At 38.3% G+C, this 109,663-nt stretch overlaps 1 protein-coding gene across 6 annotated transcripts; it reads left to right on the forward strand.

Moving 5' to 3' along the window:
* The first annotated feature begins 470 nt into the window (after positions 1–470).
* On the forward strand, positions 471–101,564 carry fgf13a (fibroblast growth factor 13a). Of its 6 annotated transcripts, none has more exons than XM_011479950.4 (7): positions 471–648; positions 2,007–2,169; positions 48,679–48,846; positions 72,273–72,383; positions 79,546–79,649; positions 91,657–91,855; positions 99,677–101,564. In XM_011479950.4, exons 2-7 carry the CDS (start codon positions 2,121–2,123, stop codon positions 99,811–99,813), a joined length of 768 nt encoding a protein of 255 aa, XP_011478252.1. In that variant the 5' UTR covers positions 471–648; positions 2,007–2,120; the 3' UTR covers positions 99,814–101,564. The 6 variants fall into 6 exon arrangements, with proteins under 6 accessions (XP_011478252.1, XP_020562110.1, XP_004073156.1 ...); XM_004073108.5 differs by lacking the exon at positions 471–648 and adding an exon at positions 1,138–1,778; XM_020706451.3 differs by lacking the exon at positions 48,679–48,846 and having other exon boundaries at positions 472–648.
* Positions 101,565–109,663: the final 8,099 nt, after the last annotated feature.

The raw sequence follows: 109,663 nt of genomic DNA on the forward strand, positions 1-109,663 counted from the left end.
ACTCTGATCAGGATATCCCAGAATCATAATTTCTACCGCATTAATTAAAAAGTGGTGTTGCACGAACACATGGCTTTTTAAAAACAAAAGCCATTTTTCAGTTTACTTTTTATTTAAAATCTTTTTTCAACACAACTTTTTGTGTTATTCAAATGTTTTTTTCAAACCTAAACTTTTAATAAATGATCAATTGGGTCAGATCAGTGTCTTTGTTGTTACTACTAGGCCCATATAGCCGTCACTAAAACTTGTTGATTCTCAATTCTTTATGTTATGTGGCTCAAAATCTGATTCTTAAACTACCTTTTGACAAAATAGTAAAGATTGAACTATTCAAGGCAAAGAACCTCTTTAAAGGGCCTAGCGAGTGTTGAAAATGCATCAGGAAGATTCGAGCAAGTGAAGGAAGTTTGAAGGGGCTCCAGTTTCTCCTAAAAATAGCCATAAAGATCTTGTAACCCTAAGCCATCAGGTCTTTTTCAAAAGAGGAGGAGACCTGCAGGACCAACTACACAACTGGGCTGGGATTGGACAGAAATTCTTCATAAAAACAGTCATAATTGTTTTATTTTTCTGAAGATTTCAGTGGAGCCTGTGACCAAGTAAATGTGTGGAGTTTGAGCGTTTCCACGGGGATCTGCCTTGAAGGTAAGTGTTTATGGATGAACCACTTATGTAACCAATAAAGGATTTGATATCAAAAGATAACCAAAGCTGAATGATTTTAAAAATAGATAAAATGCTCACAAAGGTGGTGACTGTTCTTGTTTTTTACTCCTTTATTAAAGTTAAGACTTTTAATTACATAAGTTCTCTGATTGTTTCAAACAACTCTGACATAATTTATTTTAAATTACACACACATATATTTAGATGTGGACTACAAATAAAGACATAAATGTAGTTTCAAAATTAAAGTTTGGTTCATATAAAAAAGGTAGATTTTTTCCTCTTCAAACATATTTAGGCAATGATGCATTATTTTAGGATTATCAGAGTAACTGATATTAAACCAATAAAAGCAATTCAAAAAACGTTAGAATCTCAGTCAGAATTATTCCTTTCTAACAGCAGGTGCCTGATTTAACCTTTAATTTGGTAGATTTTGTCTCCAGAGCGGATTTTTTTTTTAGAATCAGAGCTGGTTCAGCTCAGGAACCAGACGTGCAGGCTGGATGTGAATGAGCTAACGCGTTGCCTGCAAAGGCTGCTGAATGAGAGCAACAGCAAGATGGTGCGCGCCATGCAGCAGCAGTAACAGCAGCAGCAGCAGCTCCTACTGTAATTATTCACCGCATCGACAGCAGGGCTCTCACACGCGCACGCCACTTATGGATGGAGCGCCTCGTTTGCATCACAGCAGCGATTGTGGGGTCAGAAAACAAGCGTCCGCGGCGTGAACCGGTGCTGGAGCGGGTGGAGCGCTCTCATATCCTGTTGATTCCCGCTGAGCGTTTGGAGCTGAGCCTCACTGACGACAAAAAAAACAGAGCTGGTCGCAGGAAGAAGCTGCGCTGGATGGCATCTCTCTCGGGGTTTGTTTGATAGTGGGCTACGATTCAGTGTTTGACTTCAAATAGGAGAAGGAGAACAAGAAGAAGAAGAAGAAAAAAAAAACACCTGCGCTCCATTCTGCAACCTTTCCTTCTCTTTGATGGTGGCTTTGTCCCAGTGGGTTGCGAATAGATTTTTTTTTATGCACCATAACGAGATTGGTGGTGGGGACGTTTCCTTTCATCAATGTGCATTGATGTAGCAGAAAACGTGGAGGAGATAAGGTGGGTTGCATCTGAGGATGCTCACAGTCTTGTTCTTTCTCTGTGACGCGTCTGTGAGTGGCTTCACTGATCATCAATAGTTGGATGTTTTCATTAGTGTATTATTGATTATCATCCCGCATCCCGTGTGGCTTCCTCTTGTCCTTTGTTTTTGCTGCGTTAAAAAGCATCTGCAAAAGCTGCTTTCATCTCTTAAAAATGAAGTGATTGTTGTTTCTCTCCCCGCAGAAACCTTATCTCAGCACCTGGAACCTTTGGTCAGGATTTCATTGAGGACACCCCGCAAAAAAGAGGATTTCGATTCTTATCTAAGCCGGGATTTACACATCCAAACTGGGATCTATGAGCGGAAAAGTGGCGAAGTCTAAAGAAGACAAGGATGCTTCCAAGGGTAAGAGGCGAGCCTTGCCTCTGCACGGTGATCTGTCAGCTGCTAACGCGAACAGACATCCATCCTCTCCCTGCATGGATCCCCCCCTTTAGGTTAACAATAGCAGCGACTGGAGAGTGAAGCATCACCAGCACGATGCATGTGGTAGGCATGTGCGCCAGCGGGCCGCGCTGCTGATGCTCTGCTTTAAAATTCCCCTGCACTTGAATGTCTGGACACTATAGAGCTATTTAGGAACTAAAGTGAATCCTAATTAAATGTGATTTTTCATAAAAAAATACATTTGTTTCGATGAAATATTGATGCTGACGTCCTTTTGTTGTCGCGTGGCTCCTGCTGAAACGTCCCTTTGTACGCATCCACGCTCTCATCGTGTCCACAAAAACCAAAATTGCCTTTTGGGTCTCGTAACGTGAGATTATGACCCGTGACGTAGCAATGATACCCCACACTTCAACCAAGAAAGGAAGTAAACTGCCTATTTATTGCCATGGAGACGCAGTGGAGGAAAGGTTGCCAGAGAAACGTGGCGGGACTAATGGGACCCCGTTTTATGCGCGGCACTTTACGCACAGAAATACATCTGCGTCTTTTTTCTCGATTGTAGTGTTTAAGAACCGAGATTATGCCCCAAGTCTGTAAAAAAATGAAGAGTCAAATAGTCTCTGTTACTAAAAAAGCTGTAGAAACGTATTTCGGACTGTAATCTCTAGAAAATATGGATCACCCAATAAATAAATAATAATAATCTTAAAATCGTCCAAAATCCTTTAAGAGAACTTGTTTTTTTATATAAAAATAAGATTACAAAAAAAATCCACAATTTTTCATCAAGTGGAGACTCACTTGTTGTCCCTCATCAGGTACCTTACCACATTGGAAACTACAAAAAAGATAACACAAGAAAAAATATGTTTAAAATTCTGCTGATCCTGCAGCAATAATGGTAACTACCAAGTGCAAGTTATACCAGGGCAACAGTCCCCACGTGATTATATCCTGCTAATTCATGACTTCTAGAAAAAAAAAAACAGTCCTCTAATCCTGAAACAAGTCAAATCAGTCATTTTACTAATAGGTCAACTATTCCATTAATCCCACTTGTTGTTATTTAAGAGTGAAGTTGTATCAGAATAATCCAAAGCTCATCTCTTAAATAATGCACTGCTTTTGACCTGAAAGCATTTAAATCAGTATGCAGATCTTTTTTTTTGAGAAAAGAAATTAGACAAAAAAGTGAAGTAAATTTTGAGTGTCTGGATGTTGCTGCATGCTGGGATGACTCCTGGAAATGAAATTAAATTCAAAACTGTATGACATAACAATCTCCTCTCAAAATAACACAAATAACACTAAAATTGTTATTTTGGGCCTCGCTATCCCCTTGGTAAAGAGATTTCTTTGTGCTGGTGAGAATGAGTTTCGTGACAGATGTCTGTTCTCTGTCTCAGTGGCTCACTCAGATTAGTCACAGGGCATTCTGTCATGTGAAAACAGGAAACTTGCAGGGACAAGCAGAGAAAGAGATGGTTGGGAAGAAGGAGCCGCTTTGAATCTGAGCTCCTGTATCAACACCTATTAATCACGTGTTGGTTTCCCCTGTCCTGGTGAGGCGAAGTTCAGACAAAGAGATGTGTCACAGCCTGTCTGACGCACACACTCTCAGCTTCATGTCAGTCTGAAGCCTCACATCACTCATGCACACATGTGTACATGACTCTGAGCTGCAGTGTGCATCAGTTTTGGAGACATTTTCATCCTAACTGTTTGCCGTCATAGTGGTAATACAAATCAAGTCAAGTTTTAATTCTGCTCACTAAGTACCAGCTTGTACGGTTTTATGGTCACATTTTATTGCAATTTTGCAGATTTCTTGCCCGTAATTCATTTACATGAGCAAATAACTTTGCCTGAGCTTCTGGCCTTTCCCTGAGGTTCCATCATTGATGTATACTTCCCTTTTGGTCTGCAAGTGTCAGCCACCGGATTCATGTCTGCCCCAAACTGTAGATATGAGATAGCAGGAGGCATTAGTCTTGCATATTTGCTGGCAGATTAATTCAGTCACTGAATCAGTGAATGTCTAGAGAGGAGTTAGAAACTGCTTCATTAATCCCAGAGCAGGCACCTGACTCAAACATCAGCAGAACTGCTCACAGGGTCACTAGGGTCTGTCAGTAATGGTCAACCGTTCAAAACCTGTCTCTGAAATCATCTAAATCAGCTTTTTAATGAGTCAGAAGTGCCGCTTCTTCTGGATCTGATGGAAGTCATCCGGCCTTTAAAGTACCACTCCAAATACATTTTGATCTATTTTCAAAGTGCTTCCAGTGGTCTTATAATTATGATTATGCCGTTTTTAGCCTAAATAAATAAACCTTTGTTGTTTTTTAAAACTTATTTTCTGCGGAAGTTCATCAGGAATTCACCTCTGAGTTGTGGGCTGGTTGACACTGAAGTAACCCTCCACCGATTTCCCATCATCCCTTTGTTTACACACTCCTGCTAATTTACAGCCCCGCACAAAGCCAAGCTAACATTAGCGGTGCAACAAGAATTGGCGAGTATCTAAGTTATCCAGCTGTACAGTTTTAAGCCATATTTCAGTTCAGACAAGGAAAACAAAGACGAAGATGAATCTGTTTGTCTGCCATGTGGATGCATAGAAATGGAGATGATAGGGAGATTTGGCCCGCCCGTTTCACTTTCTGCGTCACAAACAGAACTTTTTCAAACATCCAAAAGTATATTGGAAAACTTGATTAATTTTTTGGTTCTAGGCAGGGAATGTTTAAGGCCCTTTTTTTCCTGAATTAGCCTCTTTTTAAAATTTTATATGAGATTTTCTAGAATCTTTGTAAAAACAGGTTGTGATCATTTTCTATCAAAGTTTGTCGCTGTTTACTGCAAAATGTATTGTCTTCTTATTGTAATCATAACAAAGTATATTACTTTAAATGATTTAATACCACAAGAAACTGAAAGGAAATTTCAAAGTTCTGATTGTAGTTTTGAATTTGTTTCTCCATAATTTGTCTCCTGTGAAGTCAGTGAGGTTGGTGAGGACATGCCAGTGTCATTTTGGTGAGATTGCTTGTGGAGAGAGGATTTCCCGGTACTGACACAGATCCGGAGGTGCTGCCCAGAGGAAACTGGCTTTGAGCGCCATCAGTGATCTGCCACTTTGCGTCTTTCAATCGGCTACCTGTTTACTGTTTGAGAATGTCAAGGCCATGTCTATTTGACTTTTCAATTAAAGGGACAAAAATGCGACAGCTGTGAACCGCACCTTGGCATCTACGATGTGTTTTCAGGAAGACAAAGTTCTGTAATTTTGCAGATAATTACTTGCCAGTAAAATCCAAAAACACTGTATTATGATTTAAGGATGAACCTTTCTTCTGTGGTCCTCCTGGTTAGGAATTGAACAATTTTTGCTCGGTCATCACTCCCACAAGTGTTCTGCCCATGAAATCTCTGGTGCATTAGTCAGCTTGCTGCTGGTAATCTACTGAGTTACATGTTTTCTGAGAACAGCTATGAGCGGTGTTCTGGGTTTATTTTGGAACATGCATCCTCTGGTTGTTAATTTGACGGCCCACGGAGCAGGTGAAGAATGTCGACGGTGTCCCTCCACTCTTCGCTGGCACTCAGCGGGCTTGTGCTGTCCTCAGGGATCTTTTATTGTAAATCTCATCATGTCTTGAAGTGGTTATCCTCCTCACGACAGACATGAAGTTGATTGCATCATTTTGGTTCCTCTGCAAACATTCTTACTCAGAGGGATTAAAGATTTCAATCCTCATTAACCAAATGACCAAAAATATTTCCACATCTGAGCGTCCACAAAATTCCACATGGCATCCCATGTATCTAAGAAAGTCAAAGAACAACAGCATTGTAGCTGTGAGTTTGAACAAATCAAAAGATAAACTAACAAGTTTGATGATCGTCCATCCATCCTAAGCATGTTAAAAAAAATTTCTCCAACTGTTAGGATAATTAAGTTTCCTCCTGAATTAGATTCAGTTTTAATTCTTTCGTTGCTAAATAGACAATTGTGATGCTGCAACCTGCTTTTGGTTTATTTTGCCCATTGATGCTGATCAGAATTCACAGTAGTGATCTAATTTCCTCTTGAATGAATCCATCAAAATAATTGCATAAATCACAACTCAGCAAAAATAAACGCTGGATTATCCTCTACCTGCAGAGTTTGGATTATTGCAATTTACTTTCAGAAAAGCACTTCATGTTACTGTAGTTAATCCCAACTAAATATAATCCTCCATAATTGTGGTTATGTGTGTCAAACTGACAGATAACTACAAATCAAGGCTAGAGTTGTGATGCATTTCTGGGTGGAGTTGCTGCATTTGCCCCCAATCCTGTGACTCTGGAAAGCCATGTGAGGTTAAGTCCTAATGTAAGTTTGGAGCTGTAATCGGGAAAAACGTGGGCGGCAAGACAGTTTTCTCTGTGGCCTATTCTGCTAAATTGAACGTAGATTACATCAGCAGAATGTAGTTCTTAAATATGTAATTTATTTGGTTCCTGCTTTTAATTTGAAGGGGTGCAAGTGAATGATTTTGTCTTCGTCACCTTGGTTTGGAGAGAAGACAAATGTCAGTATCAGTTTCTCCTTGTATAATCCTCTTTCCAAACATATCACAGTCCAACTCTGCGTTAATGGAAACACAGCAAATCAAAAGCTGTTAACTGTCTGAAATGAGGGGAGAACTCACGTGTTCAGCTGAGCATGTGGCACTTCTGAGTCATTTGTCTGCAAGTGTTCCCACCATCCTGAGCTCACTTTAAGATTCTGCACAGAATGTGTCATATGCAGGAGCTAGGAGGTATTTTTTTCATAGGCTTATGATTCTTCTTGCATAGCAAAAAGCAAACCTTGTATGGAAAAATACAATATAAAAAGTAATGTGCGTGATATTACACAACATTCTGAGGATTTGGGATCACAATAAAGGGGACAGTAACAATTGCAGCACCCCGAGGTCACAGTGGAAGCTATATAAATTTCTCAACAAAGACCTTATGTTCAAAGCCCTGTGGGTCTGGGACATCATCTCCTAATGTTATTGTCATTTAAAGATTAAAAAGTGGATTTTTTTTTTATTTGAGCAGCATTTGAAAATTAAGAAACTGAAAATGTCTGGGCTTTAAATCAGGCTCAGGATTAATAAATGCTGTAGACATGAACTCATTAAAGTTGGTGAAAATTAAAAGGGATTAATGCAAAGGACGAAAAATCGGAAAGTAAAGTTGGACCAGTTGTAACTAACAGGTTTAGAAAAGGTCAGGTCAGAAAAGAAAAGTCTGCTCATGAAATTGTTTTATGACAATGTGCAGGAAGAGGATTCGGATTACTGATAGTTTCTTAACTCATTCAGACTTTTACAGCATCATCCTTTGGGAGAAAACTATTCAAAGACAGTTTTATTCTAAAAACAATGAAGAAATGGTGTTGAAACTTTAAAAAAAAGTGTCAAACAACTTTACTATTCCAGCATTCAATTAAACTCTGAAAACATCTTTTTGATAAATTGACAGGATGCAATACTCATAAAAAATGCTGCAGATGCCTATAAGGACACATGCCTTTGCATTTTTCATGCAGTAACAGCAGGGTTAAGTTTGCACAATGTCTTGGTCTCTGTCGTGAGAGTCACCAGGTAAACCCCGGGCAGCTGACCGCTGAGACCCTGTATAGATGAGCAATGAATAGCTAACAGGATTAACAGGCTCTTTCGTTTTCGCAATCCCACAAGTGATTTTCAGTGCAAGGTACACAGGGCGCCACTCACTTCCCATGCTTTGAAATGTTTCAATTTTTATAATATTGAGGAAAATACTCTCACATGCCCCAAAAAGCTTGAAAAATTTTTCTTGGGATAGCAAGAATCATTTATGAATATCCACAGATTAAAAGTAGTGTATTTCAAATCCCTTTCTCCCCAGAAAATGTGAGATTATTTTAAAGTGAAAGATGGCACTTTTGGACAGTGAATGCTATGCAAATCAGCTCTAAAATGACTGTTGGACCTAAAAGCTGGCTATAAATATTTTTCTTATAAATAAATGTAGGTTTCCAATATAAATCCAAGTAATGGTAACAAAATAAATGGAGTAAAAGTACAAACACAAAAAGTAAAATCAAAATTTCTCAAAGCCATAGTGTAAGATGACAAGGTAAGCTTGTCTGCTGAACTCTCATCTGCAACATTTGTATCATCATTTTACATAAAGGTTATTTGATTCTTCCACTGAAATACTGACAGTGATGTTTTGAACATTTTCACCTGGAATAGATCTGGAAACTGAACATGGAGAGGAAACACTGCTTTGTTTAAGTTGTTAAGTGTCTTCATTAATGCAAACTTGATGTGTTTGAGTTTTACTTCAGCAAAGAAAATGAAAATAATCATTCATCACTTTCAGAGGTAATTAAATAACGTACATAATAAATCAATAATACAACAGAGGAAAGCAAAAGGCTTACCATATATGTGATTTAACCGCAAGCAGACTTTAGGATCCATAGACAGAGTTGAGTCCTGAGAAGTACAAAATAATATAGAAAATCTATATTGTAGGAAGGTTGTTGTCCTGAAAACAACCTTAAATCTGAGGCCTGCAGCAACAGAACCTAAACAACTAAACAATAAGTAAAAAACTCAAGAATTAAAACAAAGATACAGACTCTTTCAGCAGACACAGAACAACATATCCCCTACATTGTCCGAAAACTGTAAGAACCTTCAGAAACAGGTTTCTGTTAAAGTAACTAAATGTGAATCTAGCTTTGTTTTGCGTTGAAACACAAAAACTGAGCTGTTTTGCACTCCCAGGGAGTTAATTCCAAGAATTCTGAACTTGTTCTGATCCCCTCCACATTCTCTGTCACTGATGGTGACAGAGAATGGCATGGGACATATAATCCCAGCATCAGAAAAGCATCATAGACATCTGGATAAAATTATCTGTTACTGCATGAGGCACTAGTAATACAGTGAACCTTACAAGTGAATTGAGGGAAAGGGCCCACCCCATATATGTATTATAGTTAGTAGTATTTACGAACTCTCAGTGCAAAACTATGCAGCGTTTATTAAAATGTTCAAATGAACAGAGAATACACACTCTGTTTGGATGATAGCTAAGTATAGCAGCGATCCTTCACTGGTCCCTGGAGCCAACTTTACACAGTCTGGAGCAGAAAGCCTCATGCCTGCCTCCTCTTCATCATCATCAGGGAGATATCGTCTGCATAATGAGATGCCGCCAATCCAACAAAACCCCAATACAATAGGAGTGGTGGTTGTGTTCTTAGACTGGGAATGACAGGGCTGCAGACTACATCAAACGGGCTCCCGCACACATCTTTTGTAAGCCTCTCAGAGAATGTGTGTGGACAGACACACTTGATTAGAAAATGAAGGGTGGGAAGGCAAGAGCAAATGAGCAGGTTCACTGCGCTGTAATTTAAAGGAACTCGACTTTTTTTTCACTCCACAGCAACTTCGAAGCTTTTTTAAAGGAAAAAAGAGGCTTTTCACTTGACAACTTTTATATGAAAGCTTTACTTATTTATAGATGACATTGAGTTTAAATATAACTTCCTCTTAACTGATTTTTGTAGGAAAATCCATCTTCTGTATGAGTTTTCAGTTTTCTCTATCATTTTGTTGGAAAAAGCTTGTAGATGTGACGTACATGCCACAGTCAATGGGCCAAAACTTTGTTGCTCCGCTCCATTCCGATGCATCCTTTTGTGGACGAATAGATCCATGGCATATAAGTCTTAATTTTCTCCGTCCATCTGGCAGCTGGCTCAAAAATGTACAGCTGGATAGCTCCAATATTTTGGGAATATTGTAATGTAATGTTAAATTGGGATTGTGAAGGTCTGTAAACTAACAGGAAAGAGTCTAAATAAAGGGATGATGGGAATTGAGGGTAGGCCTACCAACAGTCCCATTCACAACTCCGAGGTGAATTTCTTATGAACTACTGCCGCTCTGCAAAAACTGTCCCAGAAATAACAGTTTTTTTTATTTTGCTTAAAAACAGCATAATCGTAATTACAAGACCACTGGGAACATTTTTAGAATAGATCAAATGATGATTGGAGTGGGAAATATAAAAATAACTTCCGTTTTTATTTATATACTTTATTATTTATAAACGTTTTGCATCCAAATTATATTTAGTTGTCTAAATATAGCCATATCATTACTAGAACTTATTTGATCATTTATGAAGAGACGAGTGCCACAGTTTCTGGTAAAAATAGCTCAGATGAAGATATGGTCCTGGCTCAAAGAGAGTGGCACCTAAATAAAGACACGGCAGCAAAGAAGAACCAAAAAATCTACATGCTCAGTTTAAAACAACATCATGCTTTAACATTATTTTGTTAAACACATTTATGCTGACAGCTTATAGAACATGATTTCAAGTGGTCAAAGCCAACAGAAAAGGTTTAACCTGCATTGTGCACCTGAAGAGAAAACCTACTGGCAGCTTTGTTCCTGCTGTTTTTCCTTTTATTTTGTCCTAGAATTGTACTGAATTTTATAAATACTTTACATGCAAATCTAGATTTTTAAACAGAGAGATTTCACACAATAGTCAGGAAAGTCACTTTTACTGATTCCCTTTTTCAGGGATGCAACAACATATAAGCTAAAGTTACAGAAACAGGAAGTGGCGAAGAGGAGCCAGAAACTTACATCCCTCCACATAATGATAGGACAGCCTGTCTAAAGCCATCTTTTGGTCTGTCTCTCTGCCTAATAACCGTGGAAGCTCTGCTTGTTGGTTATGTAATCTTAAAAATGAATCAGATTTGTGAAGACGCCTCACAGTTGGAAAATCACCACCTTAGCTGTGCATGATTACCTGTGGGTATGACTAATCCTCTATAAGGTTCATTTTAAATCTAGATTTTAATTTGCATTTCATTAAAATCAAATAATAATAGTAATAAGATTTGAATAATAATTTAGATAACACCCTTCAATGTTACAAAGTTTGGGCAGAAAGCTTTAAAATTCTGTTAGAAAAAAAAAAAAAAGAAGCTTTGATTTCTTAACCCTTGTGCTATCCTTGGCACTTTAACGTTGGGAGTTGGGTCATCTAGACCCTACAAGACAGTGCGCTGAACTTTTTTCTTCAATGATTTGTGATCTTCACTGGTGTCCATGCATTACATGAAATCCTCTCCACCTTTACCATGGGGTAGGGAGAACACGTCAATGGTCATCTTGACCCCATAGGATAGCACAAGGGTTACTGGGCATTCTGTAGTGAAATATTGAGAAGTAACAGTAACTAGGTAGCCACGATGAGTAAGGAACAAGTGAACCCATAACAAGAGTGACATATGACAAAAACACAATTGAATCATTGTCTCTTGATGCAGTCTTGCTGCTCCTCCTTGTGTTATCCAGCCCCCTCATTTCTGCTAGTCTGTGCCAAAATGTGTGGGCAAGCCATGCACTGATAATACTTAACAGAATGGTGTTACAACAACAAAACTTCATCTAGGAGAGGAAGCGCCAAAACCTTTTTCAGATCTGATCATTCTGGTATGTTTCTTTAGAATTGATGTGATGCAAACACATTTTATCAGAGCTGAATAACCCTTTGACCTCACAGGCCAGGGCCTGTGTCAACTGCATTGTGATTCAGTTTCCTACCTGACAAACTTTGCCTTTCTGTTGTCAGGCGTCAGAGAGGTTCTCTGTGAAGGATCACGTCATTTTCGATGTAATTAGAGGAGACAATGCTCTGCCAACACTGCACTACACAGAGAGGGAAACATATGAAGTGATGGAGAGTTAAGCAAAGGGAGGAAGAGATGGATGGAGGGAGAAATGGCAGGCACTGATCTGAGAGTAATCCATAGCAGCGGAGCTGCTTTCCCTAAAGAGGACAACAATGCTGCTGGCGCCATGAAAAGGTTGTGCACTAAAACCCATGACTGATTCAGCTTTGTTTAACCGTTGATAACCTCAACCATTATCTTGTTAAGTCTATCTTTGACATGTGGGATTCCAGTTTTATTCTGACACTGACAAACTATAATTTGAACGTTTCTGCTGAATCTTCAGCAGTTGTGTTGATGACCTTTACTGTCCACCATGTCCCTGTAGCTGGTTAGCTGTGTAATCAAGTGGTGTTCATCCTCGTGACGCATGCTTGTCATGTAAGAGCACAAGGACTTTTGCGTAACGGTAACCTTCAGAGCATGCCTGTCAACGACGGGAACATGCTGAAGGGAGGTTACTTATTCATGGTGGCAATTCCTGCGTGTTAGTAAACAACTACCGACAGAACTTTCTTTTTTGGGTAAACTTTCAAAATGTAGAACAGTGAACAATTGATAGCATCTGTTTCATGTGTTACTAAGTGCCTATTGATCGTTCACTTGATGGCACCGTCTTATTGAACTGTCAGCTGGGCTAGCAGAAAGCTGCAGTTGTCCTGCAGATGCTAGCCTATAAATGCGAGAATACCCTTCTTGAGAAAAGAAAAGGTCAGGACTTCTGTTATAAAATTCAGACTCATATTTTCCCTTTCTGGAGCACGCAATCCCACATCATAAATCCCAGTTTTACCCTCCTGGTGGGCCAAGGTGGTCACATGACTGCAGACTATTGATTAAGACATTTCAGGAAGGGACAAACCATGTGATCCCATGACGTATTTGCCTTGGGCTGATTTGAAAGCAGTATCTCAGTCCTGTGGTCAGTTATGTGTCAGCTGAATGTGACATTATCAGACACTTGGTTTCCGAAAATGGAAAATGAAAGGCAGGTGTCGTTCTGGACCTGACAATTTAATGATTGCCTGTCAATTACTAGACCACACCCATATGTGAATCAATCTTCAACCTCAAATAAAATTTAAGTCATCATATTCACAAAAATCCATGTCAAGTACAGGTGTCTTGGACTGCACATCTTGGCTTAGAATTTCCCAAGTTTTCATGGTTTTTGGTGTCAAGTGAAGCTATTTTTTCCAGAGATGAACGAACATTGACTCTCTGCAACAACACACCCAGGGTTACATCGGTCAGCTGATTAAAGCTTCAGTTACCGGTACATTTAATTTACTAAATATAACAAAGACAGCCAGTAGAATAAGTTTCCTGTGTCGATTTGAGGTTAAAAATTTGGCTGTCTCAAATTGTAATTAATTTGTAGAAAAAAACTTATGGAATAATAAATAAGTGACAAACTTCTCTTGGAGTCACACTGAATTAAAATGCTTCAAAAAGATCCAGTGAAATGTGCTTGTGTTGCGCAACATTTCTGCACCCAAAATGTTTCCGTTGAGCTACAGTTTGTGTCACGGATCATCAACCCTTCAGAAAACTGTGTATTTCTTGCATTTTGTGTCTCACAGAAACTAAACTGTGAAATTTTCACAACATATTTGTTTGATGGGTTTATTTTTTATTGTTAATTTATTGTTTTGAGACAAAAAAAAAACCTTACCTTTATGCAAGGAATATTGAAAGCTTCTTCAAATGTTTCCAGAATTTTACAACACTTTGCAAACAGACTTTTATAGACATGACACAGATGGACAGATAGAGCAAACATATGTTTACCGATTATTCCAACTGACCTCACAAACCTAAAGAAGAGCAAAAGTACAGTCTGGTCTTGATAAAATTAGAATGCATTGCTTAGTTCTGCAAACATCACATGTATTATAACAGAAAACCATAAGTTACTATTGCTGCTGTACTGTAGAATCCCTTGACAATTATTTCAATAAAATAGATATAATAGGAATACAGGTAATTGTAATACAGAAAGACGTGCAGAGAGAAATAAGTCTTTGTCATTAGGTTCACTGCAGGTGAAGCTTTAGATGCATGGGATAAACTCAACCCATAGATGAATGAACTGCAGAGTCCAGACGCTGATGGTTTTTAAAGCCAGACCATCCTAGAGCATCATTCCAGGTGGTGAATAGGATAGAGGAGGGCTGGCAAAAATGTCTGGAATGCGAAGAATTGAACACCATGAATTTAAAGGCAAAATTCTGAATGTGATTGGCTGGGAAGAAATCGGGCTGTGGCCAAAATGGATGGCATGACATTCAAAGAGAACTAACAACGACTCGGATTTCCTGGAAGTGTGGTAGATCTTTTTTTGAAATTGTCCAAAAGCTTCAATAATGGAGTTTTTAAAAACTGATGTCATATGAGAAGGACAAGTATTTACTGTGGTCTAAAAAACATGTACAGTGTTCGGCTTTGAAACTTTTTCTTATAATTGGATCTTCACGTTTCCATTTGTAAAAAAAAAAAAACCTGATTATTGGTCATGGTTGTGGATTTGAATAACTTCTCAGGTGATACTAATCTGACCATAGTGTCTTCCATAGGTCTGGGGCTTAGTTGTTTTCCTTTGAAGGGAGAACAGTTCAAACCCTGAGGGAACCTTTGGTGCGATGTGTTTTTAACACTGTGTGGAGGCTGTCCTCACACCCTCTGAAATCAGTCATCACATTTAATAAAACAACACTCGTTTCCTCAGCTGTCAGAAGCAGGATGGCAAAAAAAGTCAAAAAAACATTTTTTGTCATGTTTATTTCAAAATTTTAGTTGTTTTTGCTTAGAGGTTTAAAATAAACTTGTTCCACTTTCTCTGTGAGACTTTCGCATCAATTCCTATGATTTCACTTTGGCAGCCTAAAGTTTATTCATTCATTCTTTTGATCATTCACAAATTGTTGAACATGCTCTTCACAGGTCTGTGCAAAGCTGATAAGTGAGGAGATAAAAGCTCTGGGGACATGCACAGTGCCTCTCACTTTAATGTGTGAAGCAATTATGTTTAGTGTGCCTTAGTGGATCTCATGTTCATGTGGGTGGCAGAGTGATCAGAGCTCCAGAATGCAAAGCTAGGAAGGGCAGATGGCTGCTCAATCTCATTCTGAATTTATGTGTTCTTGTCTTTGACTCTTTATCTTTGCCTTGCTATGGTCATTTGAAAACAACTGTTGCACATACACACATAGTCATACAACAAGATACTTTTGGAAGTATCTAGGTTCTGGCCCTGCAGTCTAATCAAGCTGCATACTCAGTGATGACCACTAGCAGTGGAGCAGCAGGTGACTCAATCCAAGCTGGAGACTGAAACAACACACTAAACACTAAGACACACAACTGCCCCAGCTGGCTATTATCCAGTATTTATAGCTGGACAGTTCTTTCCAAGCATTATTCACAGCTCTCATGTTAACTGGACAAAATAAATGTAAATTCCGTTAATTATTTTTATGATTTTTAATACAAACATCAGCCCAAAGCATCTGGGAAGATTTGTGCAGCACACTAAGTGACAGTTTTCATCCCATATATAATCCGAAGCCTGGTGTTGTGGCGGTTATGAGAGTTGCTTCACAGCAAGGAGGTGATTGGTTTTTCCTTTTTGTTGCAGGGCTACATGCATGATTTTGTGATCAGTTAACCTTAATTTGAACAGAAAGCATATATGGTACATTTTATAACAAATTGCAACAATATTTTCCATGCAACATTAAACACTTAATTAAACATACACATTTATATTTCATATCAACCCAAAGGTCACCACTTGCACTTTAGTGGTTTACATATTTCCAGTCCACCTGGATGCACATCGTTCACTACCATTACCGGAAAGTGTTTATATACTGGTACCTTTACATAAATTAAGGATTTTCTGGTTTCTTTGTGACTTTGCAGATTTCCACTTTTTTTTTCAGAGGCTTTTTTTGACATTCCCTGATTGTAGATTTTATCTCTTCAGTTGTACTGTTTTGTTTGCTGCCCACTTAGAAAAACAACTATCACTTGAGCGTTTGTGTTTATGATAATACGCAATATTATTTAGTGACAAATGATAAAAAAATGACAGACTTCTACAAAATGCTGTAAACATTTAGATGATATTTAAATACCCTTTTATAAAAGGAAGACATCTTATCTTGCCATTCTAATGTTAAAAAATTTGCATTAAAATGCAACTCTAAAATATTTAAATTTAACTCTTTTTACTCAGTAAATACTTTTGGAATGAGATTTGTATATTCTTGATATTATAGGACTTTAAAAGACGTTAAAAGGTACCACAGAGTCAAAAAGTACACAGTGAACAGCTAGGATTGCATTTCAGCCAACATTTGGTTACTTCTTCATAAAAAGATAAATACCTGAAAAATCTTGGTGGGATGTGCATATTTTTGCATGGCTGAATAGGACTTCAGAGTACAGACGTTGTTTTTCCTGCTGTCATTTTTTTTGCTTGATCTCCTTTGTAGTTCATTTTTAGGCTGATAAAAGCTGAGAGTGCACACAAAGCATGGAGTCTTTTTCAGACTGAGTATCACAGCTCTGCACACTACGTGCACGCACACACACTTGTCAACACTGCTGTGCACTCTTTGAAAGTAAAGCAAATAATATTATGTGTGCACACATAAGAGCATTTTTTTTTCAAGATGGATATAAATAGTTGTAAGGACAGAAATAAGTTTGACAGTTTGACAACAAATAAATGTGCTGAGAGGACATTGAAGAAAAAACTAACAAGCTGAGAGGCTTCAGTGCCAGTGAATCTAAAACACTGCAGCTAATAGGAAGTTAGTAGCTCAGCCATTATTACTGGGTTGTTGATGTCTAAAACTAGTTTTCCTAACTATTTTGAGTTGAACTTATTAAAGGTTTGCCCTCATTAATTAAATTGTTGGTCTTTGCAAAGTGATTTCTGTCTGCCCACTGCTGCTTTCTAATAAGTAGTTGTGTCCTGGCTCCCTGCCTGCTGTTTGAAGCAAAGATGAAAGCAGAAAAGCTGAAATGACCCATTGGTGGCAGATTTTCTGACACTGTTGCTGTTGGTTCTAAATGGTTCAGGTTGGACTCAATAACACTGCTGTGGCTCCTTTGAAGTGTTTTGTGGAGGCTGCAAATAGCAGTCTTCTTTCAGTTGGAAACTTTAAAAATAAAGGAGAAACTGTGCTTTTCTGTTTGCATTGTAAACCAAGTAATAAAGGCACAATCAAAGCTGCAGGCAGCACTGAAAGACACTGTTCCTGCTGCTGACCATCACAGCTGTTACATGTCAGACTTTAAAAATAAAAAATGCACAATTTTCTTGTCTTGGACTGATAGAGATGTGTGACAGTTTTCATGCCTTTTTTGATTTTAGACTTGGCCGCCCTTTGGTGTTGCCCTGGTAACCTAAGCTAACATTTGAATGTGTTCAGGCCAGGACGGGCTTTTGCCTTTTGTGCTGTGTGAATTTGAAACCACGCGTGTGAGTTGGAACAGTTAATTTTGAGAAGTTGAGACAATCTGCTTTCAAAAGATGTCTGTTCATAAACATTGATTTGAGAGAGGGCTGCACGGTGGCACAGTGGTTAGTGCTCTAACCGCACAGCGAGAAGACCCTGGCTTGAATCCCAGCTGGGACCGTCCTGTGTGGAGTTTGCATGTTCTCCCATGTGAGTAGGTGGTTTTTTTTCCTGGCAATCCAGCTTCCTCCCACAGTCCAAAAACATGCTTCATAGGTTAATTGGTCTCTCTAAATTGTCCCTAGGAGTGACTGTGAGTGTGTGATTGTGTAGTGTCAGACAGTGACCTGTCCAGGGTCTACCCCGTCTTCAGACAACAGTAACCAGGATAGGCTCCTGTGACCCCAAAAGGGATACAGTGGTTATGGATGATTTGAGTGATAGACAACTCCAGAAGAAGTTGGCTTTTAATATTCCTGGCATGTCTCACATTTACACTGGCAGGATTGATGTAAGTTAGGTGTGATGTAAGCGTTTATATTTGGCTTTTTAAGACTCATGTACCAATTTTTGTGGCTGTGAGTGAAAATTAATTTTCCATGCAGCTCCACAGACTTCCTGCTGTGATAAACGATGTATTTTCTTAGTCTAAAGAAGTCAACCAAAGTAATTCAAGCCTAAGTAGTGTATGAATTTATCACAGTCCATCCCTCCAACCATTTTCCTAATCCCTTCCGCAGTCACAGGGTCGCTGGAGCCAACCCACCTTCTGTTGGCCAAAGGTGGGGCTCACCCTGAACAGGTTGCCAGTCTATTGCAGGGCCAACTTATCACAGTATGATCGACATGGATTAGCACAAGTAGAGTAAAAAGCTGAACTTTTGTTTTATGTTTTTTAATGAATTGCACATTTTAAATATCAAACAGTTCTCTGCAAACACAACCTTCTTGTAAGCAGTCTTTTTTTTAATGAGTCAATAGGCTAACATCATTTTTTTGTTTTCCACAGTAATAGGTTAAATTGAAAGATTTAACAGCAAGCTGCAGCAATAAGACTCCCTGTGTGAGCTAATGGTTTTAAAAATTTTAAAGAGGCGGGGAGGCTGGAACCAGCTATTATTTTGAAAGGTCAGGGTTTGTTCTCATAAAACCAAACACTTCAAAGCCGAACATTTGAACATTACTCATTACTACTGGCTTTCCTGTCTGCTTCATCAGGGCAGTGCATGTTTGTGTGCAGTTAAAGAATATTGTGTTTCAGCATGTTATCTAATGCCCAAAACAAAGATCAGCCAGATAATTCAATCCAACAAAGATCTTTTAGTCAACAAAATATGTTCAGTCAACAAAATTATGCCTAAACATCATAAACAATCACATGCTTCTTTAAATGGATGTGTTGGTGTGCACTGCACAGCTCCAGAATGTGCCAACATGCAGGACTGGCTGCACAAGGTCATAGCCATTCTCCTGTCTTATAGCACATCACTCTTTTATTTTCCATGCTGTAAATTGTTTGAAAAAGCACATTGAGCTTAGTATTTTAGCAATTTATTGAAAAAAAAAAGTCAAATTTTTAAAAGTGCGCTACCAATCATAAACAAATCTGTTTAAGGATAAAAGCAAGAAGTCTGTGGAGTGACTTCTCTTTTATGCCCAGTTTGTTCCATGGAAACTACGTGACCAGGGTCTTCATGACCAAGGTCCATGCATACAGTTTTGCATGCACACTTCATGTAACTCATTTGGCTACAGGGTTTCTTTCACTGAGACTAGCTTTCTCCTTTTTTACTCCCCTCTTATTCTCCCACTCTGAAATGTGCTGTAGGAAGCTGTCTGATCCAGCAGCGGTCTGCACGCTGATGAATGTCTGGACAAATAACCTGTGACTGATCTTAATGTTTATCTCCCTCTCTAATTTAACCTTTGTGTAGCCAGGCTAGTAGGAAATAGGAAGGCATTCTTGCAGCATTAGCACTGTGAATGATGCCCACAAAAGGACACATTTCTGCTGTTGAGCATGACTTGCTTTTTCAATAATAGCTGTAGTTGGGAGTTGATGTTGAATTCAAGAATATAACAAAGAACATAAGCTGAATTGCCTCCGAATGAAAAGCTGTGCCATTTTGATGAATGCTCCTGTAAAAAGCCATCTTATATAGTCTTCAGAAAACCCATTTAGACTTTGTCATATCATACCATTTGCTTTCTATATATCATGGTGGCAGGAGTCTTCAGTTATGAAAAGCCTTTTCCATCAGACTTATCTCTATTAAAAGCCTCCAACTTTACCTCTTAACATATGCATAATTCTTAGTTTCACTCCTCATCTTTCATAACCAGGCATTCTTAGACGTCATGCCATCTAATTTCAAGTCTCTCCTCTGTCCGATGTGCCTATCGTACTCTTGGCCAGAAATTTTGCAGTGGCTCATCAGCCGTCGTTGGGGTTACGTGAGAGCAAAAACAACTCATTATAGTTACTGAGAATCATGCAAAGCATACCTCATTAGGCCTGTGTTTAAACATCAGCTAACATACGAAAGCAGGCCTGAATCTTCAGGACATTGACCTTTTACTTGCATTATTGATAAGTGTTGTGCATGAAGAAAACATTTACACAAATCTCTTCCAGGGAATCACGTGTAAAAAAGGCAAACTCTATTATTTTGACTTTACAATTTCTTTTCCTTTGTCATGCCTTGAGAAGGGAGTTCTATTTGTGTGCATGTTTCACAAAGGACAATAGGATTTTGTTCACATAAAGACTCATTGTGTTGTGTGTCTCAATCAATATACAGGTATACTAATATTTATTGGTATACTTATATAAGTATACTAAGTATATTAGTATACTAAGTATATTAGTATACTAAGTATACTACTACTTATTTGTACTTAAGTGTGCTAAAATATATTTTCAGCAGTCTAACAAAGTACAAAAATCTATCTTATTTTTTGCACTAGATGTATTTAAGTTCTCCAAAGTAGTGTAAAAAGTACAAGTTTAAGTCTAGTTTTGTTAGAAAAAACCAAAGCTAATAACTTTAACTAACATATCATTTTAAACATTTTAAACAGTTTCAAATTGCTTTGATGTTAAATGTATTAGCAATCGGGCATTGGAGCTATATACTTACAAAAATAACCTATATGATTCATGCATTGCATGCACTGAAATCTATTTAGCCAGCACACAAAAAACTTGCCAATCTCATATGCCGCATTTAGTAAAACCAATAAACTTTAATAACATAAAAAACAAAAAAACGTAGATTGATATCAAACAATTAACACCATTTTCAAATAGACCTTTCAAGGCTGTTTCAGCTTTCAAAGATGCAATGTCTTTAAACATGAAGGAACATGTTAGTAACATATAATTAACCTGATAACAGGTGAAGCTAAAAAGAAAAATCTGAAAATCTTACATGTTTTACCCTTCTGATAACATATAACTTCAACACACAGACAGACTTATGAGGTTCCATTAGTGCCAAAGCTATGGTTTTGTGTCCACTGTCTATGTCTTTGGTCCATTGTCTATGTCTACTGAACGAGTTCATTGAACATTGGTTCATGCGTTATGTTTAAAACTTTGCATTTTTCTTTGTTATTGTTGTTACCCCCTGTCGTCTTACTTTGTCGTCAGGAAAGCCCTTAACAACCGTTGCTAGTGTCGTTAGCTACGACGTTTCCCCATGTCGTGTCGTTAGATCTTGTCGTTTTTCAAATTTTGCCAAAGTTGTCAGAAAAGTCCTTTGTACGGCCGGTAAATTGTTTCCTGTACTACAGCCGAACGGAAAAAAAGTTTTTTAAAGCCGGCGCTAGCGTTAACCATGACAAACACGTTTTTTTTAAAATGAACTTCATTGATATTCCTGCAAACGCGCATTGCCAGAAAGACGGGGGGGGGCTGCATACGTACAACGCTTTCATGTTGTACGCATCGGGAACGCGAAACCATTGTACGCATGCACCCCCCCCCCCCTTTCTGGCAATGTGCGTAGGCAGGAATATCAATGAAGGTTTTTTTTTTTTTTTAAACCTGGTTCGTTCAGTGGTAGTACAGGAAACAATTTACCGGCCATACAAAGGACTTTTCTGACAACTTTGGCAAAATTTGAAATACGACAAGATGTAAGGACACGACATTGGGAAACGACAGAGCTGACGACACTAGCAACGGTTGGTAAGGATTTTCTTGACGACATGGGGAAACAACGTAGCAAACGACACTAGCAATGGTTGCTAGGGACTTTTCTGACGCCGTAATGAGATGACGTGGGGAAACGACAATAATAAAGACAAATGCAAAGTTTTAAGCATAAAGCAAGCATGTACATCCCAAAGCAAATACAAAGTAATAATCAAAGCAGCATGGGCACGGAGAAGATATTGCTTAGTAGTACATAGACATGAACCAATGTTCAATGAACTCGTTTAATAGACATAGACAATGGACCCAAAACATAGACAGTGGACGCAAAAACACGTTCAGTAGACATAGACAGTGGACGCAAAAACAAATTTTCATGTCTTTGGCACAAATGGAACCACATGCAGACTATCCTCTATGTAATATCCATGTTATGCGATCCTGTCGATTCTCACATTGTGAAGCTCTAGGCTCTCTTTGAGCTTTCCATATGCTTCCCACTGACCTTGCTGAACATGACTGTTAACAGAATAACTGTGCAGATCTGAATGGTTTGTGGGTTCGTCCTCACATTGCCTGTTCACATGCATTCGATGCACGTGGACAGGCAACAGTGACAGTGGCAACTTCGAGAGTGTAGATCCCAGGGTGCACTGGGAGTGCTTGAGGAAATGTAAGCAGATTAAGCAGTCCGTGATGTTGTCATCTCTTCTCAGCTGAGCTCCCAAAATAACAGGCCCTCAGGGTACACGCTGCCAGAGCTGACCAGAGGACAGTCAACAGATATACCAGGAACAGCCCGGCCCAGAAAAGACCAGATTTGACTAGCCCAATTACTCAGTCCATTTTTGCTCAAAATGGTCACATTAACTTCAGGTATTCCAAGGAACAGTGTTTTTATATGATAGGACAGTTCTTTCCCTTAATGCCCTGAAATTTGCTGAAGTCAGCTCAAATTGTAAGAGCTTTAGACAGAAAGCCATTTTCTATGAAGCTTTTCTCTCTGCTAACCCACAGGGGTCGACCACATGACCTGAATAACAATGCTTTCTTTTAGCCTAGTAGGCCCTGATGATGGTGCATATGATGACTGGAGTGTGACTAATATTCCTGTCACATATATGTAAGGAAATATGTGGTAATGGGGATGCGTAAAGAAGAAGGACAGCTTTCAGAGAGGTTTCAGACAGAGAAAAGGGCGAACATCTTCATCCTGCTCCCCTTTTCTTCATCTGGGTCATAATGTAGGCTATAAACTTGTTTATGCACATTCCAAGTATAGTAACACATGGCATCTGTGTTGGTGAATGAAGGGTTGACAGAGAGAAGTTCACCCAGTTTTCGTTAAATTAAGAGTTTATTTCCTGCAGATTCTTTAATGAAATTTTTACATGTCAGAGAAACATTGAACATAAATGACAACAGACTGTTTCAGAAAAAATGACAAAAGAACCAGAGATTTTAAAGGTTGACATGAAGTGTTTGACATCTTTTAAATGGGTGAATGTAGTTTTTGATGTTCTACATGTGTTAGTATTATAGTGTTAAGCCAATTGTCTTTATGCACTGATGTACCCAGAGATAATAGGGCTGCAACAATTCATTTTAACAACTATTTGATTCATATCCTCATTTGTGATTGCCAATACCATTCATAGAAGGTATTGGTTCATTTTGAACGGTTCAATTTGATCCAATTGACTGACCATGATTCGAACCAGGACATCTTTAGCCAAAACTTCAACCAGTGTGACTCAGAGATAAATATCTGGGTACTGAACAGTTCAGGTGAGGTTTTCTAGATTCCTTGTGTTTCTTGCGAGATAATCAAGCACACATTAAATATGTGTACGAACAAACAACTAAAAAAGAATTAATGTCAAATCCATTCGCATTTCAGTTATGTAAAGTTCAGCCCACTGTTCTTTTTCAACATCAAAATAATACGAAGGGAACATATTAGAACCTTTTGCCACACTGTATGGTCACATGTCTTTGCTAAATTCAAAGCATTTCCACACATTGGCCTGGAATGATGGCTTGATCATTTTTTGCTGTCATCACATGTGTGTTGTCCACTGTGATGTCACTTGGTTGTTTTTATGTTGTAGTTTAATACACCTACCATACTTCAAACCAAAAGTATTTCCGTTGATCAATAAAATCAATTTATTTCATATTGAAACAAGTTTATAATGATATAGGTATATTTAATTACACACTTGCCTGAGCCAGATTATTCAGATTGGGTGATATAAATCGATTCATCAATTAAGTTGATCAAGTGTAAGACCCCTACATGATAATGTTGCAGCTAATCAGTGTCCTCATTCCTAAGGCTGTAGTCAGAAATGAGAAACTCCAATTGATTGTTTGACAATGTTTTTATTGTCCATCCATATACTGGATCGTCTGCACACCTGCTTTACTGCACTGGTCAGAGTCAGGACTTTGGGCAGGTTTAAAGCCTGTCAGGTATGAGAGGAATGATGAGGGAATGTGGTGCAGATTTTTCTGGAACGTTTGTTTCATCTTTCTGAGCTGTAAATGAATGTATGACAGCTGCAGAGATAAAAATGAAGCTTCTTCAAAGGGACAGAAAAGGTCTTAGGTCATTGTAGTCACATATCCTGTCATGCTATATTTAGTCTCCTTTTACTGCTAAAGGTCATTTGACGTTTTCAATGACATTTCTTCTGAAATGACAAAGATTTCAAAATTTTAATTTGAAAGTTTTTGCATGTTTTGAAAAAAAGGCCTGTCAGAATGCGGTTTGTTACCAATGAAACCATGAATATTGAAAAGTTTTTTATACATACCTTAGTTGCTCATTTAGGAGAAAAACTAAGGGACAAGCACTCAACCTGAAAGGTATGCCCCATAACCTTTCACTATTTTATGTAGAATCCCCTGTGGATAGTAAAAACTGCAAGCCGGCAGCAGGAAAGGGCAAAGAAAAGCACTACTTTGTACAGTGCAGATTGGTTTTCTCAACCTTCAAACTTAGCTGAGAACCCCATGTTGCACACCTTTCTGCGATTCCAGTGTTTTTCTATCAAAAGCCACTGTGATATAAACTGGCAGAGAACCACACAAAGCTTCTAGTGTGGAATACCTACTTGAACCTGATGGCTTTTCCACACAACCTAGTAATCAGAGTTAGACAGAAAAGTTGCGTTGAAGGGAATTGTGCCAGACTAGCGGTGCTTTGTGTGTTGGTCCCTCTGGGAGTTGTGGCCTCCAGCCATGATGGAATGTTTGTGATTTGGCCACACGAAGGACAAAAGCTAATCCAGTCTGCATTAGATTAAAACCTGATAGACTGTGGGGGAGAGCAGCACTTGTAAGTCCGTGAGAATGATGTGTTCAGTTTTAAGCTTCTCCACATGGCTGCCAGCAGCTGCATGTTCCTGTTTCCTGCTCTGACTTTACAGGACACACCCAAAATTCAGCACGCAAGCAAGTCAAAATGCTCCGATTGTGTAACAAAGTAATGAAGGTTGAAGAATAAATGTACCGTAAGCAATTTTGGAAAGTTGTTGGCTCTGACAAAAATGTTGGCGAAAACTGATGGCGTCCCACATAAATTTGTGAGGATGACAAGGTTTGGTTTGTGAAAAACATCTGCAATCTTCAAAAGAACCTCAGATTTCATAATGGAAGTGAGGTTATATAATATTAAGACAAGTCAGTTTTTACACTGAAACCCTTCTTAGGAAGTTGTGTTACTTATTTTAGATTTTAGGCCCACAACAATCAGATTGACTTGTAAAGAAATTTAAAATCTTTTTCTTACCAAATATCAAATTTTCCTTACCAAATCCTACTAAATTATTGTTCAAAATTGCAGATTATAAAATGTCAATCAAGAATCGAAAATAAATTAAATAAGAGAACAATAAAAAAGGCAGTATTTTCTAACTATAAATGAAGAATGTTTGACACTAGTTTTTTAAGTTTTAAATGGAAAAAAAGTTTCTCTAAAACTGATTAAGTGCAATTTTTTTGTTTCACAAAACACAATATCCATCCGTCCTATCAATTTTCTGTACCTGCTGAACCCCTTTTGGGAATCATATAAAATTAAAAAAGAAAATGGTGTGGATTTGTTATGGATTTCTGATATAGGGTCCAATTCTGGTGCAATTCATAAGAGAACTCTCAAAATTGTTGCTTGTGATGCAAAACAGTGCTGCATCATTTTTAAAGCTGCACTTATGCTGTTTTCATGTGTGATACCAAAAAGGGCTGAGGATATCACATTTATTCTTAGCATCTCTCCATCTGAGTTGAATGGGACATCTGCCCCTTTGGCAACACTGCTATAATAACATGACATGAATGGAGGCTTTATGACAAATCTCTGCCTCTTTCTTTGTGCTCTGTTGCTTCAGCCCAGCAATATTGCTTTTTTTAGTGCTTTTTGCGCTTACAGAAAGCAACATTTTCATAGGGAAATGACGTGAAACTAGTATTCTGTCACGAAAAAGTATCAGTTTGACTAAACTTAATTACCATGGATTTATGTTTAAACTTTTTTATCTGTTTTTTTGACTTTTTTCAGTACATTTCATTACAATTAAACAGTCTGTTATGTGTGTTTACCCACATCTTTATGAATAAAGTTAGGTTGCTTTTAAGCAAGGTTAGTTGCAAAGTTCACTATTGTTAAATGTAGTAGATGATAATTGGCACTCAAGCAGGAAAACTGGAGAAATAAATGTAGGATGTTTTAAAATGTTCTGACAGTTACCGTTAATATAGTGTCATGTTTAAAAAGTAATTTTCTGTTAGGCTTAAGTTTTCTATCAGAGATGTACGGCTCATTGTGAGACAATACGACACAACTATTCTTAATACAGATGTCACTCCCACTATGGATATTTTTGGAAGAACTTTTTTCTGGGGGCTTAAAAAGGGCATTTGCTGCTGTCCCCACTCATAAACAACTAACTGGTTTATGTCCATGCGAGACTGCGTCTTCTCTTAAAGTAAATGTGTTGCAAGAAAAACAGAGCAGAGCTCTTTGCAGTGATTGAATCAAGGGCTCTCCTCCATGCTGCAAATAGCCTTTTGCTGCACATATAGGGACATCAAATATTTAACACGGTGTACAAGGATTTGTACTGCAGAGGAGCAAAAAGCAAACAAGTCTTTTACTTCAGGAATGTTCCCTGAAGTGATGTCTGCAATTTGATGGTACAAAATGTAAATGTCAAGGGTGATGCTGGTGCTCTGGACCCAAACGCAGGAGCACAGAAGTTAAGAGGCCAAAGAAGACAACAACAACAAAAAGCGATGGAAAAAAGTTTGATAACAAAAATGTATGAATTTGTTAATATTTTAAAACAGGAGCAGAACATGGCAACTTGTCAGACAGCAACAACAAACAAACTGACAGAAGAAGGAGAGACAAGACTTTCTGTAAGGACACATGAGCAAAGGAGACAATGGTGGCAGCAATCAAGGCGGATCAGACAGAGGCACACAATACAACAAGAATTTACCAGAACATCCTTCAAAAATAGAAACTCAAAGGAAACAAAGAAAAGCCGCACCAACTAAACCAGAAGATCTTAACAAAGACATTCCCAAGAAGTAACTTCAATGGACGTGAAGTGCCCTCCCCTTCTCAAAAATCAGTTTTATAATGCAAAGTGAAAACATTTGATCATAAATAATCAGCTATACAATGGTTAGGAAAGCTCTTTTAACGCCAAGAAACACAGTTATGATTCCATAAAGGCTTAATTAAAACAATTGCTTCTCATTAAATAATCATCCACCACCATGATAGCCCATCTTCACCTCAGGAAGAAGCAGCATCATCTGATCAATAAGCTACAAGTATCGTTGCATGAATTTCAGTGTCTCTCCTCCAGCAATTATTTACTATTAGTTCTGTGTGTGGTGGGGTTGCGGTGGGGTGTTGGCATGGCAATTATCTGCTACACTGTGGAGCAGTTCAGCTTTTGTTGGCATGGTATCTGCACAAAAATACAAGAACAATCAAACAGCAGTGGGACCATTAAATATTGAATGGCACTGTAATCTCCCTGTGCAGGAAAGAGAAAAGTAAACATGCTGGATTGATTCATGTGCCATCTTTTCGTGTATCAACAGCCTTCCGATAGATTGACACATCCATAAAATCAGTAAAGTTACAAAGTCGGAGGCTAAGTCTTCCTCTAAATGGACACCCCCCCCCCCCCCAACAAAAAGGTTTAGTTCCTCCCACAGACCAATTATTCAAATATTTTCAAAACAAATTTATGTCTACAAATTCCCTAAACATAAACCAAAAATTAGAAATAATTTAGACTGGATTTTAACTTTTGAGAAACCGAAATAAGTTGGAAACATAAATCAGTTAGACAGAAATAAAAACTAACAATTCTGACATGTGAAGTCACTTCCTGTTTTTTTTTTCTTTTTTTTTTTTTCTAACTTGTCCTGTCCAACAGCTGGGCAGACAGATGAGAGCTGAGGGCCTCTTGTGTTGGACATATTTTACTTTATGTATATATTAAGGGGGGAGGGGTGTGTGTACTAAAGGGGGTGCAGTTAAAATTGGCGGGTAGGGCACTAAGGGGACATCTCCTGATTACTCACAGTGACGTCCCCTCACCCTCCCCACCAAGGGGCCCTAAATGTCTAAGGTGCGGTTAAAATTGGCGGGTAGGGTGCTAGGAGGACATCTGCTGCTTGCTGGCAGTGATGTCCAAGCACCCCCCCTACCAAGGGCCCTACATGTCTAAGGTGCAAATAAAACCGAAAGAGGGGGGGCCCACTCCATACGGCAACCATAGGAGGGGGGCCACTGCCTAGTAAACCCCCCCCCCAAGGCTCATCGCAGGCTAAGCCCCCCACCCCCTCACCCTATTATGAGGTTATATGAGGAAGGGGGTAAGTTGGGGACAGCTGATAGACTGTCCCCCGGTGGTCAAACAGCTGTCCCCCCCCCCCCCTAGCAAGGGGGCCAGGCCCACCCAGCCCAGGGGCCCCACCCCCGGAGGCGCCGACACCCCAGGCCCAGCACCACCCCCCCACACAGAGAGAGAGGAGCCAGAAAGCGCCGGGCCCCCCCCGAGCAAGCCCAGGCCCCCACCCCCAAACGCCGGCCCTAGAAGAGCTCTGGTCAGGCCTCGACTGGACCGAGGCAGCCAACCGGCCGGGGAAACCGCCGATGGCCTCAGCGGAGACCCCGACCCGTCAACCCCCCCTGCCCCGTACTAATAGTGCCCCCCCCTCCCCCAGAATGCCCCCCCACAGGACAGGGCCGACAAGACCCCCCACCCCACCCCACCCCACCCCAGACCCCGCAGCCGAAGCGGATGACACCCAGAGCGACTCCCGCCCCGCCCCAGGGCCAGGGAAGGGCCTATCCCAGCCCCAGGTGTAGATGGGAAGCCCATCCAGCGCCGCTGGGCCCCCCCCCCCCGAGCAGCGCCCCCCGCCAACCCCCCCCAGCACAGGCAAAGGGACCACCCCCCCAAGCCAAGCCAGACCCCCCCCACCCCCCCCCCCCCCCCATCACACACCCAAGCCCAGAGGACCACGCAGCGCCCCAGCCCGCCCCACCCAGGCGCCGGACCCGACCCCCCGACCAACGGAGCCCCCACCACCCCCCGCCAGGCACCGGAGGCCCCGACCCCCACCCCGGCCCACGGCAGAAGGGCAAGGAGCAGCGACGACCAGGCCCCCCCCACCCCCTAAGTCATGGAGTTAGCTATGGGAGACCAGAGAGACCGAATTCTTTCAAAGTTACTTGAACTTTGGGCTGACATTTTTTCCAAGCTGATATGATCAAGCAGCAGATTTCTGTGTTGACTTATATTTATATTTTTTTTGCTTTTCCAATTTATTAAAATAATTTTTTTAGCAATGCAAAGAGTTATGAAAATGATAGAGCCTAATCCTCCTTCTACATCGATGGCACTCATGTCACCAAGCACACAAAGTGACGGTGAAGCTGTGATTGAAACCTTAAGCCAGACTGATAGATCGGCACATACCTGCTGCCAGAGAGCCTGGACAGGAGTGCAGAACCACAGTGCGTGCATGTAATTGTCGGGTAGATTACTGTCACAGTGCTGACAAATGTCTGAGTTACTGAGACCCATCTTGAACATCCTCTGTCCAGTGTAGTAAATTCTGTGAAGAGTTTTGAAATGGATTAGCTGCAGATTTGGACTTTTTGTCATTTTAAAGGTGTTTAGACAAAGTTCTGACCAAAAACTTTCATCTGTGCTGATGCTCAAATCCGCATCCCATTTTGTTGTCGGAAGTGAAATATTGTTATCTAAATTACATAAAAGTTTGTATATTTTGGAGAGAGTTTTATTCATTGAGAAATTGATCAGAGTGGTAACTACATCTGGTAGCTTTAAATCGTTGTCTCTGTATTTAAACTTTTTAGTAATAATTGATTTAAGTTGCTGATATTCCAAGAAGTTATATATTCCATGTTTGTCTTGAAGTTCCTGGGGAGTTATGAATCTTCTATCAATAATTATGTGCTCTAGTTGTTTTATGCCCCCTGCTTGCCAAGCTGGGAATTGGATAATTTTTTTGTCTATGAGGATGTCTGGGTTGTTCCAGATGGGTGTCATTTTGCACGGATGAATTGATGATTTTGATATTTTGAGAAATTCCCACCAGGCTGTTAAAGTGGCATTTATATTAATACTTTTGAAACAATCCTGTTTTTTAACTATTTGGCTAATAAATGGAAGATCTGACAGGTTGATCTTTCCACATAACGCCTGTTCCAAGTCTAACCATGAGTTGGTTTCTGGATTATTTTTTAACCATTTTAAGATGTATTGTAATCTATTTGCAAGAAAGTAATTGTGGAAGTTAGGTAATTCTAATCCTCCACAGCTTTTTGCAGATTTTAAAGTTTTTAGACTAATTCTTGCAGGTTTATTGTTCCATAGAAAGCTTGATATGGATGAGTCTAATGTTTTGAACCATTTTAATGGCGGTTGTGTGGGAATCATTGAGAAGAGATAATTAACTTTGGGTAAGATTTTCATTTTTACCGTGGCTACCTTGCCCATAAGGGACAAAGGCAGGTTGGTCCAGCGTGATAGATCGTCCTGTATGTTTTTCAGTAATGGGGTGTAGTTTAGCTGCACCAGTTCTGATATTTTGGGGGAAAAATAAATACCTAGATATTTTATATTGCCTGATTTAACTGGTATTGTGAGTCCTTGCTCCGCATTACTGTTCAGTGGTAATAAAACAGATTTATTCCAATTAATGGAATAGTCTGATATAGAAGAGAATTCATTAATGATTGTTGCCGTTTCATTTACAGAATGTATATTACTTAAAAACAGTAATATGTCATTTGCATAGAGACTAATTTTATGATGGCTGTGTTTGGTTTTAATTCCTTTAATACTCTCATTCTGTCTTATTGCTGCAGCTAGAGGCTCGATAAATATTGCAAAAAGAGAGGGGGAGAGTGGGCAACCCTGTCTAGTTCCTCTTCCAAGAAAAAACCTGTTGGAAGTCTGTTTATTAGTTCTAACTGATGCATTGGGGTTGTGATATAATATTTTGATCCAATTGATGAATGATTCTCCAAACCCGAACTTATGGAGGGCAGCAATGAGGAACTTCCGATTTACTCAAAGGCTTTTTCAGCATCCAGTGATAGTATAGTCATTTCCTGTTTTTTGATCGTGGCAAAGTCTATTATGTTAACGAGTCTGCGGACATTGTCATCCGAGTGTCTGCCTTTGATGAATCCAGTTTGGTCAAAATCACTTCCTGTTTTCTGTTGCAAATGGTTATGATGATGTGTACAATGCTCTGGTTTGAAAGTTTATGGTGGGAAGCCTGGATGGTGAGTACAAGTCAAAGTAAAAATAAGTGCGCACACTTAGAATCAAGCAAAATGAACTATTATGGTGTGGTGAAATGTGAGTGATTTATTTGTGTGCATGCATGTGAGAGTTGGGTATGTTCGGTGTTAACTATGGAGACTGCTGATGAACATGTCTTCTGCTGAACACGTCATGGTGTTCAGAGGGATCTTCTTCTAAGGTGCAACGTTTAAAAGTTCTGTCTTATCTAAATTCAACTGAAGGAAATGGCTCCTAACCACTGATTGATGCAGGTCAAACCGCTGTGAATCTGATCAAAATATGTTCTGGATGTGAAAGACTCAAGCACAGAACACATAAGCCATTAGTAAACTCATTTTAACTGCACAAATGACTAAAACTACCATCACCTTAATAGGCGCCTGCTACAAGTAGATCTCCTAAATAGCTGGAAGAGTGTGGATTCCCATTGCTGTGTGGTTTTTGCTGGGTGTCAGCTTATGCCAAGTGAGGCTGCTGTGATAGCAGTGAATAAAGCTGCTGTCTTAAACAGCTTTTGCATAATAGTAATCCTTCTGATCACCCTCTCTGTAAACAGGAAACCTTGCTTGGAGTTTGACTCATAGGCCACACAGCCTTTTGCCGCATCTTGACGGTGTTAGTAACTTGAAGACAGCTGCATTAACACATGCCTACATACTGTACATGCTTGTCTTCTGATCCTCTTTGTAGGCTCTATTTAGCTCACCTAGACATGAATTATATTTAAATAGTTAATACATGCACCTGTGTGTCAATTTGATCACTATCTGCGAGGTGTAACATAATATATTGTGCTTCAAGGATGCCCTTTTTAAAATTTAATTTGGTTTTCAAATTTTACTATTGTAGAGTGAAATCCTGATGCCCAGCTGAGCTAAGAGGATGTAAAATACATTAGACACCCAGCAAACAGTAGCAAAAGCTGTGTTGTTTTTAAACATATCAAGAGAAGAGTAAAAACTAAAAGATAGGAGCTGATTGTTTTATTGAACTTATTCTAGTTTTGATTTATAAGATTTTTTGATATTTTGAGCATAAAAGCTCTAGAAATGAGGAGATTTCTTATAAGATTATACGTTTGCTAATTATTAGACTTGGGATTGATTTTAGTAGATACATAATGGAAATACTTACTGGGCGAATATTTGTTTAATTGATTACAAAACAATAGGTGGTTAAAATTTGTTTTAACTTAGATTTATCTGTTTTGTGCACTTCTTCTTGGATGCCTGTCACTTTGTGATGTTGACAAAAAACTTGGATGGGTTGGTCATCAAACACACAACCACAAATAGACAAAAAAAAAAAAAAACTAAACATCAGTGTTACAGCCTTTTTTAAAGACTCCAGACATAAATCAACATAAAGAAAAACTTCAGCAATATTTCACACCAGAAATTCCACAGTTTTTGAAGGATCTAAGAATAAAAGAAGTCTTTTACCCAAAGCTTGCAAATTCATCCCATAAAATGTTCCTCACCCAATTCACAACTCAAAAGTTGTCAGTCCTAGTTCCTGTATGATACTTCTTTTTACATCATCTGAGTCTGCACAGAATGGACTTTTACATCAGCTATAATCACAAGTTTCTTTCAAAACATGCTCACCTTTTGTCCTCTTTCTCCACACATCGTCACTTTTACTCTAGTGCAGGGTTACTGAGTTACTCAGTAGTGGGACCAAAGCTAACTGCATTTGGGGAGCCTTAGAACACATTTAATATGAAAGATCCACAGTGTTTTACTTGAATAGTCAACATGAATGATCACAATTTTTGTAATGATCTTTGCAGATTTATATATATATATATATATATATATATATATATATATATATATATATATATATATATATATATATATATATATATATATATATATATAGACAGGGATGGTAAGCTTGATTTCTTCTTTCGAGACTTTTGACTTGGGTTTTCAAATGTTATTTACTTAGTTTCCAAAGCTGCACGTGGCAGACTCAACCCACACATCCTGAGCAGCTGAACACTCAAGCTCACCATCTTGATTTTTAAGTCAGGGCGTGGGGGACAATATTCACTTTTGTGATTTCACAATCATCTACCACACTCTTCAGTCCAACAACTCCAGTGACAGGAGCAGTAACAGGAGAGGAGACATCAGACACTGCTGCTTACTTCAGAGTGACGAAAGTTAACATGAGAAGCAAGTGTGCAGACAGCAGCTGAAAGCTGGTAAGAGGAGTAGAGCAAGTGCTCCTCAAGCTGTGTACTGGCAGAGCCACATTAGTGTTCTTGAAAACTGGATGACTGTTGACATGTGGGTTTATGCGCACATGCTGACATAGCTACATGATCACTTCAGCTAATGTAGGAGGCCTTACTGATTTTTGAGTAAAACTCAGCTAATAAAGCAAGAGTTAATGTGGATGTTCTTTGTTTTATTTGTGACTCTATCCCACAAACACTACTACTCAAAGTAGTCAAATGTTTTCCATTCACAAAGGCCCCCTGACTGACATACAGAAATATACAACTTTTGTGTAAGAGTAGTAGGTCTGAGAAAAAGTAATGGGCCAAACATACATGTGTGGTATGCAGTTGCCTTTGACCCATTTCCACTGATGGATTACCAACATAAGCCACCCACACCAAACTGCAGTGAGATCTTTGGGTAACATTTTACAATAATATTCCATTACAATGTAGTTGTAAGACAGTAACAATCATTATTAATGCGATTTTAAGACTTTATAGGAAATTCATAAGACATAAATTAGCATTTGTAAAGCCTATTTGAGGTATTTATAAGACATTGAGTAGCAATTGTAGATGTTTTACTAATGCCTTATACATGTCAATATGCTGCTTGTAAGGACATCTATAAGCATTTGTAAAGTCTTTATGATAATGTTGGGGGATGTTGACTTTTTTTTTTAAACTTGTCCAACAGCTGGGCAAACAGATGAGAGCTGAAGGCCTCTTGTGTTGGACATATTTTACTTTAACAACAGGGGTTAGGAATCTTCTGACAAACCAGAGGTATGTCTGAATAAACCCCTTTTGCGCTCTAGGCCAAACTCTATTAATTGTAATCGTATTTGAAAATCTTTTGTGTTGGACCGGACGGAAAAGGAAAGGAGGGAAGTAAAAAGAGGGATGTCAGAGAAGGGGGGATAGGAGGGTGATTATAGAAGGGGAGGCGGGGGGGGGGTAAAACCATGAAGCAGCATAAAGCAACAAGCTACTGGATGGTTATACACATTATGGTGGGGTTCAGATGTAATACAAATCTATAAGGGCGAGGCTTGTGCACACACACACCCAAATGTCACAAACACAACTGTTGGCTCTAAAAACGTTCACGTCAACATGTAAACAATACAGATAATGTTCCACGTGCATACCTATGCATTTAAACCAACTAGTGTGAAATATTTCATTCAATCATGCAAAGTATCAGTGCAAAGGTGAGTTAACACCTGTGCTCGAGTGAGTGTTCATGTTCCTCTAAAATGGAAGATGGAATGTAAAAAGAAGGAGGGAGAGTTCCAGCCATCCCCACACCAAGACCCCCGCCGCAGCAGCAGCGGCAGCCGCAGCAGCAGCGGCAGCGGCAGCCGCAGCAGCAGCGGCAGCGGCCCGCACTGCAGCAGATAGAGAAGGGATGTTGACATTTTTAGTTCAGTTCAGGGGTAAGGACTTAGTGCACTCATGTTTAAAGTGTGTTTGTAAAAGTGTCATTGACTATTCTCATTCATTCAGGTGCAGTTATCATGTCATCTGGCTTTCGGTTTTCCAGTGCATCTCAGCTTGAAAGGTTCAGACTTCTCGCTCTAAACCCAAACTGTCAGTTCACAATCGTATTCAGCTTCCTTTTTTAGTCATTTAGAGTGTACTAGTCCATTTACCTCCTTTGTTTAACTGCCTGGATTTGATTCAGGCCAACCTCCTGTTGGGTCAAATAGAATTACTTCTCAAATTGTAGTTTGTTATTCAATTATTTTTAAATACTTATACTACATTTTTACCATACTCATTTTACTGATGTGTATCTCTAATGTGTATTCACACATTTTCGTCTTACTTGAAGTTTTTAATGAATTTAGACAACCATATACTATAGCAGTTACTGACAGTAACAATTCTACTTGGATTAAGACTGTAAGAATGCCAAAGAAGTATCGTAAACACAAGAAAATTATCCAACAGCCAGCCCAGTGACTGATAATTGACAGCAGCAAAACTCTCTTCTGCATGGCCACCATAACTTACTTTTCAACTAAAAGCCAATTTCCCCAGCACCAACCCCTCTTTAAATATTGAAACAGTAAAGCATAACAAGAGCAGAATTAATCTGCTACATCCAGGCGTTTGTGTAACACAGTTTAATTATTAATGAATGATTCAATCTCTACTGTGTTTGAGACTAACATGGAGTAAGACCTCTGTAGTGTTGAGACTCATAATGGCATTATAAAGTCAATTCACTTGACTGTACTCCACCTCATGCTCCCATTCTACTAAACTCCTAAACTATGCACATGCCTTTACTCCTCCACTTTTGTTCTCCACCCACTCTCCCTCTGCTCCCTTTCCATCTTTAACAACAAAAGATGCAGTAAATATGCATAAATAAAGAATATGTAAGTGGTTTGAGGGCCATCTGGAATCAGATCTGTTTGGAAGAGCTAGAAGCTTCACTCCACATGTATACTTGGGACAGAGGCTTGGACCATGCACCTTTTGGGGGGGAGAGTAATTATTAAAGAGGCAACCTGTGAGGACTTGAATGGGATATGATTACATGGTACTGCTTTCTAATTACATAGCTGCTTGAAACCCCATCAAACAGAATGCTTTAAAAATGTGACAGTTTTGTCATTTAACTTCATTTGAACACTAAGGTAAAATAATCCTGTGAGCCTTGCCATACATTTAGACATTGGTTACTTGAGCATTGTAAAACCGCAACAGTGGGGACTGGTTTCTGACGTAATCCCACACATCCAGCAGCACGCAAGCTCCGTTTTCTTGTGTGATGCAGTTGTTCTGATTTACTGGGGTTTGATAATATACCAAAAATAAAAATAATTAAATAATTAAATAATTAAATATTAATGATAGGTATCAAGCCTAAGGATGCTGTTTTCTTTTGAGCTGCAGGTATAACACATATTTACATTTGTATATATATTAAATGTTTTGGTTTTGTTTATAACTTGTAATACTTGTTATTATGCAACCTGCAAATTAAACCAAAAGGAAGCCCAACCCAGTGCTTTTGTTTACCGGTCCCACGTCTGGGTAAATGGAAATGGTTGTAGGGCAAGAAGGGCATCTGATGTAAATCAAAAGCAAAATCAATCATGTGAATAACAGATGCTTCTGGAGAACACAGAAGATTAGAAGGAGCTGCTTTGTGTTTTTGCAGATCTAGAGAAAGTCTTTGATAGGATACAGAGAAAGGAGCTGGGGTTTGTGAGGAATCTTGGACTGGCATGCAGGAGTTGTTCAGGACACGCATGAGTATGTGTGTTAAATGAGGGAACTCAAGAAATCTGTGAGATTACAGGGAGCAGAGGTGAAGAGTTATTACTTATAATAATAATTTATCTGCGCTTTTTCTTGGTGTTCAAAGCGCTTACAATTTATCCATTATTATTCATTAACTCCTCATTCACACTTGGTGATGGTAACTACTAATCAACTGCCCTGGGACAGACTGACCATCACTGAGACATTCATACACATTCACTGGAGGCAGGGAGGGTGAAGTGAAGGCGACATTGTGAAGACACAATGACGAAGACACAATGACAGCTGGCTGGGGGAGCAGGGATCGGACCTTCGGTCATTGGATGACCTGCTCAACTGCCTGAGCCACTACTCCCCTGTCCAACTTAGAGTCAGAGGAGAGGGTGGGATGGAAAAAAAGAGGTGTATGCAGGTTGGAATAGGTGAAGGAAGGTTTCATTCAACAAGAATAAAAGGAAATGTATAGAAAACTGTGGTGAGAGCAGCCAGGTTTAGAGCTTCTGAGAAAGAGATAGGAGGCAGACCTGGAGGTAGTAAAGATGTAGATATTGAGGTGCAGTTTTGGAGTGATCAGGATCGATTGCAGCAGGGATAAAGACTTTTGAGAACCAGCTCCTGTTAAATGTTTTGGAAATAAATGCAGGGAACTTAAACTCAGATAGTTTTTCACTTGGTAAGAAGAGGGTCAGTGCCAGGTTTGTCAGGTCTTTTTTATATATAAAAGTGACATACTTATTAAGAAAACAGGCTAAATAAATCTATCCTTTTAAACCATGCTTTTCTGTAAATCTCTGTTAAGCTAAGACGTTAGACGACACAGCTAATCACATCATGCATATGTAAAAGAGACCACACTAAAACATGCTACTCACTGAGCTGCACATCAAAGTGTAAAACTCTCAAATACCAGCAAACTACATCATAACGGACAAGGAACATGCTCTATCCTATCAATGCTTTGTATACCGTCTGACTGATTTGACATGAACAAGATACAGAAATCATACACAACTTTGAAGTAGATTTGACAAGTGACATGCAGGTTTCTCAAAAGCAACTATTGCTCAGGCTTTTTTGATCCTATTAAACTTGAGCCTCCTCCCACTACTTTTCAGTCTTCCTAAACTCAAAGGCAAAGTGATCAGCCAGCATTAGGCCTACTGTATGTGCTTTATAATCCTATTCGCTCTTGTAAGCTGTTAACTTGATTGCTGTAAAACAGATCTGAAGCTTTAATCTATATCAGGAGAAGCGTTTGTTTTAAATCCTGATTCCAGGCTGATAAAAATACATCAATGGAGCAACCTTTTTTTTTTGGGGGGGGGGGGGGGGGGGGGGTACTAAGTTTTTTGTGTATTTGTAATTTGTGCCAATATTTAAATACTTCATCCTTGTAGTGTCACTACTTTTTTTGTATTTTTTTTTCAACAGATTAATGTTCTAATTATCCTTTTTAACCATTAAGTGTGCTAGGAAAGGTCTATCCATTTCTTTAGTCCCACAACATTTCTGGATAGATGAAAATTCAACCATGCTGTTAAAAACTCAGAAAAATTAAAGTTAAATATCTAAAACGAAAAACAATAATAAAAAATGGTAATATCTTTAAATGCTATTTAAAAAACAAAGGATAATTTGCCTTAGAAAACAGGGCACCTCTACATTAAATCCCTGTTAAACCAGCTAAAATACACACAGGTGTCTCATAACAAACAACACAAAAAGGTCCTTAGACAGCAGGCTCTTACTACTGACCTTGACAATCGCAAGCACACCGCAAAAGTTTAACTTCCGTGGGAGGCTTGTAAATAAGAAACATGAACTCTCTAAGAGAAACATCAAAGCCAGATTTTTCATTGAGAATTTGGACAAACACCGGACTTCATAAATATTGTTCTTTGCATAGATGAGTTCAAACTCATTAATCTGGACATCACAACTGACACATGCTTGGCCAAAACCACATAAATTCTAGAAAAAAAAAAAACAAGCCATCAAACGTCTGTGAAGCATAGGGAATGGCCTGCCATTCACTGCAGTGTCATGGTTTGAGATTGCTCTGCTGCAGCAGGGGCAGGTCGGATCATCATCACCTAATTAATCATGAATTCTAAAGTGTATCTGAAAAAAAACATGGAGACTGAAAGAAAATTCTAGCTGACATGGAACTAGATCCTAAAACACATCCATCCATCCATCCATCCATCCATCCATCCATCCATCCATCCATCCATCCATCCATCCATCCATCCATCCATCCATCCATCCATCCATCCATCCAACAAATGTCCCTAACTTAAGGAATTCTGCATTTAGAAGGATGTCAAGCATTTGAACCAATGGCTGAACTTGTTGGATGGAGGTAACTAAAGGGAGATTAAATCACATGTTATAACTGCCACAAAATACAAATGCTCACATGGGTGCCCTAATTTCAATTTCATTGCAATAAAAAATGAAAATTATTCTGAGAGAACAATTTAACTAGGTAGCAATTCCAGCCAATTTAAAAAATTGTACTAATTATTTTTTGTTTGTTTGTTTGTTTCTTCAAATGCAAGAAATCTCCTAAACTTTAAGTCAATGCATGTTCGTTTTTGCTAAACAAAAACAACAATTCAAAGAAAGGCACTTCTCCCCCTTCATTTGTGTCTATTGTTCTTTTTCATAAATATGAATATCTGTGTTTCATTGCATGCTAGGTTCTTTACTTCCCATAAGAGCATGTAATAAAATAAAAAGGCAGGATTAGGGAAAACCTGGTTTTACATAAAATAAAGAGCTTACATAACCTGTGTGTTTGTCCTGGTATGCCACCTTTTTTCCTGCAGACACTGCTTTAACTGCGAAATGCTCATAGAGTGGATTATGATAGCTAAAACACAGTACCCTGGAAACACAACACTAAGACAAATGGTCACATGAACCAAACTTCTGATTTCTGAAGCAGAAAAAATAATGCAGGATTAAAATTAATGGTAAATTGTGTATTGTACCCTGAAATAAAGCTCCCATATTTGAATTGTTTCCAGTTCATGATTTATATTATAAAAATTTGAGTCATTACAAGCTATTTTCTTCACTAACCCAACTGCCGTCTATGCTTCAGAGAGTTCCTGAACACAGAATAAGAGATTTTAGATGGCAAAATTTTACACATGTGATGAGAATCATAAGACAAATTATTTATAATGAAGACTTTTTCAGTTCAGTTCAAGTTAGCTTTATTGTCAAATATCCTGTATGCACGTGATATACAGCACAGATAAAAAATGTCCTTCCTTTCAACCCATGGTGCAGACAGCCAGTAAACATAACAATAATAATAACATTAATCTAATGCACAAATTATACAAACATCTACAAATCTACGGAAAAAAAAACAAAACAGAAAAAGATTAGACATGGTATGATATATTGAATCATAAAGTGGCAATAGTACAAAAGTTGTCAAAAGATAGATTATGTATGCGTTTAAAGTGACAACGGTGCTAAGGAACAGTTAGTAGAGGAGTGGGTGATGGCAGTCTTAGGTTGGGATAATGTTCCACTGGTGGGAGGAAGGATGGGAGTTTTTTTTTGTTTAAGTTCGTAGCAGCAGCTGGTGGAGGCAGAGGGAGTAAAGCTAGTAGGGAGTTGAGTTTTCTGATCGCCTGATGGAGGAAACTGTCCATAAGCCTGCTGGTTCTGGCCCAGAGACTTTGCAGTCTCCTCCCTGAAGGCAAGAGGCTGAAGTGGCTCAGGAATGGGTGGGATGGGTCACCTGTAATCTTGATGGCTTTGCAGGTGAGGTGGTAAGTGTGTAAGAGGCCAGTGAGAGAGACACCAATGAACTTCTCAGCTGTTTTCACAATGTGCTGCAAAGGCTTCGGGCTGGACGCAGTGCAGGCACTGCACCACACAGTAATGCAGCTGGTCAGGATGCTCTCAATGGCACCACTGTATAAGGCAGGGGTGGGCAATTCCAGGCCTCGAGGGCCGGTGTGTCTGCATGATTTCTAGATAGTCTTGCTCTACTCATGGCTGATTACCTGGTTCAGGTGTGTCCAGCCAATCAGAACATGCCAGAGCAGGGTATGCTGGAAAACATACAGGAATGCGGCCCTCAGTGCCCACCCCTGGTATAAGGTCTTCATGATGGGGGGGGCTGTAGCCGTCTTCAGGGCACTGTTGGGCTTTCTTGGCCAGCGATGCTGTGTTGTGGGTCCAAGACCGGTCGTCGGAGGTGTGCACCCCTTAGGAATTTGGTGCAGCTCACCCTTACCACAGCAGCACCATTGGTGATCAGTAGAGCGTGCTGGGTGTGAGCTCTCCTAAAGTCCAATACCATAGTCTTCGTCTTCTCCACATTCAGGTGGAGATTGTTGTCCTTGTACCACAGAGCCAGGCTGCTCACCTCACTCCTGTAAGGCCTCTCATCATTGTTGTTGTTGGGACCCACCACTGTAGTGTTGATGAAGAGGTTGGAGCTTGATGCTGAAGTGTATTCGTGAGTCAGCAGAGTATTGTGTAATCTAATTAAAATGAAAGTAATGTTTTTGTCATCAGTAATCCTGAGTCTAAATTCTCACAACTGCATTTAGAAAATATTAGTATAAACAAAATTATTATTTATACCTTTCATTGCCAATATATATATATATATATATATATATATATTGTAATACAAAGCATATTTTTGTATTTATTTTACCACGTTGAGAGTGCTATGCTCTAAACTGTCATTAAAAAAGAATCCAACTGTACAGAAAAAAAAGGAATATATAAACACACAATATTTGAAGTTTCTCCCTTTTATGTCACCTAAAAATGTCACATTGACATAAAGAATTAGAGTGGAAAGAGACAACAAAAGAAGGAAACAGAGAAACAGTAAGATGTGGAGGAGAGAGCCTGGGTAAAAATGCAAGCTCATTCTGCTCCTCAAAGAAAACCTCAATTTCAACTCAACTTACTTTCCCTGCTGCCTGCAAGGTGACTTACAACCAAAATAAAACTATTCTTTCCTGAGTTGAAGCCACACTCAAACGAAGTCTCCCAGAAGACAATGTGCTAGATCTTGCTCCTTGTAAAACCACATTGAGGCCAGGCTATTTTTGAAAACCTCAGGCTTCAGACCTGTTTCTGTGCTTAATTCTGATTCTAATTCAGTGAGTACATCATTTGTCAAGCTGCGATGACTGTGCCAGAGCTTCTTGACTGATAGAAGGAGAAGCAAAGTTAATCATGTAACTTTCATCTGATATATAGGAGTGGAATTCATTTTGCTCCACCTGCTGCTGCTGATAACACCTGTCCTTGAACCCTATTTCAACTTGAAATCTGTGAGCGATGGCACCTCTGATGATGATTTGACATTAAATCTGCTCTCCTGAGCCATCGACAGATTCAGACCTAACATGCAATGACAGCACAGTCATAAACTGTAAACTGTAGTGATTCTCTTACTGTAAAAATAAAGAAACAGCTTTTAGTTGATAAAGACCTTGAATAGATGTGCAGCTAACCAAGGCGGAAAGTACTCCCCTACCCCTTTGCCATTATTTGTATACCTGTTTTTCTTTACTTTGAGATTTATTCCTTTCAGATGGTAAAGAATGTTTATTGCAGCTTGCTGAAGGTCCAGTGTTGGAGGGTTGCTCTCTATAGATCAACCGTCATGAACCTGGGAGACAGCTCACTCTAAGTGGCCGCTCTCACAGAGAGGTGGCAAGCTCAGCTGCATCATCCATCATGCCTCCTCCTGGCCCAATACTCGCGCTTCATCAAGGCAAGGCAGAGATGAAAGCCGTAAAAGATGACGCCAGCCCCCTCCTCAGTGGCCGTCCTCTTAGCCCCACTGTCATTCACTTTTATCGCCTCTGATGTACCTGCAGTTAGCCGGCTCATTAATAAATGTCAGGCGACATCACATATTCCTGAAAGTCCCGCACAACGTGTTCCCTCTGCCTTTCAGACATGCTCATATTTTCCACTTGAATTTCTGACACAAATAAATAAATAGTCAGAGGAACAGTTGCGAGAATAATTTGTTTGATGCAAGCCAGGAAGTACCAAACATTTCAATAGCTCAAACATCCACTGGAGGCTGAGGACAGAGAGGACCAGTATCTCATTGCCTGTCATTGTAACCCTTGTGCTATCCTAGGCACTTTAACATTAGGAGTTGGGTCATCTAGACCCACTAGACAGTGATCTGAAACTTTTTTCTTCAATGATTTGTGATCTTCACTGGTGTCCATGGATTACATGAAATCTTTCCACCTTTATCCACCTTTGTCATGGTAGGGAGAACACGTCAATGTAAAGGTGGGGTCATCTAATATACAACATCGGTTAAAAAGTCTAATTTTTTGCCAAAAATAAACATATGGTGTCAACAACTTTTTTGACCCATGCCCATCTCACATCAAGCTTCATTTCTTTATTCAGAACCTAATAACTGACATCAGAGTACCTGTTTATTGTACACACGTGGAGAACAATTATGGGGTTGTTTCAGTTTAAGGGGTTTATTGTGCATATACAAGCAATGCAGAAAAGAAGAAGGCACATACTCACATACCTTTAATTTTTCTGGGTGTCAACAAGTTCACATCACCTCAGCAGTTAGCGTTCAAGCAGCTACTTTAAATGAAAAGTCTATGTAAACCTGCGTAGATTCGCATTTTGGAATTTTGCATTCAAAACTCTCATGTTCATGTGTTGCTACGCACATTTGTAAGACCATTATCGGGTTGTATGGACAAAACCAGTGGCCATTAAACGCACCTTCAAACTTAAACCCGGTTAAACTCTGACCTATCGGGGACTCAGATCTGGAAGTGACACATAGATTGTTCCCCTTTTAATTCACAAAAGAAGGCCAAAAGTTTAAAAACCGAATGTGTAAAAGAAATTAATTATTGTCATTTGTGCCCAGCTAAAATTCTGCAACACCGAGTCATTCAAATATCAGAAAAAAGCTGTCAAAGAAAAAGCCTGCAGCAAGATTTGCACTGCTTTGACATTTTGCACCAAGTGTCTTCCAACCGCAGGTGGGAGGCATGCGCTAGGAAACAGTAGAAGAAAAAGAAGAAGCCCCTCCTTGCTTGTCCAATGGAAACACCATGGGCTAAATGTGCATTAAAAAAAACCCACATTCAACTCTTTCTTAAATGCGAGTCACATGCCCAGTGTGAACGCAAATTTAGAAAAGCACAAACAAAATAATTCTTTCTTTTTATGGAATGAAAGGACTAACTCTTTTTTGAGTCATTTTGTGAAGAAAGTTACTATTTACACGTAATTTAGTAAACACATGCGACCAGTCCTGAACTTTTTTCTTGGCCACACGGACATGGAGGAAGGGTTAAGGTTAGGATTACGACTACAGTTTGGGTTTATACACCAAATGGTTCCTGAGCAGGGCTGTGTCTGCAGCTTACCGCTCATGGGGTGGGCCAATTGCAGAGAACAAATTTCACATACCTAGGTGCGTGACAGCTAATGGTACCTCAACTTTAACTTTAAATATATCTGACTAACAACAATTGTCAGCCTTGGAGACAGATTACGTGTGGGCAATAGAGCAATCTGCCTCTTGGCCTGTATTACGTGTGGCCAACATAATTTCCAGCCCTTTTTGTGCTTGGTTGAACATATATATGTGTGTATAACATCAGCCAAATTGAAATGAAGGCATTTGTCCAGGTGCAGGGAACAGAAAAAAATGGCCTTTTTGTTTGTGGAAAATATCCCATCTTGACCCAAACAGAACTCCTTTACAAGATTCTATTCCTGCTCCTGTTCTCTAGAGTTTGTAGGCTTAACTTCTTGACTCCTCTTTGTTGTCTCCTTTTCCCTAGCAGGTGTTTGTTTCATTAGACAGACTCATCCTGTTTGCTGCCAAGCTGAAACACTGAGTTGAAACAGAGGCTCTCTTTTGCTGACAGTTCTTCCTGTTTTGCTCTGCCCTCCACCACTGTGCGCTGAACAGCACACCTTGCGATCCCCTGTTGGACTCTGCAACGGACATTAAAGCAGCAGCGCAGAGCCAAATTCAAAGAAACATTTGATAAACTGTCAATCCATTGAATTTTCAGATGTACATGCACTGCATTTGGAACAGAAACATAGTTAAACTCTGCTGAGCTTCCATAACAGGTAGAAAACACAAATTATGTGAAGCAGTTCAGGAAATCTCCAACGCAATATGTTGACTTTTTCAGTCTTGCTTCCTGTATTGGATGAATATTTCACCAACAAGCTACAACAATAAAACTGGTTTTGTGTTTGGAACACTGCGAGCTTTGAGGCTGTACATGGAGGATTACTGTGTGCCTTCTTTTTCTGCAGAAAATATACTTGCTGTCATCTTACATAGGCCTCCTGGCTATGAACCTGGAGATCCAAATAATTGACTTATTGATTTTTTCTATTTTGCTCTGCATTCTCTTGCTCCTGGATGTGTGCAGAATGCAGTGGACATTGCATTCTAGATAGTCTTGTTTATTACAGTTCACTATCTCTGCATCCAAAACAGTAAAGGCACAATTGTTACCAGGCAAGAAGGTCAGCTAGTCTATTTATCGGTAAAGGCAATGTAATAAAAGAAAAACCACCTGTGTCAGGTAGAAGACAGCAGTAACAAGAATATGATCCTTTGAGAGACCAACAGGACATAATAAAATTCCTCATTTTTCTCAAAAAAAGTAAAACATTTAAAAATTGGGCCCTTAAAAGAGGTCAACAGAAGCAGATTTAACTCACAGAAACTTGTCAGTAAAAACAACTTGCATGATTGGGTTCACCAAGTGGTCTGCAACCTTACTATTTCATATCGACCATGTAGGGTCCTGTAGAGGTTTTCCCGTTTTTCATTTTTAGTACCTCTGACAATTACATTATTTATCTCGCCTTTTGTAGATAAGTCACAAATGGTCCCTCATGTTTAAGAAAGCTTTTCCACATAAATGTGAGCTTAGGACAATTGATCCGCCACAGTTCCTATAAACTAGACAAAAAAGGAAGATTTCCTTCTTCAGTTCCAAGGAACTTAATGTGCATGATACATAAAAGGAAAAAACTGAACTGTCCCCCAAAAAAAGTGTGTGTGTGTGTGTGTGGGGGGGGGGGGGCATTGGGACTAGATTTACGAAAACATTGTGAAAACTATCAGCAATGCCTTAATTATTTCCTAAACTTGCAACCGAAGCGTTTGGAGTCAAAAATGGTTTAGTAGCTTGGCTTTATATTAAGTGTGAAAACAGGAGCAAAGAAGAGAAATCCCCAGCGAAACTCAGAATAAGTAGGAGGTGAGCATGAGCATTAGGAAGAAAAAGTACAGTTAACAGCTACAATTTTAACCAGACAGGGGCAAGATATGTCTTAGTGAATCTTACTTTTTGTGGGGTTTTGACAGATACAGAAACTCATCCACATGACTTGATAGCAGGGTGAACTGTACTTAGCTCTGGTAGGATGGATCAGTCCAAATCAGACACCTACTGGTTTATCTCCTTTGAAAAACTAACAGGAGGTTAAAAACTCTTCTCTTTGATGTTTCTTTGAAATACCCCAACTGATCCCTTAAAAATCGTCAAAAATCCAGCCTTCTAAATAAAGCAGGGTCAAAGGGGCCGAATATAGGATAGGGTCAACATGGATTGAATAAGTATTAAATGCAAAGGGGTTAGCCAGAACAATGTTGCACCAGAGATCAAACAACATAAGGCAAAAAAAGAACTAAAAGTGCAAAAGGTCACATCAATTTGTGTGTAAATAGTCAGTGATTGGAAAAAATTTAGGAATTAACAGTGTGGTTTTTACATGCTGTTAGTTTAATAAACCAAAGTTAAGGTTTTAATATGTCTAAAAAACTTAATTTTCTTTTTTTTAAATACTGTTATTTGAAAAAAGCCAGTCCATTTTCACTGTTTAATCAGTTAATGCAGCCTGGATTCCTAAAACAGATGATCATTATTTTAAGAACCTTTTTCTTTTTAATGTATTTCAGACAAGAGGATAAGGTGGTACCTGGAGAATAAAAAGACAACCCACTCCAAGCTGGCAGTTAGAATGAAGACGTAATTGAATTTGACTGTGCTTGTTCGATTTAGTTTGCTTTCACATGAAAGGTTGCCACAAAAGTCAGATCCAAAAAAAAAAGAGGAATGAAGAAAAAATTATATTATTTTACATGAGAGAATAGAAATATTCTATCCATGGAATAAAATGATCACCAATTCTGATCCTAATGAAATGCTTTGCATTGCATGCCAGCTGAGAATAGCTTTTGACTCTGAAAACATGCACTTTCCAACTGTTTCAAAGTTTTAGAAATCCCAGGAAAATTTCCAGTGACGAGTATGGTCTGTGAATTGGCTAATCATGTTGTGTTAAAATCTGACTGTTTAGAGTCAAATCCAAACCCCGTTTTGGCTCATTAGCTAAACAAAGCAATTAGCTGCTTTCTAGTAAATTAGGCTGTGAAGTCATTTGCAAAGCTAGTGGCTGCCATAATTGGGTGTATTTTTAAGATTATGACACAAGATTTTCTACTGGGTCACTGAGTACAAGCTAAAGTAGAGTTTTTAGCAGGTGACTTTGTGAAATGTAGTGTGGTGGGCTTTAAACTTGATATACTCTGCTAAAGCTAATAGGCTCTTGATTTGACAATGCAGGATACAGAGGCTCTTTACCACTACTGATAGACTTTGGCCTGATTTGCTTAAAGCTAATCCATCAACAGAGAACAACAGAGAGGAAATAGGTCAATAATTGAAGCTAAACAGGGACTGTGCACACAGGAGGGGAGCACTGCATGCAGGCAAACTCTAAAACACAGGTTTTCACAGGATCCCAGAGTTCCTGCAGACACATGTAGTATTGCTGAGGCACTTCTTAGTGCCCCAGTGTGCATGAAATAGTTTGGTCGAACCCTCCCCATCCACAGCTCCATTATCTATGTGTGAACTGTGCATGCCTTTGTATCTGTTTACCACATCGGACAGTAATCGGGGTGGTGGCATGCTCACCAGCTTTGAGCTTCAAGTACTGTGTATCTGTGGAAGAGCACTGCTTGCCTTGCAATTCTTCAGATCAACTCCATCACCAGCTGCATCATTTATTTGCTAAAGTCAGAGGTTAATAACAGTGATTCTGAACTTCTCCTGCCCTTTGCTTGATCCTTCTGTTTTTTTTATTGTGATGCTTTTTTTTAGCATACCAAAGAAAAATTGACAAAAGCTTTACACTGCTGCTTATTTGTTTTGATTGTGTAACCCTTGTGCTATCCTAGGCACTTTAACATTGGGAGTTGGGTCATCTAGACCCACTAGACAGTGCTCTGAACCTTTTTTCTTCAATGATTTGTGATCTTCACTGGTGTCCATGGATTACATGAAATCTTTCCACCTTTATCCACCTTTGTCATGGTAGGGAGAACACGTCAATGTAAGGGTGGGGTCATCTAAGATAGCACAAGGGTTAAATTGTTCGATCTTTAGACCCAACTCGCCCTTAATCTTTTAATGTAATTATTTAATTATTGTTGCTTTTGCTTTGCTGCCTTTTTTATTTGCTTGTTTGTGTTTTTTTTCTTTTCTTGTATTGTTGTCTTTCTAACCCCAATTCGTTTTGTTGTGGCACTATCGCAGTCCAGGATGATGCTGCCCCAGGTACCCAGGAGTACATTATGTTACGGCAGGACTCCATCCACTCTGCCGATATAAGGAGTAAAGGGTCCCCCTTTCGTGCTAAGTGTCACGAAATCTTCTGCTGCCCACTGAAGCAAGTCGTCCTCAAAGAGAGCACAGAGCCTGAAGGTTTGTTCGCTTCCCATCCTCGTTTGATTTTTTGATATTCCTCATTTCTCCCTGCCAACTCCCACCCCCCCAACACAACCCTACCATCCTCTATTCTGTCTGAACTGAAAATTCCCCACCCTTCCAAACTTAGTTCTCTTTCTTTCCTGTCCCATTTTTGAGAGCATCTGGTGTGCTCCTGCCCCTTCATAGCATGAGTGTGCTTGAACCTGAACACATGTGTGCATGGATGTGTATGTGCTCAAGTAAAAACACCTCAGTTTAGTGGAAATTTGCGCCCACGGAACATGAATGCCTTGTTCTACCTGGGGTGTCATTTGATGTAATGTGCCTCCCTGTTGAACACAAGGGCATTACATGTGTATCTCCTGCACACTCCCCCCTACTCCAAACCATTAACTCGGTCACTGCTACCCTTAGGTGCATGTACAGACAAGAACAAATGGCAAAAAGGTTTACAGACTCAGGCAAATGGTGCCCTAATGAGTTCAGTGACTCTGCAGCTTTCTGCTTGTTTATCATCTTCAACTGATGCAAAAAAGGTGCCATTTTTTTCCTGTCTGCAAAAATATCCATTTTAACCCTGAGTAGAGAATCATAATCTCAGTTGCAAACTACAAGTCAGCAAACCCCATCATCCTTTATGTGCGTCTCATATGCTTCTGCCGATGGCTAACATAATGTAGATGGCTGAACTTTGCTGACATTTGGTTCTGTTCTGACTTCTTTTTCAGCCAAACATTAATTTCACCTCTTTCTCTCCTTTAATTCTGTGAAACTTGCATCTGCATGAGGATGGACGGTCTAATTGTTGCTACTAGCTTACTGCAGTGATTCAAGTAGTAAAACATTATTATAAAATAATTTCTTCATGGTCCAAACATGCAACAACATCGCTGCTCTGTCTGATGCCATGGCTTCCAGGTTGTTTCTTTTTACATGGGGTTCTAAGGTTGTATAATTGCTTTCCTTCTCAGAGTTTCTAAGAGATTCATAATTTCATTGCTGTTAACTGTAATGGTCTGGGTTGCATTGGCTCTAAAAGTGTGTGCACTATTGTCATACTTTGATGTAAGCTGTCTTGTTGGTAAGTCATTGTTTACTCTCCAAAGAGCTCAGGCACGTGTGTTTGTGCTTATGGGGAAAAAAATGGAGATGCAGAAGAGTAAGCTAGCAGAGGTCTGCCTAAAGAAGTATAGATGTATTATTCAGTTTGTCTGCAGCTCCAGTTGGACGTGACTGAATTTACAAAGGAAGAATGGGAAGCTACAGCTCTTACGTAAGCGCTCACATGATTAGTGTTGATGCATCATGTGGATGGAAAGTGTGCGAGACCCTGTGTGGAGAAGGCACTGCACTAAAGACACCCAGAAGCAGAAATGTGACACAGCAAATGTTTGTGTTCACTTTAGTGGAAAAGTTGGCTTTAATGCAAGTTTGTATGTTTCAGGAGATCTGAACAGGAAAGTCAGCCTTGTCATCATGTTACCATGGTTACCGTTCCAGCTGTCTTGTGTTGCACTTGTCATTGATTTCAGTGGATTGAAGATTGCACAATACTTAGCTACGCAGCGTTTACAGTTTGCGAGGCACAGAGGACTGCAGCGTGTTCATTTAGAGCTGTTGCAGGCTTATCTAGATTCACTGTGTGCTCAGAGTTTGACAGAGCTGGTGTTCTAAGGATAACTGTTTGTTTGTTTTTTTGTCACAAACACCAAATCAGTTTCATTTGCCCAAATACATCTTGAAGAACAAACCTGGAACAGACAAAGCAAAGCTGATCAATAAAGGGAAGAAGAACTTTGGCTATCAGTTTATCCACACAGCCCAATGGTGCTTCCTGTTTTGAGTTGTTATCACTCCCTTTTAGGGGTGTAACATTTCATTTTAACAATGAATTGATTCATATCATAATTTGTGGTTGCCGATGCAATTAATAGTCACTATTGTTTCATTCTGAATTCAATTCGATTCACTGATCTGAAGTCAATCCAAATTTTGAATTTAGCCAAATTTCAACCAGTGTGACTCAGAGATAAATACCTGGTAATGAACAGTGCAGGTGAAGTTTTTCAGCTTACATGTGTTTCTTGCAAGATAATCAAGTGTAATTTTCTTTTTTTTACTCTTTAAAATAAAAATCAAGTGTAAATAAAATAAGTGTACAAACAAGTAAACAAGAATGAATGTCAAATCCATTCACATTTTAGTTTTCTAAAGTTCAGCCCACTGTTCTTGTTCCACATCAAAATGATATAAAGAGAACATTTTTCGAACAATCTTTCCACACGGTACGGTCACATGCCTTTGCTAAATTCAAAGTGTTTCCACACATTGGGCTGGAATGATGGACCGATCTTCATGTGTGTTATCCGCTGTGATGCACTTGGTCATTTTTCTGTTATAGTGAGATAGACCTACGCAGCCTTAAACCAGATGATGTTTTCCAATATCAATATTATTTATTTATTTCATTTTGAAATAATCTTTTAATGATTTAGGTCGATTATATTTGATTCGGTTTGATAAAATGATTTATCGATCAATCATTACACCCCTACTCGCTTTACAATAGTGTTGGACTTTCTTCTTTCTCTTTCGGCTTTTCCCATCAGGGGTCGCCACAGCGAATCATCCTTTTCCACCTCACAATGTAAAGTAATGTAAAGTCCAACACAATAGTGTTGGACTTTACATTATGATTTAACTATATCTTCATTTAAAAATCTATTTTTAAATCTGCTATTGCCTTGCTCTTTGGATCTGCCTGTTTATTTTCAAGAGAAACATTAGATTGTGCCTGAGAGTTTCAGCATCATCATCATCATCAACCATTTTTCAGTTGGTTTTTAGACTTTATATTTCCTTTCCAGGCAATGTATTTCATTAGTACTTCATTATTTTACAAATTGCTTATTGTTTTACTCCATTCTACATTTTTTCACAGATTAGTTTTAGTTTTTTAGGTTAACAAGATCTAAATCATAAGAGCAGATATTTTAAAATGCTAAGCATGCATGTTTTTTAAGGATTTATCATGTTACATTACATCTGTCAAATCCCAATTTAAAGCTAAGATGGTCAGGAAAGCAGCCTTTGTTTCTGAGGAGGACTCAAAAAAGTGAAAGAGTTTAGTCCCTCCCTAATTTTTTTCACAACCAAAAAGTGAAGCTTTTCTCTTTTGTCCAAATTCTTACCGAATAAACCTTTAAGGTTTCATAGTTTGATTATCTGAAATCATTTAAAGTGACAAACATGGAGATACAATACAACACTGAAATTTGCACAGGAATATCTTGTTAATAAAATAAAATAAAATAAAATAAAATAAAATAAAATAAAATAAAATAAAATAAAATAAAATAAAATAAAATAAAGGTTTATCTTTTACTAACAAATCCGTGAGTTTCAGGAAAAGTGTCTCTTAGTTTGTATTAAAGTTATTTAATGTGGGACTTTAAATTTTAATAATTTTTAGCATGCCAAAAAATTTTGATTATTTGTGTCAATGAACTTAACAGAAATTCCATTGCTTCAACAGAGAAAAATGCATCTCAGGCAGACGAGATAAACAAAATATCATACATTGTGTTTTACATAAACATATGTTGTAGAAAACTTCTCTATTCCATATGATCAGATGCAGAAAAATCTTCAGATTTTAAATTCAACCCCCCCATCCCCCTTTCACTGAACACAGTTAGTTTGAGCTGAGTTGAGTGGTCAGGTTAAAGCAACTGTGACATGAGCTAAGTGAAAGTTCCCCAGAGTAAACAAGCATTTAGCCACTTAATTGGTGCAATGAGCCACACTGCTGAGTCAGCACTTTCTAAATGGGAGGCCAGCTAAACAGCTCCTGGCAGCTGTCAAGGTGAAGATTGCAAACAAATGCAAACTGTCAGCTAATGAATAATATTAATCCAATTTCAAATATAAATTTTAGTAGGTCAGGACATATAAAAGTGATCAACAGCACACACATAGGATTTTAAGGGATCTAAAATAGGGTAATAGTTTTCACATTCAGAAGTACTTATTTTACCTCTGGGAACTTTAAGTTTTGACTTTTCTTTGGACTTTAAATTAAGACTAAGTTGGAACTTCATGGCCAAAACTTGTTTTGTTCCTATTACACTTATACAATAAATGTACATTGTCATGAATCTTTGTGTGTCTTACTTGGTATTTATCAAGGTTAAAATAAGACTCTTCCGCTCAGCTCTCTCTGCATGCCTCTCTGGTTGAGGCTTCCTCTGACTTAAATACCTGGCAGGTGCTGATCAAGATCATTGGGCACACATGCCAGGTGGGCAGAATGACAGGATGCAGCAAAGCAGCAGCAGCAGCAAGACATAACAACGAGACAGACCACAAGAAAATCACTAAAAGGAATAGTCTGAAAAATCTCAAAATATGAGCTCATTAAACCCTTGTGCTATCCTATGGGGTCAAGACGACCATTGATGTGTTCTCCCTACCATGACGAAGGTGGATAAAGGTGGAGAGGATTTCATGTAATCCATGGACACCAGTGAAGATCACAAATCATTGAAGAAAAAGATTCAGCGCCCTGTCTTGTGGGGTCTAGATGACCCCATTCCCAATGATAAAGTGCCTAGGATAGCACAAGGGTTAAGTTGGTACTAATCCTTTGATTTGCAGCAGACTGACAGTTGTCTCATTTATGCCTTGGTCACATGCACCCGTGTAAGGGGTGGATGGGCACTGCAGGTTTTGGGTTATACTGGCACGTGGAGGGTCATGGAGAGTAGTGGCCACATCTTTAACCCTTGTGCTATCCTAGACACTTTAACATTGGGAGTAGGGTCATCTAGACCCACTAGTCAGTGCTCTGAACCTTTTTTCTTCAATGATTTGGGATCTTCACTGTTTAGTCCATTGATTAAATAAAATCTTTCCACCTTTATCCACCTTTGTCATGGTAGGGAGAACACGTCAAAGTAAGGGTGGGGTCATCTAAGAAACACAAGGGTTATGGGAGCTCAAGTGTGTCTTGCAGTTCTCTTGAGGCTCATGGACACCTTAGGGAACATCATAAAAATGGGACGTCCTATTGTTGTGCGTGTGGTAAGTGTATGAAGTATTTGTAAGGAAAATGTAAGTTACACACACTTATGACGTAGGGTGAGGCACCCTAAAACCTCACTAGTCATTTGTGAGGTACATGCTCTGGCTCCTTACTTACCGTGTGCAAATGCTGCACGCACAGGACGTGCAGGTAATATGCAAGTGCCCGTAAGATGCCGACACAAACTACCCTCTGACTGTCTAATTTCCTAATTACTAACAGTCAGGCTGCAAGCAGAAAGTGTGCAATGTGTGTCTGTAAGGGTGCACACTTATCCCTTAAACTAAATGGCGTCTTGTGCACTCCACATGTTTCTGGAGAAAAAAAATCCTTATATTTGCCTGCATCTCGCCTACTTCCCCCCTTACTTGTCCTTACATGTTATATTAAGTATACGCTATGACCTGTCACCCACAGCATGCCCACAGAAAACATGTATGTGAAAATTTTTGAGCTACGGGCTCACTGAGTGGTCAATGGCCTTAAAATCTTAGCAAACAATCAAATGAAAAAATTCCCCTCAGACAGCTAGTATCCACGTGTGTAGACAGTTGTGGCAAAGGCACAAGGACAATTCTTGTGGAAATCAGAAGCTGCAGTGAATTTACAAGCAAAATCTATAATTTTGCTTTACAACAGTCTGGACCCCTGTTTTCCTTTTTCTGACCTGAGTAATTATCATGTGATTGAATATTACCAATGGTTAATATATTTGTTATTTATTCAGATGTCCCAATTTCTATTGTTTTCTCGTTATAAAAAAAAAGTTTCCAGTCTTCAAAAGATATGACAGTAAATGTAAAAAAAGAAAGATGAAAAATCAAAAATTGCTGTAATCAGTTTTTGAAAGTATAGAATTTATAGTGTGACCTATCCTAGTTTCCACTTGATCTGGAACAAACATAAAAATGTTTGGCTATTAGAAATCCATTGAGCAAAAGTGTATTCACAGAATAGGTAATTTAAATCAGAGATAGTTATAGCCATAGTCTATTGACTTCTGACTATTTCAAACTTAAAACTTGCTGTGGACTTCCTGATATCTGTACAGAAACGAACCCAAAAGCTGGTCATGGAGACAAGCCACTTTGGCTCTTGCAATTAGTGCCAAGGTCAACTTTGGAGTTGGCAGAGTTTTCAAAAATCCTTGCATATTTTATATTAGAATGGTTGGAAGTTCCAAACCAGCCTGCCAGGAAACCTGTCCCCTAAAATTCATACAGAGGCCCAACTTTTTTCTTCATGTTGTCTGCCAGTCCCTGAAAAAGCTTCATTTTGCCAAAGAGTCGAGGGAGAACCAGACGAAGGACCGGGAACGTTGTGCCATCCTCCCAATACACAGCACGTGCTATAAAAGGATTTGACGAGCTGCAGTAGTTTCTGAGTTTCTGAGCCCACATTCAAGAACATTTAGTTAAATATAATTTGGAAATGGGTCAAATTTAATGATTGCTGTTACTTTGATTTATTTATATGTTATGTTTAAACTACAAAATTAGAAACAAATTCGTTGTAATTTCTTTGACGGTACTTTAATATTTGGATAGTTTTGCAGTACTCACATTTAAGACAGACTCAGAGCTACTCTGGGAGGTACAACTAATGTGCCAATAGTGCTAATGCTGGTGGCCTATCTTTGGATTGTTTACATCATTAGATTAATTCAAGTTACTTTGAAAAAAGTCATTTATATTTATATATATATATATATATATATATATATATATATATATATATATATATATATATATTTTATGGCTAAAAGATACACTACTCATGCTGAAACCTCACTTGCCCTTTATGCTACACTTTCTTCCTTTAATAAGCTCCTGTGTAGTGTTTCCTTCTCACTTTTTACTCTGGCACACATCTTGAGCCAGGTGTAAGAAAGGTGACCTGCAACTCATTATCCCAAACAGAAATCTAACTTTCCAGTACACGTGTGAGCATCCGACTGGGACCCACAGGTGCACTGAACTGATCAAATGATGACATGAAGGTGTTGTATCTGTGCCTCTGCTTAATTCTGAAAGACTGGTCAAGCACCACAGAATGCTTTCATGCAAACCACTGCACCTGTGATGGCAAAGCATAGCATCCATGTTGCAGTCGGTCGTTTATTATCCCCTAGACGATGGGTCAAATCCGGGGACAAATTTCCCTTCGTGGGATAAATACAGTATAATAAAAATTCCATTAAAAATTGTTTTAGTCTGCTTTAATGTATACTTAGATGATAGTCTAACAAATGTGTAATGTTCTCCAAAGGAAATTTCAAGGATGTTACATAACATGTCCATGTCGTGTTCATAAATCATATTCATGAAAAATACATAATTCCCTAAAAGCCTCACAAGAGCAAAAGTAACAGTTCTTCTCTTTCAATAAATGTGGGGAAAAATAGCTGAAATGGGTAAAAGAAATAGAAAATGATTAATAGAAACAGAATAATAATGTATTTTTTTTTTCAAATAACAGTGTCGATAATTGTGTTGATACGGCTATAAAAATAAAAGCCTTTGCAAATATTGTTTTTGTTTAAACATTTTCTTAAAATGGAGTCTTTCCTGTGATTATTATTGTTTTGTCACTAATATTTAATATGCCTAGTCTGCTTTAGAATGACACTTTATGGGGCGTTCATTATTTGAATTCTCACAAGAAAGTGACAGTGTTTTTTTGGGTTCAAAACCTAGACAAATTACAAATAAAACATTTTCTTTTTTGTTTTTTAATAACATTGTTCTTACTTGTAATTAAACCAGCTTGCCCTACTTTTATCTTAAATGTTTTTTTGATCTTGATAGATTTTAGCTATTTTTTAATATATAAATTATATAAATTTGTATGTGAAGCATTGTTTGCATGTACTAACTAACTGATAAGTATCCCTCTCTTCCTGCATGCATTGCCATTTGTGAGTCCTACTGTCTTCCTCATTTCTTTAACTCATAGTTAACATGAGTATAAGAGGTCATATCAGACAATGACAGTGGCTGCGTGTCTCATGTTTGCTGTTTTAACATACAAATAAATGCTCAGTAGGATGATAAATACTAGACAATTGCTCTTGACTCAGCTCTCTTTGTGTTGAGCAGAACGTCAGAGATGCATTTTCAGAATGATGTAATGGAGAGAAATCAGGCTAACAGCAGGCCATTATTTTTAGCGGCCATTTGGCTTGTGGGCAGTAACACAAAACTGAGACTGAACACAGAAATTAAGAAAAGTAACATTCTATTGAGCCCCCAAACCAAACCAAAAGAAAAATGGTGACCTCCCATGGAGACCACACCAAGCAGGAAACCAAGCTCATGCTCTTTGTGGACTTCCGCCAGCAGAAGGAATAGCACCTCACTGTTTCAAAGAACGTCCTCCAGGAGTCAACTTAAATTAAATTAAACAACAGTGTGCCTTATAATCTGGAGTCAAAATGTTAGTAGGTTTTTTACGAGCTGCAAACAAGTCTGAGTGCTATTGTGAATATGCTAACACAGGTAATGTGTAGCGGTGTCTGACTGTGTTTATTTTGTTTATGTTGGGAGTTACAGGTACTGTGAACACACTAACGGGGATAACGCTTCAAATATGACTAACATGTAGAGTGCTACAAACACGTTTCTGTGAATCCAGTCAATAAAGTCTGACTGGATGACAGACTCACCTCTGACTATTTTCTCGCTCCTTAGTTTGGTGTGCCTTATATATGACGTAAGTTAGGAAATGGGCCATTCATTGATGTTGTGACTTGTTATCCAGTGCACCCTATAGTGCAGAAATTACAGCATAATATGCAAGGCAGAGAAAATATACATTTGATTGAATAGCAATATTAATCATATGGATATAATTTAATTTTGTTCTCTAAATTAAAAACAATATGACAGATTGTCACTTTTTCTGTAATCTTGTGCTCTGTTCCACTCTATTGTGGTTCTATGTCAACTCAGCAGAACTCTTTTTACCCGTGATCGTTTGTACCCTGTTAGGATAACTGTTGTGAATTCTGTTGTCCATAAAAGTAGAAACGGGGGTTTTCAGTGTTTGCTGGGGAGTGTGACCTATTTACACACCCTCTCTCTTCAGTTGACTCATATCTCCTGTGTTGTCATTTCAGCTTAGTTGATTTGTTCCACACAATGCTTTTACAGCATAATCTAAAATCATACTGTCTCAGTGGCACTTTCATATTCAAAGATTGTAATGGTGGGTTTGATGCTGTAGAAAAAATCCATTACTAATCAGAACACAGCAGCTGAAAGATCTTTTTGACAGCTTCTTGGCTTGATCTAAAATCTCAGCAAACATTGTCATTTAGTAGACAGACATGTTTGAGTGAGAAACCAAAGTAAAATAAGTTTTTCTAACATTTGCATTCAGTTCATTGTGCTGCATGTTTAGATTTCGGTGTATATTATTCACAATTCCAGCTGAGGTTCAGAATGGGGTTATTTTGAGGACAACTACTGATTTTATTCCCAGGTTTTTAAATTCTACTATTTGAAATCAACTGATGTAAAATTTATTTTTATCGTCTTACATTTAAAGGAAATCATTGCAGAAATAAGATTGCTGAAGGGGTAGAAACACAACCCAAGTTTAGCTCACATAGGAGCTTAATTTGGTTTTTCCTCTTGGGATTGATTTTATTTGGTCCCAAGTGAAACTTTGGTGTCTACTCTCAGTAATACAAAAAATGTTGGAGCTTTCTATAGAATTTTTCGTTTTTGCAACATTTCTCCTTCAATCAGACTTTTCTTTATCTGTCATAACAGAGGCAGTAAGTACACGTGTTTCCAGTGTAGTTTGGCACATATAGGGATCTTTTCCTAACGTGTGTATTTAGGACAATTTCAATAATCAGAAAGTCTGAAATACATTTCCTTAATTCTGTTTAGAAACCAGTTGCCCCAAATTCCCTGAGAGTCAGGGTTATGAAACATGGATCGGATGAAGCAACATTAAACCATCTCTCTGTGGTTTTCAAAGTGATGATGCCGAAGGACCTGGACTCTACTGACTCACCATCTATGATTCACACATAATAGTTTAGTCGTCTACTTCTCCTGTGTGCCCCTGGCTAACCCTGGTGTTGATACTGGCACGGGCAGACAAGAATGTTGTTCAGATAGCAAGCATTTCAGGACACGTGTTGGCTTTAGCCAAAACACCATGACCTTCAATCAGTCTGTATATATATATATATATATATATATATATATATATATATATATATATTCTCTTTTATCCATGAATTTTGACATCATGATTTGTTTTGCCAAATTACTGAAATTTACCTTCACTATCCTTTTAAGGCCGCAGCTGGGGGCAGCCATGTGCATTTGTATCACTGATATTACTCTCTTTGAGATGAAAATATGGTTGTGAAGCATGAAGAACAGGAAGCACACACTTTTTGAACAGACTGTTCTGTGGAAATGACAGCACATTTGACTTCAGTGTAATTCATTGCAGAAAGGTAATTGCATGGGCTCTGTCGACGTATTAACTCTGATTGGTTATTTATTCTTATACCATGGTCCGGGTGAGTACTCGATTCTGATTGGCTACTGGGTGTGCGTTAAAAAGTGACAGACAACAGGATAACCACAAGGTTAGTTCCGGTCACCTAGCTTAAATGTTTTGTATCACTGCGCCGGCTTCTTTAAAACAACCTTTTGCTTCATCATTTGGACAAAAACAAGCGGTGAGAGGTGAACTTTCTCTCTGAACTGATGCTTTATTCAACCCATCGGAAAGATCAGCATATTTATATCGCCGAATCTTGACTGCAGCGGTGGTGCAAGCTAACTATTTGTGCGACGCCGCACCTCGTAACAAATAGTCTGCGTCGCGCCGCTGCACAAATAGTTAGTTTTTTGTGAGAAAACCGATCCAAATTAGAAAAAAAACAAGAAATAAGGACTAAAATCGAAGTGTGCATTATCACTTTTTAACGTACTTGTCATGGTGCCTCTGTCAGCCCCACCCCTCTCTGCTCTGCTCTGGAGGATTCCCAGCTGTTGCCACTCACCTCGTCAGCCACTCTGCTCTGGAGGATTCCCACCTGTTGCCACTCACCTCATTAGCCCTGCTGCCTTCTTAAGGAGATCCACAGCCAGTATTCGTCGCCAGTTCGTTGTTCCTCCATGGACGTTTTCACCACGAGAGCTACCTGGAATTCCCTCCGGGACGGTCCGATCATTCCACACTTGCCTCGTCAGCTGTTCATGCCCTCACAGCCTTCACAGAAGTCCTCCAGCAACCCCATATCTTCTTGCTTCTCACCTGCAATCTGAAACCAAGGTTCCCGTTTTTGGAAAACCACCTGCAAGATAAATATATCTAAAATACTAACCATAAATCTCTCCTGTTATCCTTACGGGTTCCAGCATCTGGGTCTGCTTCAAAGTCTCAAACCATGACAGTACTTTGCTTCGCGTTGGACGGTTCAGGCTTCCACGGCGTGTGTTAAAAGGTGATAATGCATACTTCGTCGGCCATTAACCCTTCCTTGTGGTTACAAGCTCAGGACTTAATAACTCAGAGCAGGTTCAGATATAGTAACAGTTTAATGAGTGAAAGTCTGGTGTGGACTAAAGTCTCAGCTTTCATTTGACTTAAAGTTTCAAAGATGTCTATCAAGTTCAGTGTGGATACAAAACAAGCCCAAACCATTATTCTTCCTCCACTGTGTTTGGCATTTGTTTCCGCAAAAAGGGCTAGTGTAGATTTGCTTCACTGGAAACTGTTTACAATGCTTTTACAAACATATACCCCTCTTACTTAACATAATTGAATCCACTTTTCTTATTCTGATCTTTATTTTGTCTCCTTGGATTACTGTATTACACAGGCTAAAAAGAATGGATATTTTATATTAACAAATATTTACATTCATTTTATCACCTAATCTCAAGATCGATGTTTGTTTATCTTTATCTTGGCCTGATTATGTTTCTTTTACAAAATATGCATTCTCATAATAAAAAGAGCATTCCGTTTTTCAGTGAAAAAAGAAAAATCGCATTTAGTTTTTTTTCTTTTCGGTACACCGACACATAGATTTTATTAATTGTTTGATTTGATTGATTGATACAGAAATCAGTTAAAAACATGTTTAACATTGAATGCTTTCAGTTGGAGTTACATAATTTATTTCTACTCTGTTAAAAAAAAAAAACCAAACATCTAACATTTATTTTATAGAAAAAATCATTATGTAAGTCACTTAGAATGAACCAATGGTGTGCTTTGTAGATGCTCAGGTTTACAGCTGTTTGAGGTTTTTTTTTTTTTGTTTTTTTGAAACGCAATGACACTTTAAGAAATAAAATAAATGTGCTAATCTGCAGATAAAACAATTTGAAAACAGTTGCTGCACAAAAGGTGAGAGGTCAAATAGAGACTGTTCATGTTTATTTCTGGTTCATCCTGATGTCAGGCAAAGATGAAATTAGACGGGTCAGAAATAATTTTATCATTATAGAATTAACAGGTTTTTTATCTCAAATAAACACAAAGTTTTAGTGAGCATGGATCATATCCACAGTGGAAAGACCTGTACACACAATGAATATGATAAAATTACCAAGAAATAATAATACAGATTGAAGCCTGCTGGATGCGTTTTTCCCTCTTAACCCTTGTGCTATCTTAGATGACCCCACCCTAACATTGACGTGTTCTCCCTACCATGACAAAGGTGGATAAAGGGGGAAAGATTTCATGTAATACATAGACACCAGTGAGGTTCAAAAATCATTGAAGAAAAAAGGTTCAGCGCACTGTCTAGTGGGTCTAGATGACCCAACTCCCAATGTTAAAGTGCCTAGGATAGCACAAGGGTTAAGTGTTACACCCCTAATTTTATACATCCACTGAAGCTCAAAATTGACATTTGACTCAAAAAGGTTTTCTGACACAGTTTCTATCTGTACACAATTTTCAGCTTATAGATTTGTGACACAAATCTACTGAGAAGGCTCACACGGTTAAGTTGTTTGTCCACCATGTTTTAGAATCATCCTAGAACTCACATTGCAGGAACTAATGTAGCTTATATCCATCTATTTTAATCTTCGCATCACTTCCTTTCCATAATTTAACACCATCTGCAGTCCAAACAGTGCCACTGATAACAGTCTTTTCTTTAGAGCTGCTGCTCATCCCTGAATGTACTAAAGTTTCATCCTCAGCCTGAACCTAGAGTAACTGATGATGTCCTGCTCTGTTAAACCCAACCCCCATTCTCAGTTTGCACATGCTCTCCCCACCTCTATCTTTCACACACACCCTCTTACGTACATACAGTATCCATGGCAACGCATGGTATCACCACAGCACTGTTGGCTAAGCATGCTGGATGCTGCTGCTGTGGTGGATTTACTGTACCCGTGCACACAAAGCACCAGCAGGATGCTGCCAAAAGGCTGAAAGCCGTTACCAGCAGCCTTGTGAGATTAGGAGAGATCACTCTCCTTTCCCAGGATCTTACTTTACGCTATCTCCACATTGTGTACAAAAAGAGTAAAAGAAAAAAATATTCAATTTGTGATGGAACAACAGTTTAAGGAGAAAATAAAAAAATACAGATACAGTATAATTGCTCGGTCTACATGTAGTCTTCACTTGATCAGGGGCCCATTCCTTAAATGTATATTACATTTATGGAAATGAAACCACAAATGAAACCATCAAAGAAGGTTAACCAAATACACATTTAGTCATCTTTGTGTTAAAAAATGAATTAAACCTGCTGTGTTGTCATGACACCCTTGAGTTATTAAGGAGATGAGATGGTTTTAATTGTGGTGTTATTGTTAATAATGCAAAAGTTAACTTGATGTTCAACCTTGGGGTGCTTATCTCTCCTCACTGAGGCTCTCTAGTGGATGGAGATGGAAATGTTGCTTTAATGTAAAATGGTCTTTTTCTATGTGGAGACCTAAGTTAAATTGAAGCTATGATTGAAATCAAATTGAAAAACTTTGGTTCTAATAATGTTTTTTATGTTATTTTTTTGCTGAAATTTCATTTTGTCCATCTCAAACTAGTTGCAGAGTTTATTGTGCACAGCTTTCATCTTGCAGCGGTGCTGTGTTACATGCTTTCAGATCTTTTACATATTCATTCTTTCACAGCGTGGATGGATGTGTGTGACTACAGTACAGTTAATTTGCCCAAGGGAGGCCAAGGTAGAACGGCCTTCCAGGGGGCTACATTAATTAAAATACGCATGACGCACTGAAGCAGCACACACACACGCAGCAGGTTCTTTTCTGTGCCTGTGTCCTCATTAATGCTGCGATCATGTAATGATTACAGAGGTCACTTGCTGTTTGGATTTATTGCTTATACAGAAAAATCCTTCCTTTTATGCCTCGTGATCGACTGTACATCCATGCCTTGGGCGGGATTGGTTTTCTTCCTTAATTTGCATAAATGTTGTAGAAGACAGGCTGATGCTCTTGATCTTACCACCCTTCTAACTGACCTCACTGTCCAATTGAGTCATGACCGAGTCAAACCTTAGTCACAACTGCCCTTACGGGTGGATACTGGCTGTCAGTGGGTGAAAAATGGGCAAATCTGCAGGTGAACTGCAGAAAATTAGAAGATCATAGACAACACGGTGAGCCTTTAAGGTGAAAATGTTCATGCACATTTTCTTCCATGGGCATGCTACGGGCAAAAGGTAGTTATCGGTGGAAAGCTCTGCCTCTCTCTTTTGCCGAGTGTCCAAGACACAAGGCCGAATGTTGCTTGAAACAATTATAAAGTTGATAATTGATCTCCTGCCTAGGGTGTCCTGATGCCATGTGTATTGATGGACACCCTTGTGCTTGAACATGGTGTTTGTTATGGACAAACAATGAGATGCACAGAAGTCCAACAACAAACCCTGCTAGGCTTCAGATCAGGGAGGCCATTCTTACCAATCAGGCCCCTCCAGGTGCCACTGTCATTGCCCACGTGAGCACTGAAGTCCCCCAGGAGGACAATGGATTCCCCCGTTGGGGCACTTACCAGGACCTCTTTGAGAGACACCAAGAAGGTCGAATAGTCCAAACTGCTGTTTGGCCCGTATGCTGAAACCACACTCAAAGACCTGCCCCCCATCCTAAGGCAGAGGATGTGGCAGTGGACCCTCTCGTCCACCGGGGGGAACTCCAAAACCTGACAGCTGAGGTGGGGGCTCACGAGTAAGCCCACACCAGCCCGCCGCTGTGTTTTACTATGAGCTACTCCAGAATGGTAGAGAGTCCAACCCCTCTCAAAGGACTGAGTTTCAGAGCCCAGGCTCTGTGTAGAGGTGAGCCCATATATCTAGTCGGTACCTCTCAACCTCTCGCACAAGCATGACTGGGGTACGCTGAGGCACCTGCCTTTGACTGCTACCCTTTTTAGGTCTCCTATAGGTGGTGGACCCATGGGAGAGTGGTCCCATGTCGTCCCTTTGGGCTGAGCTGAGGCTTTTGGACCTCTGCTGGATAAAGAACCAACATCCCATGTGGTGGCTTGATGGTGGTGGTAAAGGTTACAACTTGACTTTGCATCAATGTCTCATAGGATTAAAGAGGTTTGGATCTGGAGAGTGCGAAAGCTGTAAAGCAAAAAAAAAAAAAAAAGAAAAATCCCATAAATCAAGTTCTCATCTTACATTCAATGACCCCTTAAATCTTATAGATTTGTCATCCTGGAGGAGAATACTCCCATGGAGCAGCTCTAGAAATGTCTAATTACAGGGTGAGATTACTCTAAGCGACCTTCTATTGATTCACACTGAGCCTCTCTTCCAAGAGGACACGTGGGACAGGTGAGGAGCCGCTGAGTTCCATCACTGAAGGTGTCAAAGGTTCAGGTTGTCAAACTGTCATGTAACCTAATCTCTTTTATAGCGTCAAATTTTGGCCAAAAGTCGAGGTCAAATGGTAACATAAAGGGCCTGACTTTGATCTAGGATCACTGGGCAATACTGTTACTAGTTTTTAGTTCGACACATTAAACAAAAAACTTGGAGGTAAGAAATACAGTTTTTTGTGCTATTTAAAGACCAGAGTTGCTGCAAGTTTTTCATGAAAACACCAGTTTAAAAACCTAACAAAGTCCTTAAGTGATTCATGGTTTGTGAAATGTGATATTTGTTATATCGAATGAGTATAGGAAGTATAAGGAGTTCTTTATCAGTTCACTTTAAGAGTTTTCTCTTCTAAAAATTGAAAAATGCGTGACAAGTCAAAATTGGGAATATATAGATTTGATTTTCTTAGAAACCAAACAATGTCTTGTTTTTAAAGTTTGACCAAAAGATTAAATAAAGTTTTAGATCAAATAAGATATATCTTCAGTCATCCCTGCAATTGAGTTTCATCGTGGAACCTTTATTAGCTCAGAAATATTGTCCAATGACACAGTGAGATTGTGTTACATCAGTTTCAGCTGCAGATATGTTTTGTTTGAGCTGTAATTGCTCGTTTTTTTTTACCATTTTATTTCCTCCTCACTTCATAATTATGTGAGAACAAGTGTGATGCTTGAGTCGCTGGAGTCAAGAATTCCCAGGGGGTTAGCTGTTGCTGTTGTGCAAAAAATCTTTTGACACCAACCAAACATGTGAAATGTAAACAGGTGGATGGTATCTGCAAAATCTGACTGAACTAAAATGGCAAAGAAATATTCAATGTAAAAAAAGAGTAAGTGTAAATCACATAAATTAAAGTTCAGATTCATGAACCTACTAGTTATCATTATCTAATGCTTCTCATATTAAATATAAAATGAAGTTAACAGTAATGTGTTAATATAGTGATTATATTAAATTGTTATGACATAAAAAGTCTTCTCATAACTTTCTGTTGATTATTTCCAATCAAACAGGTGCAAAGTTATTCACATGCTTCTTAAAGAGAGAACACATCTTTGTGTTGAATCTTGCATTTATGAATTTTTTTTCTGTATATAAACACAAAACCCACTGACATTTCTGAAAAAATACAGAAATTTGCACACAGCAAGATTCATAAACTGATAGGTATCAGAAAAGGACCCCCAGCTGACCTGAACAGACACACTAAGGTCTCCTGTGCTAAATCAGCTGCTGTGCTATCAGCACTCCCTGACTTATCTATTGTGCTGTCTCTTACTGTCGTCTTTCTTTAGTGTTTCATCCCTGCCAGAGAAATCGTTTAATCTTAATCGTTCTCACTTGTCTGTTTGCACAAGACAGAACTCTGCACAGTGGCGTTCCAAAAGAATGCTGTATCAATTAACTGAAGTTATTGCTTTTGGGTCAAATTTGAAGAATTTATTAATATTTACGTTTCCTTTTTATGCCAGAATTTGATGTGATATTTTTTAATTTAGTGGTTTGGGAGAGTGAAACTATAATAGCCTAATAATAGCAGCCAACTTCAAAAGAAAATTTAAATTAGTTTGACGGGACATTGGATGAAGGTATTTTTGTGACAATCTGCATCATAGTCTGCCACATTGACTTGACGTGTCTCTTTGATGTGAACTATAAAGTACTTTTGCTGCATTACAAAGATGTGGAATGACTTAAAATTATATAAGAAAAACTGTTAAATACAAGCTTGAAAAAATGTATGACCAACAGAAAGTGGGGTGATAGAATTGTGAAAAGATGTCATTAAATATTAAAGCAGTTGATGGAGATCCAAAAAAGGTAAACTTTTATTTTTGTGTGTAATCGAATTATTACAACCTTGAGATAAGGATCTCAAAGGAACAAATAGGAGAAAAATCAATTAATTGTCAGAATAAAGTCTCATGCCATTTCAGCTTCATTTCTAATGGCAAACATTAGTTTAGAAATTTTAATCTCAAGAGATATCAGAAATTGAGATTACAGTACAAATTTAAATAAGATATTTTTTAGCCAATCTATAAAACCCAGCAACCGTAAAGTATCATTTTCTGGACACTATGAGATTTTCTTATGAAAGTACACGTAGTCTTTAGATCCAATAGCACCATCTAGTGTTTGATCTGAGTTTTTACATTCTCTCCTTTCACTAATACTTTCTCATTTAGGTTGTTAAGGCAAACCCAGGTGTTTTGTCACATTCAATTATTTTGTAAAACGAATAAATAAGCAAATTAATTGATTCATTAAATAATATTTTAAACTGCATGTTAACATTAGGACGATCCAAATAAAGCAGAGGGAAACCACTTTATGTGCTCTCAGATTATTATAGATGTTTTAATTATCTTTTTCTTTTCTTAAATAATACCTTAATTCTGTTGTTTTTGTTCAGCTTCAGGCCACAGAGGTGCAGATTACCAAAACCGCCTCTGCTATTTCAAAGAGCATAAAATTGTCCGTTTGTGAGGAAAAAACCACTTTGTCTAATGCAAAGCCCATTGTCTCGTCGATATTTCAGCCCAAAGTGGAAAGGCCTGTATAACCAGCTTAGACAACACATTATCGGATCATTTTACATCGTTTTTGAAACATGAGAGCAAATCTTCAAGGCGAGATGACGGAAGTAAAACTGCTGCTCTCCTTTTCTTTGACTTTTCTCAAATGTATCCAACATAAAAATCCTTTTATTTTTTACGGAAGAGTCCCTATGGCCTGTCTCTGACCAACAAAACCTCCAAATGAATGTTTAATGAGCTTTTTAGAAGTCACAATGGCATGTCGCTAATGTCCTGTAATGATCTTCCTGTTGATGGCCACGCCTCGACGCTTTCTCATCCACTACGCCTCGGAGAGTTGACTGACAATGGTTTGAACTTTGGTAAATCTAGTCCCTTCGCATTCACTTCAGTACTTAAGGACTAAGAATATCCAAGACGCTGCTTTTGGCTGCGCTGCAAAGACAACATGACATTTCCTTTGAGAAAATCTGCCTCAGGTAGGCTGTCAGATCTTGCTCTTTGACGCTGCGCACGTTTTTTTGTCTGCATCCGGAGCTTTATGACTGTTACAGTAACTAAACTCAATGTGATTCTGTTAAATTATGACTATTGTTTTTGTTTTGTATATTATAATAATTGTTGTTTCTGTGCTGTTTTAATAGCTTATAGCTGTCTCCGTTGACGCTGTCGCATTAAAAATAAATCTCGCTTGTCAGCTGTTGTGTTGCTGTCCATGGTCCTGAAGTTAAGATTGCTCTACTTTGAAACTTGATCTTCTGCTTTTTTATATTTTTGATTTGAACTTTTTTTCCTTTGGCATAGATTGATTGAAAAGCTCCAGAACATGTGTTTTCAAATTGGAAATTTTGTTTTAACATTTTATTATGTATGACACTGTTGCTATACACCAACTCCATGAGATTATTGACTTTGTGAAGCCTCGCGGTCTATTAAAGAGACTTTTGTCAGGCGCGCTGGTCAAAAGTGTGAGCGAAAGGAAAACAGTAGATCCATTTTAAAAATACTTGCAGTTTTTGGTTTGAAACTATAGAGGGCGCTGTCGGTTAGTCATTGAAATATGCTGAATGGAGAGCCGTTGTAAAGTAAGTGTTGCACCAAAGAGGACAGCTGTGCTGGGAAATGTTGGCCTCAGAGACAACAGTCTGTAGTTCACGAAGCACTTTTGACCCCAATATTCAACAAAATATCTTCCCACAAGATGCAACCCCATCAACACCAGAGATGTAGACGCTTATAAGTGACACATCTAGACGAAGAATGCTTTAATTATTGATTCAAATGCTTTTTGTTTATTGGTTTTCGTTGCATAACTGTTTAAATGCATGTGTGATATCTGAACACCCAGAAGTTGGAAAACAATAATCCTACTCAATCATATTTAATCATCGCACTCAATGTTTGAATGACTTATTGACTGATCCTTTACGCATGCTCCTTAACCCCCTCAGTCTGCACCGATGGAGTGGGTTTTGATGTGTGTTGAATAAAATGACCAATTCGTAAATAAAAAGGGGAAATAAAGCAAAAGCAGCGAACCCTTGCGCCTTACACCCATTTCTCCTGAGTGATCCCACCTGACAGTTAGTGTTGAGTAATTCATGTCCTGCGAGTGCGTGCGCGCGCTGCCACCCTGCACCCTCCCTGCTGCTCGCTCTCCAGGTTGTAGGTGGGATGCTCTAAGCAGCATGCCTGAGTTTTTCTTGCGCTGGGCTCGAACACTGATCCGCCATGAAGCGCTTCCTGCTCACTTCCGGCGCTTCTCCTCAGCCACTGACAGAAAACACGCTGGGACTTTGGTTCACCTTCTATGCGCTTCTTTTCCAAAGGACCGCTTAGAAGATTTTTCTCCCCGCAGCGACCACTTTCTCAAATGGATTAAGTCAAGCAGATGGAGAGCATCATAAACCCTCATCCGGCGTTTGCAAACAGGTGTTTCCAACCAGAGGCTTATGAGCTTCACTGCGCTCAACGTACCTAAGCGTAATGATGGCTAACTAACTACTTTTATTCTTTGTGACACCAAAAGAATGAGGCGATTGAAGGGGGAGGCTGAGTTTCTGTGACCGTTCTCATAGCTTTGGAGGAAATATCGTATTATTATTCATTTTTTTCAGGCACAGAGCTGTCAAAGTGATGCGATGATCGTGATCTGAGCTGTGTGGACCGAATTCACACAACTGTTCAGCGCACTTTGTTCCTTCTTTACTCCACTGGTGCGTCCTGCCGACTCTTTCTTGGACGGTCTCCTGCAGAACCCTGTTTTTGATCTGAGGGGGTTTGATTGCTTTTACGTTTCTTTGGAAGTTTTTCATCGTCTCTAACTTAGAGCGCTGCCAAACTGGCTATGGCGGCGGCTATTGCCAGCTCCCTCATAAGGCAAAAAAGGCAGGCGAGGGAGCGGGAGAAGTCTAATGCCTGCCGCTGCGTCAGCAGCCCCAGTAAGACCAAAGGGAACTGTGAAAAGCCCAGCCGACTGAACGTCTTTTCCCGAGTCAAACTCTTTGGCTCCAAGAAGAGGAGAAGAAGAAGACCAGGTCTGTTGTTTTTAGACCCAATTAACATTTACGGGATTTAATGAATTTATTAATCTTTTCGTGGATCAAGCAAAAGTTTTCAAAATTAGCTAAAAATGAATTAAAGTCATATTTGACATTTTTAGATAATAACTCAAATTACGTTTTTAAGCAGGTTAAACACTCAGGACTTTAACCCATGCCTTAGCATACTTTACAAATTAAAAATCCAAAAAGAAAGTGTTTCTAAAATGTGAAATTATTCTCCAAATGGAAAAGAAACACAACATATCAGTTAGTTCTTGGTTTTATAGTTAAGGTATTTGAAAGTCTGACTGTCCTTTATGTGGTTGTAAGTTTGAAAATCTATTTTTGTTAAGGACTTGAAAACTCAACATGAGATCCTCAATCATATTAATTTTCTATCACAAGATTTATTTGACAACATATGAACATTTCAAAAGTTAAAATAAAAAAAATGGAAAAATAAATATTCATCCAATTTAATTGATTGACCTTAAAACATTTAACACTCAAGCACACTTTCAGCAAAAACAGCTGGCCCTTTAACCTTCAGGTCCCAAAACTCTGTTTTGCTAAAAAAGGCGGATTGTTGACACTTTCTCATGAAAACTGCGCATCTCTTTGATTTCTATTTGGTTCATTTTAATATCATCAGGCTCCTTTTTTTCTACTGATTTTAGACTCTACATTTTAAAGACGTGTTTCCCCAAATGCTCATCAACTGTCACTCCAGTTTTGGTGTGCAGGACATTTACAGTTTGTCAGAGTTTCTGAGTGGATGATGAACACATGAGATGGGTTCCACCTTTAACTCACAAATGCTGTTGTTTACGACGTATTGATGTCGTACTGCTGATTGTGAACAATATGTGACAAGTGGTGAGATAACATGGATGAAAAGAGCGGTTGACAAACAAATAAACAAAAAACAAAAGCCCATCATTCCACAGTTGGGACAGTGACCAGGAAGGACTTCGTTGTTATTGGACATTAGGCTGATATAACACTGTTTATAGGGGATGATTACAGAAATATATGGGGCGTGGTGGGGTGGGGGGTTCAACCAGATGGACTAAGATGAACAGTGTGAAAAACTGCAAGATTACACCAATAAAACCAACTCTTTTGCAATTTAGTTTTTACGATTCTACCAATCCAACATCAATAAACAGAATAATCTTGACATGAACTAGTCTTTAATAAATGACATGAAAAAAACTGAATACAATTATCAATTTAACAAACATTTAGCCAAAAGAGTCTGTTAATCTTTAAAAAAAAATAATTTCGTGTATGATATATCATATACCAGGGAATTATGAAATTAAAAGTCGCAGAAAACCACTTTTTTAAAATGTGTTCAACCTCGACTTTCTTAGAGGGCGTTCATTCTGTATCTATTTTCAGCTGTTTTCTGCACGACATGTCTGACATGATCCCGAACATTTTTATTAACTTGCTTCAAAAGATGCAAATCTTAAAGTGTGAGCAAACATTTTTGCTGTAATATTTTGGCAATTTCATAAATTGTGCACAATTAATTCAAGTTTTTGTTCTTAAACAGACATTATTTTGTTGCAACTTTGTTTGTGATATATTTTTGTTCAATGTTGGAGTGTTACTTTTTCACATTTTCTAAATAAAGCTGCTATTGATTACATGTTCTGTTGTTAATTACCAATTATTCGGTCATGGGAAATTTAGTATTTAAAAAAGATTTTTTTTAAGTGTAATAAATGTATTGTTTAAGATGACTTTCCATGCAGCTTCTGCATAATCTGGACATTGACAAAACAATTTGTTTGGTTATTTGGAAGTTTTATGTTCCTGATTAGATTTTTTTTTTTTACTTTATGTTTTTATCTAAGAGCCTTGATTATATTTGATGATTATATTTGATTATATAGATGATTATTTTTAAAGTTTAAAGATATTCTTGTTTTTATCATTCACAGAGGGAAAAAGTACAAATATACATGAAGATGTGAAATGCACGTTCTAAGAATGTATTTTATTTTTTTGCACAACATTCACTAAAGGTGCTCTTTGCATATCTAGAAGAAAGCTGTGATCTATTTTTTTCTACTGTTTATATCTAGCCTTTAAAAGCTGCAGCTCTTCAGCTTTAAATGCATCTAGTTCTTTTGTATATCCAAAGTCTCTTCCTGTAACTTAGCTTGCACTGGGATTCAGGGTCATTCTTGCCGCCAGATGACTCATTTTATAACTAACACTTTTATTTTAACTTACTCCAATTATGAGTTGAAAGACGTTTGCATGGGGGAAACAGGATGCTGCATAAATTCCAGAAATACAATTTGGGAGCTCATATGACATCAACTAAATGTTACTTTAATTTTTTTTGCTTTTTGTCTTCTGCTTTTCCACAGAACCCCAGCTGAAGGGGATCGTGACGAAGCTGTACAGTCGACAAGGTTTCCATCTGCAGTTGCAGTCAGATGGAACCATTGATGGAACAAAGGAGGAGGACAATGGTTACAGTAAGTTTCACAGACAAAGTTCAGTAGATTTCTTTCTATTCCGAATATCCTAACAAATGTACTTGTTCTTGCACATCACAGTGTTGGTCTCAAAGAAATATTCCACCTTAATAATCTTTGCAAAATCCTAAAATCCAAACAAACCGTCCCTGCACAATTAAGGGCTGAATCTTTAGCCAACAAAAACTTGTTTTTATAAAATATTTTTAAAAAATTTACTGTCTTGCAAGAAAAAGAATAAAAGTAAATTTTTTTAAATTCTTTTTATTTGAATTGACTTTTTCAGAAAGTTTAAAAAAGCAAAACAGATTTAGCTTAAAAATTAAAATATCTTTGGCAAACCATTTTTTTCCAAAACCATACAAAAACAATTTATTTCAAGCTTCAGTGTTAGTTTGTACAATAGAGGAACACGCAAGAGAATTCTTTCCCCCCCATTGGTCAATTACTGTTTGATGATTTTTTTTTGTATTCTCTATTAGGAATAATTTCCGGGATTTTACATCATATGTGATCAGACACCCTGGCAACTTTAAAATCAAAAAGATATTGTAAAACTGAAGGCGAACATTCGATTCATTCATGGTTTCTAATGCTTGTTTTTAGGATATTTGAGCAGCACTAAGTTTAACATTTAAAAACAAAAAAGTCATAACTATTTGTTTTGAACCCATATGCCCAGTTTTCAATACTGACCGAGAGTTTTATATTGTGGTATGAAGTGTTGCATTGCACAGACTCAACACCCACCAGCTCCTTGTTTTCGAACAAACAAAAAATAAAAGTGCTTGGTGGAAAAGAACAGATACAGCCATTTGTCTTCTATTAGTGCAAAAGAACTCTTTTGCCACATAATTGGTTGTTAGAATACAACAATTCAGTAGATGTAATTTACTTTGTCCAAAATAATGAAGAAAGAAATAGCATGACACACACATACAGAGTATAGCTCTGATGTAATACTTGGTGAGTAATTCCACTATGCGGATGTAAACACATTTGGAGCCTCTGACTTGTGACCATCTGCAGCTCAATGTTGTCCAAGCAAAAACAAGATTCTGCGTCTTAAAAAATTCTATTGAAGTCCAATGAAAGACAAAGGAGAATAAACAGAACTTATTAAAAAAAAAAATAATATTTCTTCATACTTTCTCAGATTGTCCAAAATCATGAATCATGGGTTGATAAGTGGCTTTAAATTGTCTCTTAGTGGTGTGTTTGTCTGAGTGTGGCCCTGTGGGGGGCTGGCAAGCTGGCCAGGGTGTAGCTTGCCTCTGCCCCAAAGTAGCTGAGATAGACTCCAGAAACTCCTGTGACCCTGCACACAACTGGCAATAGAAGATAGATGGATGTACATATTTGATCATTTCATTAGAATAATGCACTCCAATGGACCTATGCATGAAATTTGCATGACCTTGCTTTTCTGTTGCATAACAGCTTCTCTGCAACAGCACCAAAGTAGTTTGCAAAAAGAAAATTAAAGAGTGATGCTGAACAAGAATAGAGGAACATGTAAAGCTCTTTGCACTGCTCCAAAAATAGTGTTGTTAGGTTCTGGGGTGCGCTTGTCTCCATGGTAACAGAGTTTTGCAGTCGTTCTGCAGCCAGCGGTGTCTTGCAATGGTAGAAGAGGACCTCCTTGGATGAGTAGATACACACACACACACATGGCTGAAGACAGTTTATCAAAAGTTTTTTGTTACCTTGGGAATTTGATTTGATTTGAACAGAAAAAATATGCAAGTAAAAAAAATTGCCTAAGAGTTACCCTCCTCACTGCCTGCACAAACACAAGCACACAGACACTCACACACATATACCTAAAGACTATCAGCTATTTGCTTGTGTTGCATCACGATGGAACAAAGTCACTGGTTGTTTACAAAGACTAAACTACTTCAGTTCTTTGTACGGAATATTTAACAGGCTCAGTCCTAATTCACCTTTTTTAGAATGCAGCACCCCATGTCTGTTGAAGTTGAGTTCTTAAATCAAAGCCTTTCCATTTTAACACCAGACTACAAAGAAGAGCTGCGACATTGTCAATAACAGCTAACTTTAAAGATGCAGCATTTGATCATGTTGTCTTTTTGACACTGATTTCATGTCAGTTGCTGCAAGTGTTTAAATGTACTGGTTGAATTGGTCTTGACTGCCCACTGTTGGAAGGTGGAACAGAGGCAATTGTTAAAACTGTCTCGCAGGCCTCTCCAATTTTCTCATTACACGTATCTCTGTGCAGCATGAAATGGCCTTGTGTGGGTGGTCGCTCCTCTTCACTGTGCTCAGGTGTTTCGAGAAGCCAGGACATAATTGAGTTTCCACTCCTGAAAATTTCCATCTGTGCAGCAGCTGGTGATTCCTCTGAAATGACGTAGGCTGCAGATGTGTGTATTTTAAGGGAGCATCAACAAAGAAAACTTAAGACGCAGAAAGCAAAAAAGTGCAGAAATTAGGGCAAATAAGTTCTTACATAGAAAAAAAAAAAAATATTTGACATGGACATCGCCCATTTGTCTGACAAAAAAAATAAATAAATAAATAAAAAAAATCCAAAGTATGTGCAAAAATAACTTGGTGTCTCCATCTCTAAAGAAAGCCTTTTTTCCTGGAGCGCAGTCACATTTCTATTTGCTTCTTTATTTTGCATTTGAGTCATTCCAGTTTTCCTTTCAAACCAAAAAGCCAACTGAATCCTCTTTGAATGCTGCTGTTACAGAGAACACCTTTGGCTCTGACACCACACAGTGAGCATACGTTGTTGGAAATCGAGAGTTTTGATGCTCATGGAGTTGATGATGACAACTCAGACAAAAGACAGACCAAACAGAGAGTTGAGCATACAACGTTTTATAAAGTTTATGTTCAAGTTTGTCTGTGTCTTTGGGTCATGTTCAGCCTTTCTTTTATATTTAATTAACCACTGTCAAAAATTATTGTTAGATTTGCATTCATCAAACTTTTTAAATATTCTTTGTTTCCTGTCTTAATTGTTTTCATTGTTTGTTTTTTTTTTTCCTCCTTGATTAAATGAAATGGGGGGCAGTGGCGCTTTTATACTAACCTACTCCCCGGGCGAGTCACGACCCCCCCTCCACCCCCAACGTAACACAACCACAGTTTGGCAACATCCTCTTGTGTTCCCTATTTTTATTTGCCCATTTTACACACACACACACACACACACACACACAAATGCATGAATTTTATATACTCTTATTACAGGGGTGTCAAAGCCAGTTACACAGGGGGCCTAATCCAAAACACGCTTTAGGTTATGGTGTGTGTACCGGATGTTCTCGGGCTGCCGGATGTTCTCGGGGTCCTTCGGGGTCCTTCGACCAATGATGACGTCACACTATTTGATTGGCTGTAATTCTTTTTAATTTTTTTTTGTTTTTGTTTATTTATAGAACACAATACAAAACCATACCAGAAAATTTACATAAAACTTACAAAATATGCCGAATACAAAAGAGAATACTACAATTTTAAAGGAAGCAAAAAGAAAAAGGAAAATTCTTATCAGTATGCAAACATAAACCTATTTATATTCATAATCATAGATAAATTAGGGAAAAGTATAACATAAGAAAACAACAATTTCAGAGTTGGATAGTGTTACAAAATGCAGGGGGATACAAAATATAAATAAACTGTCTTAGACATTGGGAATATCACTCAGGGTGTCATAAATTGTTATGGCTTTAGGTGAGTCGATTAACTTTATGGATTTTAAGTATAAATTGACCTCATTGTTAAAGAAGTTAAAGCTGGGGTGGCATTTTTGTAACCTATTTTTGTGTATAAAAAACTTGGCTAAACATAACATAGTATTGTTACATACATTATTTACATTGTTGTGTAGTGACAGGCCAAAGATTATGACTTCTTTGGAAAAGATATCCATGATGAATGGAAATTTATGTCTTAACCATTTGTAAACATCCAACCAAAACACTTGTACAACATCACACAGGAAAAATATGTGGTCGATGTCTTCAACAGCAGTTTGGCAGAAGGAACAGCTGTTGTCATCAATGTTGAAACGTGATTGGCTGTAAGTTGCCACGACCAATGAGTTAACGTCGCTAAGTTGTTTTTTTTTAAACTTTATTGACAATTGCGGTATCATACATTAACAATGACATTAACGTTAACAACGAACAATAACAATGTAATGAATATTGCTTCGAAGATCAGTCACCATTGCCAAACATAACATATTAACATAGAAAATAAAGAATAGAGGGGAAAAAAAGAAACAATGAACACAACACACAAATAAATAAAAACATAAGTAAAATAAAATAAAGGAACAGAAAAAATCTAAATAGTCGAATACTAGTTAAGTTAGGGGTACTCGTGAAGTTTGTATTTCTGAACAAAACTAAGCTATTTCAAGCCATTCTTCATTTTCATATAATGAAGTGATTGAAAGTAAAAACAGAGCTCTTTATTAAATGTTATAAAAAGTGGTTTGGTCTTCAAAACTTGACCTCACCAAGATGGCGGTGCTGTCCTCCCATGAGGAACCACGTGATGTCTCCTCTTGATATAACTCATTGGACGGACCCCGAAGGACCCCGAGAACATCCGGCAACCCGAGAACATCCGGTACCCACACAGTGTCTAAAACTACCACTTCAGAGGGGTGTAAGGTACTTTATGCAACTTCCAAGTTTATTTTTGAACAAACAAAACAATCATGCAAAAAAGATCAGAATTTTTAAGAAAAAAAAAATAGTGTCACAAACCTCTACTTTTTCCCATTCTCTGCATAGATCATATGTGGAAGTAATTTTTCAGTCACTGCTTTTACATTTGGATTTAGCTCTTGGTAATACTAACATAGGATTAACCCCTTGATGCCTGAATTTATTTCCAGCTGTAAAAAAAATAACATAACGCTAAATTAAGGTATTTTTGGAGCAGAAGTTTGATTGGTGTGCATTTGCATCAGTAAGCTTCAAGGGGTTGAGTGTTGATGTTTATCTGAGGCTGTTTTTAGATCCATTTCTGATCTGACCACATCAAATCCTGCATGCCTAAATCTGTAGAAGATAATGAGGTTTGCCGTTTTCTTACACAAAGTTGGACATGTCAGGTGATTTCATCATTCCAAGACCTTCTGTGGAGGTTTCAGAATCTTTTGGACACTGGTTGAAATGAATGCTGTTCCCTTTCCCACCAACTTGCTGGTCTTACTGTCATCTGTCATCCAGCTGCCTCTGAAAAGTCTGTCATCCCCGAGGTTTCTCTTCTGCCTCTCTGTGACATCTGCTACATGTTGAATAGCTGCTCCTGCTCCCACTTGAAGCACCTGGGGCTGCAAACCAAATTGCAGGGGCACATGGACCACCAACACAAGCTGCAGTCTGAGGACTTGGAGATTGTCCAGTGCAGAGACAAAAACTGCATTTATTTTTGGCCATTTTCTTTATTTATACCGTAACGGTTTGACATTACATATAAGCTAAATTAGCCTTATTGGGGAACACTGTGTGGCTTTGCATTGAAACCCGTTCACATCCTTTATTTAGAAAAGCAACAAGGACAGTGCACAAGAGCCTTTTTACTCTCACTCACACAAACAGCCTTAAGAGATGAAAGTTGCTCTGCTGCTTGTGGTGATCTGCTTCTCTGCATAAAAACAACAAAGCAGGTATTTTTGGACTTTTGGTGTCATTATCAACAAAATCAACTCACTGAATTTCTAATGTCACCCTTGGTTAAGAAACAGTGTTTTAAACGGCAGGATCAAAGAAGATGGCAGGAAGACTTTCAACAGCAATGTTTTCTGTACACTTATAGCAGATTGTGCTGTCCATGTGTTTGCGGTTGGGGTTTTTGGTTTGGACTCTTGATAAAGAGCTTATCTTTATTTCCATTTGCTTTTTGATGTATTTGCATGTTTTCGTCTCCTAGCAGCAATCGAAGCTGTTGAGGATTTATTGTATACAGTATCATCATGCAACCTGTCAAGATGAACTTAATGGGATTTCTCATCCCCTTGGAAACCTGATATCTTTTTATTGATTTAGTGGGATACATACTAAATAATTTAATTTTATTAGAAGCTTAAAAGAAACATACATTATATTGCAGAAATAGAAGACAAAAATCAAAAACTACAGCAAATTCAAACTGAAGAAGGACAGAATATGTTGGCAAAGCTTCTATCACAGGAAGCCTCTTGAGTTCCCATAATTTGATATTATCTCAACCTTGTCATTTCAGGATTAGATGTCTTTTATCAAATTTTAATGAAGACTAATTAAGATACTGTCTATCCCAGCTTTTGGTTACATCTATACCTAAAAACACTAATCATAAGCAAACACTACAGAATAAGGAACAATAAGGTTATTCTTAGAGCAATAATTTAATTAAACTAATAAAATGATCACATCTAAAAGTAAAAGTAAAGGAAAACATCAAGATTAAATAATTTTTCTTCTTACAAAATCTGAATATTTCTTTGGTTTTAAAATATAAAAAAAAGACCAATAAAAAAGAATAAAATGCTAAGTTAAACTCTGCAAACATTCTTCCGTCTGGGTTTCCTTAGCAAATAAATGACCCTTGAAATATTTTATGAATCTAATTTATAATACCAGAAATCTGGATGGAGATTCTCATGCAGATGAACTTTGAATAAAGTTTTTTTCTTAATTCAACTTGTGGGTTTGATGGCAAAATTCTTAACAAACAAAATAAACTGTACAAGTACGGTCATCTTATAATGCCAGTAGAAGCAGAAGCAGAAGATATTTCAATAGCTTAATTAAAAGCCATGTCAGAGTTTTCTTGATTGACTTCCTTTGAATAGATAAAAGAAGATGACTGAAAATACCCCGACTGTAATTGCTTTTAAGAAGAACAAAAATGTGTCTTGCTACACTGTGGTGTGACCATTTAAAAGGAGAACACAGCATTGTAAGTTTGACTAATGTATCAGTATCACTTTTTTAAATGAATGCACACAGCATTGCAAATTCTTCTGGCTGCTTATTTTTAACAACATATAAAAACAGGGTCTGTTAGTATTAACAAATGACACAAACGTGTTTCATTTAAGTGTTTTTTTTTTTCTTGACCAACTAGCAGTATTATGACATGGTGATTGTTCATTTCTTTGTGCCCTCTCTCATTTCAGCCATCTTCAACCTCATTCCAGTGGGGCTCAGAGTGGTGGCCATCCAGGGGGTGCAAACCAAATTGTTTTTGGCCATGAACAGTGAGGGCTACTTGTACACATCGGTAAGTTTCGTGCAACAAATAACTTTGTGCTTGTGTGCTGGAAAAATCTTGCCACCTTTTCAGGGGACTGAAAAGGCGTTGCAGCTTGTAACAAATCCTAAGGCAAAACCATTAGACAGACAGAAGACAAAAGCCTTAAGAGAAATGGAATTCAACTTGATTCATTTTTCTTTCAAGCTCATTCAAACACCACCACATGCTACTAAAAGAAAATCATCATTTTCTGTTAAACTCTGCTAATAAAAAGTTAAAGAATGTTTTGTGGCAGATACATTAAAAAATGTCCCATCAATGAATCTGGCTCTTTCATTTTAATTAAATGTGCAAGGTTATGAAGGATTCATTTGAAGGCAGAGGAAAAATGTGTCTTTCCCCTAAATGTCTTCACTGCATGGCAGACTTCACAGAGAAGACAGACGAGGTGGAGGGAGACGCCCCCGCAGGCACACAGAGACATTCTCAGCTGACAAACAATCTTTATAGTTGAATTACTAAAGATTGCTTTGTATGGGAAAGGTCTCCAGACAGATTACAAGGAATCAACAAAACAAAATCTAATAAACTTGTGACTTTTTGCTGTGCGGCTTCGGCTGACAAATTATTGATTGAGCACTTGGGCAGTGATGTAATAAATAAAAGCTGTAATTTTAAAGGTTTATTTCAGTTGTTTTATATGGAAGCGATTCTGTAGCATAATTAAAAAGAAAGGTCAAAACCAGAAATGCTTTTTCATTTTCAAAATGAAGCTGCATTTTTTGACTCAAAATTAAAATGAAAAAGCAATCCACCAAAATGCTTTTTCATTTTCTTCTTCAACACCGCTTATTCTGTCAATTAATTAAAATGATAAAGAAAATGGTATTTGACATTTCATTTTCAAAACGTTCTCTGGTAAATGTGTAGCAAAATTCATTTAGAAATGTCTAATTTGACAATTAAAATGGATTAACAGAAATGCTTTTTCATTTTCAAAATGTAACTGCATCAAATGACTCAAAATTAAAAGGAAAAATCAATATTTCAAAATGCTTTTTCATTTCTACTTAAAAACCGCGTATTCTGTGTCACAATTAAAACGAAAATGCGAAGAGGGGATTGGATTTTCGTTTTAACATCCAACCTGCGAACATTGTCGCAGTATTCAATTCCAATAAGCATTTCGGGCGGGGAGTCAGGGCGATGATGTCAGTGCTATCTCCGTGTGTCCGGCTGCTAAGAGACACATGCTAGGAGCAGTGGAGCTGTAGTATTTTTATCCAGGGATGCTTTCAAATATTGATGTTTAAAAATACAATTTCGAAAAAAAAAAATTATAGTTAACCAAAAAAGTGAAGTAATTGACTTTAGAGTTCAAAAGAATATTTATTATTTTAGAATATATATGATATATAAAAATTAGGTTACGTGTTAACACTGATAATGTTAACAAGATGAGAAAAAGTAACAACACAACAAAGAAGATACATAACCCCAACACATAAGGTCTTCAGCTCTCATCTGTTCGCTCGGTCGTTGGACAGAATAGGATAGAAAAAAAATAGAAAAAGAAAACAATAAAGAAACTAATAGTAAGAGGGAAATAATACTATGCTTCCACAAAAATAGCTTCAAATAATGAGGTGTTTGAAGACTCACACAGATCATCTTTTGATCTGTTGTTAAAGTGTTCCCAGTGGTCTTTTAATTATGATTGTGCAGTTTTTAGCCAAAATCAAAAACATTGTGTTTTCTAGGACATCGTTTTTGCAGAACGGCAGTAGTATATTAGAAATTCACCTCTGAGATGCAACTGGGACCGTTGGCATGGAGTAACCCTGATCTTCCCCTCCCAGTTGCTGGGAGCTCTCTGTTTACACTCTTCTGCTAGCTTACTGGCCCTCACATCCCTAACTTAACTTTACCAGTGCACCAAAATGGTGAGTAATATCTGAGCCATCCAGCCGTACAGTTTTGAGCCAGATTCCAGCTCAGTCGAAAAAAACATAATTGTGTATAGATCTATTGGTCTGCAAGTGGTGCATCAGAATGGAGTGGAGCAGGAAGCTTGTGTCTTGCCATACATAGTAGGGTTTGAATCACACTTAAAACCTTTTTCCAACTGTATATTTGTGTCTGCTCTCGATTCATAACGGTTTGAATGACGAAATACTCAGAAATGCAATTCTGAGCTTAATTTTATTTATATATGTCCTCCTTGATAAAAAATACCCCAAGAACATGTTAAAAACATCAAAAACACAATTTTCATTGGAGTGGGTCTTTAAGTTTCATATTTAATATAAACCATCCAGTTTATTAGTATCTTGCATGATCGTTAAGTTTATTATTTGCAGAAAACTCTTCACTGTCATTATATTATGGGCAATATGAACTTTACAGTGCAGTTACAAATAATCCTTAGATGAAGCAAGGGGAGTATAACTTTTACCTGTACTTAGATAAAGGATTGGTAAGTTTTACTTAAGTATTTAGAATTTTATTACAGTTTTCAGATCATTTCTCTATCAGAGAAAGTTCAGTCTGTGTTCTTTTATTCTATTGTCATTATTGAACACTTTTGTAATGTAAAAGAAGAAAAAAGTGCTCCTAAGTGAGAAACAGTTACTCAGCTTCTGCATTCTGAGCACAGAAGCTCAGGTTGTCTACTGGAGTCAGTTTGAGCCTTCAAGGGTGAAACAAATCCCATCCATCAAGGGCCAAACGGAGACAAACAGCAATACTTCCTTGAGATGTTCCACATTGTTTCCTCCTGAGCACAGTTTAGACACACAAAATCAACTTAGCATGCGTGCTTTTGAATTGAAGGAGGAGTCCCCACAGAAATCCAGGAAAGAATTGGAAGCACATAGAAAGTACGCACAAAAAAGCTCCAGCTGGGAATTGAACTCCTTGTTGTTAAAACTCCAGCTCAGCTTATTCTGAAGCACAAGCTAATGAGAAGGTTTGTGAGAAGGCTAATGCTTCAAAAATCATACTGTTAAAGATACAGCTTGAGAGAAGTTTCTGTCAAGAATTGTGCCTTTTTTTTGTTACAAGATCATGTGACCTCATTACATTAATGCTCCATCGAATGTGTCCATAATGTCAGGTGTAGACATTTTCAGAAGGGTTCTTACTTTGTTCTACAATAGAGACACGGTTCTATTCCAATCACAAAAAAAGAAGATGTTGGATTTTTCATGTACATTTTTATGAAGCTTATGACTTTTCAAATAAATAAAGATCATGGGAGGTGTTTGAGGGAAATCTTTACCTTTCATCTGTACAGTTCCCGGTTGATAACACTTAGTGCCAGACTTTTTGACCTTACTGCTTGGCTGTTATTGAAATGGAACGATTGTCATTTTACACAGAGGTAGGGTTCATGTAAAAAAAAAAAAACTGAAATAAAGGTGTAGACAAGACAAAAAAACTGAAGCAAAGCTGTGGAAAAAGGGGTTGATTTGCCTTTGTCACGAAAAAAAGCTGAAATTCTTCGTTAAAATTGTATTTTGCCTTAGTGTATCTTTTTATATGTCACAACAGATATAAGTTTGTGAAACTGAGGTTCTACTCAAAGCCAAAAGAGAAATGATAGAATCAGTAGAAAATGTCGGTAGCAGCATACCATATTTCTTCTATGCCTTTCCCAGTCCTCTTTGCAATACAGTACAATTCTACTGGGGAGTTAAAATGGAAGAATGCAATTTAGGGATGGGTTTCAGGGTTTCCTATTTCAACTATCAGAGAGAGAAAATTGAACTTAGTGGGAAGCTGGCTGCCAAATAGTCCTTGTCTCCTTTGGATTGCTGCTATGGTAAAGTGTTGCCTTCAAGCCACATATTAGACCAGCCAATAGGAGGTCAGCACTGAGGGGACAATCCCAATCAACAGAGGAGGGAAAACAGATGACGCATTCTAGGGGGGGGGGGGGGGGGGGGGGTGTACAGTGCTGCTGCTGTGGGGTCGAGATGTTGCACAGTGTTTCCATATGTTTGTATGCATACAATGCATGTGTGCAAGTGAATGAATGGTGAACGCATATTTGGATTATGATTAAGAAAAAAAAATGAAGTCACGTACAGTATACATGCATTGACTATGTATGGCCCAAATGAATCATGCATTTACATGTTAAGGTTTAATTTAAACCGACAAATTTTTAACTGACTTTATTACTTTCAGTCAGGATTAACTTCTGCCTAATTTGAACAAGAGATGCGTAACTGTTCAGTAGATAAAAGAGCTAAAAACATGTGCGGGAGTGTGAGAGAAAAGAAGGGTGAGGAAAAAAATGAGCATATAGAGTATGTGGGTGAGGTAGAATTCAGTGAAAATACATTCATCTGTTGGCATCAATGTGTGGGAGAGGAGGAACCAATTAATATTTATTTTACTTAACTGATGTCTGTTTTGCGGCTCCATTTTCTATTTTTGCGAGAGTTGTGAAGGCATGCATCGACAAATATGTTCTCAGTCCTGCCTACAAATTTAAAAAAAAAATACAATCCAACATTGATTTATTTTTTTAAAACACAAAATTATCAATTTTGAGTCTTACTATTCTGGATTAAAGAAAAAGATTTATGAAACTTTTTTAAAGTGGTGATCTTTTTTGTTGTTTTGGTTCCTGTGCTAAGTGCTCATTTGTCAGAAAGGATGTTGGAAGAGGTGTTATTAATTTCCTGGTGGGTCATGTTTGAATTACAGTGAGTCACTGAGGCTCCAGTTGAGTCTTGACTCCTTTGTGTGAGTTTTTGTTACTGCATGCGTGTGTCCCGACTAAATATGTTGAGGGCTCTTATGGTGGAGATATTAATCAGATTAACAATGAGGTTTACAGACTTTTATACTAAAAACAGTCTGCAAGTTTAATTCTATGTACACTCTGTGGAGGTTTATATGTAATTGAACTTTTTATGTTCATTTAAAATGCTAAAAATATTGTAAATTCATGTTTAACAGATATGCCTCTGAATTAGATGATGTAAAAATGTTGTAAAAACAACGGATCCTAATCTAATGGTAAAATAACATACACTTATATAGTCTTAGCAGGTTTGTTTTAGGCCCAAAGCTGACTACAGACCGTCATGCACACACTGATGGTGAGCTGCCATATTAGGTGGTAAACAGACCAACTGCAGCCAAGTGAGGTTCAGTCTCTTCCTCTCGGACACTGACACATGGGCAGGCAAGATGGGATCTGAACTTTTGGTCAGGGCTTGACCACTCTACCTCAGCACCACCCAAACTTTAATTACATTAAACTAACCTTAGTAACTGTTGTGTATTTGAGGTTACGTGTCCTGTGGTACCTTATTTATTTTAATTTACGTTCTATGAATAACCTATAGGGGAAATCCACAAAGTAGGATTAGAGATGTTTTAAAGCTGTAAAATCCCTCTCTAAACACAGCTTTCTCTCTTGTTTAAACTGAATTAAAAAAAAAAAGATACGCAGAATTGTAAAATGAAAACAACAATCTGATTAAGATCGAATATTCATGTAAATGTAGCAAGCTGAACTAATTCTGAACTGGAGGCATGGCACAGAGGAGATTGACAAGGTCTATATCCAATCAGAATGCAGAACACATCAGCGTGCAAAATTGCACTGAAAAAAATCTGCCCAACAATGAGACTGTGAAAGGTGAACTGCGATGTAGCAAGAGACCACTGTGTTTAGCGTGTCGCTGTGAGATTTCCCGATGGAGTTAATCCCATACCTTTTTGCTTGCCACTTTGGCTCTAGCTTGTTTCCATCTGGCAAAAGGACACTTAACAATTATTTCTTGAAGCTACTGTGCTTCAAATTTTGCAAAAAAGAGAAGGTTCAGAAACTGCAGTTACTCTGCCATTGTGGGGAAAAAAGTATTTACAAAGCTATATGTAGCATGGATTGGTGTGAATCTCACAATTATTGAGGTGCCTGTAAGGAAACTGTAGGGTAGCTCCAGCTTGATTTTTATTAGCATAATTGGTGTCTGTTTAGCTTTTAACAAGGCATATGAACACACTTGGTGCTGTCAGCATCATTGATTTGCCTTGTCCTACAAAAATAATCTAACAATTGTCTTCCAGCAGAAACACAATATGCATGCTGTGTGCATCTCACCGGACTGGAGAATTCATTTCTTAATTATTCCCCTGAAGCTTATAACAGTGGAGAGCGCATTGTAATTGATAGCAGTATCTCATACTATTATATAGCCCTCCCAATGTATAATTAATTTAACATTTGCCAGCTATGTCCATCAAAGCAAAAGCTTTCTTAGAAGCTCTTAAGATTCATATTGTCCCATGCACTAGTTGCACCAACAGCAGACTGCAGAGGTGAAACATTAGTGCCTTGTTTTTTAAATTCAAATGCAAATACAAAATTTGGAAGGAAAGAAAATTGCAGGACTGAAAGCCTTAAGCCTGTGTCAAATGTTACTGGCCTTTTTTCTATACTGAAGAAGTACTCAAGCATATCTGGGGATACAGCTTTTTGATAAGGTTTGATAAAGTATAATGACTTCAAAGTAAACCATGAAATTATTTTATTTTATTTTTTTAACAAACTTTACCATGGCAACTGACCCCTGTGATATTACTTGTTTAAAACCCGACTGTCCAATCAAGTACGCAATGTTACATTTAAGCTTGTCCTCCAAACCAAGACTGCATTCTTTGTAATGGTTAAGAACAGATTGGTTTTATATCCCCAAAGGTTTAAATAGTAACAAAACACACCTCAGCACACTTTGTTTATCATTTTATAAGGTTGTAAAAATCCTCTTTTTATAAGCAGTTTATGGATCATATCATGTTTAAGGTATAACTGCAATGACTACAGCCATTGTTTCCCTTCAATGCATAGTGTTGTCATAAACAATTACATTTAATTAAAGTCACCGCTGCTACATTGATTTAAACAAGCAATTTCCAACTGTGATTTATTAAACAAAAGGATAAGAGATGTTATTTATATAAAAATAAATATCCAGTCTAAGAATGGGTATTTTCAATTATACTGGTCTTTGACACTTAAAACTGTAATCTTTTTAAAGTCAAATAATCTTTAAAACCTTTATAGTATAAATTGGTTGAAAAAACTGATGGTACATAGGAAAAGCCCTTTGTCAGCTCAACACTTTTAAACTCACACAGATGTTACATATCCTTAAAAAAATCAAATGATTGAAAAAAAAGTATCATTTAGTGAAACAGAATAATTTGAAGTAGTCCAAAATAAGCCTTTGTAGACTGAAAAAAGAAGACATAGTCCTCATAGTACTATTGACACTCCTTAAATATTTGTTGATAATTCACCATCTGGTTCATGAGTCATGAATAAAGTTTTGATTTTTTTTTTTACTATGAAATTGATTTCCATAAACAATAAATATCCTTATGACTGATGAAGATCTGACACTTTCATAAATCTAAACTCCCATCATCAGTCCTGTTGGGATTCAAAAGGGATACCCTGCCAGTGGTTACACCTCCTTCTGTTAGTCAACATAAGCCGGCTGTGGGGAGACCTGCTCAAGTGGAACAGTAACAACCAGCATCCATCTTGGCTCTGACTGTGCATACATCCATCTGTAAGTGTCTGTTTGTCAATAGGCTCTCATCCTTTACCAGAGATGAGTGCAACCAGCCAAGTCTCCATAAGCTCATTATTAGATGTAGAACAGAACTCCTGGCTTGGGAGCAGTCTGTTCTTTTGCTTCCAATTAGTGATCATGTATAACTGAGATGAATGCCGTGCAGCGTCGCCAAGACTGCTGCAGCTGATCAGCTTGAACAAGAGTCAGTTGGGAAGACAAGAAGAAGTTGTTGATATTTTGCGGGTGGTGAACAGTCAGAAAATAAACTGTGATGATCATTATGCTGTTTTATTGTCTAATTGCAAGCTTCATTAAAAAAAAATCCTAATGTACTTTCAAAAGTAAAAAAAAAAAAAGAAGTAGTAGTTCATATACGTGAATCATCATTTTCACAGTTTGTTTGATTTTATCCTTTCTTATTATTTTTATTTAGGGGGTCAGAGTTAGATGAAAGACTATATATGCACAAGGTTTGTACTTCATAGAGGCTGTACAAAGGAGATTGGTTGATGTAATAACTTCTATATGAAGATATAGATGTGCTTAGGTGTTCCTTCACAGCAGTAACCAGGTTTCCACACCTCTATCTCACAGGGACAACTTCACGCCTTTCATCATGCTGCTTTTCCCTGCTGCAAATTGAGTGCTAAGTGTCAGCAGCCTCTGTCGTGCTAATGTGCTCTTGGAGAAAAATGAATATTTTACCAAACATCTATGAGGTTTCTGCAATACTTAGTAAAACTTCTTACTTTTATTAGAATACTTAATAAAAAGGGTAACACTTTATATTAAGATTTGCAATGAGTGTTTCACTCAGGATAGTTGGCTAATACTTTATCCTTATTTGCTATGATGCTAGCGCCATCCGACACCGGTCCCTATTTGTTGTTGTTTTTTGTTTTTGTCTGAATTAAATTATTATATTTCTTTTACAGAAAGATTTTTGTATGTTTTCTGTTTCAATGTTTAGTAGTTTAGTAATATGGACTTTTGAAGACAATGGTCCGATGTTAATGAATCTTATTAACACTTTTAAGTCTTTGCAAGACATTAATAATGAACATCTTACTAGCATCTTACACATTAATAATGCTTATTAATTTGTTAAGTTAGTAAACAAAACTTAAGCTTATTAACACTTAGGTTTGTGTGAGACATCTATAATGCTAATAAATATCTTACTAGAACCCCAAACAATAATAATACTTCTTAATTTGTTAACAAAGGTTGTTTATAAAACTTATCAAGCTTATTAACACTTAGGCCTGTGTGAGACATCTATAATGCCAATAAATGTATAATTATCATCTTAAAAACATCCTAATATTAATGCTTGTAAATGTGTTAACTAAGTAATTTAATAAACCTTATTAGACTTATTGTACTAATAAATGTCTTAACACCCTAAAAATTCTATTATAATGCTTGTTAATGCGTTAACAAAGCTTGTTAAGGAATCTTAATATAAAGTGTTACCAAAAAAAGAAAACCAACAAGGAAGTTGTTGGAACAAAAAAAAAACTGTCTTAACTGTATGAAACAAATTTAACAAAATTTCTTCAACAGTTGAAACTGTCCTTTAGGACTGTTTGGAAATCTTTCTACACAATTTCTACGTTTTCTTTTCTGCATATGCATTACTTGGGGTAGAAATTAGGTCTTCTTTTGCTATCACGGAATATGCATATTTATGATGGCTGCATCAGAAAAAATTCCCTGCATTAAAGCACGGAAACATTTTTCTGCAAAACTGAGCTGAGACTCTATAAGATGCACCCAGACTGTCAAAACACATGCTACTGCACCGAAAGTGACTGTTTTCTGCTCTTGCTTATATTCACATCCGCATACATACCTGTAGGATCCTGTCTGCTGATGGACACAAGAGCCAGTCACAGACTGTCAAGAAAATCGCACCTGACATCTCATCCCTGGGCAGAAGAATGCAAACCCAATGAAAGCATCCATGTGACTGGTTGTCTTGGAAACCAATGTCATTATTTTTATTTATTTATTTTTTTGGAGATATTTCTTTAGTTCTGTGAGCACATGGTCTCTTGTGTGTTAAGCCGTGAAGGCTTGCCAGCAGGAAGGAGGCACAGTTTTTAGATACATGTGTGGGATATCTGCAGCAGGGAAAAACAGAAAAGATGGCTTTTCAAACTAGATCATGCACCATACCACCCAATTATGTTATTATGCTTCTGAAACAAGCTTTATCTAAAGATTTTAAGAGGAGAAAATTGTTTAACTTTATCCTAACTCAGAGATAATGTTTGCTCTTATATTTAAAAAAAAGCAACAATATCATAATACATTTACACATCATACCAAGTCCTGTCCTGATGAAAAAAAACAACAACTCTACTTTGACTAACGAAACAATTTAGACCTTATTAAAAAAAAGAATAATGGAAAATTAATTTCAAGTTTTTATTAAACTGTGGATGAATCCATTGTGTCATTTCCACTGTCATCATTTATTTGTTCTATTACTTGTTTTCCATTAGAACAGTGGTTGTTTTACAATATGGCACATTTTCTGTGTTGCGCAAATATAGTCTCAGACCCAAACTGCAGGACGCTAAAGTCAAGCTTTCAAAACTTATGGCCAAAAAGTGACCCTGATATAGTAAAGTTGCTTTTCCATTGTCTCTTACACTGGAATATGTTCAGAAGTGGATAATTTCCAGTCTTGCTTAATAGGCAAAAGGATAAAAACATCAAAACATCTGCTTTTAACTCTCATCATAGAAAAAAGATCTCAAAGAAAAAATCTGGGTCAATATACTTGTGAAGTCTTTTTTGCTGCACAGATATACAAAACACTTACATGACATGGATTAAGTGTAAATTTATGTGCAAAGAAACACTGATAGTTGTAGCAGTTTTGTTATTAACAGTGATTTAAATACAAATTTGTCTAAAGGACAACCCAATTTCAAAACCAATTGTTGGCTGAAGCATAACAAGTTTGTCTCTCAGCTGGTTCTCAATCCCCCGCCCCCCGCCCCCCACCCCCTGATGACTTTAGAATTCCATTCAGAGAGACATTCTGCTTTCCTACTGGATTTAAATCCTGAGATAAAAAGCTGGGATAACAGGATGGATTCCAGTTATTTAATTATTATTTTTTGGCACAAGTTTTGTATTTGTTTGTGGTGATTGTTTTTGTTTAAATTACCCGAAAGTGATATGGTTAGGATTGCTGAGATGGATCATATTAAGGCTTGTTAGTTTTCCTGAGCTCCTAAATATATCATACAGAACTAAACATTGTCATTGTACAAATGCTCGGTTAGAGGATGGAGAAACATAACCAAAATGATCAACAGTAACCAGTTTAATTTTTTTTTGCTTCTTTGTTTTTAAGAAAAAAGTTCACTACCTATTTTAGAATGACGTGATGTTAGTAGTGTTTCTATTTTTATCAATGAGACATTGAGGATCCATAACAACAGTTTGGGCTGAGCCAACATGTCCCTGGTTTACACGATACATATTTCCTTGTTTTTGTTGTTGTTGTTTTTTTTTTTTTTTTAAAAGACACCCAGGTGTCTTTGACAGTTTTTAGTTGTAGCTCTTCCAACTTGTTGAACTGCATTTACGGCTGGATTTTAAGCCTTGTTCCTATTTGTCATTATAGTATTTGCAAAGTAGTCAAACCTGCTAAATGAAACTGGCCTGACAAAACTTTCTTCAGAATTAAAGTCTTCCAGATGAACCTTTTTTTCAGTCCAGCTTCCTTAAAGAACAGATTTCTGAGATAATCTGACCTGAATGACTAAGAATCCTCATAAAGATGCTGCCAGACAAAAGCATAGTTTTTGTCGCACTCATGAATTCAGTGTATGCAACTCCCTGCTGTCCCACTTAAACTCTTGCCTTACGGGAAATAACCCTCACATCTGATGTTGTAAAATTAATAAAGAAATCCCATAGAGTTTAGATTCTGAACGTGATAAAAGGATGAGTTTACCCTTACGCTGCATGGTGTTCTGAAAAACTGCATATGTAAGGAGCTTCTGCACTAACAGTAAATATTACAAGGAAGAAAAAAATATGCTCACAAAATGTTTTTGCTGCTATAATGGAGCAGAAATGACCAAATATGCCCCATTTTTGCTTGAGTTTAATAAGTCACTACTTAAAAGTTGCAGAGGGAAGAAAAATCATTTATAAACATTAAATATTGAGACCAAATGAGAATAGACTGTTCATTTATCTTGCAAGTCATAAATCTGCTGATTCAAAGGTCACATCGATAGCAGTGTCATGCAGTGCTGCATTATTAAACACAATACATTAAAATTGTAACTTCAAAATGATCATTAATAAAAATATTAAAGCAGAGCCTTGAAAAGGTTAATTTGCTCCCAACTACCAATCAGCATCTACCTACATTACAGTGTTTATGCTTCTTCCACCAGGAACACTACACACTAGAGTGCAAATTCAAGGAGTCAGTGTTCGAGAACTACTACGTGACATACTCCTCCATGGTTTACCGGCAGCAGCAGTCGGGCAGGGGCTGGTACCTCGGTCTGAACAAAGAAGGTGAAATCATGAAGGGGAACCATGTCAAGAAGAACAAGCCAGCAGCCCACTTCCTTCCCAAGCCTCTGAAGGGTAAGTCTGTCTACTTTGGAACAGTTTTATGGTAGGTGAGAAAAAGAAAAAAAAAGTCAGGAGTCATACTATGCATTTTCTTTGCAGTATATTTAAGATGTAGTTGGAACAAGGGCTTAAGGACAAATAAGGAATATGCAAACATTGCACATTTCACATGTTTTACCATTATTATTGGATCTTCATGATGATAAAAAAACTCAGTAATTTCTCTTGGACTCCACCATCAGTGCAAAAATGATCTTTCATTTTTCCATTGCATACAGTACAGTTCTGCTATACAGTGATTGGTTTGTCGGAATATTCCACTGTCACTCATGCATTTAGCCGGTTTGGAAATGTTTGTGACCATTAGAAGTAAGGAATTGAGGGGGTTATTTAATGGGGCAGTTCATTGGAACACTGACTGATCTGTCGGTTTGCTTTATGCTGACAGTCAGGCTAACATGAGAGCCCTGTGGAGAAAAGATGCAGAGTGAACCCTGGACAGGTTCCCAAGAAAACCTTACAGCCAGAATAGTTTTAATCAAGATTCACAGTCTTTTTGTTGTGAATTGACTTTTTAAATTTATTTTTGGAAATGCTTGCAGAACCCTCTTCAGTTGTTTCCTTTAGCTGGTCACGCTTCGCTGCAGGCAAAGTGCCCAGTAGCTTTTGTCTGTGCCCAGCTGCATCACTGACAACATGCTTCAGTGCTTTGATGAGCAGCCCTCAGCAGTTTATTTTGATCAGAGAAGAATTGACAGACAACTCCAGCCCATCCTGACAGTAAGTGCAGTAAAACTGGACCCTTTGTAGAACAGAGAAAGCAGCCAGCCAGGAGGAAGAAATAGATTCATTTTCTGTTGAAAATGCTTCAGTCCTCACATCTTAAAAAAAAAAAGATGTACCTGTCAACAGAGAAAAAAGTGAGACGGGACGAGAGCAAATAGAGCTACAGTAATTGTCTTTTGTGAAACAACAGAAGTGCTCTGATGACTTTAAGTTAAGGAATAGAAAGTTTTGCTGTAGATCTGCCAAGTAAATCTTTGCAGTCGAATGTTTCCCGTCCAACCATTTACACACACACAGAGTGGCAAAGCTGGTTATAGAGGGTCCTTGGTTTCCTTGAGGAAATGCTTGGGCTTTGGAATCTTGCCCAATGAGAAGTAAAGGCGGAGAACCTGCAAACTGGACAGAATAGTCAGCCTGGTCTAGTGTAGTAATGCATGCATGGCTCTCTTTTGTCATTTAGAGGTGTTTCATGATATGTCATTGACAATATAACGACACGTCCATGTGCAAGAAGGTCTAGTGATGCATACGCTTTAAATATACAAGTTTGCATTGGAAATAAATTGGACTACACTACCTAAATGTCATGCTAAGTCATTTTTGTAAAGATATATTCCACATGCTGACTTCTCATTCCCTAGTAGAGCTTACACATTATCTTTTTGATTTATTAATACCAATGTATATATTGGCTTTCATCACCTAGTGCTTAATAATATTTACCACATCACAGAAATCCTAGTCTTTTTTTTTTTCACCAGGTTCCAAGATAAATGCTGGGTAAAATCAAATAAATCCAAACGGATGAAAAGCAAGCAAACAAATAAAATAATAGCTTTTCCTTTGCCAAAAATATTTTCTGTTCTTGGCCTTAACAAGAGTTTGATCAACCAACTGGCCTTTCTCTGTTGATGTGATCTGTTGATCGATTGATCCAATCTCCTGCCAAGATGCCATTTTTTTTCTTTAAGCCTGCCTTTTCTCAGCTGTTTGCCTCCTCCATTGGCTCTGTGTCACAAACCATCTGGCAAGCCAGATTAACACTTTCACAACAGTATGTTTTTAGTGACGTCCTCTACAGGTCTGCGTCATTGGAGTATGTGGGTAGACAGTTCACACGTAAGCACATTCTCTATTACACACATCTTTTCTGAAAGCTGTTCAACTGTCATCTATGCTAGCTACAATCCTTTGGTTTACCATTGATGTACTAAGGTTAGCTTTAGGTTGAACTGGACAAAGTGGTGACAAACACATACATCAAAGCAATTCTACATTTAAAGGCAGGACATTAAACTGTTGCAGCTGGATCAGCCAATCCTCTGTCACGTCTCTAAGGACCAATGCTGTCATTGAATGTTTTAAATTTGGATGAAATATAGCTAACTCCATGACTTAGGGGGTGGGGGGCCTGGTCGTCGCTGCTCCTTGCCTTCTGCCGTGGTTTGGGTGGGGGGGTCGGGGCCTCCGGTGCCCGGTGGGGGGGGCCTGGGGTGCTGCGCGGTCTTCTGGGCTTGGGTGTGTGTGTGTGTGAGGGGGGGGGGGGGGCACTATCGGTACGGGACATTGGGAATTTGACGGGTCGGGGTCTCCGCTGAGGCAATCGGCGGTTGCCCCGGCCGGTTGGCTGCCTCGGTCCCGTCGAGGCCTGACCAGAGCTCTCCCAGGGCCGGTGCCTGGGGGTCGGGGCCTGGGCTTGCTCCGCTTTCTGGCTCCTCTCTCTCTGTGTGGGGTGTCGGCGCCTCGAGGGGTGGGACTCCTGGGCTGGGGGGGACCTGGGCCCTATGCTGGGGGGGGGGGGCTGGGGGACGGCTGTTTGACCACCAGGGGACAGTCTACCAGCTGTCCCCAATTTACCCCCTTCCTCATATAATCTCACAATAAGGTGGGGGGGGTGGGGGGTTTAGCCTGCGATGCACCGTTGGGGGGGAGCTACTTGGCAGGGGTCCCCCTCCCATTTTAACTGCACCCCCTTAGTACACACACCGTTCACCCCTCAAAATATAAATTCCTACATAAACACACACACATGCACACACACACCCTCACAAACACACACAAGCATTTCAGAAGGAAGGTGGGACCTTGCACCATCTGTCCCCTACCCCATCCCTGGTAGGGGGTACTGGACCCTTGGCAACGGCGACCGTGTCCCTTGGGTGCTGGTTTCCTGGGCCCGGCGGCCCTCTCTCCACGCAGGGAGGGGGATCCCTGAGCTTTCTGGCAAGGCCAGTAGCCGGGGATCACATCACACGTGAGCCGGGGGTGTCCGTTTCCCTGGGGAGTGGGTTCTGATCCTTGTCCCCGGGTGCTGGGCCTCGGCAAATTTCCAACAGTGGCCGAGCCTGGTCGGGCCATGTTTACAACACCCATTTGCCCCCCCCCCCCCCCCCCCCCCCCCCCCCCCCCCCCCCCCACCGGGGTGCCCCCCTCCTGGGTGCCCCTGCCTTGCTCCTTCTGGACCAACCGTGGGCCGGGTGGGTGGCTGCCTGGGGCGCAGAGCGGGTCTCCCTTGGGGGTTCCTGGCTTGTACCTGGGGTTGGGGCGGGGGGATGCCCAGAACTCCTGGGTGGTGATGAGGTGCTCGTCTGGGGCTTTGGGCACCCTTCTCGGGTGGGGCCAGGCGTTGGGCCCTCCTGGTGCGGCGGGGGGCTGCTCTCCTGGTTGGGCTGGGGCGGCACACTTTTTCCCCCCATGCCTCCCTGCTCTTTGGCTCTGGGGGCCTCGCGGCAGTTCTACTGGCCCTGGCCTGGGTGGCGGATGGGATCGCTCGGGGGGCGGTTGTTCTCTGCCTGCTGCCGTGTGGCTTTGGGGGTTCTGGCTGCTGTGGCTGCTGCGGCGGGGGTCTTGGTGTGTGGGTGGCTGGGCACTCTCCCTCCTTCTTTTCACACTCCACCATCCATTTTAGAAGAAAATAAACACTCACTTGAGCACAGGTGTTAGCTCACCTTTGCAGTTTGTGTGATTGATTGAATAAAAAATTTCACACTAGTTTTTTTTGAAGGCATAAGTGTGCATGTGTGAACATTATCTGTATTGTGTACATGTTGACATGTGGACATTTTTGCAGCTAGCAGGTGTGTTTATAACATATGAGTGTTTGTGTGGAGAGGCCCCGCCCTTTGAGATTTGTATTACATCTGAATCTCACCGTAATGATAAACATCCAGTAGCTTGTTGCTTTATGCTGCTTCATGATTTTATCCCCCTCCTATGATCACCGTCCTATTCCCCCCCCCAACATCCCACTCTCTTCTTCCCCCCTTTCCTTTTCCGTCCGGTCCAACACAAAAGATTTTCAAAAACGATTAAAATGAATAAAGTTTGGCCTCGATTACGAAAGGGGTTTATTCAGACATGCCTCTGGTTTGTCAGAAGATTCGTAACCCCTTTTGTTAAAGTAAAATATGTCCAACACAAGAGGCCTTCAGCTGTCATCTGTCTGCCCAGCTGTTGGACAGGACAAGTTAAAAGTAAACAAATAAAAAAAATTAAAAATTGGATGAAATAAAACAGACAAATATAATTTAACTGACCTTTTTTTCAGTTTAAACATTGCAAGTAAAGCCTAACGGTCCTCCCTTCAGCGTGAATATATCTATGTGCGTGATGGTTTTATTGTCTCAACTACCCGTTCAATTTAAAGCCCACTTCAATAATCTTTTTATCTAATGTAAAAGCATTCCCAGTGGTCTTTTGATTAGGAATATTCCGGTTTTAGGCAAAGTCAAAATACCTCTGTCGTTTTCTAGAACGTAGTTTCAAGGATATAGTTTCAGAAGTAGTTCATCATAAATTCATGTGGAAGTAAACCTACGCTGACATCCCATTATCCCTTTGTTTCCATTCTTTTTCATTAACTTACAGCACTATACAGCCCCAAGCTAACATTACTTGAGCAACAAAAATGGCGAGAATTAACTGTATATTTTGAGCAAGATCAGACAAGGAAAATTAAGAGGTTAAGGCAGGGGTGCTCATTATGTTGATTGCGATTGACTGCAGTTTGTGGTAAATTGTAAATGGTAAATGGTGTATACTTGTAGAGCGCTTTTCTACCATCCTCAAAGGCCCAAAGCGCTTCACAGTCACAGTCCCATTCACGCACACATTAACACACTGATGTTGGCTCCACTGCCGAACACTGGTGCCAACCACCAGATGCAAGGTGGGGTTCAGTGTCTTGTCCAAGGTATAGCAGGGAGCTTATGAACTTCTGAACAAAGGAGAGCTTTTTAAATTTGTTATTACAGTTTTAAATTATTTTAGAAATGTATTCTATTAAGAGAAAAATGCAACAAAAAACATCATAAACACAGTTTTTATTGGAGTGGGTCTTGAATTAGGATCAAAATATAGAAAAAGATATTTCAAATTCCTTTGGTGAATTAAACATGCATGCTGAAGTCAAGCTTTAAAACCTATCCGTTTTTTCATAAACAAAGTCTGTAGTGTGATTTAGTTTTGGTGGAGCATCTTCTGTTTTTCTTAACTTGGTCTTGTTAAAAGAATATTATTAAAAGATGGCCTAAAAATGCCACCATAGAAAAAATAGAAAACTTAAAAAAGTTCATTTGGATTCAAAATGTTAATAAATTGGAAAGCTCTTTCACAGTAATGCTCACTTTTTGCCTAAATGTTTGGTTTTCCTCAAAATACATTTAGAGATATTTAGACAGCGAGACCTAGGGGAAAAAACAGGAGAATTTGTTGGGCAGTACATAAAGTACAGGGCACCAATTAGGAAGATCTTTGCTCTGGTTACGGCATTTCCTCAAGTTTCTCATTAGTCCTATGGTTTCAGCCTGTGAGACACAGCCTCTCTTCGTCAGATGAGACAACTGAAGTTCCCTTTAGTCCGAAACAACAGCCAAATCCTCTTTTTAATTCTACCAGAGAGCCTATATGTAGAGCTAAAAGCTGCCTTTACTGAAGGAAAAGAAAAAAGTCAATGAAGGCAACGGGCTTTTTTTCTAAGAAACCATTTACTGTGTTTATTATAAGCTCATGACAGAATATAAGTATTGTTTTGTTCAGCTAATGACCACAAGGTCACTTGCCTTTTTTATGGATAGTGCATCACTTTTACTAATGGGACCAATCATCAGCACTTTGCCAGTGAAAATCCCTGCTTCTGATTGGCACGTTTACACTAGCATGTTCTCTGGTTTGCTCCTGTAACAAAAAAAAATTGCTTGACTAAGTGAAGTATTTGAAGGAATGGATGTGCTGTTTCAGCCACAGGATCCCTCAGGAATTAACATCAAATAGCACTTTGGGCAGCAGGATGTAGACAACATCCTGAAACCAAAGACTCAACCTCAGATTACTGATGTTTCTTCTGAGAAAGCTGCTGCTGAGATGCAGATTGAGTGAATGCATACACAGCAAAGCCAACAATTTAGCAACTCTTGAATTTATAATGGCATGCTGTGAGAAGTTTTTTTTTTTTTTCTGTACTTCAGCATGAAGCTAACATACTTTAATCTTTGAATCAGCATTTTGTAAACGAACTTTACTTCCAAAATCGTATTTGGGGAGTAAACTGGTCATCATCTCTAAGATATAACTGAATCTAAACACATAGTTGTCTATATTACATTTTGTATCTGAATAAAAATAAAGTTTTGTATCTGTTTAAAAATAAACACAGTAAAGTCTAAGAGGGATGGATTAAAAAACAATACGCATATACTTAAACTTTGTGCAGATTTTCAGGTGAATAATGGGCTTTTTAGTCAAAAAAGTTGTATTTTTTAAGAAAGTTTAACACTGACTCTGTGTTAGAATCTACTAAAAAACTGTCCCAAAAATTAAAAATAACTTAAACTCAGAATCTAAAGTTCTCAGGGTTGTAGAGTTAAATTCAAAATCTAAAAGCTCCACACTCTACAACAGTTCATACAATTGACCTCAGAAGTGCAGACAGCATTTTCAAAAAAGGTTGAATGGAGTTTCTAAGTCATTTTTTTCTTTGCTTTCAAATGTAAAACAACTTGCAGATTTGAAAACAAAATGAATTGTTAATTAACAACAATGATGAAAAAAGAAATTAATCTGACTAATAACCTAAAAAATCAGATTAAACACACAAAATGGAACTACAATCAATCTAATTTAATACTTACATGTACATCAGTATTTTAATATTATCCATAACAAAGGTGCAAACATGCTTACATCTTATTAGAATGAATTCATACTTAAGAAAGTGCCAATGTGCCACTGTCCCATGGTTAAAATGTGTGACACATTTTAACCATAAAATTACATAGTGGTTCTAAGCATAACAAGTGCAATTTGTTCCAGCAAAGCTTGTTATGCAAGATATTTGTTGTGCAGAACATGATTTTTCATAGACTTTTATGGATAATCATATGATCTGTTCAGCGTTGTTGAAAGAAATTTGGTAAAATGAAGACAGACCACTGTCAAGGACAAGAAAAAAACAGTAAAAACACTCATAGAAATGGGGTGTTGCCAATTTTCTACATAGAAAATTAATTCTTATGTGCCAAATGCACAGTTCAGAACATTCACTCCAAGTTCATCCTGCACGCCACTCCAGAGTTTGCAGCAATGTTCATTGTGAAGATCATTCATTCTGCAGGGCATTTGTTATGTATGGAACCACTGTACCATGGAAACATGTTATACTTCCAAACAAAAAGCATCAGAATGGGCACACTGCATTTTTAGTGGTAGGATCACTGACATGGGCATCACACCTGTGACATAGAATTTCAAATTTTATACTACAATAAATATTAAAAATAAGACAAGGACGACATTTCTCAAATGCTAGATTGGGTTTGATAAAGTGAATTTCCTAAATTGTATTTAATATGCTATGAAACATGTAAATTGCAATTGAAACCAGACAGATTATACATGTGTAACTGGAATACGGAAAATTATAGATTCCCTTTATCAAGGGTCTCTAGATGGCAGGACACTAAACTCAAGAGTTTCTTTTCACTGTAACATATGGAAAAATAACATTGTTTTGATTATTTTCTGATTGACACTTTTCCTTTGTTTTCACAGTGGCGATGTACAGAGAGCCATCACTCCATGACTTGACAGAGTTTTCCCGTTCTGGTAGCGGCACGCCCACCAAGAGCCGGAGTGCCTCAGCTGTTCTCAACGGAGGCAAAGCTGTGAGCCAGAATGAATCCACGTAGCCCGGCAACCAAACCCAAGACTGAGACAGAACCACGAAACCTTACCTCTCGCAGAGCGTGAATCCAAGCAGACCTGTTTTCTCCAATTCAGCGTTTCAGGACTACAATCCACACAAAAACTGTTCTGTGCAATCCTGATCAGTTGCAGTATCATCAAATTCATCTTAAGAAACCTATTATCATATAATCATTCTTAAAAATAAAGAAGTTACATGTTGATTTGTATTTAAACCTTATTTATCACCTCTGTTGCTCTCTTGGTGAAGACCGTATACCAACTTTTCACCATTTTCTTACTCTCTTTTTGTTCTTAAGCCCTGTAACCTTTATTTGGTCATGCAAACACTTGGCATTCATACATCTCACAGACAGGAAGTTAGATCAAAAGGCTTTCAGGGCAGCCGGTAATGGTGCTGGTCCACAAGGGTGCAGACTTACAGTAAAGCCCGATCTCTGTCTCATTCATGCTTCTGTGAATACAAAGCCTATAAACTCCCTGGTATGCCACAACTTTGTGCTACTGGCCAGCAAGATGGTAGCTCTTTTGTGTCCTCGTGCACATGCTCAGTGACTGAGCTCTTTAGCATGGGAAAATGAAACCCTATGTTCAACTGACCTAAAATTAAGGGGCAGTGTGAAATTCTTGCAGCTTTTGTTTTTCTTGTTCAGAATTGCCACAGTTTTTTTTGTGAGTTTTCTGATTCAGCTGAGAGGATTTTTATTCAACAATTTGTTGTGTTCCTCCCTCTTGTCCTCTGCCTTTTTTCATTGTTCAGCATTTGTCATTAATTTTTGCTTCAGGTTTTAAGATGGGTCTCAGCAAACCAAAGACAGATTGAAAGAGTGTCCCTTTAAGCTGCTGAAAAAACAAGCCAACATAAAGGCAAAGCTGGATTTTTGTTTTCATTGTACATTTTTGATGAAGAAAAGCAAAGAGCTTGTGAAAAAAGGAACCGTGGACAAAGGAAGTGATTTTGGTCACGCTGGCAGAGCGCTGGATTTTAAGACTGTTTGCTCGATGATGGTCAAAGGAAATAACTCTTTACTGTCCCCATTCCCTTCTGTTACAACTGTGTCACACTGTCCTCGTGATCTGTTTCTTCCCTCCGTGTTGTGTCATACCTCAATTCCCTTGCCTTCCTTTTTTGACCGATACAGCTCACCATAGGAATATGGTTGAAGCTCCTTCCCAGGATGCTTGTCATGTGTTTGAGTAACTTATTGTGGTGACAATTTTTCTATATTTAAGAAAAAGAAAAAAAAGAATACTGTGGACTTTTAGGTGGCTTAACATTTTATAGGACACGTCTTATTTGTAAAAGGTAAAAGAAATAAAAAAAAGAAAAAAAGAAATGGACATCCTCCCTTACTTTCACAGGGCATGAACACAAATATGTACGAAAGGACCCTTTTTATGGGCTGTGTACTCTTCCCTTCAGCTACATAACTTATTTCTGGTACATGCTTTGGGAGACGTCTTTTCTTGGTTTCCTCTGGAGGTGGTTTGTATTAGATGAACCTATCTGTTGCATGGGCGAAAGCAGGAAAATGCTGGACTAGAGCTGCATGATGTAGGCTATGTGTATTAACCCATGTTGGCTCATGTGTTCCAAACTACCAAGCTAAATCTGATGAAAACAATATATACAGGCAGTCGGCCTGACTGCCCAATTACTTCCAGTTGTTTATTATTTGTTGTATACACAAAAATGCACTGAATAAAATGTTTATATTAAGATATACTTTTAAAATGCGTCCAATTTTTCTTCTTTCTAGCATCTTTTGTGTTTGTTCCACCACAGTGCTAGAAAATAAAGTGTGCTTGCTTAAATGCTTCATAACTGCAGAAACTGCCTAAACTCATCCAGTAAATAAATATATTTACTCAATATAACACCCAAAATGCCTTCTTTTCTGAGGCTTTACTCCACGTTCGATCTGTACATGCTTCAGTTTAATTTTGCATGTAGAAAATATTGCATATTCTGGGAGGAATAAAACAAAAAAAGATTGCATACACAAACTAGTTTGCTTCTAGTAAAGTAGCAGTTTTTTATATCTTGTATGGACTGGAAAAATAGTCACAAGATCTGACATGTGGAGATAATGTGAAGATTTTCCCACTGATGCCAGCAAGTCTCTGGATGCATCCATTTTTCTTACACAAAATGCGTTAGGTTTCCACCTCTTCCTAACAAGCACCTTCCTAACAAGGCTCTTCCTAACAAGCACCCCCAGAAAAGGAGGATTAAACATTTCATTCATTTCATTTGTATGCTTCTGAAACGCAACTGAATATAGGCGCCAAGCAAGTGGGAAAAGGTTCAGTTATATGCTTTTAAAGACGCTCATCTTTCCACCTAAATAAAACCCAATTCCATCACCAAGAGGATAGGTAAAGATGGCTGCAAAAACGAACATTCTGGTAAGTTTCAAGTATTCACCAGCAGTAAACTGCTGTGAAGCACTAAGGCCTGAAGTTAGCTGAAATCTGAGAATTTGTCGAGAATTTGTCAGGGGTGTGAGGATAATGGTAAGTTGTAACCTCATTAGGCTAGAGCATCTTGACTTTTTTACCTCCTAACTCTGAATCATGCACAGGCTCCTATAGTGGTGTGGGAGCAGGTGGAGCGCCGGGGAAATAATAGAATGAAGGTCTATAGTGACATACACATTAAACTTAGCAAGATTTATGGCTTGGTACTTGAGAAACCTCAAACGGCAGAGATGTGCTAATTTAAGAAAGGTTTGCTTAAACATTTCTCAATAAAAAATTCTGAAATATCTGTGCTGCCCAATAGGAGACCAATTTTTTTTTTTGCTACAGTGGATATAAAATAGTGGGCTTCTGCAGGGACTTCATACATCTCAAAAGGTATCAAGCACAAGTTTAAATCTGTAGTCTCTTGGAAAGAACATCATTCAATTTGACTTTTTCCTTTACACTTATACTACAATCTTAGTTCATAATTCATCTGATTTACTTAGACCCTGAAGTTGGAGGAACATATAGCTTTGACTATTTTATTTTCAAGTCTAAAAATCAAGCCTTGTCAGAAAAGGGGCAGGTCTAGACTTTTGACTGTATATGAGAACTGGACCAAGTTATCCCTTCCTCCTTGCATTCCAAACAGGAAGTTCCCAGTGGCTTCAAGAAGCCAAAATCCCATGGACTTATACAGAGAAATAAAAAGACATTACTCAGTCATTATATTTGTCAGAATAAGCATTCTTGCTCTTCTACCTTTTTGACATGTTCCGGTAAACCCTATTTTATTTATTTATTGATTAGATTTTTTGTAGGGCAAGTTTTTCAAGTTATAAACTGACCAATCAGATGCCTGTATTTGATTGACAGATTCTCCTGAGCCCACTTTCCAGTGGTAGGGGTTTTGACCTTCAACAAGCTTACTCCTGATTGGCGAGAAGGGTTACCATAAACATGTTGACTCAGTCCAACTCGCACAAATCACTCCTTGCTGACTATTTCTGGTTTTCATCATGGTAGCTAAAAATAAGTCATTTTCTAAGGATGACACTCACTCCGTCCAGCTCTCATATACACTCACTGTGATGGACCCGCAAGTCAATGATATCTAGAGCTACAATGCTAAATACATTCAAAGGATTAAGTTTGAACAATTAAAAAATGCTTTGTCTAGTATAGATAGACACTTTTGGACAGGATTTCAGAAAAGTTACCACAAGCATTAACATGTTTTTCTATTCATGAGTCATAGCTTGATTATTGACCCCAAAACTTGTGCTTTCAGGGTTGAAAATAACATCAGACTTGTTTCATATTAAAATCATATAAGATCATAGGAGACTTTTGTTTTCCCAGATCCTCATGTTTGTTGTAGAAGAAGGTTATGTCTGAATTCTCATTACACCCATTGCCACCAGAGACAGGAGAACTAATGGGCTCCTGTAATATACTGCTGGCCCTGCTATGAGTTACTTCATCCTTCATTTAGTTTGACATCCCACTACTCCCTTCATTTCCTCTCGCCCATCTCTACTCTCCATTCATTAGTATGGGACAGTCCAATTTATTAGCAGAGGCTGACAGCCTGGCCTGGAGATGGTGATGTGTGGAGAAGCAACTTTTCTCGTGCAGTCTCTTCTAATCTCCTCTCTTTGAAGCTTCTTGCACTAATCAGGCAGTTATTCTGGCCCTCATTTGGTCAGAATAACCACCCCTCTTCATGAAAACAAGCAGAAATGTACAACATTTTCCTGACGGTTGCGTGGACTCAAACACACAGACGAGGCAGTCCTGGATTCAAGATCTTCAGTGAGATCAGGCTGAAATAGTCACAAGTCAGACAACAGTGACCGAGTTGTGATATATGTGAGCACTCTGTACCTGTGAATGCAGCAACTCATTACCCTTTATAACTGCTAGCACAGGCTGTGCAGTTTCTCTCAAGAACACACATTTTCCTCTTCTGGGTGCTAATGTCATTGACTTCACAATATCTTTGTTTGGTTTCGTTTTTTCTGGAATCATTTACCAAAAACTAATAGTCACAAATGTAATTTGAAGTTTGAGACAGAAAGACCTCCTTGCAAAAAAGATCTTCACAAATTCCTAGAATTATTTATTACGACTTTTGATTTATTACGAAAGTGAAAAATTAAAGTAAAATTATGAAGGTTACAGTCGTAAATTTACGAGATTAAAGTGGAAGTGAGCATACAGAGCAACAAGTGAACGCCTCGCAGCAGAGCAGAGCAGACTGACTAAACTTAGTTGAACAGGTGAGCTGAATGTTATTTGAGAACGTTCCAAATCTTAGGAAGCTCATTTGTGTGATTTACGATTTATTGATGTTTTATTTATTGATTGGTGGCTTGCAGGATCTCTGCAGCCCGTTGATGAAGACATCAGTATCTCTGCAGCTTTTCACTTCCATTCCTCTTGCTCCACCAAAGACAAGATCTCTAAGTCTGTGTGATGCTTCCGTCTGAGGAGGAGCACATGTTGGCTTTTTCAACGTTCTAATGCTAATATGAAAGGCTATTTTCATCTTTGTTGTTTTATGTTGAAGTAGTCGTTTCATCTGGAGGAGGGGGCAAATGTAACATTGTTTACCTTCCGCAATGGTGTTCTGTGCATGATTCATGACGTAATGAGACGAATGGACTTCTGGATGTGTGAATGAAAAGGAAAATAAAGGCTGCAGCGGTCTTCTACACCTAAACGTGTCTCTGAGTTCCTTATTTTACATATGAAACTCCACTTTACTGACAAAACCCTGGAAAACCGGCTACACTGACAATAATTGAATTTTGAGTCGCCAAACAGTTCAGAATTTACTTTGCTTTTGAAACCTATTCGGAAAAAACCTTCACAAAATGCTTTACATCTGTCATCTTCAAGCAAGGCTACGACAAACAGACAACTTTGTTGTAGCGAGTTAAATCTATTTCGACTTAAATCAAGATATTTTTACTTTTTTCTCTAAAATTTATTCCCACTTTGTTCTTGACATTTTGACTTTATTCTCACCATTTTGACTTTTTTCCTGTAAGTGTGGAACAAAACAAAAACAAATTATCCTCCAGAATTTTTTTCTCACCGTGGCCCTAAAACTTCATCGTAATTGATAGCTTGTCAACAACGAGATCTTTATTTGCCGTTGTTTTCATTATTTGTTTTCTTGTAACCAAATCCTTCATAAATTCAAACAATCTACAAAATCCATTTTATTGCTTTGTGTTGGAAATTATAAAGGAAATTTTGTTACATAATTTGATTTTAAAAATATATATTAGAAGCAAAAGGAAATATGTCACTACCATTTATTTTTATGATAATTGGCTTTGAGTGCATGTTTTTCTTTAAATTCACAGCAAATTACAGTTTTTTTTCTTCTTTTGCTTAATTAGCCTCCTAAACTCACTGGTGTGGATGACAACTTCTTTTAACCCTTGTGCTGTAATTGTATTGTATATTGATGTGTTAATCCTACCATGACAAAGGTGGATAAAGGTGGAAAGATTTCATGTAATCCATGGACACCAGTGAAAATCACAAATCATTGAAGAAAAAAGGTTCAGTGCACTGTCTAGTGGGTCTAGATGACCCAACTCCTAATGCTAAAGTGCCTAGGATAGCACAAGGGTTACAGGATAGAAAAAAAAAAAATAATCAGTGCATCACTGCATGAAGAAACAGGAACATCAACCTGAAAGAAAAAAAGATTTTAAAACTGTAAACAAAAACTGCCAACAGGTTCTAAAACATCAGATTTAATGTTTTAGAAAATATGTTTTTTGTTCAAGAATATAAGATGCACTTGCAGTTTCTTGAGTTGTTTTTATAAAAATACAAAAAAAGTTGCAAATCACACACCTTATGTCACACGTCCTTCAGCATATTCCTAGGAATTTGTTTCCACAAAAATTATAAGAATTCACTCTTAAATCCCACTCCGATCATCTATTTATCTACTTTAAAAGTGTTCCCAGTGGTCTTTTAATTACAATTACACAATTTTTAGCCAACACTTACAAACCTGTGTTGTTTTCGAGGACATAGTTTTATGCAGAGAGGCAGTAATTCATTAGACGTTCACTTCTGGGTTATGGTAGGACTGTTGGCACAGAGCATGCCTGCCCCCACTTCCCAACATCTATCTGTCTCTCCCACTAGCTTACAGCCCCTCATAATCCCTTTAGCGGTGCAACAGAAATGGTGAGCAATAAAGGAGCTATCCAGCCACTCAATTTTTAAGCCAGATGCCAGCTCAGACGAGGAAATCGAAGACCTACATGAACCTAGTCGTATACCTCCGAATCCAGCAGAGCAAGGAGCTCGTGTCACATCTACAAGCTTTTTCCAATTTTCACAAGAATTCGAAAAAACAATTTCTCAGAGATGAAATGTTAGGATTATTTTTATATACATATGTCCTCCATTGTGAGAAAAATGCCACAAGAACACATTAAAAACACCAAAAACACAATTTACGTCAGACTGGGTCTTTGATTTTCTGGATGAAAACTCAGAAACCATAAAATACCTCCAACTAACAATTGTTGTGGGAAAAAATACTTTGAGGCAAAGAAAAATATACATCATGCATGTCAACACTAGGGTCAGCTTTGTGGTGACAAGGCCTTTTACATTGTTGGCCCCTCAATGTTATAGTAGTAGTTATATTTTTTTTACTTTTATTTATTTGTATCTGTTTTTTTATCTACATTACTGTCCTTGTAATTTTTTTGCTGTCTTTTTTTAATCTTTTTCTTAATTATCTCCTAATTTTGAATTTTCTTTCATTTGGTTCCCTGATGGTGTTGTTGTAAAGCAATTTATAAATAAAGTTTATTTTTTCATTAATTCCTACAGATGAGGAAATATTCTCAAGAAATATCCAAATGTGTCTTCTTTAGTCTTAGAAACAACATTTTAGTTTTAGAAATTACAACAGTTTAGGTCAATTTTCAAGTTTTGATTAAGCGATTCACACTCCCATCTTGTATTAATGCTAAACATTGTAAAACTGAAAAGTCATTGAGACATCTATGCCTCTCTTGTGTGTGATAAAAAAGACGTGCTGTATATGTCAGTGACTTAAACATAATCCATACGTGTCCATATTAATCAAATGCATCAATAATTCATCAGGATAACAAAAAAGATTTCCTATTTTAATTCATCTCTCTCTGTCTTTGTGTTCAAAGGGGTTTGAACTAAAAATATACTTTCATTCCATCAAAACGTTATTCGCTCCTCACATATTGCACACAGTTTAATGAACAGCAAACAAAGTTAAAGGGCAGCGTCTCGACTTCCCAGAAGCCTTTTTGCTTTTACTCTTCTGAAGAAGACAGAGATCACTAGATTTAATTGACAGGCATGAGGAAAAATCTCCCACGAGAGGCAGCTCCAGCTTCCATCTACTTCTTCTCCTCAGCTCTGTCTCAGTCTCCAATGATTGGCTTTTGGATGCTGGACCATTCACTATCTCTTTATGGTTGCTGTGTTATTTGCATATGAAAGGCAATGGAAAAAACATGTCCTTATAGTTTAATATGTAACGGAGGGTAAGTAACGCCAGCCAAAGCAATGCACCAACTTAAATTGATTTCAAGGACGGAAAAAATTTGTAAGCAAACCTGTTAAAAAGTTTGGTTTGCAAATACTTTAAAGGAAAAAAACGGGAGTCAAGTTTAGTATCAAAGTAAATACATTAAAAAAAAAAAAATCTTCAATTTTGACTATGCGGTAAAAATGGCCTGAGTAAAGCATTCTGCAGGTTCTCAGCTCATGAAAAATAAAATAAAGGTTAGATTGAGAAGCTGATGAAATCGAAGGAAATGAACTGCCAACTCTAACTGTACAGGCCTCTTTCCTTCAACACCCCAGTGCCCTCTGAGAACAGAGAATCCAAATAGAATTGGCTGCTATTTGTTTCTCTAACAACTTCTCTTCCATCAACCTCCCCCTGTGCCTCTGGTTGGCATACAAAAAGCAGCAGCTTCGTTCTGAACTGATTACCCTGAGCAGAAAGCGTCTCACACCTCTGCTTATCGGTGCAAGCAGCAAATCACAGCAACAGGAACAGGCAGAGATGATGGGTTAGACAGAGTGCACAGTGATAACCACAAATAGCATCAGAAATCTGTGCTTGTGCTGTTAGAGTTCAGCTGCAGCTAGACTGCGTTTTATCATGTTTTACTTTGATTTCATATAAATTGTTAAAAAGGAAACCTAGTTTGTTTATCAGAGACAGAAAGAGTGATTTGCGACACTAGTGTGGTGAAATTTTGTTCTAAAAACACAAACTCAAAACAGAAATAAAGGTCTTTAGATCCTGACATAATTTTTACGTTTCACTAAAAATTAGAGACTTACTTAGATGAAAAAGTTACCTGTTTTCACCCTTGTTTTCACTTGTAAAATATTCACTTTTTTTTTCTTTATAAGCAAGCCAACACACAAAAAGACCATATTTGGCATGCTCGCATTTTATATTTTCCTTTAACCCTTGTGCTATCCTAGGCACTTTAACATTGAGAGTTGGGTCATCTAGACCCACTGGACAGTGCGCTGAACCTTTTTTCTTCAATGATTTGTGATCTTCTTCACTGGTGTCCATGGATTACATGAAATGCTCTTCACCTTTATCCGCCTTTGCCATGGTAGGGAGAACACATCAATGTAAGGGTGGGGTCATAGGATAGCACAAAGGGTTAACTTTATCTAACCTGTGTGGTGTCAATAAACTCTATCCTGTGTTCAAAGATGAGGATAGGGAGGGAAAGGTTTTTCCCCCATTTTTTTTGCTCTTGTTGGTGAAACATCACCTCTGTATAGGTGTTGCAATTTTTACGTTGTTTTTTTTTACTTCTTTTATTTACATAGTCATCTTAACTCTTATTAAAACGATATAGTTAGAACATTTCCAACAGAAACTTTCTTTGTTGACATGCATAGCAGAAATATACAGTACTGTAATTTCAGCACTATAGGGCGCTCCGGACTATAAAGCACACCGTCAATGAAATGTCTATTTTTTATATCAGACAAACTGAACTATAAGAGGCATGAAGGGAAACCAGTGTCAGAGAAAAGTCTGTCAGTCAGACTTTAATAACTGCATTCACAGTAATTCTAGAACCTGTTTATAACATGCTACACGTTAGCCGCGTTAGAAGAATTAGCCGCGTTAGGAGAGTGCCTGTAACTCACAACTATGTACACACATTGTGCAAGTGTGGTGTGATCAAGAACACACTAAACATCTATACCAAGAATCTTGGTTTACAATGTGAATGGGGTATAAATCTGGTGGACATGGTTCCAGGCTTTTTCTTTCATAGCTCTATTAGGATA

The sequence above is a fragment of the Oryzias latipes genome, chromosome 10, assembly GCF_053564925.1.
Source record: "Oryzias latipes strain Hd-rR chromosome 10, Olatipes_Hd-rR_3.1".
NCBI lineage: Eukaryota > Metazoa > Chordata > Actinopteri > Beloniformes > Adrianichthyidae > Oryzias > Oryzias latipes.

Excerpts from the sequence above, each read along its gene's own strand:
- fgf13a (XM_011479950.4), top strand. The coding sequence starts at position 2,121 with ATGAGCGGAAAAGTGGCGAAGTCTAAAGAAGACAAGGATGCTTCCAAG. Across the intron at positions 2,170-48,678 it reads AGACAAGGATGCTTCCAAGG|TCCAGGATGATGCTGCCCCA; the intron begins GTAAGAGGCGAG and ends GCACTATCGCAG. Across the intron at positions 72,384-79,545 it reads GGAGGAGGACAATGGTTACA|CCATCTTCAACCTCATTCCA; the intron begins GTAAGTTTCACA and ends CTCTCATTTCAG.